A 137,549-nucleotide genomic window follows, 5' to 3' on the forward strand; every position below is an offset into this window, starting at 1 on the left:
AGAAAAAGAAAGAAGGAAATTCATTGGGAAGTTTTAGTCTCACCTTGACTTGCCTCTGTTTCCTTAGTACTCCCAGGCCACCATCTATGAGTACTTTCCTCTATGCAAATTCAAACAAGTGTAAATATTTATCCTCACTCACATCTCACTTCTTAGAAGAGAGATGATATAGCACAGGTAATTTTCTTTCTTTTCTTTTTCTCCTCCTCCTCCTCCTCCTCCTCCTTTTTTTGAGGCTGGGTCCTCCCACAGAAGTCACCAATCAAGAAAGTGCCCCCACAGACTTGCCTACAGGCCAATCTGATGGAGGCATTTTCTTAGCTGAGGTCTCTCTTCTCAAATGACTCTAACTTGTGTCAGATTGACAAAAAACCTCACTCTGTAGACCAGGCTGGCCTGGAACTCACAGAGATCAGCTCTGTCTCTGCCTCCTGAGTGCTGGGATTAAAGGTGTGCGCCACCATGCCTGGCTGTTAATCATTATTGTATATGTGTATGTGAGTGTATGTGTCATGGAGAGTATGATGGTCAGAGAACAACTTTGTGGAATAGGTTCTTTTATGCTTTTATGTAAGTTCCAGATATCAAACTCAGGTCAGATTTATGTAGAAGGTACTTTTACCTGATGAGCCATCTTTCTGGGCCTCCACCTTATTATTTTAAAAAATTATTTTGTGTGTGGGTGTTTTGCCAGCATGAATGTGCACCATGTGCACGCTGTACTGTTGGAAGCCCAAAGAGGGTGTCAGAATTCCTAGGACTGGAGTTATAAATGTCTGTTAGACACCAAGTGAGTGTTGGCACTCAAACCCAGGTCCTTTGGAGGAATAATCAGCACTCTTTTTTGGGGGTTAGTGGTGATGGTAGTTTCGAGACAGTATCTCACCATGTAGCCTTGGCTGGCCTGTAGGTCATTATGTAGACCAGGCTAGCCTTGAACTCATAATGATCTACCTGCCTCTGCCTTCCACGTGTTGAGATTCAAGGCATGCACCATTATGCCCAGCTCCCTTTTTCCTTTGTGAGATAGGAGTTTGCTAGGTAGCTCAGGTGTTTGTTTGTTTTTTTTTTTTTTTTTTTTTTTTTCCAAGACAGGGTTTCTCTGTAGCTTTGGGAGGCTGTCCTGGAACTCGCTTTGTAGACCAGGCTGGCCTTGAACTCACAGAGATCCGCCTGCCTCTGCCTCCTGAGTGCTGGGATTACAGGCATGCTTCATAATGCTTGGTTACCAGGCTCTCCTTTTCCTTCTTCTCTGTCAGTAGTGAGGCTTGAACCCAGGGCTCTGTGCACACTACCACTTTGCACTCTACCACGGGAGGCACATCCATAGCCTATCCTTTTCTTTAAAGAGACATCTACCGACTTCTTGTGGATACATGCTCAGTCACCTGAGTTCTGAGCGTCCCCAGTGGCTGAATATTCCTCCCATTAGAGATGACATAGAGTCAATAGTTAGGAAATGTCATGCTTGTTGTGATCCCCACAGCTTCACTCTGTCTTGGCTGTCATACCATCTATTTACAGAAGGGGGCAACACAGACTTATGGAAACATTGTTCCCAAACTCAACAACCAAGCCTTTCTGGTGGAATTTTCTCCATTGTGGTCCATGATTTGGGAAGATGCTTCCTGCCAAGCCAACTAAATTTAATAAGTAATAATTGACTGATCTCTTTGGTAACTCATGTTTCTGGTCATCAGGAGAGACGATGTAGGCTTGCTGATAGGGTAATTTTCCACACAATAGGTCCTTTTTAGCTTAGCTTTCTTTCCACCAGGTTTTGGGTGGGAGGTGGTTGGCAGTGAGGACACAGGCTGGCAATGACTGCATTAGAGTCCCAGTGTCCCTCAAAGTGGTAGTGATGGGCAAGAGGAAGCATGGGCACTGCTCCCACAGGCACTGCATGGCAGATACTCTCCCAGATGTACTGAATCCGTTCCTTTTTCGGCTATGAGCAGTACAAGGTTAGGGACTCCTCAATGGTCCCAGAAGCCCCAGCACTAAGCAGACAGCTGGGCACACAGCTGGGGCGAAGGAAACATTTGTTGATGAATTGAAAGAGACAGCTATGGAAGAATCAGGAAGCAAAGCCTTTAATAAATAAACAAAAAGATCTCCCAGCCACTTATTACAGGCTAGGCCAAGGGCAAGGCTAAGAAAGAAGGCAGTGGGCACGGGGCAGATCACGTCTCAGCAGGCTCAAGGAGACCCTCTTTTCACCTACCCTGGAAGTCCCTGCTCAGGACACGGAATAGGGATTGCATCTCTTACATACCAGGGATGCTGGTGACCTTGGCAGGAGAGGCTTAAATCAGGTCGCTCTGGGGGAAGGGTTTGGTTCGTGTCTGTTCCTCATGATTGGATAATTAATTTCCCAGTTCCTGCTGAAATCCTTGTCAATGGCTCTGAGTATGAGGATGAGAGCTGGGAATGATCCGGAGTGACCACTTAGAGCCCCTGATTTGGTACAGAGAAAGTCTAGGTCTCACTCAGGGTGGGGCACCCCATCCCATGGCTTGGCAGTACAGGGAGGGAGGGGCCAACTTGAGAGCCCCACAAATTAAGTGGGGAACCAGAGGAAGGAATTCAGGCTGGAGTTCGCTCCCACCCTAGATAAGAGGAATGAGAGACCAAGGCAGTGTAAGCCCCAGCCCCGAAGGTCTACCTCCTCTCCACTGATTTTGGACACGGTGCAGAAGAGGCCTGTTTCTGCACTTGCTAGCTGTGTGGCCTTGGACAAGTCCCTTAACTTCTCTGTTCCTCATTTCCCCATCACTGAAATGAGGACATCCATACCTACCTTTGCTGGTCACTGTCACAGAAATCGTTCTGTAACTATCAGATATCCAAGATTTTTATTCTTCAGGGAGCGAGGCCAGCCTAGGTCCCTAACGGTGACCGAGTCAAGATGTTCCTCCCCTCTGCGGTGCATAGTCCTCTCCCAAGCAGCTGGCTTTAATCCTTCTTAATGTCCTGCTTCTCCTTGGCACCACCACAGTGGTCCTCAGGTTCTCCAACCTTCTTTTCCCATTGGTGCCCCCCCCCCCCTCGTCTAAAGCCACGGGGGATGCTGGCATAGTCACAGCTGATTAGGGCCCGATTGACCTAGGTCCGTGTCCTCCAACCTGTTTGCAGATGGTTCCCTGTGGTCCTTCCTCAGTTCATCTCTGGGCTCAACAGAAGAGAGACACAGAGGTGGGGGACCTGGAAGGGGGCTCCCACCTCCTTAGTCGGGGACCCAGAGGGGGACCCCCGCATCCCTTATGTCCCACCACCGCAGCGCTGCCTTAGGTCTGTCTCCAAAGCGTGCGTTCATTGGTTGGATAATCTTCGGCTGGGGGGGGGGGTCTGCCTTCCCCAGGCCCAGGCCCAGAGACCCCCCACTGGGCGGGCAGAGAGCTGCGGTTCTAGGACCCGGAGGCGCCTGGCGAGCACGCCGCCGCCGTTTTCTCGGCCTCGCCTGGGTCTGCTCGGCTTCGGGCAGGTGCATCGGCGGCCGCCCCCCTCCGCCGCAGGTGCAGGGCTCGGCAGACCCCGGCCGGCGTGCCATGGCTGCGGAGGACCCCCGGCCAGCGCCCGCGCCCGCCCCCTCCCTGCAGCCCGCCCCCCTGGGGCCGGGTGCGCGGCGGAGAACTGCGGTTTGCGCGCACCGGGAGCGGCAGCAGAAGTTCGAAAATCGCCGAGGGGGGAGCCCGCGCCGCAGCTTCCTGCCCCCGGCCCAGCCCTCTGGCCCCGGCCGCCTGCAGCCCGACTTCCTCCCCGAGCTTCGCTCGTCGCCCGCTCCCTCGGACGGGGCCGCCGAGATGGGACGCCGCACCCCGGCCCCTGCGCGCCGCTGAGCCGAGAGACGCCGAGCCCAGCCAGCCCCGCCACCCGCCACTGCCCTTCGCCCCCGGCTGCGGGAGCCTAGTCCGCGACCCCTTGGGAAAACTGGATCTCCGAGGCTGGAGGCGCCTGGCCGGCTGGGTGGGGACCACCATGGGCAACGCGGCCGGCAGCGCCGAGCAGCCCGCGGGCCCCACCGCCTCGCCCCCGAAGCAGCCAGCCGCTCCCAAGCAACCGATGCCGGAGGCTGGAGAGCTGGAGGAGAGGTTCACGCGGGTCTTGGTGAGTGTGACCCGGTGCGCACCAGGAGCCTGGGATGACTGGGGTTCCGTACGGCGTCCCCGCCTCTTGGGACCCAGGTGCCGCTTGGGGATCCCTGGCGCACCTGCTGCCCCCCCCCCCAGGGGGTGGGAGTGACAGTGTCATCTTTCAGAGTGACTTAACACTCTCCCCCCACAAAAAACTTTCTTTAGCCACCTCCAGTAAGCCTTCTTAAGGGAACCCCCACCCCATGCTCCTAGGTCTCAACGTGTCAAAAATGCCCTATGAGGTTGGGTTCCGAACGCGCGCAGGGTGGGAGAAGGCTGGCACCCCCTTTTCCACTGCACGCAGGCCCAGCTGCTGGGTGCGGGTCTGGAGTGCCCGCCCTTCTGCGTTTCAGGGTCAAAGATGGAAGGGGTTATAATTTAACCTCCTGGAAGCCGTAGCCCTAGTGGAGTCTTTGGTTCTGGTTTGTTCTGGTGTGTCTGGTCATAGGAGTTGGACTCTCCAGTCCTCAGCTCGTGTTTCTTATCGCCCCCCCCCCCCCACGCCCCGCGCCCCGCTTTGCCCCGGAATGGGTGCTTGCATCCACCGTGGTCACCCCCTCCTAACCACTGAAAGGAGTAACATTAGGAAGGGCGGGGTCAGGCGGGGGATCACTCTGCCTTGGGGTGGAACCAAAGTCTGGACAGCTCCCCTCCCCCTTGGCTGTTACCTGCTTGGGAAATTGGGGCAGGGGATGGGATGGAGGAGGAGCTGGAGTCTAGGCCCCTAGGGGAGGGAGCCATCAACTCAGGCTGCGCCTGGAGCAGTCAAAGTGTTTCTGGTAGGTGGGCACTCCAGTTCAGTCAAAGGTTCCTAAGGAGGGTGGGAGGCAGAAGGCAGCTTGGGAAGGGGAAAGCCACTCATTTTCACTTCCCCTCCTGACCCCAGCACCCTTCCTTTCCTGCTCTCTTTTGTAGGTGGTTGCCCAGTGGCCTGTCTACTGCTAGCCATCCCTTGCTAGACACTGGGTGACAGGGTGGACTGTTTCCTGCGGGCACTTCTCAGTCTCAGTAGGCTGGTGTTGCAGGTCTCCTGGGTGGGCAGCCCAGGAGAGGTTCACTCTGGAAGCAAAGAAGTGCTGGCCCTCGGTCTCCTATACCTCCTAGACAGCATTTCCCCACTTTGGCTAGCCAGTCATTAGGCTTGACTTGCTAGAACCTTCGTATGATCCCAAAGGGGCACCTCCCACAGTTCCTGAGGATCCTGGCTCCTGTCCCCTACAAAAGAAGGACAAGAGGAGCCTGGGCATCTCTAGGATGGGGAGAGGCCTGTCCTTGGGAAGGCAGGGCCTCTGAGGGACATTTCAGACCAGGCCAGCATCGGACTTCCCTACCTCTCCACCTGCCCCTAACTCCCTCTTCCCCAAATCCAGACCTTGGCCAAGTTCAGCTGAAGTGAGGAAGTGGGGGAGGGGGCATATAAGGAGCCTGAGTTAGTGATGAGGTCAGCCTGATAGGGGGGGGGGTATGGGTCATCTTTCCCTTTATGTGTGTGTCTATGGATAGGGTTAGGTCTGGGCCCCAATCTGTTCAGTCATGGGGAGGAGCCTTCTGAATAATTCAGACCAGTGGAAATTCCAAAAGTCAAGCAGAGATGTTCTAAAGTAAGGGTGGGACTTGACTTCTCTGGCCAGACTTATGGCTGTGGTGATGAAATGCAGCTGGGAGCCTCTGAGTGCCGGGACATGGAGGGAAGACCAGGAGATGGACCTTTCTGAGTGTCTTTGTGGCTTAGTGGAAGTCTAGGGCAGCAGCACCCGAAGGGGTACCCATGCCTTTTGGGTCCCCTGGAACCCAATGTGTCCCTTCTTCCTGGGTGGGTAAACCCATCCTCAGGTCACATGGTTTAGAACTGGCTTTTCTAGTTCCCTGACCATCAGGGTCATGAGCCCCACCTGGATTAACAGCCTTGACCTCTGCCTGAGGCTACCCAGGATCTGGTAAACCCAGGAGTCTAACAGTGGGTGTTGGATCCATCTGACCCCTACTCCTGGGGCCAGTGCTCAGTCTTTAGGTGATGTCTAATTCGAAAAGAACCTGAAGTTGCCATGGTGGTCCCGCCCTATGGATCCCCGAATGTTGATAGGGGAACACAGTTCCCCAGTCACATGGCCCTAGGGAACCTGTCATTTCATATTACTCCCTTCATTCCCGGTAGCGAGTAGGATTCTCAACTCCCCAAAACTCTTCCTCTTCTCTTAGCCATTCCTCTCTTTTTTATGGGTTTGGGGGTGCTTCTACCAGCCAGGCAAGGGGAGCAGAGAGATGATTTCCCAAGGATAATGGGTACTACCTTCTCAAGAAGGCTGTAGAGAGGAAGGGATGCCCTGCTTAAAATGGGGTTGGGGAGAAAGAGCAGGTTGAGCCAGGGTTTTTGGCTGCTGCCTTAGCAACCGTGGAGGAGCAATGGCTGCCCCACTACACAGGCCTGCTCCTACGCTCATGCCCAAGGCTGGGTGTCTTCCAGCACCTCCCTGTCTTCTCTGAGAGTCATGCAGAGTGAGGGGTTGGCATGGCAAGCCACCCTGTCCAGGGCTGCTAGGAGTGCTACGTATGTGGCTGGCCCCGGTGATCTGCCTGTGGACCCGGGTAAAGAATAAGGGAACGTGCCTGGGGATGTCTGTGAAGCTGAGTGATACTGTATGTAGGCGGGGCTGTACTATGAGGAGTGGAGTTTGCTAGGCAAGGCTCTAGCTCCCCTAGGGGCTCTTGCATCCAGGACATGGGCACTTTATCTGGCAGTATGAGACAGTCAGGACAGCTCCAAGTACATATAGGTCCTTGGTGGTCTACCTCCCGCTTCTGGGGCTGGTGGTGAAGAGCAGGTTGGACATCTCAACTTTGCTGGCCAGGGACAGAGGTGTCACTTTGGTGCCTGGGTGTCCCTCGGTCCCTGTGCCTCTGGACTGTCTCCACAGTGGATCTCACTGGGGGGTGGCCTTGTGGCTAGATGCTGCGTTGGGCAAAGAGCACAGCTGACATTTCCAGCAGGCAGGGCTAGCAGATGCTGACCTGAAATGCAGGGGTGTAGCGGGCATGATTCACAGTGGCATCTAGGGTCAGCTGGATGAGATGAGCAGGAACAGGTGGGTTTGCCCTTGGGGGCCACCTCTGCCTTTTTCTTGGGAATAGGAAATTCTGGAAGGTGGCTTGGGTCTCCCTGCTTTTGAAGGGGCTGGGGTTTGGGATCGTGTGGCGGAGTGGATGAGTTTCATCTCTGTCGCTTATTTCATGTGCGACCTTGGACAAGTTCACTGCTCTGAGCTCCAGTTTTTCATACATGTAAAAGAGGATGACAGGTATACGGCGACCTCCTAGGATTGCTGACGTAGAAGATTAAGCAGCGAGCTCAGTACAGATCCTACCAAGGAGCACATGCATACTCCCTACAGTGCACAAGGGGAGCTGTCCTGGCCTTCTCCATCCTGAGGCCCTTTGCCCCTCCTCCACCAGGAACATCCCAGGTTGCCAGGCCGTATTGAGTCACCCCCAGGTCCTCAGCTATCACAGGCCAGGCGGCCTCCTTGCCATTGCACAGGTTAGAAGCAATGAGGCCTAGACCCGAAAACTGCCTGGTGGCCGGAAACCACGAGAGGGCGGGCCCAGCTCTCCTGCTGGGTGGAGTAGCTTGGTGCTAACGGCGGCAGCAGCGGTGTGCACACACACGAGAAGGGGTTGGGAGGCCTCTACTTCCCTACACGGATAGTGTGCTGGGGGGGGGTGTTCCCCGTGAGTAAGAACTCAGTGTGGGCAACAACAGGAAGTGTAGGGTGCTGGGTGGCAGGAAGCCACTGTGGCTGTTCCTGGTTTCTCAGTTGGGGGATTGGGGCTAGAGCTGTCTGTAGCCAGGACCCCAGGACCCCTTACTTTGGGGCAGGGGCAACCATATAAACTTTGAGTGTTTTAAACCACATTGTCAGCTAGGTCTCCTTGGGCAAGTGACTTAATATCTCTGTGCTTCTGTTTCCCATCTGGGAAGTGGGGTTATCACAGTAACTGGTTCGCTCGTTGATGTTTAAATGAGCTGATAATAGGTCTACAATTCTTGGAAGGGAACTGAAGCGCAAGAAGTGTTTAGGGGATATTAATTATTGTTGTTGTTATTCTCTTGTTAGCCTGGATTATATGGGTGGCCAGGTGTGATGTCCTGGCTCTCACTCACCTCTGACCCTGGAGAAACTAGTAACTTTGGGGGTTCTCAGCTTCTGATGCAGGGTGGGTTAAGACATAGTTTCCTCTAAACCTGGGACTGCTTGTAAGAGCTCCTCCAAGTCTGTATCCGGGATTTTAAGTGATGGATGCAACTGATTGTTTCAGCATATGTGCCGACAGCTTGGATGCCAAGGTTGGGACCTGATGGGGAGGGGGGTGGGCGGTGGCACAAACAGGCCTGGAGGTCGCCTTGGCCTTTGGACCTGTCATGCTGAGCTCTGGGTTTACCTGACACTGGAATTGGGGTCCACTTTCAGGAGCTTCCTGGATCCCAAGGCCTGGGCTGTGAGGAAGGGGTGGGGTGGTGGGATGGAGTAGATTCTGTGCAAACTGAAAGTGAAATTGTAGGGTGTGGCAGTGTCCAGATGTGGCCAGAGTCTTCAGTCTCCTGGGACAGTGTCTCAGAAGTCAACAAGGCAGACAGTGCCAGGAGTGCAGGCTTACAGCGTGAGCCTGCAGGACCTGGGCCGGGATGACATGAAGCTGCGATTCATCTCTGGAGTCTGGAGAGGTCAGGGCAGGAGAGAAGGTTGTCCCCTCACAGTTTAATAGGAATATGAATGAAATCAGTACCATTATTATTATTATTATTATTATTATTATTATTATTATTATTATTTCAAGACAGGGTTTCTCTGTATACCCCTGACTGTCCCAGAACTCTCTCTGTAGACCAGGCTGGCCTCAAACCCAGAAATCCGCCTGCCTCTGCCTCCCAAGTGCTGGGATTAAAGGTGTGCGCCACCACCACCCGGTTCTTATTTATTTTTTTATACATTCTCTCACTAAGTAGTCCAGTCTGGCTTCAGTCTTGGAGCTAGCTTCCTGTCTCTGCCTCCAGAGTGTTGGGATGATACTAGGCCTATGCCAAATGGCAAGTATCAGCTCTGTTGCTTGGCCACACCCCATCCAATTAACCCCATCTGCTTCCTCACTTGGCCTGAAGCAATAGGACTGTAGGGAAAGGGCCAGGACAGGTTTGGCCAAACTTTGGAGCCAGCTTTTGGCAAGCCAGATGTTTTCACAATATCTCTGCTCACTTACCATCCCTCCTCCCTGACCCTGACTTCTTCTGGGAACCCCTGTCTCCTATGCCTCACATTTATGAGATGAGGTGGGGGTCCACCTCGGTGGGTCTTTTGAACTTAGCTTCAGTACCTCTGCGTCACAGGCTCTCTCCTCCATCCTCTCAGGAGACAGATGGACCACTCATACATGTGGACTAGCCCTTCCTGTCCTATGTGGACAATGTCAGCCAGCCTTTTGTTAATCCCCCAGTGCTCACTGTGCTGACAGCCCCTCGCTGAAGGCCCAGGTATGGGACTTGGCTCCTAGTTTGAGGGTGGCCCTACCTCACCCTGAGTGAATGGTATTTGCTGGCCTATCTACTGCCCCCTGGATACCCTGTTCCTTGGTGGGCACAGCCACAGCCGGGGAACAGCTGCTAATGAGTGCTCAGCGCTGTCAGAGCTATTTCTGATTTCTGAGCCTAAATTTAGATTGTCTGGCAGGCTGGCACGTGGGCCTGGGGCCTGAAGAGTCCCAGGTAGGGAAGGGGTAAAGGGGCACCCTGCCTCTGTCATTGTTGAGACAGGTACATCTAGCGGCCCCATTCGGAGGTCGTCTGTCCCTAGCACTAACCCTGGAGTGGCCCTGAGGGTCTGAACTAGGGCTGTGGCTCAAGGCCAGTCAGCACCCCCCCCTCATCCCCCCCCACACCTTTACTGGTTTCCTGAGGTAACCTTGAGCAGGTCTGCATTTGTGAGATGGGCATATAAACAGTGCCAATGATGGCGGTCAGGACAAGAGGAGGTCAGTGTCTGGCATGAAATTCATTTAGGTAAGGTTGGTTGTTTAACCTATTGGGCTTGTTACTGAAATTAGAATTACTGCTAGGTGGTCGTGACACAGGCTTTTTTTAATCCCAGCACTCAGGAGGCAGAGGCAGGCAGATCTCTGTGAGTTTGAAGCCAGCCTGGTCTACAGAGCGAGTTCCAGGACTTATTGAAACCCTATCTCGACAAACAAAAACAAAAACAAAACAAAACAAACAAACAAAAAAAACCCAAACAAACAAAAAGGAAGCTCTACTGGGCCATTCCAAGCCAAACAGGTCTCCAAGGTAAGTGAGACCTCAGACATCTCACATCAGAAAGGCTGTCCCTCTAAGGCTCAGAACCATGGGCTCAGCATCCTCCTCCTCTCCCTCCTCTGCACTGGCCCCCAGCTCCAGGGTCCTGGCAGACCTGGCTCCCACTTCCTCTTTCTCCAGCCTTGCTTGTGCCTCAGCCCCCCTAGCTCCGTCTCTGTTGGGTGGGGATAGATCAGACAGACAGATGGAAAAGCGGCTTCCTAGCCCCCTGGAGTAGCGTAGGCCTCACACACAGCCTTCAGACCCCTTTTGGGAAGGCTCTGTGGAGCAGCAGGAGCAGGCCTGGTCTGGTGCAGTTTCCTCCGTCTAGGCTGGCTTTCGCAATGGGGACAGGGATGACGTAGCTCAGTCCCTGGCTGGAGTGTGGTGGGTGGGCAGTTTCACCTCACAAATAGGGCCCCGGCCGGAAAGCTTAGGCAATGGGGGCTGATATTACCCAGCTTCCTGTTCTCTGTGGATGAGTCAAGGCAGTGATTTTGGGGTGAGGTCTGGCCGGAGCCCCAGACCTAACCCTGCCACCCAAGAGAGGAAGCTAGCTAAGGAGTCTCGAGTGGGTGTGGCTCCTTCTCTGCTCCAGCGATGGCCTCTTCTCAGAGCCAAGGGTCAGAGAGTATATAGCCTGAACTACCAGAGTGGGTGTCAGACAACCCCCAGACTTTGGGCTGGGCTCCTTGGGGGTTCCTATATCCCCAGTAGAGATCCAGACTAAACTGAGAGCCCCAGGAGGGCAGGAACTGGCATTGGGGGACTGACATATAGTTAGATTCTCATTAAATGAGGTTTCCTGGACTGGGGTGAACTGGCCTTGTTTAGTAGGCCTGTGGGGCTTGTCCTTAGGGACATGGGGACCCCTGCTTTTGGCAACACCTACTTAAATCCACAGTCCTGGCTATACTGTATGTCTCATCTGACCTGTGGTGTCAAGAACGTGCAGGAAGAGGCCCTGGGGAGAGTCCTGCTGATGTATCTTAGATTCTGGGGTGTGTGTGGGAGAGTCCCAGCCTGGGCCACCAGAACCACAGGCCCGGTGTTCTGCCTAGTCTGCGGTGGAATGTCTTCCATCCCTAAATTCCCCCCACCTCTGTCGCTGTGACTGGTCTTTCTGGAACTCCCTGGTGGCTGACGCACTGCCCTAACGAAGCCCCTTCAACCGTCTGGGCCTAGTCTGTGCACACAAAGTGTCTGGTGACATGTGGGAATGAGACCCTGCCAGCAGGTCCCAGCTGGGCCTGTCTGGAGATGGCTTCCCCGTTGGATGGGGGCAGAGATCATGTCTCCTTAGCTCCCATGAGTAAAATGGAGCCTAGAGTTTGTTGGAGGTCCCTGAGGAATGTATACACTTGCCTCATGCCAGGTGTGCCAGGAAGGTGATGTGGATGGTGGCAGGGCCCAGTCAATCTTAGATAATGAGTCCCCATTCCTCACCCGCATCTCTTTCCAGCCCAGGCCTGGGGCCTTGGGGAAGGTAGCCTACCTCTCCGGGTCTTGGTTTTCTCACTGGACAACACTGCTTATCTGTTAGGATAAGAGGATGTATGTCTTTGAGGGAGCTTTGTGGACTCCCTGAAGATGCTCATTTTCTCCTTCTTGGTTATGGGGAGTCCTGGACTCAGGGGCCTTTGTCTTCCGCCTCCCCAGAACTGTATGAACTTGCCTCCGGACAAGGTGCAGCTGCTGAACCAGTATGACAATGAGAAGAAGTGGGAACTCATCTGTGACCAGGTGGGTGCCGGGAAGGGCGCCTGCCCTTACCTCTGCTTTTGGGGCACCCTGCTCTGAAGACGCAGGAGCTGGCAGGAGAGGGTCCTGCTGTGCTGCCCAGGGGACAAATCTACTGAGGTGTTGGGGGGCCCTCATAGGACTCTATCCTCCCTTGCAGGACCTGATCAGAACCTTTAGGGGTCATTAGCAGGGTGTGTCCTAGAGAACTGGCTGTACCCGCCCTCACTGCTCTGCACGCCTGGAGACTGAACCTAGGGCCTCACTCGTGCTAAGCAAGCAGCCTACCACTGAGCTATGTCCTTAGCACTTGAGTTTTTGTGTCTGGTTTTCAAACCCAGTTTTACTCTACAGCTCAGGCTGGCTTCAAAATCATGTTCCTCTGCCTTAGCTTCCAGAGTACTGGGATTATGTACAGGCGTGGGTCTCCATGCCCAGTGGCTTGACTCTCTTACCCTGGGCTGAGAAAAGGAGGAAATACCCTTGGGTTTAGCCAACTGGAGGGGGAGGAAAGAGCAGGTACAGCTGGTTTTTGATTTCTGAGGTCAGAGGAGACACAGTCAAGCAACCATCTCCAAGAGCAGACAGGTCAGACTGCTGGCCGAGCCCTGAATTCCCTGGGCTGCCTCGTCCCTCTAGCCGCTGGGGGCCCAGAGTACTCTTGCCTCATGCAGAGGTGGAAGTGGGTGGAGGCTGGTTGCTGCAGGGTCATCCAGAAGAAGAGGTAGGAGCTGCTTTTAAGCTGAGGCCTGGAGGCTGGCGGGTAGGGAGTTGGAGAGAGGAGCCTCCCACTCTCCAGGACCCAGTGAAGCCTTCCACTAATGGACTGGGTTGAGATATACCGGCTGGGCATCCATCATGGCAGAGCTGGGGTTCCCTAATGCCTCTGCAGTTGTCGTAGGTGTCTCTGTTAAAGGGCGCTGCCTGGATTCTCAGGGTAGGCCCAAAGGCTGCAGAATAGAAGGTGGGAGAGGGTATCTGGGCACATCGGAGGGTTTTGGGCCGGGAAGGATAGGAGCCTTGGGCGTGGGGGAGTGTTTCTGCTGTGGTCCTTGCCTCTGTGTGAGGGACTAGGGCAGCGGAATATAGGCAAAGAGCGGTCACAGGTTCCTATCTATACAGAGGGACAGGACATCTGTTCTGAAGATGGCCTGTCTACCTGCCAGGGAGCTGGCTCCTGCTTGAACTTTCCACTCTAGTCCAGGAAGGGCAAGACAGGCCTGAATGAATAACCCAAGGCAGGGCCTGTGGCAGGACTGGCCTTAGTCCCCTGGCCCCAGGAGAGGCACAAACCAGGCCCCAGGCTAAGGTTTCCCATATGTCCAAAGTCTGTACTTTTGGTATTCCAGAAGCAGTTTAAGACAGCCTGAAACTTCAAGGCTGAGCTGAGAAGGGGGCATTTGGAGGAAAACTACCCAGTGGTCTTGGGCTGCTGTGACCGACTCTGACTGACTCTCTGTACACTCCATCCATCTCCCCAGGAGCGGTTTCAAGTCAAGAATCCCCCCGCAGCCTATATTCAGAAGCTGAAGAGCTACCTGGACACTGGTGGGGTCAGCCGAAAGGTAGCAGCTGATTGGATGTCCAATCTGGGGGTACATATCTCCCTTTCTATTCTGCCGCCTTCCATCCTGTACTCTAAACAGCTGGGGCAGCCATGTATGTCTTTTTTGTGGCCTTGTGTGAGTCCATGTATAAGTATGTATATATGTAATTTAATTATTGGGGACTGAGCAGCCCAGGCAGGCTCCCTCATAGACTCATGTATGTATCTTAGATGTACTTACACAGTCATTTGTGTATTTGTATTGTGTGTGTACATATGTGCACCCTGTTTATTCATGCATAGATAGATGTGGTGGATATATGTATTTTGAGGATTGTAGATATGTTTGTTCTCATGTGTATCCCTAAGTCCATGTATAGGAGAAAGAGGGGGGGGGGGAGAATGAGTATGTGTATACCCATACATAAACAAATGGGTAGGCACCCTATGTGTACACATCCAGGGTCTCCTGGGTGGATGTGCATGCTTGTGTTTGATGTATCTGTGTCCATATATTTGTGTAGAGATGTGCATGTGTGCATGTATGCTATAATCTCTGTATGGAGGGATGTCTGTGTACTCCGCATCTTCAAACATGTGTGGATATACCCTCCATGTGGGAGAGGGGGCATGTAGTCCATGACTGTTCATTCTGCTGGGCAGGTGTGTGGAGGCGGTGGGGGAGGCTAAACGTGAAAGGCCGTGAACGCATAGTGGGGGTGGATACTTCTGGCTAGAGTCTCAGGCCTGTGGGAGTCTGAGCGCATGGTGTGGGTGCAAACTTCTGGCTGCTGCCTCAGGATTGTGGGAGTCTAGGCTCCACCCACAGACTCCTCGTTTTTTGGCCCCCAGTTTAAGAGGCGAGTTCAGGAGTCCACACAGGTGCTTCGGGAACTGGAAACTTCTCTGAGGACAAACCACATAGGGTGAGTTTAGGAAAACTCTGGCTCCTGGAAGCCTCTGGGGCTTTCCAGCCCCTCCATCATAGGCTAACCTTGTGGACCATTTCCTTCCTGCCCTGCTGCCTGTGCTGGACTTCCATACACAGCTGGCTTGTGGGTCCTGCTCTGGCCCTCAGTATCCCCTGGCATCCCTGTGTCTCTTGAGGATGGGGGATGGTGTTATGTTCTGGGGCAAGGGCACCCAAGGGCTTTTGCTTTGCATGTTTGTTGCTCACTTGGGCAGAATTCTTTCTGGCTGCAACTCAATGGGCCTTGTCCTCTGCAGATGGGTGCAGGAGTTTCTCAATGAAGAGAACCGTGGTCTGGATGTCCTGCTGGAGTACCTGGCCTTCGCTCAATGCTCTGTCACGTAAGCTCCTATCTCCGGCCCTCAGGCTGCCCCTCAGTCCTGATCACACATTCCTAGGCCTCAGCTACCCCTCTGAATAGGAACTGATCTCTTGCCCTGTCACAGGACAGTTGGACTTGGCCCTGGGCAATGGTTCTTGGGAAGGCCAGAAGGGACATTCCTACCCCCTACACCTTGCTCAGCATAGAGCCATGGATGAGCCAGGCTGTGGTGGTTCAGATCTCTGATCCCAGCACTTGGGAGGCAGGGACAGTCAGATCTCTGTGAGTTCTGGCCAGCCTGGTCTACAGAGTGAGCAGCTGTCTCAAAAGCAAAAACAAAAATGAGAGTCATGAATGAACATAGCCTCCTCCTCCTGCTCCAGTCTCTCCTGCAAATCTGCTCTGCCTTGCATGTCCCTCTGCCCCCCTTTTAAGTGTCCCCTGTGGGGCTCCTTCCATCGCATCTCTAGGTATGACATGGAGAGTACAGACAATGTGACCTCAAGTACAGAGAAGAGCAAGCCTCTGGAGCAGTCCGTGGAAGACCTCACCAAGACACCACCCTCATCTGTGCCCAAAAGTCGCCTGACCATCAAGTATGTGGGGCCCCAGATGGGATGATGGGAGAGTGGAGGACAGGGCCGCACACTGCCAAATCTAGCCAGGACCCCAAGGGACGGTGGGAGGTGTAGTTCAGCATGGGGGATCAGAGTCTTGGCTTCTGGACACAAGTATATTAAATTTTTAGGTGCAGGCACCTAGAGACTAGGATCTGAGGGGGACTGGAATAAGGAGAGGGTTTGGGGGTTGGTAGGATCCCTTTTGTACCTATCTAACCCCTTGTTTCTTCCTATGCGGCCTCCAGGTGCCCCCCTTCTCCCCGGTACGTAGTCACCTGGGGGCAGGTGCATGCTGGGCCAACTCTGTGGGGTGGTGGGTTGGAAGACAAAGTTAGCTGACACCCCTGAGTTCAGCTGCTGCGGATTGGTTTCCTCACCCTGATACAGGACATCTTGTTGGGATGCAGGGAGGGGGAGGAGATGACCCTGGAGCACTGGCTTCCTGTGTTGGGTCTGAGGGACCAAGTGATCTTTCCAACTAGCCATCTGTGTGGGTGCACCTGTGTGGGTCCACAGCCCTATAAAATATATGTACATACATATCTATGTACACACACACACACACACACACACACACACACACACACACATTGTTGTTGGGACTTGCATCCAGGGCTTCAGGTATTCGAGGCAAATACTCTGACACTGAGCTACACCACCAGCCTGGACCAACTGTATATTAGGCTCCAAGATCTCACATTATGTTTCTTTCCTTCATTCATTCACTTAACAAACATTTTTCTAGACACTTACCAGATAGACTTCCTAAATAGCACATATTAGTGTTAAGTGCTCACAAGACAATTTATCTTGCTTTCGGGGCCACAGTCTAGTGGAAAGGCAATTTAGTGTGGAACGTAATCACAGAGATGTGACCTGTATCTCTGAGAAGGGAGGTGCCCATTGCTTGTGGGTACTAGGAAGATTTCTAGAAGAGGTGACACGGGAATGATGTCTGACGGATGGACAGATGGACAATAGCCTCAGAGCAAGCAATGGGGATGTGGGGAGCAGCAGGAGCAAAGGCTGAGACACTTTTTGAGCAGTGATAGGAAAGGTTGATGTGGCAGACAGCAGAGAGGACTCAGCTGGAGACGTGGAGCTGGCTGGTGGGCTAGAAAAGTGTCCAGAGGATTAACGCATGGAACACAAAACCTCAAGAGTAACAGAGAGCACACTCAGTATATTCCTTACTCTGTGCCAGGCTGGAGCTTATTACATAATCCCAACAAGCCTGTGAGGAAGGTATTATTGAGGCTGAGGAGATGGCTCAGTCAGTAAAATGCTTGCCCTGTAAGCAAGAAGGCCAGAGTTGAGTCCCTGGCACCCCTGGAAAAAGTTGGGTATGGTGCTATGAGTTTGTAATCCCAGACTGGAGAGGCGGGGACGAGATGATCCCCGAGGCTCAGTGGCCAGACAGCCTAGCCTAACTGGCGAGCACCAGGTCCCAGGTCCCAGTGAGAGATCTTGTCTCAAAAGAACAAAGTAGGGGCTGGAGAGACGGCTTGGGGGGTTAAGGGCTTCTGCACAAGCTTGCAGACCTGAGTTTGGATCTCTAGCAGCCAGGGAAAAGTCAGGCACAGCTGCACGCACCTGTGTGGGTGCACCTGTGTTTGTGCACCTGTGTTGGCGCACTTGTGTGGGTGCACCTGTGTGGGCGCGCCTGTGTTTGTGCACCTGTGTGGGCACACCTGTGTGGGTGCGCCTGTGTTTGTGCACCTGTGTGGGCACACCTGTGTGGGCGCACCTGTGTTGGTGCACCTGTGTGGGCACACCTGTGTTTGTGCACCTGTGTGGGCGCACCTGTGTGGGCGCGCCTGTGTTCTCAGCGCTGGGCGGGTAGACTGGAGGACTGTTGGAACTTGCTGGCCTGCCAGTCAGTAGACAGATCGTTCTGGGTTTAATGAGAGACCCTGTCCCAGAAACAAGTAAAGACTGATCAAGGAAGATACATGAAATCAGCGTCTGGGCTTCACATGCACACTGAAGTGCACACACACATATGACATGTTCATGCACACACCACACACACACACACACACACACACACACACACACACACCACCACCACCACCACCACCACCACCACCACTACCACCACCACCACCACCAAATAAGATGCAAAGCTTCTGAAGAATGATGCTCAAGCTTGACTGGTCTATACACACACACACACACACACACACACACACACACACACACACACGAAATGCACAAACATTCACACACATACACTTGCACATACATGACATGCACACAGGTGTACACACAAAGAAGGTATCTACCATTGCTGGGTATGGCAGTATAAAGCTGTGAAGGAGGCCAGCCTGGTCTTCTTGAGACCTTGCCTCATTCCCTCTACCTCCCCCTGTGTGGAACTAATGCTGCCATTCCGCTTACAAGGGAAGTGAGGTGCAGGGAGATCAAATGCTTCTCTACTAAGTGGTGAGCTGGAATGTTCTTACATCTAGGCCCTTGAGTTTAGCCCGCCTCTCAAGATGGAAGGTGAGGCCAAGTGGTTGTGAGCGCCACCTTGTGGAGACATTTCTGGTGTCTCGCTATTTCCAAGCTTCACCTTTGATGGGCTTTCCATTCCCAACACAGCTCTCCTCCCTCCCTCCCTCCCTCCCTCCCTCCCTCCCTCCCTCCCTCCCTCCCTCATTCCCTCCCTTTTTTCTTTTTTGAGTCAAGCTGTCATGTAACCTAGGCTGGCCTCAAACTCCCTACTATGTAGCCAAGGCTGGTCTTGAACCCCAATCCTCTTGCCCTTACTTCTCAAATACTGGAATTATAGGCACATGCCACCATGCCTAGTTCACAGCAGCCCTTTTAAAAACGAAGTCTTTGTAAGGGCCTTTGCTTCCTTTACCAACCCTTACCACCCCCACCCCCAGCATGCCGGCCCTGAGGAAAGCTGCCTGCCTTCAGCTCCTCTATTGGGTTGCGTAGATAGTAAACCATGGCTTAGAGTTCCAGCTATGTCCCCTCACTCCAAAGGACATTTTACTGGTGTAGGGAACAGGAAGCTGGGGATTGGGGCTCTGACCCTGCTGCCTCTTCCACATCCACCAGGCTGACGCCGGCCCACAGTAGGAAGGCCCTGAGGAATTCCCGAATCGTCAGCCAGAAGGATGACGTCCATGTGTGCATCATGTGTCTGAGAGCCATCATGAACTACCAGGTCAGCTGTGGCATGGGGTTGGGGCCTCAGGGAGCTGGCTTGTCCCCGTGGGGCCTGTACAAGCTGCTGGTGTTCTAAGACCAAGTGTCACATTCCCCTGGATCCGTACCTGGGAAGCCTGGGGGACTGGGCTATGGCGTGGAGCCCTGGGTGTGGGTGGGGGCAAGTGTGGGCCTCGGATGGAGATCAGGGAGGGTTGGGTAGTGGAGTCTGTGAGAGAAGAGGCTCGGCCATGGCGTCGGGAGGCTGGTGAGTTGGTGCAGCTCCACTTCTTCGTCAGCCTCCAGCTGTGTCCAGCTGAGGGGAGCTGTGGCTGTGTCCAACACAAAACTGCAAAGCTGTAAACTTTCCTAAAACATTGTGAGATTTTTATGTGTGTGATTTTTTTTTTTCTTTTTTTCTTTTTTCTTGAGACGGGGTTTCTCTGTGCAGCCTTGGCTGTCCTGGAACTTGCTCTGTGGACCAGGCTGGCCTCAAACTCAGAGATCTGTCTGCCTCTATCTCCCAAGTGCTGGGATTAAAGGCGTGCACCACCCCACTGGGCTGTATGTGTGATTTTTTTAAAAAAGATTTATTTATTTATTATGTATACAGCATGTATGCAGGCCAGAAGAGGACACCAGATCTCATTACAGATGGTTGTGAGCCACCATGTGGTTGCTGGGAATTGAACTCAGGACCTCTGGAAGAGCAGCCAGTGCTCTTAACCTCTGAGCCACCTCTCCAGCCCCGTGATTTTTTTTTTTTTAAAGCAACTCTGTTACATGTTTGTCTAGCATCTTAGGTGACAACTTCATATATATCTGTATTTCAAAATGGCATGCCTGCAAGGCCTCATTATATCCGGGGTCTGACACTGGCTTTTGAAAAGACAAATGATGGTGGCGCCTTTAATCCCAACAGTCAGGAGGCAGAGGCAGGAGGATCTCTGTGAGTCCAAGTCCAGCCTGGTCTATAGCGTGAGTTCCAGGACAACTAGGGCTACACAGAGAAACCCTGTCTCAAAGACAAAAGAAAAAAAAGAAAGAAAGAAAAATAAAGGGGGGGGGGCTTGGCTTCTTAAGAGTTTATGGCTGGATCTGAAGAGCTTTGGGCATTAGAGGCCAGAACAACATGGCCCAGACTATGCTGAGGGTGTTGGCAATCTCAGGGAGCTGTCTGGAGGTGCTGACCTCTCCTCTCTCCCCAGTCCGGCTTCAGCCTTGTTATGAACCACCCAGCCTGCGTCAACGAGATCGCTCTGAGCCTTAACAACAAGAACCCCAGGTGAGGTCTATGCCCTAACTGGTTTCCTGCTTCTGTCCTTGCAAACCCTGTCCCTGTCCCCAGGACTGCTGCCCACCCCACCCCAGCTCCCTGTCCTCAGGTCCCTGCCATCCATGCTGTGGGGACTAGCCTACCCCCTCTCTTTCCAGGACCAAGGCTTTGGTGCTGGAACTGCTGGCAGCTGTGTGCCTGGTGCGGGGCGGGCACGACATCATTCTTGCAGCCTTTAACAACTTCAAGGAGGTACTGGGTCTCCCATCCCAAACCTACTTGCCCTTCTGGTATTGCTTAGAGTCTGGTTGCGGGAAGCTGTGGCCTCCGATAGGGCACCTGAGTGCTGGGATAAAAGGTGTACACCACCATGCCCAGCCAGTCAACCAATCTTTAAGGCAGGATTTGAGTTAAGCATGTTGGTACAGGCTGTAATCCCAGAGCCAGGAGGATTAGGACTTCAAGATTATCGTTGGCTATATAGTGAGTTCAAAACTAACCTCTATGCTCCAAAACCTAAAACCCTAGATCTCTGAGTTTGAGGCCAGCCTGGTCTACAGAGTTCCCGAACAGCCAAGGCTACACAGAAAAAAACCCTGTCTAGAAAAATCAATCAAACAACCAAAAACCAAAAACAACCCCCAAACTTATACCAAAACAAAAACCAATCCAACATAAACCCTGTCTCAAAGAGAGAGAGAGAGAGGGAGAGAGAGGGAGAGGGAGAGAGAGAGAGAGAGAGAGAGAGAGGGAGAGAGAGAGAGAGAGAGAGAGGGAGAGGGAGAGGGAGAGAGGGGGAGAGAGAGGGAGAGGGGGGAGAGGGAGAGGGAGGAGAGGGGAGAGGGAGAGAGGGAGAGGGGAGAGAGAGAGGGGAGAGAGGGAGGGAGAGAGGGGGAGAGAGAGGGGAGAGAGAGAGAGAGGGAGAGGAGAGAGGGAGAGAGAGAGAGGGAGAGGGGGAGAGAGAGAGAGGGAGAGAGAGAGAGAGAGAGAGGGAGAGGGGGAGAGAGGGGGGGGGGAGGGCTGGCTAGATATACTCATTCATTCTTTCATAAATGTTTACCGAGGGCTGACTATGTACCAGGCACAGAAGCAGGCCCTTAGGATACATCAGTGAGCAAAAGAAATGAAAAGTCAAGAGAGGGCTGGGGTAATGGTACTCATTCAATAAAGTACCTTCTATGCATACATGAGGACCTGAATCCCCCCACCCACATAAAAAAGCCAGGTTTAGGGCGGTGGTGGTGCACGCCTTTAATCCCAGCACTTGGGAGGCAGAGGCAGGCGGATCTCTGTGAGTTCGAAGCCAGCCTGGGCTACTAAGTGAGTTCCAGAAAGGCGCAAAGCTACACAGAGAAACCCTGTCTCGAAAATAAACAACAACAACAACAACAAAAAACAAAAAACAAAAAGCTGGGTTTGCCAGGTGTAGCATGACTTTAATTCCCGTGCTCCCAAGGCAGGGGCAAGTGCATCTTTAAGAGTACCAGGCCATCCATGGCTACATATTGAGACTATGTTGCAAAAACAGAAAATCCCAGGGGCTGGAGAGATGGCTCAGTGGGTAGGGCACTTGTTCTTGCAGAGGACCCTGGTTTGATCCCAGATCAAATGGGCAACCCACAACTGTCCACAACTCCAGTTCCAGGGCATGCGATATCCTTTTCTGACCTCTGTAGGCACCAGGCACGCTTGCATATACATGCAAGTATACGCTCACATACCTAAAATAAAATAAATAAATATTTAAAAGAATAGAGCCAAGTTTAGTGGCATGTGGTTGTAATTCCAGTACTGGGGAGACAGTGACAGGCAGTTCTCTGGAGCTTACTGGTAGTCAGTCAAGTCTACTCTGTGAGCACCAGGCCACTGAGACACCCTGTCTCTGAAAGCACAATGTGAAGCTGGAGAGATGGCTCAGTGGACCTGGGTTTGGCTTCCAGCAGCTACATCAGGAGGTTCACAACTACCTGTAACGTCAGTTCCAGGGTATTCAGTGCTTTCTGTGGCCTGCAAATTCCTACCTCACCTTTTACACATACATTCATACAGGAACACATATAATAGATAAATGTTTTTGACAAAGATGGATTTGAGCTGGCGGTGGTGGTACATTCCTTTAATCCCAGCACTGGGGAGGCAGAGGAAGGTGGATCTCTGTGAGTTCGAGGCCAGCCTGATCTATAGAGTGAGTTCCAGGACAGCCAAAGCTAGGCAGAGAAACCCTGTCTCAAAAAAACTGTCACCACCACCACCACCACCACCACCACCAACAACAACAACAAAAAGTAGATTTGCTTCTGAAGACCTTGGTTTGATTCCTGACTTTGGCTTCTACACACACACACACACACACACACACACACACACACACGTGCGTGCGCGTGCGCACGCACGCACACATATGCACATATATATGCATGCACATGCCTATAATGAAAAAGTCAGGAAACCATTTATCAATGAGCGACTTATGTAGTCTTAGAAAATGCTACATGTTAAGGGGGAAAGGGTTGCCACAGGAGAGGGAACTGCTTGTAGGGAAAGCCTCACTGAGAAGTTGAAACTTGACTGGTCACAGCTTTGAAGCTGCTGTGGGATTGGGAGCGGTGGTTCTCTGCCAGCACACCAGGTGGTTAGGACAGTGGGAACGCACCCCATGCTAGTGCAGCCAGAGTAGGGTGTGTGACCCGTTATTTAGTGACCGCCATCCTCCCTCCCCAGGTGTGTGGAGAGCAGCACCGCTTTGAAAAGCTGATGGAGTATTTCCGGAATGAAGACAGTAACATTGACTTCATGGTGAGCTCGGAGATCAGGGAGGCTGAGGATTGGCTGGGCCCTGCTGCATGCTGGGAGCAGCTGAGGCCCTGGGTGGCTGGGCTCAAGGCTTTGCTGAGTTGTCAGTGGGAAAGGGTGGATGTCAGGGGACTAAGGACTGGACCAAGGAGCCCTGAGGGTTACAAGACCAGGCTAGTGGAATGTGAACTGTAGAGAGGGAGGGAGGGTTGGGGACAAATAGGAAGTGGAAGAGAGCAGCTCCGGTGTTCCTGGCCCCCAGGTGGCTTGCATGCAGTTCATCAACATTGTGGTACACTCAGTGGAGAACATGAACTTCCGTGTCTTCTTGCAATATGAATTCACTCATCTGGGCCTGGACCTGTACTTGGAGGTGAGCCTTGCATCACACCCCGGGCCCCGACTGAATTATCCACCCACTGTGGAGTATGTAGTTATGTATGTATGTAGTATGTTAATTAGCAGGTCTTGAGTTCAAATCCTGACTGTGAGAGCTGGGTTTGGTGATACATGCCAGCAATCATATCACTTGGGAGGCCAAAGCAAGAGCATCTCAAGTTCAAGTTCAGTCTGGGCTTCCCTCTTCCCTCTTCCAAAATGGTAAAAAACAAAACCAAACAAAAAACAAAAAACAAACAAACAAAAACACCCAAAACAACAACAACAATAAAACCACCCACAAATAAACAGAATCCTGCTCTGCTGCTGGCTAGCCGAGTGACCTTGCACACATCTGTTCATCCTTCTGAGTCTGTTTTCCTGTCAATCACAGAGGTGATAAAGACTCTAAACAGGAAATCCTGGTACATGATGGATACCTAGTATGACATCTGTCACCAAGGTCCTGGAACAGGCTCAGGTGGCTCTGGATGTGACCTAGGAGCATCAGCTGAGTCAGGTGCCTTGACACTAGCACATGACGAGGAGCCCAGAGATACACACTAGGGGGCTGCCTCAGCCTGAGTCTGGGTGTTGGGAAGAGGGAACAGAAAAATAGGTGAGCAGAGAAGCCAGAGCTTCTGGCCTGGTTCCTTTGGGAGGCTTTCTAGAGGGGCGGGGCCTTTGGGATTGGCTCTCCTAAAGCTAGGATTGGCAAACACCAAGAGGAGGCGAGGCCAGTCTAGCCACACAGTAGCATATGATACATCTGGAACAAGAAAAGTAGTCTGACCTAAGATCCAGCATGGCTGAGCCTTGAAAGAAGAGAGAAGCCAGAGGCGACAGGCTGGATATAGGGCTGGAAAGATGGTCTAATGATTAAGAGCACTCACTACTCCTGCAGAGGACCCGGGACCCTCTGTGGTTCCCAGCACCCCTGGCAGGTGGTTCATAGTCTCCTGTAACTCCAGTCCCAGGGGAGCAGACATGCTCTTCTGGTCTCTGAGAACATCAGAACTCATGTGGTGTCCAGCAATGCTCACAGGGACATACATACATTTAAAAAAAAAACCCCTGGGGTTGGGGATTTAGCTCAGTGGTAGAGCACTTGCCTAGCAAGTGCAAGGCCCTGGGTTCAATTGTCAGCTCAAAAAAACAAAAACAAACAAAAACAACAACAAAAAAAAAAACAAAAAAACCCACAAAAACAAAAACAAAAACAAAAAACCCAAACCCTGAATATTATATGACTTTTAAAAATAAGAAATGTCCAGAATGGCCAAATCTATAGAGGCAGAAAATAGATTCATGGCTGCTGGGGGCTGGAGAGGAGATAATGGAAAAGAAACCCTACCTGGCCTAGAGTTTCCATCTGGGCTATTGAGCTTTTAGAAAAGAGGTAACTCATCTTAAAATAGTGAATTGTGTGGTATGTGAATTATATCAGTAAAAATAAAAAGCAAACTAGAGCTCAAGTGCTCTGGGTTCTAGTGGTGGTGGCTGGATAGACACCCGACCACCACCTCAGACCTCACCACGCTCCTGCTGTCTGGGGACAGAGGCTCCGGCTCACGGAGAGTGACAAGCTGCAGGTGCAGATCCAGGCGTACCTGGACAACGTTTTTGATGTGGGGACCCTGCTGGAGGACACAGAGACTAAGAACGCAGTGCTGGAGCACATGGAGGAGCTGCAGGAGCAGGTGGCACTGGTGAGAGCCGATCCCAAGCTAGTCCATCACACAGGAGGCCCACAGGAAGGCGGTCTCGGGCTGCTCTTGTGCCGCAAGTACTGAATGGAAGATATAGTTCTGGGTGTAGATAGATTGGAGGCGGCAGTCTGCCTGGGCTCTGAGCTTGCCCTCGTTCCAAATCCGGAGTTCTTTTAGTGTCTTTCTCAATGAGTCTTCGGGGAGCGCCCACGCTGTGTGGGACTTGTGCGCAAAGCAGGCACCTCCTCCCGGGGCAGATTCCAAACCCCGACTCCAGTGAACTAGATCTTGGGGTCCCTCCCAGAACAGTCTTCTCCCCTACCACCTTTCTTTGCACTGGTGCCTCGGTTTCCCCCTCTTCCTTTATCTGGGTTCAGGTGCCAGGCTTGGCCCACCCTTGGCACGCTGGGCCAAGCGGATGTGGGAGCCACCCCCAGCCCTCCAGGCCCGCTTGCCTGATGCCGCCCCCTCACCGGCGGCGGTGCCAGTGCCTGGCCGCGGGTGGTAGCTCACCATGTGCTGGTGCCACAGCTGACGGAGCGGCTTCGGGACTCAGAGAACGACTCCATGGCCAAGATCGCTGAACTGGAGAAGCAGCTAAGCCAGGCCCGCAAGGAATTGGAGACCCTGAGGGTGAGCTGTGGGTGTGGGCCGGGCCAGGCTTCCCAAGGAGTCTTCTCCGCTTGTCATCCCAGTATATCCAAGAAGAGGACTGGGGCGGGGTTGCTCTATGCCAGAGAGCTTGCCGGTGGGCACTAATCCTTCTCCTGGGGCTCGTAGGAGCGTTTCAGCGAGTCAAACCCCATGGGTACTGCCAGACGTATCCCTGAGCCTGAGAAAGTGCCTGCCCCTGCCGTGGTGCGACCTTCAGCTCTAGAGCTGAAAGTGGAGGAGCTTGAGGAAAAGGGGTTAATCCGAATCCTGCGGGGGCCCGGGGATGTCGTCTCCATCGAGATCCTCCCAGGAGCAGTGGCGACACCAAGCGGTGACAGCGCACCAACTCCGGGGGTGCCCACTGACTCTCCTAGCCCAGGTGCACAGTTGCTTCATGCTGGGGGAGAGAGACCAGGGCAGGGAAGGGTATCCTGGGGGATATACCTTGCTGTGAAAGATAAGGAGGTTGGGATTGTGGCCGTGGTACAGGTACACGCAGGTGGGTTGAAATGGGTTCTGGATGCATGCATTGGGCAGGGAGGTGGCAGGGACCCCCCTTCCCCACGCCAAGAAGTTGACGAGTTTCTCCCACGCCCTCGCTGGGCTCACATCTCCCACCTGCAGCAGAGTCGGTTCCCGGAGCAGCATCACCACCGCCACCGCCGCCACCGCCGCCACCGCCACCCCCACTACCTAACCTCCAGTCCCAGCAGGAAGCCCTTCCCTCTGCACCCCCGCTGGCCCCGCCCCTCCCAGGCTGTGCTGAGCCTCCACCTGCACCACCGTTACCTGGAGACCTGCCGCCCCCCCCCCCTCCACCCCCACTTGGTACTGATGGGCCAGTACCACCGCCACCCCCACCACCTCCGGGAGGGCCTCCTGATATCCTTGGAGGACAAGACCCAGAGATAGGACCAGGTAAGTGGGGTGGATTATCTTCTAGGGCTGGTGGGGAAGCGGAGCAGTGCCCCCTCCCACCCCCGGGGGTGTCCTCTAGGACCCTCTCTACCTAGGAGTCTTCTCCTGCCTCCTGCCTGTCTTGTTAGGCCTGGCTGGGTTAGTTCCAGTATCTGCACTACTCACCACCTCCTTCCTGCTCCCAGGGGTGAAAGCCAAGAAACCCATCCAGACCAAATTCCGGATGCCACTGCTGAACTGGGTGGCATTGAAACCGAGTCAGATCACAGGCACTGTCTTCACTGAGCTCAATGATGAGAAGGTGTTGAAGGTGAGTGGGCACCAGAGAGCTGCAGGGTTGTGCTTGGCATAGGGGTGGTCATCCCCTTCAGGATGGGGAAGCCCAGGGTGTGGGCTTTAAGACCCTGGGTTGGTGCATCCAGGAGGCAACATCCTGACCTATGCAGGCTTTCCTCTCCCTGAGTGTGGCCTCTCCTTTCTGCCCATTCCCACAGACAGCTAAGGCCTGGGCCATTCTGATCCTAGTTTTACTTTGGAATGGGTTCCCTGTCCTCCGCGCCATCTGTTTTCTCTGCCTGGAATAATCTCCTTCACTGCTGGCTGCTCAGCCCTTCCTTCAGCTTTAATGGCTGGGAATCTGGGTCCTCTGTTGTGGTCTTCTCCGTCACACTTTTCTTGTGTCTCCCCTGTGTCACCTGTCAAGGCTGTGGTCAAGCTAGCTCACTGGCGACTCTGTCCAGTGGTGTTCTGTCAGGCTACCCTAACGACCTTAGCTCTGGACACAGTGTTGAGCCCAGAGTGTGGGCAGATCTTGGCTCCACCCAGCCTAGCATTCTCTCTTCCTTGCATCCTTAGGAGCTAGACATGAATGACTTTGAGGAGCAGTTCAAGACCAAATCTCAAGGCCCCAGCCTGGACCTCAGCACTCTGAAGGGGAAGGCAGCCCATAAAGCTCCCACCAAGGCAACACTCATTGAGGCCAACCGGGCCAAGAATTTGGCCATCACCCTGCGCAAGGGCAACCTAGGGGCAGACAGAATCTGTCAGGCCATTGAGACGTGAGTACCTGCGCGTGGTGGGGGGGGGGGTGGGTACGGCCCAGTCTTCTTGCTAGGCTAGGATCACCAGGCAGAGCTTAGTAAGAACCCCAGCAGTAGCTGGCCGGTGGTGGCGCACATCTGTAATCCCAGCACTCAGGAGCCAGAGGCAGGCGGATCTCTGTGAGTTCGAGGTCAGCCTGGGCTACCAAGTGAGTTCCAGGATAGTCAGGGCTACACCTGTCTTGAAAAACCAAACAAAACCACCACCCCTGCCCCAAAACAAAAAACCCCAAAAAACCAAAAAACCCAGCAGTGAGACAGAATCCATCAAACTTCACGCCAGTCCTGGTCAGGGAACATTGTCCTCATTTTCTTGCCAAGAAAACTAAGACTGTACATGCCCAGATTGAGACCTCCCCACTGGCTTCCTGCTTCTGCCCAGCACGGCACCCAGGCTAAAGGATTTGTATATAGCGCCTGCTGGTGTTGTATGACAGGACCGGAGCTTCGCTTGACTCCTGTCTCTGGTTCTCTGAAGCTGTCTACAAAACTAAATGCCGACGGCTGTTTATTCAGTCAGTCTCTCTGGACTTGTAAGTGTGGGACGACGCCCACCCTCCCCTCTGTTTCCTCTTGCAGGTATGACCTTCAGACTCTCAGCCTGGATTTCTTGGAGCTGTTGACCCGCTTCCTGCCCACAGAGTATGAGCGCAGCCTCATAGCCCGCTTCGAGAAGGAACAGCGGCCGATGGAGGAGCTGTCAGAGGAGGACCGCTTCATGCTGCGCTTTAGTCGCATCCAGAGGCTGCCAGAGCGCATGAACACGCTCACCTTCCTGGGCAACTTTCCAGACACGGCCCAGCTGCTCATGCCGGTATGGGCAGGATGGGCAGGGTGGTGTGCTGGAGCCTGGGCTGGGGGTAGGGAGGGAGCATCTCTGAGCTCAGCTCCCAAGAGGGCAGCTGGGAGTACTTGAGCCTCCTGCTAGGGGAGGCTCCATCTTACCTCATCTTCATCCCACCCTTAGCAACTGAATGCCATCATTGCAGCCTCAATGTCCATCAAGTCCTCTGACAAGCTTCGCCAGATCCTGGAGGTGAGAGCCCGGGGGAAGGGACTGGGAAGCAGGGCCTACCCTTTCCTGGTCTAAGGAGCGTAAAAAGGGAGACTCAGGTCCTATCCACCTGGAGTATAGCAAAAATGGTCCCATTTTTCACATGCATGCTCTAATGGACAGGCTAAGGTAGGAGGTGGGGGTAGGCAACAGTAGTACCAGCCATGCCTGCACAGTGCACCTGAGTTTCTGCTCCAGGGCTCAGTCCCTCTGGGGACTGCTTTGGGAGAGTTAAGGTAACTGCTCCTACTCAGTAGCGTGTCTGCAGACCAGAATACATGGCTGTCCAGGGATTGAGGAGGGAGATGTTGGCAAGCCAGTTTTGGGGTGGACTAATGGGGTGTACCCATGCTGTTAAAAGTGTACACATGAGATGTATACACAGGCTGCATGTGTCGTGGAACTGAAGGGTCCATTCAGGAGGGCCTGAGTGTGAGGGCTGATTTCTTGCTATCTTTTTTCCTTTCTGAGAAATAAATCTTCTTCAAGGGATTTTTCCACCCTGGATCTCATTGAGTCTTTCTCTGCCTTTCCCAGATTGTCCTGGCTTTTGGCAACTACATGAACAGCAGCAAGCGCGGGGCAGCCTATGGTTTCCGACTTCAGAGTCTGGATGCGGTGAGGAGGGGCTCCTGGCCTGGGGTCTGGAGTCTGGTTGGTGGCCCATGGCTTATAACAGATCTTTGTCCAGTTGCTGGAGATGAAGTCGACTGACCGAAAACAGACATTGCTGCACTACTTGGTGAAGGTCATCGCTGAGAAGTACCCACAGCTCACCGGCTTTCACAGCGACTTGCACTTTTTGGACAAGGCAGGCTCAGGTACAGGGGGTTGGCGTCTTGGGCCGCTCATGTGGGTTAGGAAGGGACATGACGGCATTAACTGTGTGCGCGCTGCCTGATCCCGACTCCATGCTGTCCATTCCAGTGTCCCTAGACAGTGTCCTGGGGGACGTGCGCTCCCTGCAGCGAGGCCTGGAGCTGACACAGAGAGAGTTTGTGCGACAGGACGACTGTCTGGTGCTCAAGGAGTTCCTGAGGGCCAACTCTCCCACCATGGACAAGCTGCTGGCAGACAGCAAGACCGCTCAGGTGAGTGGGGGAACACAGGAGCACCAAAGCCTTAGGGTGGAGGTGTGGAGCCAAGGCCTGGAGGGGTGTCACCACAGGCAGAACCCTGGGAAGATGGAGGAAGAGTAAGGGACCATCCTGAGTGGAAGAAGGGATGTGATACCCTGAGGGGCACGGAGCTGATGGGTTGTGCTTGCAGGAGGCCTATGAGTCCGTCGTGGAGTACTTCGGAGAAAATCCCAAGACCACACCCCCCTCCATGTTTTTTCCCCTCTTCAGCCGGTTCACCAAGGCCTATAAGGTACCAGTGTCTGCTGCAGTGGGAGGGGTGGGGACTGCTTCTGGCCCAGGCAGGACAGGGAAGGAGGAGGGGCTGTCCTCACCACGACCTGCCTCGTGCCCTCAGAAAGCAGAACAAGAGGTGGATCAGTGGAAGAAGGAGGCAGCGGCGGATACCTCAGGCAGGGAAGAGCCTCCAGCACCCAAGGTAAGGCAGCTGTCCCCGAGCCTGGTACTGGGGTACAGGGGTTTGTAGCATCCCGTTCACCCTCTTGTCTCACCCCTACACCTTCAGTGTTGAGATAGATCCTGCCCAAGGATGAGCGAGTGGGTTTAGGTGCCTTCTGCTTTCGCTGCCCATCCTTGCTGTGAGGAACTGCACAGACATTCTAGAGTAGGTGGGGTGAGAAGTACCCTAAAGTTAAGAGTTGTCTATCTCCTCAGTCTCCACCCAAGGCCAGGCGGCAACAGATGGACCTCATCTCTGAGCTGAAACGGAAGCAGCAGAAAGAGCCCCTCATCTATGAGGGTGACCGAGATGGGGCCATTGAAGACATCATCACAGGTGAGGGCAGCGCCAGGTCTCTGTCCTGCTTGCCTGTACGATGACATTCTCTTTCTCTCTCTCCCTGTCACACTGACGGGTCCGCTGCCTCCCCGAAATGCCAGTCTCACTGTGTAGCCCTGGCTTGCCTGGACCTTGCTGTGTAGCCCAGGCTGTCCTCAAACTCAGAGATCCTCCTGCCTCTGCCTCTGCAGTGCTGGGATTGAAGGCCTAGGCCGCCATACCTGTCCTCCATGCCTCTTGCTACCTTTTCTGTTTTTCTTTTGTTTTCTCTCTGTCTCTACCTTCCATCCCCAAAATCTCAGTGCTCAAGACAGTGCCCTTCACTGCCCGCACCGGAAAGCGGACATCCCGGCTCCTCTGTGAGGCCAGCCTGGGAGAGGAGATGCCCCTCTAGTTCTCAGGTACCTAGACAGCCCGGCCTGTGATTCCAGTGCTGGCACAACTTTGGGAATTTGGGGGGCCAAACATGCCTCCCCATCCGAGGCCACTGCATGCTGGGATGTTTTAGGGGTGGTGTTTATGGCTGAGGTAAATCAGTGTTCCCTGCACAAAACCAAATCCTTAGAAAGATGAGCCTGTGCCCTGGAGCCTGGGCAAATGTGTCTCTTTTGGCTTCCAGATCTTCGGAACCAGCCCTACATCCGAGCAGACACAGGTCGTCGAAGTGCTCGCCGGCGACCCCCGGGACCCCCACTGCAGGTCACTGCTGACCTCTCGCTGTAGCCACTGTTTCCGCTGGTGGATTCTGTAGGGCTGTAGGCAGGCTGGAGCTCAAGGAAGATGGTCCTTAGCTCGGCTGGGTTGAGCATCAGCTCCTCCTGCCGACTACAAGCCTTGAAGCCCCTCACCCCACCAAAAAGAGAAAGAAAAAAAAAAAAAAAGCTGCTCGCAGCATCCTCTCCCTCCAATAGCCATACTTAGCCTGAGCGCAAGCCTGGTCTATAACTTATAAAGTGCACCTCGCCGCTGCCCTCGCCCAAAGGACTCTCCTTGAACCTTATTTTTATACAAGATTAATAAAGATGTTTGCAAAAGATGCGCGTCGGCTTGGTGCCTGACCCCACCAGGCGCAGCCAGTTTCGCTCAGCAAACGCTTTACTTGTACAAGCTCTTCATAGCACATCTCTGGAAACTGGCTGGCGAAGGGGAGGAGGGGTGCTTCTGCACTAGAGTTGGCGGGGAGGAAGGTAGCTTCGAGGGGCGCATTTGCTCCAGCGGCTGGCTCGCTAGCCCGGCGGGAGGGCGGAGGGGACCTGCGGAAGATCCGGGGGGCAACTCGTTAGAGACGCGGCGCGCGCCGCGATCAGCAACATCTGGGTGCATCGGCTGCTGCCCCTGCAGTCCCCATTCCTTTTGGTTCAGTTCCCACTCTACGCCAGCCTCTGCTGCCTGCCAATCACGCCCCATCTGCTGTCCCGCCTCCGCCCCAGCTGCCCTGTCCTTAGTCTCCTCGGCCGATCTGGTCTCGCTCTTGAGGATTCTCACCTTTGCTGAGTGGCCCCAGGTTGGGAGGGAGCTTGGGGCGGCCTGGCTGATGGGGTTTGGGGAGGCGAACGTCGGGGCACGGGGCTCGGTTTGAGATCCTGCGGTCTGGTCGCGGGCGCCCGGGCAAGCTAGGAATCTGAGCGTAGGGGTTGCGCCCACCTGGGGTGGGATCCAGTAGAGGAAGAGGCGAGGACAGGTGGGGCTAGGCTGCGGATGACCTGGAGCCTCCCTCCCACCTCTCGAGGGGTCCTGCCCGGCCCCTCATACCGGCCCCCACCCCGCCCACCCGCTGCCCGCTGGGGACGCACCCGCTCTGTACAGTGTGTGCAGGGAGCGCGCCAGCTGGGAGCTGGAGAGGCCGCTGAGGCGCGCCGCCTGGCAGAAGAAGGTGAGACCCGTGTGTGCACGCGCAGGCCGCCCCTGGCTGCGCGCCCGGCTCTTAGAGCACATGCTCATCGGCAGAGCCCGCTGCTGCTTGAAATAGTAGCTTGGAGGAGAAAAGCAGGACAGAGGGCTCAGACACCGCCTCTCCATCTCCTCCATCTTACGGAAGCTATTTGTCTTTGGCTAAGGATGACCTGGGGCCTAGGAAATGGACCCAGAATTCAGGACTTTCTTGGGGAGGGGGGGCATCAGAGGACTCCCCGCAAGGCCGGGCTCAGTTTTCAGAATCTTGTGTCTGGGGAGCTGGGGATGGTTGTGCTCACCTAGTCACCTCCTGTCCTGATTTGGAGGGCACAAAGCCCTGCCTCAGTAGTTTGAACAGCATCTCGAGGAACAGGGTCTGCAGGCCCGGGGGCTCACAGACCCGATTGCTCTTCATGTGGCCTGAGTACAGCAAACACAGACAAGAGTGAGGAGGGGATGTCCTCATTCAGTACCCTTCCCCCACTGCCCATCAGTGTACCCTCACCCATGCACTGAGCTAGGCGGTGATTGTCAGTGAGGACACCCAGGAAGTCCTTGAAGCTGACGATTCCATCACCTGGGAAGACAGAGGGATCAGTGGGTACTTGCCCTTTTGGAAAGTTTGTCCTGTAGATATGTTAAGGGTTTAAATACACATTGAGAATTATGTGGGATTTTCTCCAACATCATAACCCTCCCCTACACCATTTATCTCTTTAAAATAAATTTCACTATAAAGTACTAACATGACTTATTAACACACTTCTGTAGAAGCCAGGGGGTTCTAGTGTGAGTGGGAGAGAAACAGCTCTTGCCTGGGGGGTGAGGACTGACTCAGTAGCCATGTACAAAGGCAGGGAGATAGGGTGCTTCCTGGAAGAGGGAACTTTAAAAAAACAGGACAAGGCCAAGGATATTGTAGGTATGGGTAGCATTCATTAGGAGATTGCCTAGAGATGGGAGAACACAAAGGCAGAGGTGGGGCACCCACCATCTAAGTCGGCCAGCCGAAGAGCCTCACACATCTCCTGTGGGCCCAGCTGGATACCCACATTGCGCAGGGCAACCTTCATGCTATGCATGTCCACGGTGCCTGTTGGGCTGCAGCTGAACAGTTTGAAGATATCCTGGAAGGCTGAGAGTGGAGAGAGGGACTGTCAACAAGGTGTGAACTACACGTGGGTGGCCTTGAGGCTTTGCCTCTCCAATCCAGTTGGGTGGGACCCGGGTTTGGACACACCTATTATAACCTTCAATACACTGGACATCAGCAACACAGTGAGTGCTGTGTATTGGCTTGTGAGCTGTTTATCCTTATGCCCAAATTGGACATTTTCTTACAAAAAGCATTTACAATTCATGTCTAGAAGCCTGAGAGATGACTCCACAAGTAAAGGGCGCTTGCTGCCAGACCTGATAACCTGAGTTTGATCTGCAGGCCCCACGTGATGAAGAGAACTGATTCCCATAAGTTGTCCTCTGTCCTCCACGAATGCAAGTGCTCGTGTGTGTGTGTGTGTGTGTGTGTGTGTGTGTGTGTGTGTGTGTGCACGTGCATACACACAAGTATAAAAATACTTTAAAAACTCACATGGGGGACTAGAGATTTGGCCTAGTGGTTAAGAGCACTCACTGCTCTTGCAGAGAACCTGAATTACATGGTGGGTGACTTACAACTGTCTAACTCCAGCCCCAGGGGGGTCTGGAGCCCCTGGCTTCTGTGGGCACTGCACACAAACCCCTACAACTAAAATTAAAAACCAATTTTTAAAATTCACATCCAAGGTCACATGCCGAGTCCAGCTCTGTGGCTGCTTGGGAGCCTCATTGGTGTGTGACATAGAAGCAGGCACTCAGATTACTGATGTAGAAAGTGATTCTTCTTTGATAGGTCCCTGTCAACATCAGGGGTGACATTTGGGGAGTACCTTCTATCCTTACTTCCCATCTCTCAGGCCAGATCCTGAGAAAACTAATTTTTCTGTCCATTCCTCTCTTTTTTTAATCCTGTCCCATCCATTCAGATACGACTATCCAACTATCCACCAATATGTTCAGTTTTATTTTTCCCTATTCCCTTCACAGACACAGACACAAAGATAAACAGAGACACCAAGTCACAGATACACAGACAGGTACACACACACTTCTGGGGGTATATCAGTGAGCCCTTGGGCTGTAGAGAATTAAAAATTAGACTGGTGTGGAGGAAGGGTCACAAGGGTCATAAATATGCTAACCTCAGGGCAGGTAACGCCTTGTAATTCTGTCCTGGGCATCCCCCATATTTTCCTCTCTACTTCTGGACCTGGAGTCCTTACCTGCCAGCTGCCGGGGTGTCAGGGGTACCATGCTATCATCGGTCGAACTGTTCCCGTGAAAGAATTTGGACATGTAGTACCTGTTGCAAAGAGACTCCAAGGCCAGGCAGCCCTTGCCCCCAGACCGGCACCCCAAACCTGGTCTCCATTTCTTATCCTCACCTCTGAGACTTGGTATCTGGGCCTGGCCAATATGGATGGGTAGCTTCAGGGTCCTTAAATTCTCTTGCCCTCAGTATGGTCTGATCCTCCTTTGTGGCCATGGCTGCTGCTAGCTCTGACTGAGGCAACTGGCCCATCTGCAGCTGCAGCCGCCCTTTCTGCACCCTGCCAGCTGGCTCCTCTCGTGTGAGGAGACTCCGAGGCTTCTGTGGAGGCCTTGGAGACAGGGAAAAGGCAGGACAGCCCGGTCAACTGGAGGGCATAGACTCCAGGGGACCTAGGGGACAAGGACTATGGGTGAGCAGGTCCACCTCCTCCTCCCGGGATCCTCAGGCCAGGCTGAACCCACAGCTCTACAGAAGGGGGCTTCTGTAGCAGGCACAGGGTGTGGAACCCCCAACTCAGGTAAAAAACAAAACAAGACAAAACCCTCCTTCGGCCTAGTGGCTCATACCTTCTCAGTGTCGATGAGGGTCTCTTGGTCTTCTGGCCTCTGCTGCCTGAAAGGCAGAGTCACAGACTCTGAGGCTGCCCCCAGGCTACTTTTTTGGTGACTTGCATCTTTTGGCAGGAGAACTGCCAACCGTCCCTGCTCACAGGCTGACTTCCAGTGGGGACTGCTGCTCTAGTCTCCCCAAGTCTCTACCTCCAGGCATCTGAATTTGTGATTACACTCTGGATGCTCAATCAAGATGGCAGAGGCCCTCAGGGAAAAGCAGGCCACAGAATCCCAAAGCCAGGTGCGGGGGACATGGAGTCCTGTCCAATATAAACCCACTAACCACATTTTAAGACATTCCATGAGACCTTAATATTTAAAAATAATACAAATCAAACAATGTCCACTCTCAGATCACTAGTGAATGAAACTGAAAACCAGTAGCAGAGAGCTGGAAGATCTCTAAATACTTGAAGATTAAATAATTTACTTCTAAACAACATGTAGGGCCAGGTATAGTGATGTACACCCATAATTCCAGAACTCTGGAGGCTGGGGCAAGAGGATTGTGAGTTCAAGGTTAGCTTGAGCTATATAATAAGGAGGACTGTCAAAAGGAGGAGGGGAGAGAAAGAACATTATTATGACAAGATAGTGCCAGGCATGGTGGTGCATGTCAATGATTCCAGCCAGCACTTGGGAAGCAAAAACAGCAGGATCGGGAGTTCAAGGTCATCCTCAGCTCTATAGTGAGTTTGAAACCAGCCTGGGCTGTATGAGAACCTGTCTATAAACAAACAAACAAACAAATAAGCAAACAAGCAAACAAAGCATGGATCAAAGAAGAAACTTCAAACTAAACAAAAATAAAAATACAACTTATTTCAAATAGTAGGATGTAACAAAAACTGCTTAGAGACATTGGTAATGTTAGGTGCGTGTTTTAGGAAAGGAAATGCCTAAAACCAATAATTGGAGTTTCTACTCCAAGAAACTAGAGAATGGAGTGCATATGACATCTCAGGTAGGTAGATGATAAAAACATGAGCAAACATTAAGGTTGAAAGCAGAAAAACATCAATAGTGGAAATAATAAATGTCAAAATCGTCTTCTTTGGAAGAGCAATAAAGTAGGCAGGGCTGGTGAGATGGCTCAGTGAGTAAAGGCACCTCTGACAAGTCTGATGACCCAAGTTCAAAGTCCCCAGGTCGCACATGGAAGACGAGAACTGAACCCATCAAATTGTCCTGACGTCCATGCACATTCTCTGTCATGGATGCGTGCGCGCGCACGTGCATGCACACACACACACACACACACACACACAAATACACACATACACACACACACACACACAAATACACACATACACACACACACACTCCCCACTACATAAATACAAATAAGTTGGAGGGGAAGAGTAATAGCATTGTGATAGGGACCTCACTGTAGATCTCACGGATACTCAAAGCATAATAAAGGAATATTATAAATACCTATGCATATAAGTTTGATAACTTTAATGAAGTCGACCAATTTCTTAAAAAACAGAAGCGACTAAAACTTACATGTAGAGAAATAATATGAATAGACCTGTATCTACTAAAGATATCAAAGCAATAATTAAGAGCCTTCCACAGCAGGGAGAGGCCCATGCAAATTCTGATGATTTTTTAAAATTAAACATTTATTGAAGGACCATTACTTTTCTACAGTATCTTAATTCACTCTGTGAGGCCATTACCCTGTACCCTAAACAGGAAAAGACTTTCCCAGAAAACTACAATATTCCTCAAGAATGTACGTAGAAAAATCTTGTTTTTAAACATTATTTTGGCCTTCAGGCATACTGGCGCATGCCTTTAGTCCCAGCACTTGGGAGGCTGGCGGATCTCTGTGACTTCCAGATCAGACTGGTCTACAGAATTTCCAGGAGAGCCAGAGTTACACAGAGAAACCCTGTCTCAAAAACGAAAACAACAACAAAAAAACCCCAAACAACAGCAACAATAAAAATTATTTTGGCCAGGTGTGATGACACATGATTTTTAATCCCAGCATTTGGGAGGCAGAGGCAGTTGGATCACTGAGAGTTCCAGGCCAGCAGGGCTACATAGTGAGACCCCCATCTTTAAAAGATGGTCTTAGGGTTGGGGATTTAGCTCAGTGGTAGAGCGCTTGCCTAGCAAGCACAAGGCCCTGGGTTCGATCCTCAGCTCAAAAAAAAAAAAAAAAAAAAAAAGATGGTCTTAAAGGCTTTGTGTGTGTGTGTGTGTGTGTGTGTGTGTGTGTGTGCACGTGCGCGCACAAATGAGTGCAAGTGTTTTTGGAGACCAGAAGAGGGCATCTGATCCCTTGGAGCTGAAGATACAGGTGACTGTGAACTGTCCAGTGTCAGTGCTGGGACCTGAACTCAGGTCCTCTGGGAAAGCAGGAAGTACTAACTGCTGAGTCATCTCTCCAGCACAGATGCAAAAATCTTTGAGAAAATATTAGCAGGTGAAGTCAACAATATATAAAAAGAATTACACATCACCACACACAAGATAAATGTAATCAAATATTTAAATTAGGTAGGCGTGGTGGTGGATGCCTTTAATCCCAGCGCTCCAGAGGGATCTAGATCTCTGTGAGTTTGAGGCCACCTTGGTTTACACAGCAAGTTCCAGGGCAGTCAGGGCTATGCAGAGAGGCCCTGTCTCAAAAGTAAACAAAACCCCAAACCTTTGACTCTACCACCAGCGTGAAGACAATCAGAAGACAGTCATAGACTTGGAGACGCACATTTGAAAAGGACTGTTCTGCACAAAATATACAAATAACCTTTAAAACTCAACAGTGAGAAAGTGAATCACCCAATTAAAATGGGCAAAAGATGTGAGCAGACACTATAACAAACACACACATGCCAGTATATAAGATCTTCAACATCACAGGTCACGAGCGACCTGAACAGTAAAGTGAGACACCACTATTGGTGGATGAGAACACCCGGATTGGAAATACCGACACCGCCAAACAATGAAGACAAGGAACATCATCGTGCTGGGGCTGCAAAGTGGTGCAAACAGCAAAGCCACTTCGGCTGTTCCTTACAAAGCTGAACACACGTTGATGTTTTGGTTGTGAGCCCAGTCCTTAATAGCCGAGCCACGTGAACACACCTTACAACATACATTAGGCAGCAACCATGGCCCTTGGCATTTATCCAGATGGTTTTAAAATCCACACGCTGCAACTTCCTAACTGCCTAAACATGGAATCCACGAAGATGTTTCGGGAGGTGGGTGGAAAAACAAACTGGTCCATCGAGATAAGGGAATATTATTGAGTGCTGGGAGGAGATGAGCTGTCAGAGCCGTGAAAAGACACGAGGGAAGTTAACTGCTAAACAGGGAAAGAGGCCTGTTTGGAGAGGCTGCGGGAAGTTCCATTCCAGTTCATTCTGGAAAAAGCAAAGGGAACAGAACAAATCAGTGGGTGCCTGGAGTTGAGGGGAGGGAAGGATGAGTGGGTGGAAGGCAGAGGGCATTAGGGCGGGCAAACTATTTCGTATGGTACTGCCGTGAGACACATGCCCTACACTTGTCACAGAAAGGACACCAAGAGGGAATGAACCCTGATGTCTCCATGGGCTTTGGGTGATGGTAGTGAGCCAGTGTGGGTCTGTGTAACCGTGTGTCTGTCTCAGCATGTCCCTGTGTTCCAGGCTGTGGGGGCTGGGACAGAGAAGGAACACACAGAGCTGTCTGCGCTTGTCACTCGCTCAGTGCACCTAAAGCCACTGTCAACAGTTTGTTTTTTTGGAGGGGGACAGGATCTCATGTACCGGTGCTCAGGCTAACCTTGAGCTTTCTATTTAGCTGAGGATGACTTTTTGTTGTTGTTTTGTTTTTGAGGCAGAGTCTCACGATATTACCCCGGATTGGTCTGGAACTTGCTATGTAGACCAGGCTGGCCTTGAACTCATAGACATCCTCCTGTCTCTGCCTTCCCGGTGCTGGGATTAAAAGCATGACCACCACATCTACTGTGTGGATGACTTTTCACTTCTGATTCTTCTGCCTCTACCTCCTAAGTGCTGGGATGATAGGTCTATGCTCCCACCTCTGGTTAAAAAAAGTAGAACTTTTAAAAATCCCACCAAAGGGGCTGGAGAGATGGCTCAGTGGTTAAGAGCACTGGCTGCTCTTCCAGAGGACCCAGGTTCAATTCCCAGTAACCACATGGTGGCTCACAACTGTCGAAAATTCCAGTTCCAGGGAATCTGACACTTTCACACCAATGCACATAAAATAAAGTATATATAAAAAAAAAATCCCACCAAAACAATAAACTCTAAAAAGACAAACCCTAAGAGCCAGATGACACTAGAGCCAGACAGCCACCTCTGCGACTTCTCTGTGTCCCATCTTAGATTCCTGCTCCATTCCCTTCTGGCCTGCTTTCCCACTTCCCTGTTCCTAGGTGCTCCCCATTCAGCCTCCTCCTAGGGTCCTGACGGGCTTCTCCCTTGGCAGGGAGCCTGACCAGGACTAGGCATGGCGGCATGCTCCTCTTAGAACTCTGAAGACTAAGGCAGGCAGTTTTGCGAGTTCAAAGCCAGCCTGAGTTACCTAGCCGTACCCTGTCTCAAAAGAAAAACAGAAGCCGTGTGGTGGCGCCTGCCTTTAATCCTAGCACCCAGGAGACAGAGGCAAGAGGCAGTCAGGACCTCAACAACGCCGCCACCTCCAACAACTAAAGCTGATGTGGTAGTGTAAGCCTATACCTGTAATGGCAGCCCTCAGGAGGCAAAGGCAGGAGGATCATCTGGAACCTGAGGCAGTCCAGCCAGGGTTAACAAAGAAACTCTGACTTACAAAAAAGCAAAACCAAAAACCAGTTGTTAACAGTGATGTTAGTGATTGTAATCCCAGAACTCAGGAAGCTGAGGTAGAGAGATTGCCACAAGTTTGAAGCTAGCTTGGGCTGCAGAGTGAGATGCCACCTGCCCACCCCTCTATATCACACACACACACAACTGCCTGTGGATCAAGCCAGCCCCTTCTTTTTCTCTAGGCACAAATTCCCTTCCCTACTTCACAGCCTCCTGACTTTGGCCAAAAGCAGCTCTCTCTTATTGCCTTTCTTCTGGGCCTTTAAGGCCTGACCCCAGACATAGTGGTTGTGTGCCTCTGTGCACATTTGACCCTTGGGGCTGCTCCTGAGCATGTGTGTCCCTGCACTTGTGGGTGGTTTTTCCTGTCTATGGACATGCTGTTTTATGCCAATTTCAGGCTGGTGATGTGTGGGCATTCCTCTGGGTTGCCATGTTGGGTAGGTCATCACACATGGGGTCTCCCTACATTTGGAGTTATTTCTGGCTTGAGGCTGTGACCTTCTAAAAGATTGGTCTATCAACTTCAGCTCTTCCCTCCTTCATAACCTTCAAACAATGTCCTCTCCAGGCCTCCCCACTGGCTACAGGAAGGATTCCCTTTGGATTTCTCATCTGGTCAGCCCCACCTCCAGGGAGGCCCCATCTCCCACATCCTCATGCCCCGATGTCCCTGGATTTTGGCCTAGGAAACTGAGGCGGGGATGGAGCTTTGGGGTGTTCTAGAGGTCTGGGGGTGGGTGGGAGTAAAATGGAACCACTTCAGGGAATAAACAAACCCTAGACAGCTGGCCAGAGCTCTCAGGGGACCTGTGGACTCAAGAGAAACTAAAAAAATGTCAGTGTCATCCCTAAAAAATTGCTTCCAGAATATAGCAGCCAGGTGTGTTCAGTGGTGAGGAGACATTGGTCCTCTAAAATCTGAGCCAGAGCCCAAGCAGGATGGTGCATATTTGTAATGTCATCACTGGAGAGGTTGAGGTAGGCAGCTCAAGGGTTTGAGGCCAGGCTGGGCTATAATGAGATACTATTTCAAAAATTCAAGGGCTGAGGATACAGCCCAGTAGCAAAACGCTGGCCTAAATATGCTCGGGGCCCTGGGTTCGATCCCAGCACCTTAAAAAAAAAGTCTTCACCGGGGCCAGCACTGGAGGCTTTAATGTTTTTGTCTAGTCATCTCTTTTGGGGTAAGGGGGATGACAACTTAAAATGGATTTTCAGCAATAATGGATTCCCTTTCGTGGTTCCCGGCACCGAGCTGCAACATAAAAGAGGCAGGTGTCATTATGGCATTAGGGTCTTGGGGGCAGGGGAGGGGGGGCTCCCACTGCACCTGTGGGCAGCTGGCATCCTGTTCTGTGTCTATATGTCATCAGAGGCCAAGAGCTCTGAAGCCCAGTTCCCTTATGCTCACTCACAGAAATGTCCTGTGCCCTAGGAATGTAACCATCACGCTCTCAGGAGGCAGACAACATGAAACCCATCTGCTTCCTGAGGCGACATGGCCCTGCCCATTTTAAACCCAGGTTTCTGTCCTAGCCCTGGAGAGCTCACCCTCCATGGTCCCCAGGCCTCCTCTGGCCCTGGCTTTGCTGCTGCACCTCAGGTCACTGGAATCTTGTTCCTAGCAGCCTTTGTGAGGTCATTGAGGTTAGGCCATCAACTAAGCTTGCCCTGTGGCCCCTGCCTCAGCCCCTCCCCCTTCCATTCCACTGTTCCACATCCCTCCGGCTATGTGAGAACTGAGCCCATCCCCACGTGCTAGTGAGGCTCCAGAAGGGCTGCAGAGCAGCATCACTCACTCTTTGGCTTCCTGGAGCTGGGATGACTTGTCTGGTGCCTGGACAAACTTTACTTCCCCTTGGATGGTGGCATTCTTGAGCCCCGTCTTGCTAAAATCTAGGTAAGAGCAAGCTACATTATTGGTTTCAGGAGTCCAAGATTTCTGAGTTGTCATGTCTTCAAATGACTTCTCTTGCTTCTCAGAGGATATCTGGGTGATCTGGGTAGCCTGGGCAAACTTGAGGGACTGGACGGGCTGGCAAAGGTCTATAGATGTCTCCTGCAACTTCTCGGATGTAGCTTTGATCATATTTTCTAAATTAGGCACTTCTTTGTGGCTGGAGGAGGCTACAGCCAGGGAGGATGCAAAGTTGATCAGATCTGCCAGGCCGATGGCTGTGGGCAGGCTGGTGCAAGATAGAGAGGGGCTTGATGGTCTCGGGGCGCAGTCTGTGAGAACCTGGGAGATGGAGACAGACTTCCTTTCCCGGGGGCTCTTGCGATGTTTTTCTAAGGCCTGCTGGAGGCTGTGCTCTGACGCCTGGATGAGCTTGTTGGCCCAGAAGAGGTGTTTGGAGGTCTGTACGCGGATGGAGCGGAACTCAGTGGCGGACACCTGCTCCTCTTCCCTGTTGCTTGAGTTTGTATTGTTCCTCCAGGTTCTGGATTGCAGCTCTTCCTCATAGGGCTTGAGAGATTCGATCCTGTAGGTCTGCTGCTCCAGGCTTTCAGTGAAGTAGTCTCCTTCAGGCTCAGGTGTAGGTTTAGAGTGTACCACTGCTCCCATCTCCTCCAGCTGTGGTACTGGGCCTGGATCTGGGAGCTCTACAGGAAGGGGCTCCTTCTTGGGCAACTGTGCTTCCAGCTGAAAGGTGTCAACTAAAAGCTGAGGCAACAGGAGCTGGACCCCCGCCCCCCAGGACTCCTCTGCCACACCAAGCCCCTGTCCTGCTCCTGTGTGGCTCACTACTCCCCATCCCTTATCTCCACTTGCTTCTTATCTCCACACTGCCGGGGGCAGAGCAGGAAGTGCGGGCAGGTGGTGAAGGTGTGTGTGTGTGTGTGTGTGTGTGTGTGTGTGTGTGTGTGTGTGTGTGTGTGTGTCCGGTACCACAGTCCCAGACTTGCCAAGCAGAATTGCCCTGCCCTCTTGCCTGCTACCTGTGCATAAAGTGATGATTCTCTCACCTCTGTTTCTTCGTCTTCCTTTTCTTTATAGGTGTGAGGCTGCTGGTGGTAGTCATTCCTGAGGCATAAGGATCAAAATGAGTGCCAGATCCATAGGCAGGATCACGGTGGTAGGGATCTCTAGGGCCTTCAAAGCTCTCGCCTTGGACAAGGGTGGGCAAGGAGACCCCAGCTCTACTCCGACTGTCCCTGCTACTCCATTAGAAACTCTGGAGCGGTGTGTGTGTGTGTGTGTGTGTGTGTGTGTGTGTGTGTGTGTGTGTTATGCATGCACACATATGCACACATATACAAATGTGGAGGCTGGGTTGATCTTACGTGTCTACCTTAGTTACTGTCCACATCATTATGCTGAGATGAGGTATATCTCTCTACACAGGGAGCTCACTGATTCACTAGAATGGCTGGCCAGTTGAGGCCCTGGGATCTTCCCGCTTCCACCTCCCAGCTCTGGGATGACGGTGTTAGCATGTCATGCCAGCTTTTTACCTGGCTGAGGGATATCTAAACTCAGGCCTCATATTTGTGCTCTAAACACTTTGTCCCCTAAGATGCTGGTATTAAGACTCTCCGAGTTTCAGAAGCCCTGGCGAGCTTGCCCCTCCACTCTACAACTCCATTTGGTTGGAGGAGGGGCCTGGGGGTCTTCATTCTCTTTTTGGTGGGGGTGATCTCGAGACAGGGTGTCTCTGTGGAGCCCTGGCTGTCCTGGAACTCACTGTATAGACCAGGTCGGCCTCGAACTCACAGAGATTAAATCCTGTGGGATTAAATCCAAGTGCTGGGATTAAAGGTGTGTGCCACCATGCCTGGCAAATTATTTTTTAAATAACAAGCCAATTCCAGAAAATTCAAGACCCAACAGAGACTTTTCTTTTAATATAGAAGAGAAAAATCTAACCATGTAACAGACAAGTTAGGTACCCATCTTGCCTCAGTAAAGGTTTTACTTAAATAATGCCACCCTAACCTCACACTGTCATTTCTGATGAATTGTGAGCATTGGTTCCTTTGAGTCATACAATCCCAATTTTAGTCCAGACAGGAAGCAAGCTTGTCATGCTCCCATTCTCTTCAACATTCTTAAATTAGACTGCAGGCCACGTGAGAAGCTCTGAGCTGAAGCGCTTTGCCATGGTTCTGGGGCCTGACAGTGAGTCACACCGGCCCTGGGGAGGGCCAGTACCTATGAAGTGATAAAGCCCACCTCCAACATTAACAGTGCAACCCAGCTTGCAAGTGGACGTTTATGTGTCTTCTCATCTCCTAACTTCAGATCCCAGGAGATGACGCCAACAAACTCATAGCTGACCTCTTGGGTGTTTTCCTTCCTTCCCCATCAGCAGGCCGTTAGCTCCTCAGCTTCTGGCCCTGGCCCAGGAGTGGCCATGTCCTCCCCATACTGTCGGCCTTCCACACCTCTACTGGTAGCCAGTGGGGGAACGTGGCTCTCCCTCATTATCTGGAAAGTTTTGTGGGTTTTTGGTCTAAATCCGATTTTCTGGGCAAAGATGTGAGGTTCTGGGTGGCAGACACCTTCCTCCCAGTCCCCTCTGTAATGGGGAGAAGCCAATGAACTCTCTCCACCCCTCCTAGGTCTTTGGCAGGAGTGGGCTGGCAAGAGGGGATAAGTGGACCATACCATTGAAGTAGCTCGGGGTGTCCGTGGGCCGCCCCCGGGCCAGCACCATGTTGCAGCTGGAACTTCTTGCCTCTGCCTGGCTGCTCCATGAGTGCACGCCGGAACTCAGGGTGTCACGTGAGCTCTGAGAGGCCTTTGATGGGTTCTGAACACAAGAGCAGGCACAGACTCAGCCCTGTGCTCAGGAAACTGTCTCTGGCCTTGGTTTCCTTTGGGACAAGAGGACCTGGGTCTCTCCTAGGGTCAGGACCTGCTCGTCCTAGGCTACAAGGGGAAGGTGCATTTCTGTGTGGGACCAAAGCTACCCCCACTTTCCCTACTAACTGAAGCTTTTCCTGACTCCCAGGCATGTTGAAGGCATACTGTCTTGGTTTGGGGAGCAAGGACCCCTCCAAGAAAGGAGGGGTACCCTCATTGCCCCTCCTCTACCTACCACTTGCACAGGGCCCATGCCCAAGCTGTTCAGCAGCTCACCTTTTCACTGTCCTCTGACAGCGAGAGGCTGTCGATGCTGAGGCAAGAGAGAATCTGTTCCTGTTCCTCCAGAGAAAAGGGCTGCGACAGGCTGTTGAGAAAGAGTTCTGCAGGGGCAAAGAGGAAGAAGTTGCTAGGTGCCAGCATTCCTCCTGCACAGCTGCAGGAGGTGGCCTGCTGGGAACGGTGGAAAAAAGGCGAGGCTGGGGGTAACAGCAACAACAAAAATCCTGTGCGTGCGTGCGTGCGTGCGTGCGTGCGTGCGTGTGTGTGTGTGTGTGTGTGTGTGTACGCATGGCTACAGCCAAATGCCTTACCTATCTCCAGCTGTTGCAGCTCCAATTCTGGAAAGGTTGCCCTCCGGTCTGGGAAGCTGGGGCCCTTGGCAGGGGCTGGGTCCAGGGAGGACAGAGGCAAGGGTTCCCAGGTGCCAGACTCCTCCTTGCTCAGGTTCAGGGCTGGAGCTCCGCTCTGTTCTGGTGGTTCTGGCGGCAGAGGAGGCCGAGGCTCAGAGTTCCCGTCTGTGCTGGCCTTGGATGGTGTGCTGGCCTTGGATGGTATGCTGGCCTTGGATGGTGGGGTCTCCCTCGGTGGGGTGTGTAGGGTCTGGTGGCAGGTGGCTTGGTCTGGAGGTGGAGGTCTTGGTTCTTTATATTCTCCTTTCCAAGGGCTTTTCAGACCTCCCACTGTAAGGGAGAAGGCACCAGAAGTGAGGCAGAAGGGTGCAGGCATGCAGACACCAGCCCAGGCAAGAATGGCCCATCAATGAAAAAGAATTCAATTATGTGTGTATGTGTGTGTTGATTACATGAGTGCAGTGCCCACAAAGTCCAGAAGAGGGCATTATATGCCCTGAAGTTGCAGCCATCATGTGGTTGCTGGGAATTGAACTCAGAGCCTCTGGAAGAGCAGCCAGTGCTCTTAACCTCTCAGCCATCTCTACAGCCCCCCCCCCCCTTTTAAAAAATTGTTTTAAAGACAATATCTCACTCTATATCTCAGGCCTCAAAGTCCAATAATCCTCTTTGCCTCCGCCCCCTAGGTGCTGGGGTTCCAGGCATGAATCATCACACCCAGCTTAAAATGTGTGCTGCTTTCATTATTGATTTTTAACTTGCAATAGAGCTCTTATGCTCCAAGCCTCCTCTTAGGGTTTCTATTGTTCACTTAGCACTCACTGCCTACCACGTTCAGATCCGTTCCTGATACTCTGAATACTTAGTGCTGGGCGATGGCTCATTCCCCAGCCACCAGCCTTCCCACCCTCCCTGGAGGGACTCCAAATCACGCTCAACTCCCTCTAACAACAGGGCTGTAGTGCACCAGGAGCGGAGGGGTTGGGTCCTGGGTGTGCAAACATCTGCCGGGAGCTAACAGGTACCCTCCAGCATGGCTGCAGCCCCGTCTATGCCCTCCCAGTGCCCAGGAGTCTTGCTACCCCACAGTCCACCAGCATTTGGTGCTACCAACTCTCTGGTTCTTTATGGCTGAGTGGCTATTGGATGTGTGTGGTTCCAATTTGCACTGAGTCATTTTTCCATGTCATTTAGTCCCTCTTCCTCCATCTCCCAAGTCTGACACCAGCCTCAAGCACAGGGACTCACTGCCTCGATCTTCCCAGCACTGGAGGGAAGGTGGGAGACCAAGGCTCTGAGGAGCTGTTTCTCTCATTTTTGACCGTCTCGGTCCTGACCTTCCCTCTGCCCACAGCTTGCCATCTGCCCAGGTGGACAAGGCTCTCTTACCTTGCTGTAATGCCTGGCCCACCTTCCCCCGAAGCTCCATGGCAGAGGCTCGGTGGACAGGCTCTTTCCTCAGCCCCTCTTGGATGGCTTGGGCTGTGAGGGGCGCGCAGGAAGGAGGGATCTCCCTCACAGGGGGAGGCTCGCTGGCAATCTGGAGGCCAAAAACGCAACATGCAAGACCTGTTTCCTTGTTCCCACCAGCAGCCTTACTCTCCACTCCACCAATCCTAAGCTAGCTTGGGGAATCTACCACAAGAAGGGAGGGGGTTGGGCCACAGTCAGTGGGGAGAGTCTCCCTAGAAAAGGGAGACACGGCTCCAAATAGGGCAGGACAGAGCCTGGCAAGAAGACACCATGTCTTCCAGGCCTACTCTAAAAGAGCTGGTGGAAGTAGCCCAGGGAACAGGCGGAAGACACCTTCCATTATTCACATCTGCCATGGAAGAACAACTCTCACAAGCCTGCGGCCTAGATCCATGGCCCTGCTGGCCTCCCCTCACAGCTGTTTTGTGGCAACCACTGACCTTGAGACAGAGTGGGCCTCGGAAGTACTGAGTCCAGGGGTGGCAGCCATTGAGCATGTGGAGCATCATGCAACAGCTGCTCCAGATGTCCACCTTGGCATCGCAGGGCTTGCCCATCACCACTTCTGGGGCCATGTGGGTCTCTGTACCAGGAATGTAGTCCCCTGAGCAAGCAGCACCAGAGATAGAATCATTATGTATGAATTCAGTGGCTACAACACTTAATTCCTGGGTTACCCCTGGTGCAGTACTTTAAATGAAATAATTACATTATTACTGTGTGGATGTGTGCACATGCGTGTGTGCCATGACTTCCTGTGGAGTTCAGAGAATAACTGTGTGGAGTCAGCTCTCTCCATCCACCTTTACATAGGTTCTGGGGATCAAACTCAGGTCACCAGATTTGCAGCAAGTACCTTTACCTGCTAACATCTCAGTGGACCATGGTTTTGCTTTTTTGTTTGTTTTGAGACAGTGTGTCTCTATGTGGAACTTGCTATGTAGACCAGGCTGGCCTTGAACTCATAGAGATCCACCTGCCTCTGCCTCCTGAGTGCTGGGATTAAAGGCGTGCCTAACTATGCCTGGCTATTTTTTTTTTTTTTTTTGAAACAGAGTCTTGCTCTATAGCTGAGGTTAGTCTAGAACTCACAGCAAGCCTTCTACTTCATCCTCTCAAGTGTTAGGATCACAGGCACGAGTCACTATGCTTACCCTGGCTGCATTTTCTTCCACATAATTAATGGTTTAGGAATGTCACAGCAATAATGCATACACAAAATAAATAAAAACCACAAATCAAAACAAGCTAAATAAACAAAACTCCAACATGCTCCATAACAAAACCCAGAAAATTCATATGCATAAAAGCATATAATTATAAAACAGTCAAATAGGGGCTGCAGAGATGGCTCAGAGGTTAAGAGCACTGGCTGCTCTTCCAGAGGTCCTGAGTTCAGTTTCCAGCAACCACATCTTGGCTCACAACCATCTGTAATAATATCTGGTGCCCTCTTCTGGCCTGCAGGCAAACTTGGAGGCAGAACACTGTGTACATAATAAATAAATGAATCTTAAAAACAAAACAAAACAAATAACAGCCAGTATATATAGTTAAGTGGATGTCAACTTTTTTTCCTTCCAATTTTTGAGACTGAATCCAGTGCCTTATACATGTTTGTCAAGGACTTTACCATTGAGCGATAACCTGCCCTCTTTTCACTAAATTGTCAAAGCTGGCCTTGAACTTGCCTCAGCTTCCCAAGTAGCTGGGATTACAGGCTTGGCTAACAGTGTTGTTTATTATTATTATTATTATTATTATTATTATTATTATTATTTTATTATTATTATTATTATTTTAGACATGATTTCACTATGGAGTCATGGCTGTTCTGGAACTTACTTTGTGTAGACCAGGCTGACTTTGAATTTAGAGAGATCTGACTGCCTCTGCTTCCTGAATGCTGGGATTAAAAGTGTGTGCAACCATGCCTGGCCTAACAGTATTTGTATAATGGTGCTTTGGACTTGACGTTTTTGCTCAGTATTCTTGGGGAAAAAACAAAAACAAAAACAAAAACAGTAGAAAGGACATTATTTTTGTAATGAATTATCAAAAGACTCACTAATGTCATTTTAAGATAAATGTTTAATTTAGACCATCAGAATCGCCCACACAGCCCTTTCATATCACACTACCCATGCTGGACACAGGCTAAGTGTCCTTAGCCAAAGCAAGAGGGCAGAAGTAGTCTGGTTTTCATTTTTTAAAAGCTAGGAATATTTCCAATATGCAATGGGCAGGCAGTCTTAGAGAGGGGACTCAAACCTTGTCTGCCAATGATATGGGATATAGCCTTCTCTACACGGTACTGTCAGTGTGCCTGAGTCTGAATGCCACCCAAAAGCTGCAACTTGAAAGTAATTTTGGATAGGGATGCTCAGACTTCCAATAGATTCTTTTCCCTTTGATCAAAACAGAGCCATTGGGGGCTGAAGAGGTGGCTCACTGGTTGCTCTCCAGAGGTCTGTTGTGTGGTATTTTGTGTTCTGACACAGCTTGCCTGGAGATCAGAGGGCAGAGCTGGCCACTAGTTAACCACAGAGGCTGGGTGGTGGTGGATCACATCTTTAATCCCAGCACTCAGGAGGTGGAGACAGGAAGTGATAAGGTGGGGTGGAGACAGAATCTTGGCCCTTTCAGTCAGAGGACCTGGAGAGTTAAGAAGTCACTGGTATCTGCTCCTCTGCTTCTCTGATCTTTCAGTTTTTTACCCCAATATCTGACTCCTAGTTTTTACTGATAAGACTAATTAGGTTCATACTTCAACTGACACCCAATGTGGGACATGAATTCATGAAAATTCGCTTTGCAGCCATAGGCACAGGCTGGAGCTGCATGTGGGGGGCTCCTGCCGGAGTCACTGCTCAGACTCTATGGTTAACTAGTGGCTAGCTCCACCCACTGACTTCCAGCCAAGCTTTATTTGTCAGAACACAAAATATCACACAATAGAGGACCAAGTTCCCAGCACCTACATCAAGTGGCTCCCAACTGCCTAGAACTCCAGTTCCAAGGGATCTAATGCCTTCTTCTGGCCTTCAAGGACACATGCATACACATTTGCATACATATACATTAAAAATAAACAAAAAAATAGAACTTTTTTCTTTTTAAATGAACTTTATACTCAATACTCTTAGGTGGGAAAAGCAGGTTACAGAATTGAATTACAATGCTTTAAGGAGGCATGAAAAAACTTATGGAATTATGTAAATTATTCATGGTTTTCTCTTTGGAGAAGAGGACTAGGTAAGAATGCTTCCTTTTCCTTCTTTTATAACAAGTATTTTACAATGGGCATGAATTAGTTTTACAGCTAGATGGCAGGGTATGAGACACTGGACTATTCACAATAACCAAGACAAGGAACCATCCTACATACTTGTCAACAGATGATGGGCAGAGAACACGTGGTGCATATGTACAGTGGAGTTTTACAGAAATAGAAGAAATGTTATCATTGGCAGGAAAATGGATGGAACTGGACAGCGTCATGTTAAGCAAAATAAGTTAGCTCCAGGAAGACAAGAATCACATGTTTATATCACATGCAGACCTATATACATAATATTACACACACACACACACACACACACACACACACACACACACATACGCTGACAAGGTCTCATAAGCTCAAGACTGCCTAGAACTTGACATGTAGCTGAGGATGACTTTGAACTATTGACCCTCCTGTCTCGGTTTATAAGTGCTCTGGGATTACAGGTACATGCCATGATGCCCAGTTTACAAAGTGCTGGGAAGCCAAGACTTCACAAATGCTAGGTGAGCACTCTACCCACTGTGCTATATCCCAGCCTTGGAATCTAGATTTAAATATAAATAATGCGTGTGACATGAAAACAGAAGGTACAGTTGAGCTGGGTGTGGTAGCGCACAACTTTAGTCTTGGCACATGTGGGAGGCAGAGGCAGGAGGATCTCTCTGATTTTGAGGCCAACCTGGTCTACACAGAGAGCTCCAGAGCTATAGTGTAACCCTCTTTCAAACACACAAGGGTGGCTGGAGGCAGGCACCAACTCAGGAAAGGAGAGGAAAAGCCAGAGGGAAGAAGGCGGGGACAGACAGACATGTTTCCCCTCATATGTGGGATCTACATTTAACTATACATATGTACACATATAAGTGACAGAAGAGAAGGGAGGGGCTGGAGAGATGGCTCAGTGGTTAAGGGCACCGCCTGCTCATCCAGAGGACATAGGACCCACATGGCAGCTAACAAATGTCTGAACTCCAAGATCTGACACCCTCACACAGACATACATGTAGGCAAAAGACCAATGTACATAAAATAAAATAAATTATTAAAAAAAAAAGGAGACTGGAGCAGGTAGGGGACCAGTGAGAGGAGGGGAGAAAGGATAGAGATTGGAGGTGCAAATAAGAGCAAGATAAAGACACACACACACACACACACACACACACACACACACACACACGAAAATGCCATAATGATAGTCGTATGTTCACACACATGATAAAGAAGAAGGTAAAGCCTAGCCTGTAATCTTAACACTTAGTAGGCTGAGGCAGAAGGACTGTGTGTGTGAGGCCAGCCTGGAGCACACAGTGAGACCATGTCTCAAAGCAAAACAAAACACAAAAAACCAAAACAAGACAAAAATCAACAATAAACTACACACACACAAAAAGGAAGTAAAAAATATGAATCTTAGTTGGGTATGGTGGCACACGTCTTTAATCCCAGCACTTAGGAGGCAGAGGCAGGCAGATCTCTGTGAGTTCGAGGCCAGCTTGGTCTACCTATTGAGTTCTAGGCAAGCCAGGACTACAAAGCCTGGCCCTACGGTAAAGTCTAGGGCCCTTTTGGCCTTGCTGTGTAAGGTCACATGGTCAAGGAGTGTCTGACATCTATTACTGTATTTATGCACAACCAGAACCTGTGATAACCCAGGGTGGTTATGGGGCTGAATTCTACTTGGGGACATAAGGTGACCACAGCGTTTATCCCCACATGGAAAGCACAGTGGTACAAAGCTAATGTTGAATGATGGCTACTGGCTACTGTGATTGTGAGGAGAAGAGAACGGGACCTTACCCGTGAGCAAGGCTTTTCCTAGGCCGTCAGGTTGTAGGCACAAGGCATGGCCAAAGTCGCAGAGGGCAGCTCGGCTTCCATCACTGGACAGAAGTACGTTGTCAGCTGCAGGTAGCACCCAGCAAGAGGGAAGAAGGGGAACAGGTGAGTCACTTGAGGCTCCAGGCCCCAGCCCACCCCGGCCTGGCTTGACCTGGCCTCTAGTCAGGCAACTTTCTGGCCAGTCTTACACTGCAGCTGCTGCTTCTCATTAGTCTAGTTAGTCATGGAGAGCAGGGGGTGGGGGTGGGGAGGATGGGTTGTCAGTTGGGGCTAAAGTCGGGCAGCAGGCAGGATCTGGAGGGGGTCTACTGCTACAGAGCACCCCCACTGTCCCAGAGAGTGGTCTCTTTGGCACCTTGCCCTCTCCCAGAGGTCATCAGTGGTCAGGAGTTTAGGCTTCAGTTTTCTGGGAACAAGCCTGCAGACTACAGTGCTGGACTGTGGGCTGGAGAACGTCATTCCCTACCCACTACACAGCCCTGCCAGCTGACTCAGGCACCTACACTGTAGATAAGTAGGCAGGTCCACAACTGGGAGGAAACCAGGCAGAAAGGCATGAAGCAGAGCCTGCTGGGATCAAGACCACGGCGGCTAGGGCCTTACCTTTGACATCCCCATGCAGAATCCTTCGTATATGGAGGTATTCTAGCCCCTCCAGGGCCTGGCCCAAGTAGTACAGGGCTCGGTCCTCTGGCAGACAGCCCTTCTGTTTTATGAGCTGGCCTAGCGAGCCACCTAGGAAATGAACAGCCAGTCTTTATGTGGGGCTTTCCCAGGCTTCCACACAAGCCAAGGGCAAGAGCGAAGGGCAGGTGATGTGGGAGAACCAGATGTCACAGGGCTAGGTCCAACATGGACTGACTAGAGACCAAGGTCGAAGTGGGGGTTAACTCTTGGCCTTGAGTTTTGAGAGGGAAAAAAAATAGGACCCATCTGCTTACCTTCTAGCAGTTCCATGAAGATGTTGACCCAAGACCCTTCTCTCACGGCTCCATAGAGAGGGACAATTCTGGGCGAGGTCAGTCCAGCACAGGCCATCAGCTCCTCTGCCCGAAACACTTCGAGCCGTACCTGAAAGACCCAGAGAACTCTGAGTCAGGGCGAATGAGGCAGGCTGGGGTCTACATCCTGCTGGTACCCTTGGTATTCTACGCACAGAGGCTAATGATGCTCCTGGTAGTAATGTCCCAGGCAAAGTGGGACCAGGTAAGCCTGCCAGGCCCTTGAGGGCTAAGCTGTGTACCCATGAATACACCCCTGGTGTCAGACACCAGTTCCATAGTGCTGCCTATAAAAAACAGTCACACAAAAGCAAATTCTTCCAGGCCCCAGGAGTGCTGTTCACCCTCAATCTGCCAAACACATTCTTTCCCTCCGAGCTCAACTGTCTGGATAATCTCTAGGCCATGAGGCCTTGCTAATCCTCATACACACCCTCTAGCCTCAACAGGGCTTCATTGTGTATCATAGATTGTCTTGAACTCAATCCTGCCTCAGTATACCAAGTGCTAGGATAAGTGTATGGCACCGTGCTTGATTCTGTGAAGAGCTGCTGGGTAAGTGGTTCTCAACCTGTGGGTAGTGACCCCTTGGGCTGAATGATCCTTTCATAGGGGTTGTCTAAGACCATCTGCATATCAGATATTTATGATTCATAACAGTAGTAAGATTATAGTTATGAAGTAGCAACGAAATTAATTTTGTGGTTGGGGGTCACCACGATATGAGGAACTGTATTAAAGGGGTACAGCATTAGGAAGGTTGAGAACCGCTGCACTGGATTCGCAGCATCCCTTGTTTTTAAAAAAATTATTTAATGTGCCTGAATGCATGTATCTGTTCTACATGTATGTAGGAGCCTGAAGAGAGCAGAAGAGGATGCCAGATACCCTGGAACTGGAGTTACAGGGGGTTGTGAGCTGCAAGGTGGGTTCTGGGCACCAAACTCAAGTCTTCTGGAAGAGCAGCCAGTGCTCCTATCAGTCCCCCTTGTAGCAATTTTTTTATAACTACCTGCATTTTTTATATGTGTGTATGGTATATGTATGTTTGTGAAGGCCTGACACTGGGTGTCTATCTCATGGTTTTCTACTTTATTGAGACAAGGCCTCTGCTGAACCTAGAGCTCATTAATTCTGGCTAGGTAGCTACCCAGTTTGCTGGGGGACTTGGGTCTCTATCTCTGAGTTCTGGGATTACAGGTGGCCATGATGCCTGTCTGGCTTTTTATGTGGGTTCTAGGGATCTGAACCCAGTCCTCATGATGCAGTTCATCCACTGAACTATCTCCCTAGTCCCAGTTATTATTTCCCAATGGACTAAACTATCCTTGTAGACAGGTTGCATTTATATTACAGTTTACTATATATTACCGTAGCTACTTCCTAGCATCTGAGTACAAGAAGGCTTCTGGGGAGGGGTTGGCCAGCCTATTGCGATGTGGAAGTTGGGGGTCATCTACTCCTATCTGTGGGGACCAGCAGCATGGCATGGCAGGAAGCATGAGGCCATGGATGCAAGTATCGTATGCTTAGATTCTGGCTGGGCCATTCATAAAAAGATTACTTGCTTCTGTCAACTGAGTCTCAAGGTGAATGGTGGGGACAGGGCTACCTGCTCCTGGGTGGTGTGAGGATTCAGAGATGGGGGTCTCACTCCATGCTTGGTGACGGGAACACTTGGGCAGAGCTGGCTTCGCATTTCCTCTTGCCAACTCAAATAGAACAGCTTACTAAAGTCTTCCTACGTTCACTTGCTGGCTGCTGCGGGGCCTCCGAGTGGTGCCGCCAGGGACGACAGCAGTAACAGATTAGTCTGACCCAGCTTTTGTTTCCAGACTTGACTGGGCAAACAGGAGCTCTGCCCGTGTGGGGTTTCTGGACTCTTGCCTATCAATGGAAAATGTTTCTCTTCTAGTTACTTGAAGTATAATATCAAGTTCGGTTAATCAGCTCACATGAACTTTGACTTTTGATCCGTGTTTCCTCTACATAGCTGATGAACTTGACTGAAACTAATTCACCTATGATTTCCAGTGGCCATGTCCCTCCCTATTCACTCCCAAGATGTGAGGTGAAGCATCCTAGGGCTCTCAGAGGACCCAGAAGGGTACTGCAGGACTCTGCATTAAAAGAAGCAGGACTGCTCGATGCCCGTGGGCTCCTTGTTTGGGATGGCCCAGGTCCCACACTGACCACACTCCTTTTGCTGTTAAATCCTCACAAAGCCAGGCATTGGGTGCTAGTGACATGAAGAGCTTTAGGGAAGGGTGGAACGCAGAGAAGAAATGAAGATGGGATTGTCCACTCTGATTCTGATGTTTGAGAAACTGTAGTGTGTTCAAGAAGGCCCACTCACTAGCCAACAGTAACTTTGGAGGGAGGCTGGGTGTGAGTGTGCTGGTTCACAAGTTTAAGGCCAGTCTCAGCTATGTAGTTAAGGTTTAGGTCAACTTGGGATACTCGGTCTCAACAAACAACCCTCTCCTCGCCCCCCCCCCCCCAAAAAAAAACCCCACATATTTTTCTTTCTTTCAACTCATACGACTTGGTTTCAATGTATGGTAAGTTTTAGGATATACCTAACCATGTAATAATGTAAACACAGCAGATTCAGTGAATGACATATATCACATAGCATGTACCTCCAAGAATAGGACTGAAGAAGAGGCCTGGGTACCATGAAAATCTCACCAAGAGGGGATCTCAACTCACTCTCTAGAGCTGCGGTTCTCAACCCTCCTAATGTTGTGACCCCCCCATATAGTTCATGTGCTGACCCCCAACCATAACATTATTTTCACTGCTACTTTGTAACTGTAATTTTGTTGTTATGAATCACAATGTAAGTATCTGATATGCAGATGGTCTTAAGTGACCCCTATGCAAGGTCATTCAGCCCAACCCAAAGGGTTACAACACACAGGTTAAGAACCACTGCTCTAGAGGGTCCCAGCAATGTTGAACCATTTCCAACACACACCAAAGCTGATGGGATGGGAAATCTCAAAACAAGGTGATTCTGCAGTCTTGGTGAGCTGGAAGAAGCAGGGTACAAGGGCCATCCCATGAAGTCAGAAGGGGAAAGCTCCCCACCCCTATGGCCAGACACTACCCAAACCACCTCTCCACTCAACTTCAGTGCTCTCAAGCTCAAAGAGAGTGCTGGGCCGTGATGGGCTGTGGGTGGGAACTAACATTTAAGATCCACTAACATACACCAGGCACTGTTCAGCACTGTTTTTATACAACAGTCTATGAAGGGGTAGGTCATCATTCCCATTTCACTGATGGGGAAGCTGAGGTCAGCATGAAGAACTCATCCAGAGTCACTGAGAACAGAGTACCACTACCAAGATATTGGTTGGGGAGGCCTGATCCCAGAGCTGCCAGCTGCTGTACTGCTGGAATAATTTTCCAGGCTCAGCCTTGACTCCTGGCCATATTCACATATATTCAGAAGCAGTATCTCCAGGGAGACATGAGGACACCATTGACAGCCAGGTACAGAAGCCACTTCACTTTGGTGCCACAGCCCAAGCCCGGAGACTTTTCCTTCCTCAAAACTCCTTATTTTCTTTAGCATACAAAATCTGCTTTTCTGTCACTAAAAAGGGGGTCCAAGGAACTCCCCAAGTTCTGAAGATCTCAGGGATATAAACTATGGGAAAATGATTAACACAGAATGAGACACAAAGATGCCTAAGGAATCAGGGTCCCCGTTTCCTCATCCTTTTCCACACAGCCCCTCTTTATCCTTGCTCTTAAACAAGGGCTCACTTCAACAGTACACTACGTAAAAGCCTGGGTTTGTTAAAACTCTAGTGAGGCTGGGAAGATGGCTCAGCAGGGGAAAACGCCATCAGAGCCGGCATGACGATCTGGATTTGATCTCTGAAACCCACATCAGAGGCCAATGTGGTGTTGCACATCTGTGACCCAGCACTCCTTCAGTGTGAAGGGAGAACTGGCTGGAAGCTAGAGAGACTGGGAATGTAGTTCACTGGGATGGACTTGGCTAGCAAGTGTGAGGCCCTGGTTCAATCCTGACACCACACACACTCACACATATACACACACACCACACACACATCCCTTCTCACATACTACATATACACACCACATACATACACCACATACACACACATATATACGCACCACATACACACATATATATACACAACACACACACATATATACACATAGATAATCACACACACACACCATACACATATTTGAACACACCACACACATACACACATCCCCTCACATACCACATATACACACACATCCCATACACACACATATACATACCACATACACACATATATACACCACATACACACATATATACACACATACCACACACACAAATATATACACACACATACCACATAGATACACCACACACACACACACACACACCCCTTCTCACATACTACATATACACACACATATATACATACCATATACACATATATACACACACATACCACATAGATACACCACACACACACACACCATACACATACATAAACACACCACACACATACACACATCCCCTCTCACATACCACATATACACACATATCACATACACACACACCATATACACACACCATATATACACATATATATACACACCACATACACACATATATACACAGCACATACACACATACCACACACACACCACATAGATAGATATACCATACACAACACACACACACACACACACACACACACACACCACATAGATATACCATACACAACACACACACACACACACACACACACACACACACACACACACACACACACAGTAATTCTGCCTTAAAGTGAAAGGAGAGAACCAAGTCCCAGAAGCTGTCTTCTGGCCTCCACACACACGTGTGGGACCCTCACATACATACGAATAAGGCTTCAAACACTAGTTTTTCTGGGTTCCTTAGCTCTGTCCCGTCTCTGCACAGTGTCTCGCATGGAGCAGGTGCTCCAGGACAGCTGGTTTGATTTGGCCAATGCCACACTATTCCAGTTCGGTGACGGAGCCAAAGGGAGGCTCCCAGAATTCTATGGTTGGGCCAGATGTCTTAAACAAACAGTTCTTCACCCTTGTTGAGGGCAGATGGCAAGTGTCCTTTGAGAATCTGCCGAGTGATATGGTTCCTTTGCCATCAGACTGTGTCCATGCCCTCACACACACTCTGGATCAAATTCCAAGAATCTGAGGATCCTGTAAGTCCATCCTCTGCCAGGGAGAACTTACATATTGGTTGCTTAAAAAGCCTGACTGTTCTATGTAGACCAAGGAGAAATCCTGCCTAGGATGTATTCCACTGGGGTGGGGTGGGGTGGGAGTGGGGGTCAGTGTGGAATCTCTAGGATTGGATCTAATTTTCATAAAAGAAACAGCCAAATAGTCTAAAAAGATGGATGGCAGATGGCATTTCTGAGGACAGGAGTGGGGAACAGGGACACTTTGCTGTCATTTGGCTTCACTGATGGTGAGGCTGCGTTTATTTCCAACTCAAAGATGAAAGGGGCCGGTGAGACGGCTCTGCAGGTAAAGGTGTTGGCTTCCTGCCAACCCCAAGTTCCATCTACAGGGTGGAGGAGAGAACCGACCACCCCAAGTTGCTCTCCGACCTCCATGTCTGCCCCATGACATGTGTGCCCACATACAAACACAAAAACATGTCATAAAGTGGTTAATTAAAAATCCATAAAAGATTAAAAACAAAACAAAACCTCATATTAAGGGCTAGATCTGTGGCCAATAAGCATATGACCTAAGCCCACAGATGTTCTAGAAAGAAGAGCAAGGGGTTGTTGGTATTATGTAACTTCTCATGTCTAGGATCCTTCCCAGGAGCACTTTAAAAGGGTACAGGCAGCCTGAGCTCTGATTCCCAGACGGTGTCTCCAGTCTCTACTCACCATGCCTTTGCCAGGGAACTCAGGGAACTTTTGTGTATGTAGTATCATGAACCCAGGGCCACATTCTTGCTAGGCAAATGCCCTAAGATGATCTGTATTTCCCAGCTCAGGGGACTTAGCCCTCATGTGGTCTTAGAGCTGAAAATTGTGCAGGACAAACTGCGGGCCTGGGACAAAGGATGGGCTGTTTGCCCCACTGCTAGCTGGAGGAGGGAGGGAGGAGCTCTGAATGTGGACAGCCAGAGCCCCGGGAAGTCCAGGCCTTCTGCCTGGAGCTTTTCCAGCTGCCCTGGACCCAGGACAAGAGAAATGTATCAAGGTTGTTTACCTTGTTGCCCGGGCCTGAGAGGACCTCAGCAGAGGGACAGCTGAGGAGCTGGTGACTAAGCTCCCAGCGCTGGGCGTCCATCTCTAGGACACTTCACACTCTCACCCACCTCCCACTGCCTCTTGGAAGGGACAGCTGAGCCTTCTCTGGTAGACTGGGGAGGGAGCTGCAGCTAAAGAGGTTAGGCACGTGGCCCTGCCATCCAAGTGGAAGATGACCCATGCTGGCAAGACCTCAGTGTGTCCTGAGGGTGAGGATGATGGCACATGGTCACCTCACACAGTCTGTATGGAATCGGAGGTAAAACATACAAATTCTCTTATTCCACTACCCTGAGGTTCAAATTCGACATCTACCACAGCCTGGGCAAAGTATGAACCCAGGAGATCAGGCTTACTCACATCCCAGCTGGAGTCATTCCCAAAGACAAGGGCGGCCATGACGGAAATGGCAAGATGCCCAGAATATGCTGGGTTTGGGCGGCCTTATTTCCTGGTCTCTTTCCTTCTGGGGATCAGGGTGTCTGATATAAGCCAGTTATTTCACCCGGTGGGCAGCTCCCCACAAAACAAAACCCCTCAAAACAAAATCACAACCCACCTCAGCCCAAATCCCCCCAAATGATTCACATAAATTCAGGTCCTTAGTCTTTTTGGTTAGGGACAAGCGAGCTTCCAATAGAGAGGGGACTGCCAAGGCAGGGTTTGAGGACAGATGCTGAGGAGTAGGGCTGATACTACTGAGATCTGTGGATGCGCAGCTGCCCACTCCCACCTGGGCTGGGACAATGCAACAGGCAGGGAAGCCTCGAGTTCTGGGGCTGCCTGGGTGGCTGTGGGCAAGCCACAGGGGAGGTGACTCGAGCTTTCTGCTGCCCATCGAGACCTTAGGACAAGGATTCTCCCATCCTCTCTTCAAAGCTACAGTCTATGACAAATTTGGATTTGGACCTGATTTTGTCACCAGCCCAGCTCCTTAATGTCCGGCTGGGCCTCGTTTCCACAAGCCGTCTGCCAGTCTCACAGGACTTGGCCATGGGAGGCAGGTTTAACTTCCAATGCCTCGCCTCCTCTCAGGAGACACCTGGCAGGTGGTGGTTACCATTCTAGTCACCTGAGCCAGTCCCCCTATGTGGCATACAGTTTTGTTCAGCACATACTTCCTGTGACTGGAGCATCTTCCAGGTCTGGACTTGCCCCTACAGGCCCTGGCGTCTCCAGCGGCTGGGGCTGTATCCAGACCCAACTGCGTGCTCCTGTGCTGCCTCTCACAGATACACATACCAAGGGCAGCAATCGGGCCAGGCCATGTGACAAACTGCTCTCTTCCAACTCCAGCTGACCCGAGGGCAGCTAGGGTGCCAACCATCAAGGCAGAGTGCTGGATACCCCATGACTGTTGTTGACAGACTGCCAAGAGTGAACACAGCCGATCTGCCAGGCTTCCCTTTCAGCTCTCTGGAGTTCTACCTACTATGCACTTCTTCAAAAACTTATTTATTTATTTATTCATTCATTTATTTATTTTGAGACAGGGTTTCTCTGTGTAGTTTTGGTGTCTGTCCTGGAACTCGCTCTGTAGACCAGGCTAGTCTCGAACTCAAAGAGACCCACCTGCCTCTGCCTCTTGAGTGCTGGGATCAAAGGCATGAGCCTCCACTGCCTGGCTTTTTTTTTTTTTTTTAACCTTTTAGACAGGTTCTCACACCACAGTCCAGGCTGGCCTAGACTCCACGACTATCCTCTTGCCTCAGCCTCTCAAGTGCTTTGGGTATGAGCCTGCCAGTGTGTTGTGGCATACCTTTTTGACAGCACACTGGAAGCCTGTCTGTTTGTCCTTCATTCTGTGGACCTCACCGAAGGAGCCTCTGCCCAAACGGGGCTGGTGTGTCACCCAGTGGACCTCTTCTCGGTACTCATAATCCACTGGTTTGAGTTTCTAGGGTTGAAAGGGAGGGGGTCAGTTCCAACAGCCAGGATAGCAGAGGGATGAGGGTTACGGAGGAAGTCTCTCCAGCCAGCGGCTCTTACTGGTGCTCTGGGGACCGAATGGCCACATCCAAAGGTACTATCAGTCCTAAGGTGGGGGTATAAGGAAGACAGGCCAGAGGGCTGAGGGGGACAAGAAGGCAAAGGTGACCTTCAGAGGCTGCCTGGGGTGTGTGCAGAACTGCCAACAACCTTGATAATGGACAATATAACTCAGTAACTAGAAGGCAGAGGAGAAGCAGGGGCCAAGGACAATGTCAAACGGAACTGGACCGGGCCCTCTGAGACTGTTGATTATTAGCTTGAACTGCTTGGGAGGCCCCCAGGCAGTGGAGCCAGGACCTGTCCTTGGTGCATGGGCTGGCTTTTTGGAGCCTGGGGCCTATGCTGGAACACTTTGCTCAGCCTTGGTGTAGGGAGGAGGGGACTGGACCTGCCTCAGCTGAGTCTACCAGGCTGAGCTGACTCCCCAGGGGAGACCTTGCCTTGGAGGAGGTGGGGATGAGGGGTGGATTGGAGGGGGTGCTGGGGGAAGGAGGAGGGAGGACAGGGGAATCTATGGCTGATATGTGAAATTCAGTTAATTATAAAATAAAAATATTAAATAAATAAAGAGTGAATAGAATAAATCTGGCAAGTTGAACAAAACGCTTCAAGTTCCAAAGTTACTCAGGCAGAGAACTAAAGGAGAGTGGGGGAGGGAAGGGGGACGGAAGGGGGAAGGAAGGGGGGCAGCATTCCTCTGCTCATCAGGATGTTTTCATTCAACACACATAATTCAGCAACAGTGAAACTACCTGGAAGACTGAAAAGAGACAGCTAGAAAGGCTGTGGGAAGTGAGGCTGTAGGTGGAGGGTCATAGGACTGCATGTATGCGGTAAAGCCAAGATCGCTCTGTGGCCATTGGATGGGTGGTGCCTTTAAGAGGTGTGGCCTAATGGGAGGAAGTCAGGCCATTGGGGTATGCCCTTCAAATGTCTGGGTCCACACCCTTCATCTCTCTCTGCTTCTGGGATGTGAAGTCATAAGTCTCCTCCACCAGATGCTCAGCCATAACCTACTGGCCCAAAACACTGAACTATCAGCCCAAACAAACCTTTCTAGTTGACTGTTTTAGGCATCTGTCATGGTAACAGAATCCCCTGATTCAGTCCCCAGGGAGCAAACTGATTTATTACCATGGGCATGAGTGACTCTCCCATGAGGGAACCCTCCCTCAGGACCTGCTGGCTTCAAGAGACACTTTGCTTCCCCAGCAAGCCCCACCCAGACCCCCATCTATGGCCCCTCGTCTGGAAGGTGGCTCTTGGAGGTCTGTGTACAGGAGTTTAGTGGGTTAGTTACCTCGGTAAGCAGGACACCCTCGTTGTCCTCAGTTTCAGGGCTGAGTCTCTGAGGCTTGGAGCTCCCTGATGACCACGTCTTAGCCAGGCTGGCCAGGCTGTTGGCCCGGCCTGAGCTCACACTGCCTTGTAGTGCATGCACCAGGTACTCTTCCACAGGAACCTTCTCTTGGACACCTCGAGATGGGTAGCTGGACTCCAGGTGTGGGCCGGGTAGGGGCTTCTGACTGTCTCCATAGGCCAGTTTGCTTAGGCGTGGGCCAGCGAGGGGCTGCTGGCCACTTACACCAGCTAGTTTGTCCAGGAAGAGGGATTCCAGCGGGTAGGGTCTCCAGGGCTCCAGAGTGTGAAATGGGAAAGGATGGGGCAGTCTGCTGTAGGGGAAAGGGTGAGTGGAATGGGGTGGGGGGCCTATGGCCTGGGGGTGGTGGAGTTTCCACACGTGGTTTAGACATTGCAAGGGGCTGATCAGTTTGTGGAGTTCTGGTCGCGGCAGCACTGGCCGCGGGCCGTCACCTTGTTTCTTACAGCACAGGTGGCCGAGGTCTGGCTCCTTCAGAGGCTTGGTGAACTGGGAGACATTTCTGGCATAGAGGGTGCCAAGTGGAGGCTCATCTTCCTGCAGAAAAAATACAGGTGTCACAAGTCCCGGTCCAAACACCCATGAGCAGGGGCCAGGACAATGGCGGAGGGTCTCACCTGCACAGGGATGGTGCAGCTCTCTTGCTCAGGGGTTCGGGGCAGGGGCTTGGCTAAGGCCACTCCTGCCTGGGCCTGTGACTTCGACCTCCTCTTCTTACGTTTTTTCCGGGCTTTGCTGTGACGCTTTCCCTTCTGGCACACACGGGCCATTTTGCCTTCAGTTGCGTGGGCCACATTGTTGGGGACTTGATCAAGACTCTCAGACTGGCTGTCAAAACAGGGGCAGATCCGCATTTTGAGTGCAGGAAAGTGAGGAGTGCAAACCCCAGCTCTGTCATTCCAGTCACGCATGCTTAATGACAGGGGACGCATGTGAGAAACGCGGAGTTAGGTGAGTATGTGTGAGCATCATGGAGTATACTAGCACAAACTTGGACAGCTCTTTATTACTAGGTGCTATGGGCCTATGGGACCACTATCGTGTACGTGGCCCACTGTTGACCAAAATGTCAACATGTGGTAACCTCTGTACTTAGATAGTGTGGGCAGGCTCCTAAGCCCCAAGGAATACCACGTTTTCTCACTTATGAAACGAGCATAGCGTTTCCTGTCGCATGGGTGGAGATGGGGTTTAAATGAGAACAGCTCGTAAGTCTTAGCGCCTGGCTCCTTAGCAGGCTGCCCCATAAGCTTGCTGCTGTGGGCTGGGGCAGACCCTCAGCCTTCTCGAGGCCAGTTCTCTTGCTGCTCCTCAGGTGAAGTGATCCGAGAGGGCCATTCTTGGGCAGGCATCTTAGCTCTGACAGGTCAGAGTGGCTTTGCTTCTGTCATCTCTACCCTTACCCCTTGGAGATACCTAGTTGCCATGGGAACACGAGAAGCTGCCAAATAGACGCCCTTTCTGGCTGATGCAGCCACCAAGGATCTGCCAGGCTCCCACCCTTGTCAGGTATGAAAGGAACTAGTTTCAGGAAAGGGTTTGCAAGGGCCGTAGGGAAACAGCTGGGGGCAGTGGCCGCAGCCTCGGCCATAGTCCTGCATCGCTTTCTACCCGACAAGGGGCTCCTGGTGTGATGGGAGCCCGCAAGCTTCTCAGGCAGCCAAAAGAAGAGTTCATCAGAAACCCCACTCTCTGGGCCAAAAGTGCCTGAGGCAATGTAAGGGGGCGGTAAACCCTAAGAAGGACAGCAGCCTCCACCCAGACCCCTTCCTAGCAACTAGCAGTTTCCAAAGGCCAAAGTCCTGGTGGGAAGAGGGACCTACGTCTGGGATAGACTCTGATCAAATCTCATCTTTGGAGAAGGGGGCCTGCAGACAGACTGAGCCTGGCCTAGCTCCCATCCATGGGCCGGGGTTAGAATAAGACCCCTGGAGTGTCCCCCCATAGGGTGGTCAAAGTGGCCCCTCTGCACTGTGCCCATGCTATTCACCAGTGGGAAGCTGCTGTTCCGGGCACCCTCTGTGCTGATGGGAAAGCAGGGGTGGATCAAGGACTCGGAGGAGAATAAAAATAAAATGTCAAGTTGACGGGAGCCAGGGGCAGCTTCTGCAAAGCTGACTTGGCTGAGAGTAGCTGGGCCAGGAAAGCTGGGCGGCTGCCAGGAGCAGAACCCAGGTGCTGAAGCAGGGAGCCAGAGGCCTGGTGAGTGAGAATGGCCTGGGCAGGCAGCTGGCAGGTGGGCCTGGTGTCACACCCCCCTGGCCAGCTCTAGCAGCTTGCTTTCTTACCTGTACTGTTGGGACCCTGCGATGAAAATGCGCTCTGAAAAGGTGGGGCTGAACTCTTGGCTATTCTCACCTTTAAGTCAAGGAAAAGGGGTCAGATTAGCAGGGGGAGAAAATGAAGACAAGTTGAGCATTTAGGAGTGAGCCTTTCACAGACATGCCCTAATGGCCGCTCTTCCCTTCTCTGTCAAACCGTCTGTCTGGTGGCTCACCTCCCGGCCAGCACCTTATCTCACTGGGGGTCACCGTGTCCCCCGCTTACTAGTTGAGGGGACTGTGTGTAAAATGGGGTCATTGGGAGCCTGTTGCTGCCTCAGAGAAGCTTCCTAGAACATTCCACACACCACAGGGCACCGTCGCCCCCTTGTGTTTATGTGTGCATTCATTTAATTTTCATTTTCTTCTCAAAAGCCAACTGGAAGGCTTGAGGAGGTGAAGCAGAGGGTGGATACGTGGAGAGAAATGCCACCATGCCACAGGCTATCAGGCTCTCCAGGTTCTACCCCAGGATACCTCCTAGGCTGGAAGGTGGTGCTGAGGACCGTGGAGGACTGGTGTTTCTAGCCCTCCTGGGAGTTCTTGTTCCCAGGCAACCATCGATATCATCTGAAGGTAACAGGAATAGAAGTGGAAAGGGCCAGACTTGGCCCCACCTGCAGAGGCTGGCTGCCCAGAGACTGGCCCAGCAGGCCCAAGAGCAGGGTGCTTATTTTGGGGGCAGAGGGTGGGAGTGGGTGGAGCCATCCCTCGCTGAAGGCAGTGAAAGGTACATAGGCCAGAGGGGTTTCCTAGGAGACTTGGCCTTTCCTGTCTGGGCCCCTCCAGATGCTACTGTTCAACGTTACAGCCGAGGTTAAGGGCCAGCCTGATGCTCCTGCGGAGGGAGTCCCTAAGCATTCCTTTCTCTTGGCTGTTCCCTGTGCAGGTCACAATGGCGCAGCCTCCATTCCCTGGGTCCCCATGGTCCACCCTAGCACTCTTATAGCTCCCATGTATTTATTCTGGGCTAGACCTCCAAACAGGTAGGTCTGGTGAGAATCTTATAGAGTGCTCACTCTGACCTTGCTCTTCCATGGGGACTCCATGGCTGGCCTCTCACGCCCAGCCACCCATCTGCAAGCCCACTCACTTGTCACTGTGCTCAGAGCAGCCCCAGATCCTTACATTCAGCCTGGGCGATGATGGAGATGGCGGGCGGCCCACCCTCGGAACCTTCCTTGGCTGTGCCTTTGGTAATCACATCGTTCAGGATCTCCCACTTCCCACAGAACACGGGGCTCTTCTCCACAGCCTCAAGCTTGTAGATGCAGCTCTGCTTCTTCCCTTGCGACTGTGTCTTCTCCTTGGCTTTGGCGAGCTCCTTCTGTTGCCCAACCGCTGAGCCAGGAGAGCCTGGGCAGGCCACCTCCATCACTGCCATCTCCCAGGCTCGTGCTCACCTTGAGGGCCAAACACAGACCAGGTCATTCCAAAGCCCAGACCCCTCGGAGAGGTTAGGCTCAGGTTGGAGGGGAAACACATGTGTGTGTGTATGTGTGTGTGTGTGTGTATGTGTGTGTGTGTGTGTGTGTGTGTGTATGTGTGTGTGTGTGTGTGTGTATGTGTGTGTGTGTGTGTATGTGTGTGTGTGTGTATGTGTGTGTGTGTATGTGTATGTGTGTGTGTGTGTGTATGTGTGTGTGTGTGTGTATGTGTGTGTGTGTATGTGTGTGTGTATTGTGTATGTGTGTGTATGTGTGTGTGTATGTGTGTGTGTGTATGTGTGTGTGTGTATTGTGTATGTGTGTGTGTATGTGTGTGTGTGTATGTGTGTGTGTATGTGTGTGTATGTGTGTATGTGTGTATGTGTGTGTATGCGTGTATGTGTGTGTATGTGTGTGTGTGTATGTGTGTGTGTATGTGTATGTATGTGTGTGTGTGTATTGTGTATGTGTGTATGTGCGTGTGTGTGTGTATGTGTGTATGTGCGTGTGTGCGTGTGTGTATGTGTGTATGTGCGTGTGTGTGTGTATGTGTGTGTGTGTGTGTGTGTGTGTGTGTGTATGTATGTGTGTATGTATGTGTGTATGTGCGTGTGTGTGTGGGGGGGCACACTGGAAGGTTCTTGGCTCTTTATGCCGACTGCACTCGTTCTCCAAACACCCCAGTAGTAATGGAGCCAAGCTCACAACGTTCACAGGCGTTTGACTTGGGGACCCTGGTCTACTGCAGTGTAACGGGCTCCTCTGCTGGGCCTCCAGAGGGACGGGGGTCATTTTCTCAGTGCCGTAGCCTCTGGTAAACTGTCCATGCTCCAGTTAAAAACCCCACCCATGCTCGTGCAAACGATCCTAGTTAATCTCAGTGCAACACACACACACACACACTCATACACAAGCAAGGAGCAGGGGGAGGGGGAGTGAGAGGGAGATAAGACAGTGGGGTGAACAGATGGCTCAGTGGTTAGAGCACTGGCTGCTGTTGCAGAGGGCAGGGGTTTGGTTCCCAGCACCCACGTGGCAGCTCACAAACATTTGTAACTACAGTTCCAGGGACCCAATGCCCTCTTCTGGCATCCATGGGCACTGCACACATATGCTGCACATATATACACAAAGGCTAAACATTCAATACACAAAATAAATAATTTATTATTATTATTATTATTATTATTATTATTATTATTATTATTATTATACTATTTTAGGTTTTTTGAGACAGGGTTTCTCTGTTGCCCTGTCTGTCCTGGATCTTGCTCTGTAGATCAGGCTGGCCTTGAACTCACAGAGATCCACCTGCCTCTGCTTCCTGAGTGCTGGGATTAAATGTGTGTCCACCATTGCCACCACTGGCCTAAAAATAATTTGTAAAAAAGAGGGTAGTGGGGTGAATATTATAAAAAACATTATACATATGTACTAAATCATCAAAGAGCAAATACAAATGTGTATTAAAGAAGAGTCCCACTCTCCCCTTCAGACAACTACAACAGGAACTGGAACTGGATTTTTCTTGCCTCTACAATGACTAAACCTCTTTCTGTTGTTTGGAAAGCTTTGTTTCCTCAGGACAGGGTGAGAAATCTCCTCCTCTACCCATCACCTCACAGACCCCAGGGACACCTTGCCTTCACAGGGCACTAGAGTGGCTTTTTTCCAATGGAGAAAATCAAGGTTTGGTTTTGTTGACAGAAGGGATAGATATATACAGTCACATGCCATTTAATGCTGGGGATACAGTTTGAGAAATATGTCTCCAGGAGATTTTAGCACTGTGTGAATATCACAGAGTGCATTACGACATCATCAGGGTGACAAAGACTTGTGGAGTCAGCGCTACACACAGTCCCATTGTGGTCAAAACACTGTCATGAAATGCATGGCCTTGTATGAATACATGTGTGCATAAATGCTATAAAGCCTACTATTCATATAATTCATATTCAATTTAATAATTGTTGCGGGCTGCCAGGTGGACCTTGACACTGTTACTCTCCGATGTGGTCTTCCCTGTCGTAACACCATTAAATTCGGCTCATACTTGCTCTTGGGGCACACATGCAAACCACATGAAGGTCCCTTTAGGACCCTGGCCTTTTGCACAGTCATGCCTGGAAGTTAGTAAGATAGCAAGGAACTGAGGAATACCAGGCCCAGGCTTCTTCCCAGGATGGCCTCGCTCACCTCCTTCCGTCCCAAGGCTATGGAAGCCTGGTCAGCCCGACCAGGAGGTCTGGGCTTTGTTCATCTATTCTTGCACCTCCACCTCTGCAGGGCAGGCTAGCCCTGAACTCAGAACAGCTCCAGCCTCCAGCAGGGATGCCTGGTTCTCGAGACTAGACTGGACAATCTGTGGCTTGGTCACTTTAAGAAGTCTATGGTGGCTCATGCCTTTGTTTTCAGCACTGGGGAGGCAGAGATAGGTAGATCTCTGTGAGTTCGAGGCCAGCCTGGTCTACAGAGTGAGATTCAGGACAGGCACCACAACTACACAGAGAAACCCTGTCTCAAAAAACCAAAAAAAAAAAAAAAAAAAAAAGAAAAAGAAAAAGAAAAAAAAAGTCTATGGGGAGCTCTGACTCCCAATAAAAGTCTCCAGGCAGGCTATTATTGTAATTTTCTCCATTTTCCTACATACATCCCCAAATCCCTCAACCTTCAAAAGCTGACTTAAAGCCTAAAATAAGCCACCTTTCTTAGCCTTTTTACCAGAGAAAATGCAGTTTGAAAATCAACTAGAAAACTCCCCAAATCTAACAGAAGGAGATGTATGCTTAAACGGACCTTAGGGTTACTTCAATCTCCTTATTTTCTTGTGAAAAACCTGAAGCCTACCCAAGTGGATCCCTGGTCAGTCAGGCCCTGTGTGGCAAAGCTGGGCAGGCTTCGGACCCTAGGCTCTTCAGGCAGACATGAAAGGAAATTCCTGGTCCTCTGTGGTTGGAGGGCTCCTAACCCTGACTGCATCTTAGTATAGAGAACAGCAAGACAAAAATCCAGATGACCCATGTTGGCTGGCCAAGGGCACCAAAGGACCAAAGGCACATTTGCAGACCTTCAGACAGGATGACTCCGAGTATGAGAGATAAAGAGCTGGGCCAATGAATGAGGAAGATGGCGGGCCCCCGAGTTACACTCCACTCAGATAATGTGCCTCTACCTGGTGTTGAAAGTTCACCTTGAGCTGGAGTTCTTTCAGAGACTGTGGGGCACTCAGCCAACCCAGGACCTTTCTTTCCTCTAGGTGGCTAGCTGGGCTGCAGGCCAGGAGCCATGGCCCCCACCCCCATGCACACACGACAAACACCAGGCTGCTCTCCCTGGGGAGAAGTTGAGGTTGTGGCCTCCCGTGTACTCCCCAGTGACTCATCCCCAGCCAAGGAGGCAGAATGACAAGGAGGCCATTGAGAAGCTGACCCAGCAGATGGCAGCTGGACCTGAGACTGGCACAGGGAACACAGGCTGACCCCCACCCTCCCAGAGGCAGACAGTTAGAGCCAGCAGCAGAAGAGAAGCTTCTCCTGCAGTTGGCTTCCCTGGACCACATGACCATGACTCAGCCTCTCACTGACAGCCTCCAGGTTTGCTGGCCTGAGGGCAGCACTCCCTCAAGTACGGACAGGGCTGCTTCCTCTCTCCTCCCCCACTTCTATGTGGGTCTGGTCCACAAAACCGAGTTCAGAATCCATGTCAGGAGTGTAGCGAGCTGTTCTTCCCAGCCCTGGGCTTTGGGTGCTGGCTCACCGTATACCCCCCCACCCCAAGGCCCAAAACCTGTCCTTTCTCTCTCTCCTGCAGTGCGTGGGGAGGGTGGGGGGCTAAATGAGGCCAGGCTCTACTCATCCCTCAACCCAACTCCTTCCTCAGCTCCACCTCAGCCTCCAGTGCATATGGCCGCCTGCTATCTTCATTGTATGGAAGCCAAGGATGACGGCAAAGGCAAGGGCCACACCCAGGGCCCACACAGAGCATAGGCAGGGTTCACTCAACACTCTTTCAGGCCTGGTGCATACACCAATCTGATCCCCTGCAGGGATCCAGGGGCAGAGGTGACTGGGGAGCTACCAGATCAACCTAGGCTCTATCTGTAAGGACAGTTCTTGGTTTGGGCTCAAGGATGTCTGAGAGCCACAGGAGCAAGACGCAGTTTGTATTTTTCCCAGGGAAGGGACCATGGTGCTTGCCCTGTTGCCCAAGTGTATACCACGGCCCAGGAGGCTGTGCCAGTCTCCCAAGTCAGGCAGGGCCAGGGCTCCATGCCTAATTCTGCTTTTGCCCTCTTCCCACAAAGCTCTCCAGTGCCAACCTGCAAGTTTGGAACTGTGAAGGTTACAGTGCCAGAAGAGTTCTTAAAATGCACTCATCCTAGATACACTGAAGAGTCACTGGGCATCAGGCCCAGAATATGCTTTTCTCTTAGTGCTGGAGTCCGAAATCAGGGCCTCACACATGCCAGACAAGTGCTCCACTACTGACAGTACGTTCCCAGACCTTTTTAAGGAAACAATTTTTGGGGGCTGCCAAGCCTGAGAACTTGAGTTTGATCTCTGGGACCCACAGAGTAGAGAAAAGAGAACTGACTTCCACAAGTTGTCCTGTGACCTCAAATGTGCACCATGGCCTATGCACACACACACCAAATACAAATATAAATAAAAGTAAGATGGTCAAGGGTCTTGAAACTGGCGGTCCTCCTGCCTCAGCTTCCTGAGCAGCTACCAGGCACCAACCATGTCTGGCTAGACTCTGAACCTTTAAAAAGAATTGAATTAATTTTATCTTCACGCATGTGGGGGAGCTGCCGAGGGCTGAGGAGGCAGTCAGGCTGCTGGTGCTGGGGTCCGCCACCTGACGTGGAGGCTGAGAACATTCTCAGGGACTCTGCAAGGACAGCATATGCCCTCAACTGCTGAGCCACCTCTCCTGACCTAGTATCTGTACTCTTTATTCTGTATGTATGAATGTTTTGCCTCGGTGTGCATCTGTGCATCACTTGTGTTATCTGGTGCCTGTGGAGGCCTGAGGAGAGCATTGATCCCTGGAACTGGAGTTACGGATGGTTGACCTGACCCGCCATCAAATCTCTATTCTTCAGAAGAGCAGTCTATGCTCTAACCAGTGAGCCATCTTCCTAGCCTCCTAGACGCTCTACTCCTGACAAGCCTTCTGGTACCAGGTCTGCCATTTGCCCTCTTTATACTAATGGTGGCCACTGGGAATATGTGTTTGACTACATTTAATTACAATGAAATAAGATGTGAATACATTCTTCGGGTACACAGGTTACCAACTGGAGAGCTCAGGAGGAAAACACTTCTGTTTCCAGGATTCTGGGACAGAAATAAGAGTGAGGATAAATGAGTCTTTGATTCATGAAAAGGTACAACAGTAATATTTTAAATGTTGGCCTTTAGAGAAAATAGCCTCTCTAAAATGTATCATATTTCACTTCCCTCTTTTAGTGAGTACACTTACCCTGAGAACGCCAGGCTGGGAAACAGAAGCTATGTCCTCTAGATTAAAAAGAAGAAAAAAAGCAGTAGGGCCATTTTTGTCAAATGAAATCACACCTCACCACTGTATGAACGCTAGAAGTCTGCAACCTTGTGTAACTCATATCAGAAACAGCTGCCCTGGCTGAAGGAGGTGGGCAAGAGGCCCACCCACTCAGCCTTCCTCCCCATACTGAGAACCTCTGGAGAACCCCAGGTCGCTAAGAAAATACTTGGAACCAATGGCCTCTGAGGTTCCTCCTAGTTCCCAGAACAGACCTGGTCAGGATTAATTGAGGTCTGGAGACTCCAATTCAGAATAATAGTGGCTAAAATTTACTAAGCACTTAGCATTATTTAGCCTTCCTTTCAGTTGTGGATGTGAGACGTTCCCAGCATGCCTAAAAGGTTACACAGATAGAGGCATGCTGGACTTGGCCCCTGCCTGTGGAGCCTGTGCACTGACCTTGAATAGTTTCTCTGACTTCCCTCAGGATCCTCTGAGTAGAGGCAGAGATCACAAAGTATCACAGAAGTGATCACAAAGTGCCAACAGAAGACGCCAAGTGCATGTCCGTCCCTTTGCCTTTTACTAGGCTGTGACCCCGAGTCACTGACACTTCTGTGTTTCTGCTTCACATAAATAAGGCGTCCTCAGCCTCACCTATGGAATTCCATATTCACTTCGCCCTCCACAAAAGGGAAATCAAAACTTTGGAGGCCATCTCACAAACATCCACTGAAGGGCCTGAGCAAATCTCTCAATTTCATCTGGAAATAGGAGCGTGTCCTGTGAATGCCCAGAGGGATAAACTGCAGAAGTAAATGACTCAACTTCCTTAATAAGATATTGGTTGAAACCACTGTCGTCCAATGCTTCCTCTTTTCTGCCTGTAGCTGGCCTAGCCAACAGGCCACACCAGTTAAGCTTCAACCTAACAAAGAGGAGGGATTGTGAAGCAAGGTGGGTACCTAGGGCATGTGCCAACAAGAGGGAGCTGCCCTTGCAAACAGCTCTTTGGCCAGTTGTGTCCCTAGGTCCCACACCTGCTCCGTCCGGCTTCCTTTTCTGCCCTGCCCTGGCACCCAGCCAGCCAGAATGGTCCCTTTGCTCAAAGGAGTTGGGGAGCCATGGGCAAGTCTGCTCCTCCTTACTCACCTGTTCCTCCCTCTGTGGGCCGCGCCTTCTCTATGGAGCTCTTACCCAGATCCGCCCTATCTTTTTCTCCTCAGGGGAACCATTTACAGTGGTCTCCTGCATTCATTCAGCAAGTATCCACTCAGCTAAGGGGATATAACAGCTGAAACCGCTCACACATGTCTGTGTGGGCACCGACCGGGCTGGGTGGTTTTTCTGCACTGTTGATGCACCTAACAGTTACAAGGTTGCTCTTCTTATTCCCATTTGACAGATGAAGAAACTAAGGCTGAGAGGTAAGTCAGCTGCTGGAGCAGATGAGGCTCAATTTGGATGACCAGAGCTTAGGACTCAAATAGCGACCGATACTCTGGCCCATTCCCCTGGCACTCAAGGATCATCAGCTCTTGATGAATCCAGGAACGGAGGGGACTAACTGGCTACCAGAGTAGTGTTATTTCTGCTCTGTATTTGGTCTATTTTTCTGCCCTTGAGGGCAAGAAGCATGAGAATTAAGAATTGGGGAGGGCATGTCCAGTCACTAAGTGCTGAATCCGCAACAAATAAGTCAGCCTTCCAGGCCAGTGGCCCCACTACATGCTGCCAGGTCTTAGAATTTTTAAGCTGATGAGTTTTAATAGGTCCTTTCATTTTTCTTTTAAAAATGTTTAGAAATCTATACACAACATGGATGTACATAAACAAGAATTCCAGGTAACATATTATCTTTCCTCAAAGAACCACTGAAGGATATGCTTTGGAAAGAAGAAATATAAACCAGAAAAAAGGGACATGGAACTAAGAAATAACGGCAGGTCCAGGAATCAGTGTAATACGTTGGTCAACTTAATTAACAATTGTGTGTAAAAAAATCAGTTCAAGGGGCTGTAGAGATGCTCAGTAGTTAAGAGCACTGCCCACTCTTCCAGGGGACCTGGGCGCAGTTCCTAGCACCCACGAAGTGGTTCACAACCTTCTGTAACGGAGTTCCAGGGAAGCCAGGGATACCCTCCTCTCACCTCTGTGGGCACTGAGCAAGATGTAGTGCAAAGACATACACAGGCAAAACACTCCTACACATAAAGGAAAATAGCTAAATCTAAAGAGGAAGAATAATAAAACTCTGTCTTTGGGGGGAAATTTACTTGTGCAAATGTGTAAATTTCATTAAAAACTAGTTATGTATGTACATTAAAGTTTAAGAATAACTTCATAAAAACAGAGATACCTGCTGGGCGGTGGTGGCGCACACCTTTAATCCCAGCACTCGGGAGGCAGAGGCTGGCCAATATCTGAGTTTGAGGCCAGCTTGGTCTACAGAGCAAGTTCTAGGACAGCCAGGAATACATAGAGAGACTTGGTCTCCACAATGAACAAACAAACAAACAAATAAATACCAACCCCAAAACCAAACACTGAAACCAAACCAGCCAATCAACCAACCAACCCAAAAACTCCAAACCATGTGATTCTCACATCAGATCTAGAGCTCAGAGCACACAGCACAGCAGTCTCTCACAGACCCTATAAAGGCTCTGAGAGCCAGTGCCTGGAGACAGAGGAGGCTTTTGATGAATGAGGACTCTGTGGAAAGTCCTGTCCTCCTCTAGAGCTGAGAAGGCCCTGGGCATACATGGTAGGGTCTGCTGGGTGCCCTGCCCTGGGTGCTGGGACGACACTGGGGAAGATGACACTGTCCTTGGAGGGCTCACAGTGTGCTGGGGTAACTGCTAGGCAGTCAGAAAAGCACATACAGCCTAGGAGTTCAAGGACACCTAGAGGACATGCCGTGGGGCCCCCAGGGAACCCAGAGCAGCAGTAGCAGTCAGGAGAGGCTTCTATGGGTGAACAAGATTTGCTTGAGGGAAAGGCGACGTGAAAGGCCAAGGAGATGCCAGCTGATAAAACACTTGCTGATGTGCCTTGCCGGGGACTGGAGTGTGAGCCTCAAAAAATAAGGAGGGGCTGCAGGGACGGCTCAGTAAGTGAAGGTGCCTGCCACTGGGCCAGACGGTGGAAGGGGAATGGCTCCAAGTTGTCCTCTGCCCCCACACCCGCTCTGGGCCTGAGAAAATAAGAGTATAGTAAAAAGCAGTAAGTGTGGGTGACTCCTGAGGAACAATGTCAGATCCTAGGCCTCCACATAAACACGCACCTATATTGTAAACACACACACACACACACACACACACACACACACACACACACACACGTGCGCGCGCGGCACTCCAGGTGAAGAGGGCCCAGGAAGATGTAATCCAGAGGTGAATCTCTGTAGAAATCACAAACTCCTTAACTCCTTAAGCAGCTGACGTCACAGCTGCAGCAGGTGAGACTGGGGATGAAGCTCCAAACGAGATCATGAAAACCAAGTTGGTCCTCCTTTACCCAAGGGCCCAATTCCCAGGAGAGTGAAGCTATAAACCTCCATTCCCTCACATTCTTGGGGACGGGGTTCTAGCTGGAGGACTCTGGGGGAGGGGCAGACAGTAGCTGCTGGGCAACTATCTGCTCAGCTACAGAGCTCAGGAAGGCTTGCTGAATTCTTTTCCAAGGGACATGGGGCAGGTGACCACTAGCAAGGAGGAGGGCGATGCCTGAGGCCGTACTTGGGTACTCTGAGTGAAAGTGAACTGGAAGGATCTTGAACCCATCTCCTTGGCCAGCTTGACGCCTGCTCCCTGGAGGGAGATTTCTTTTGTGCATTTCCCATTAATGAAGATATGAAATGTGAAGGTTCATTAATCATTAAAAGTTTACAGATCAATAATATAAGAAAGAAATCTCACATGCCCACAACTATTCAGCCTTACTGCCAACTGCACAGACAATGGCTGGTTTAAGAGAATTTGTGGGATTAAGCCTATTATAGCCCTCCAGTCCCCACCACATGTTTGGCAGCCCTGGCTGGCCCAGGGCCTGAGGAAACACCAACGCCCTCAAGGGCCCTCAGGATGCTAAGGGCAACCACCCGTGTCTATTCTATTAGTGTAGGTCCTGACCACTTCCATCCTCTCCCTGACCTCGGCCCATCCCCACTGGGCTGAGCTTATCGTAAAACACCATGTCCTTTAGCAACCTCAGGCCGAAAGACATCTGCTGGTTCTGCAGTGCTTACGGGTCCAGTCCCAAGTCTGTGGTCTATAATCTATCTGACCACTGTTTCCCTAAACACAGGGTGTGGCTCTGGCTGCTCCAATCTCTCCCCAACCTTCTAGCTACTGAGCCTAACAGGTCTCCCAGTGGGCCTTCCTGTGTGGGCCACCTGGCACTTCCTGCTTGTCCTGTACAGACTAAGCTCAGGCCTTCCACTTCCAGGAAGCCGCTGACAAGCCACAGCCCCCCAGTCTCTTTCCTCTCCTTCACTCTGACCTTTAAACACACCCTCATTCACTTTTACTCATCCAATGCCATAACACAGTCGAAAGTACTGGAGACAGTAACGCATTATACAAGATGACAGCCACTTTTTATGCAGATATCACATCGAAATATAATCTTGATATGAAACAAATAGAAATATAAAAAGAGATGCACAATTGAAGATGTTCAGAGTGTTTCTATAGTGGTAAAAAGCCAGAACAAAATTAATTATGGGGAAATTAGTTATTAAAACCCAGCACATCCATTAAAATGTTTATAAAAACTAACAATATGAACAAATATCGCTGGAGACAATGTTAAGGAAAAAGTATAGAGAATTAGATGTAAACTCTGGCCCTGAATAATATTTACATGTGTGTCTTTTTTTTAACTTTATGTGTATGGGTGTGTTGTCTGCATGTATGTGTATGGGTGTGTTGTCTGCATGTATGTGTATGGGTGTGTTGTCTGCATGTATGTCTGCTCACCTTGTGCATGCCTGCAACTTGCAAATGCCTGAAAAGGGTGCTGGATCCCCTGGGACTGGCAGTGCAGACAGTTGCTAGTCACCTTGTGGGTGCTGGGAACCTAGCCCAGGTTCTCTGTACCAGCAGCCAGTGCTCTTAACTGCGGGCCATTTCTCCGGCCCCTTCTATAGTGTATCAACATTTATAAAAACATAGACATGGAGACCCTGTCTTCAAACAAAAACAAACAAAAAATCCAGACACTGGCAGACATAACAAAGGTTCTCTTTGTGTCAGACTTATGAATGTCTTAGTTTTTTTTTTAAGTATTTTAATAATTTTCTCACATTTTCTTCAGTGAGTTAGTCTGTTTTTATGGACAACAGTCTTAAGTGGTTAAACACACACACACAGAGAGACACAGACAAACAGACACACACTCTTGGCGGGTGGTGGGGGTGGTGGTGTCCCTTCCCACCCTCCCCTCCTGCACTCTTCTGAGGGGACGGCCATTACCCGTTCTTCTCCTATCTCTCACTGACGTCCTCTGTAGCATATCACCTTCATAATGAAAACAAGCTATAACCAAAAGGATCTCTTGGCAGGGGACAAGAATTGCAGAGGCATGTCTTTGTGTTTGGGAGTGGGACTTGGTAAATTAGGATGACCCCAAACATGCAGACACAAAGGTACACACCAAACTGATGGCCACTCAAAGGGACAGAAAGCTGGAGATGAGAGTGCCTCTCTCCGGGTTTTGGTTTTCATTTCCTTATCTTGTATATTCTCCCTGGGGACTGTGAGTTTTATTAGTTGTGACTCAGGAAGTAATGAGATAGTCATCTCATCACATCACACACACACACACACACACACACACACACACACACACACACACACACACCCTGTAAGAAGGACATAGCCATCACACACACATACACACCTTGCTCTCACCTGCAATCACCCAAACAGGAACTTCTTCACTGTTACAGACTATCCACCTACTCTGTTTCCAAATTTCCCTTAGAAACAGCACCACAAAGAGCCCACCCTTGTTCACATTTTTTGTACGGCGGGAGATAATTCTGAGTGGCACATTCCTGCGACTGGAATTTCTGAGCGACCCTCTGTTAGTGGGCTCTCTCTTTTTCTCCTGGTTCAGGGTGTCAGGGAAACAGGTGGTTCTCATACATCCTAGTTATTTGCTAAAGGTATTACCCTTGTCCTCAAGGTGTTTCTAATCCAGTCGGGGAGAAAATGGATGGATGGATTACATGTCATTTATTCTGCATTTATTTAAATAATAGATGAGTCCCAAATTGCTCTCAGATTCAGAAAGGCCTTTGGCAGTAATTTATTCCAACACATTACTTACTAATTAATGCTGGAGAAGGGCCATTCACACAAAGGACAGGATGGAGGAGGCTCCAAGTGCAAATCACTGGCCTTCCGCCTTCTGAGAGGTGCGTCTGGGCAAGTCATTTAATCAGAGACTGGAGTCTCACCTGTGAAAGAGGCGGCTCAAACTACAAGCATGTTTCACTGGAGGAGTAACTGCAAGAAACAAGGTTTAATTTATATAGTCCAGTGCCTGGCATACGCTGGTATTCCACTAGTGGGGCCTGCAGCGGGGACAGCTGTGACAAAATGAACAGCCTTTGCCCTGACTAGAAATGCAGACGGTTTCAAGTGCTTCGCCTGTGCAGAGCTAGTGCCCACCTTAGCCTCTGGTCAGCAGCACCAACGTCAGCCTGAACATCTCAAACAGATACTCAAGGGAGGGAGGGGAGAGGAGGGGGAGGGAGGAGGGGGAGGGGAGGGGGAAGATCACTCGGAACACAGGGGCAGAGCCATCAGTAAATAACGGACCACATCTGAGGTGGCTCCAAAGAGCTCTCTGCAACCCCTGTCTGGCCTCTGTCTCCACTGGCAAGGTCTCAGCGGGGAATGGGGACGGAGAAATGACCTGGTGATACATGATGACCTTGGCCGAAGGGCTGGGATTAGCTGTCTTGCCCCATCTTTGTGTATTTTCAACATCTGTTGTCATTTGCATACGTATAATTACGTTCTGGTCCATGTAGACAGAAATTCACACTGGCAGATCTAACTGCTCACTCACGATGCATGCATTATTTCTTAAATCCTTACAACTCTGTGAGCAAGACATCAATATTATATCCTTTGTTTTAATTACTTTTGTATTGATTTGAGACAGGTCTGGCTATGTATCCTAGTTGGCCTGGAACTTGCAATTCTTCTGCCTCTGCTTCTTGAGATCTAGAATCACACGTATGAGCCACCACACCTGGCTATGCAATGCCCTTTACACACAGGAGGAAATGGAGGTCTGTAGGTCACCAATGTCATACTGCAGGGGAGGAAGGAGCGTCAGTGGGGAGAGGACTTTATGCCGACGCCCACTCTTAGCCATGACACCGAATCTCTTAGCCAATGCTCCAAGCTTTAAAAGGTGGGGCTGAAACACAGAAGCTGTTACAGTCCAAAGATCTGTTAGTGAGAACCCCAGGGACAGACCCAGGAGGAAGCACCCCAAGGGCCAAGCAAGAAGAGATAGCCTATGTTTTAGAAAAAGGAGTGGAGAGCAGAGACTCCACAGAGGAACTGTGGCCGGCCTTTGTTCCTCGGCCGAGGGATGAGTCGCATCCTGGAACGAGTCCGTAACCAATTCCAAATTGGTTATTCCTTATATAAAGTCTAGTTCTGGGCTTCTTGAGTCTAGGTCACCGATTTGTTTGTTTGTTTTATAACAAAGACCTGAGCACCAGCTGTCATGTTATACACATGGCCAATACTTTTGTCTCCAGACCCCCGAGACAGGGCATTTGATAAGCCTTAAAAAAAAAAAAGTGTTACAATGAGATTTTACATGGAGCTTGCAAAAACTTTTCATTAAGGAAGCCAACACCAGTCAGACAGTGGTGGCTCATGCCTTAATCCCAGCACTCAGGAGGCAGAGGCAGGTGGATCTCTGAGTTCAAGTCCAGCCTAGTCTACAGAGTGAGTTCCAGGACAGCCAAGGCTACAGAGAAACACTGTCTCAAAAAACCACAAACACATATTCAGACACACCAAAACAAAAACAAACAAAAAAGCCAACACCAAATGGAAAGGATGCCAGAGAGGGCGCCTCTGAGCCACAGAGGCCATTATGGAATTAGAATGCAGGACATGTGAAGGAAGAGTGGTATCGTGGAAAACACCAACTCACGTGTACTTCACTTTATACAGTAAACAGTAAGAATATTTTATGTATGTTATGCAAAAGCATTTTAACTGTCCTTTAAATATGCGTGAGGACATTTCCTATAAGTAGGAACACTCAGGAAATGGGGGTTGAAGTATACACCATTCAAGTTTCCAAAGATTACAGTGTCTCACACTAAGCTACACCACAGCCTCTCCCTCCTTTTCTTGTTCTGTTTTGCTTTGCTTTTTTTGAAATAAGGTCTTGCTATGTAGTCCAGGCTGGCCTTGAACTCATCATCTTCCCATCTCAGCCTCCTGAGTGCTGGGATTACAAGTATGAGTCACCACAATAGTGTCAAACCAGTTTTTTTGATAAATCAAAATGTACTTTAGAAGAATCTTGCCAGTTGAGTGAGGTCATCATTATAAGTAACAATTCTGTTGAGAACTGTGAAACCTCCCTCCCACCCGCATCCCCCTTCTCTCAACCTTTTGGATTGATTTATATCAAGGAGCTGTTCCCTAGGCATGGCCAGTCCTGCTGAAATACAACCACTGCCCTCCTTTCTGGGTTTATGTATGTGAGTTTCACAGGTGGGACTGGTTTCAGGCAGGCCTTAGTGGACAAGAGAAAGCCAGGTTCAGTGTCCCTGTAAGGGAGGAGGCTTCAAGTTCACTGCAGTCACTGGTGGCTGGTTCTGAAATTGAGGAACTAATTTGAGGAACTTCAGAATAAACAAGAAACCCAAACAACTTGGCTTTCTGCAGAAGACTCCAACGTAGGGGGATGGGGTGTTCTGGGGAGACACATGGCTCGTTCTGTGGAGCCCTGACCATGACCTACTTTTATGCTGCCCTACATACTCTCTGACAAACTACCCCGAGTGATCAGCTGAAGCTATGTGTGGCAGGGGTGCACCTGACATGTCCACTTACACTAAGGGGTCATACTTTTGCTTTCTCCTGAGGTGGGGGAGACGAGAGGAATGTTTTCAAGAGAACCTCAGACTGATTCCTCGGTGAAGTGGGCAAACTGGGGAAAGCCTATGGCTCTCTTACTCTTACTCAGACCAACAGGGCCTAACAGGAGTATAGACTGGCACCCTGCACTTCCGTTGGATGACAAACAGCTACTCTACCCGGTGGGTACCATTTTCCAAGTACTGGACTAGCAAGCGGGAATACGATGGCGACCAAGCCAAACAGGAATTCTCCTCGTTCATGACCCTGAAAGACCATCCTGGAATGCTGACCCTAGTTGTCAAAAGGCTTGTCGTGGGCCAGGCCTTGAACCATCTGCACGTGATTTGGGCCTACATGGCACCCAGCGCTGTGTGTTCTGCCCCACGTGTCTTTTGGTATATCCACTTTCCCTCCAGGGTGAGTTCTTTGACGGAAGTGCCCCGTTCCACTTGTTTTTAACAACGGATGCTCAATGGTCTATAATGCAATAAAGCCATCATACGATGAAAACACTGTAAAGTCAAGTGCATGGGCTGTGTCTAACGTCATAGCTTCCTGAACATGACAGATGAACAACACAGCACTCTATAGTATTGGCTGTGCTCCCTAGTGGCAGTGAGGCTGACAAAGAGCTATGACCCATAGCCAGTGCCCAACATCACCATGGACTTGTTATTACTAGCTCAGGAAGAGATGAGATTAAAAATTTGGAGGCTTTTCTAGTGAATGCCTATTGCTTCTGCATCCTAAAGTGAAGAAACTGTTAAGTTGGATTATCGTCTGTGAGATGTCTATGTGTTCTACCTACCAGAGATTGGCAGTTAACACTCTTTACAAGCCTTCCTTGAGTGAAATAATAGCCAGGTGTGGCAGCACATGCCCGTAATCCCAGCATTCAAGAGGCAGAGGCAGGAGGATCACTGCAAGTTCAAGGCCATGATCCTAGAATCCAGGTAACGGGGGAAAGAGAGAACCAACTTCACAAGGTTGTCCTCTGACCTCCACATGTACACTGTGGCACACATACCCCATCCCTCTTACACACATATAGACACACACACAAGTAAAATTAAAAAATAAAAATAAAATGACAAAATAGATGAAGGCCATAGACTCTGAGAGCCTGCCTGGGTTTTAGTACAAGTGTTCCCACCGATCACTGGCAAGCTCCAGGGGACCGCACATGGTGGCTGCGGAAGGGGATCACGTCAGTGACTGTATTCTGACTGCATCCCGGTAAAAAAAAAAAAAAAAAGTCTGCAAGCTAAATGCTGAAACCGTCATCAACCTCTTCCCTAAATACTGACCTGGTGACCCATTTGTTTAGGGCTGATGGGTCTTCTGGCCCTCCAGTCCACACAATATCCACCTGGACTGACCTGTACGTGTGCCCTACATAGGGGATGGATGGTACACGGACCCTTCTCTCTTACATATCTATCTATAAAGCTATCCCTGTCTCTCAAACCACAGCACAAAACAGACTTATGGGCTTGGGGAGCTGTTCTCCACATTAACTCCCCCAGGCAAAGCACTCCAGGTATTATCTTAACTGGCAACCATACCCTCATTTGGGGTGGGTAACTCCTCTTCCCTTCTAAGCCTCCCAGCTATTCCTAATACCAACCAGCAAAGAACTAGTCAGTAAAGGGGAAGGCCAGCCAGGGTCACCAGACGATCAGCTAGAACAGCTCTTTGCACGTACAGTGGGCCACTACCCAGATATGACATCATGCTTTGCCCTTAGAGGCCTCTCATGGAGAGGAGCCAAGGCAGGTCCGGCTGGGGCGACACCGGCTCCTCAGGCTCTCCTGGCCACCAGTAGGCCGTGGGCCACCTCTTTGGAGAAGAAAGACACAAGTGCTTCTTGGTGGCCAGTGGCTTTGGAACGTCACAATCAATCATCAATAGTCATTCAAGGCCCACATGAGGTAAGGCACTGCTTGGGGACATAAGAAAGTGCCTTAAAGGTGGAGACAACCTTTGAGACTTCCGGGTAACCCTGCCTAGATTGTATTTTCTTATCAACCCTGGCCTCCTTTTGACCACATCAACCTAATGGTAGAGGAGAGAGTCAAATAAACAGGCCAGAAAAGCTTGCAGGAGCCTGAGAGTGATGGAGGTCCTATGGGGAAACAGAGGAACTGTCTAACAGAATTCAAGTCCTCCACTAGGGTAACTCCTGGGTCCAGCGGCAACAAGGCAGTGCAAAGAGATAAAGCTCTGCCACCAAGCAGCTGGACAGCCTTAGTCAACCTTTTGCAAATGAGGGACAAATACTAATGAATATCTGGCCCCCTACTCTCCTCATGTGTGTGGATACCAGAGGGTGACTGTCAGGTGTTTTTCTCAATGGCTCTCCCCACCTTATGTTTTTTCCTCTCACTGAAACTGGAGCTCACTGATTGGCTAGACTAGCTGGCCAGCGAACTTCCGGGAACCCCCAGGATCCTCAGGTCTTTACTCCCCAGCCCCAGCACTGAGATCACAGGGACACAATGATGCACCTGGCTTGTTAGGTAGGTGCTGAGTTCTGAACTCAGGAGGACTCTGTGATAGGGACCCGGAGACTTGCAAGGGGTTATCAGTTCTACTGAGGCCCCAAACAGTCAAGAGCCTTGTGGATGGTCTTGGACACACGGACTAACACTCAGGGCCCTAGGCAAGGACACACTGTGAAAGACCCACTGGAAAATGGCAGGGGGGGGGGGCGGCGGCCCAGGCCTTTCCCCAATGCTTTTTTTCTGGGCCCAAATGCTGACCTGCTACACATGGAGAGAACCAAGGTGATGAGTTTGCGGTCCCCCAAGTTCCCTGAAACACAGAGAGCCCTAGGCCTTCCTTCCCACCCCCTGGAGCTCTCGTGAGCCTCCAACTCAGGTGGCCAGAAGGAAGGTAGAGGTGAGAAAGGTCCTCCCCAGATCTCCAAGTACAATTTGTATCTCTCTCTAACTCTCTGCCAAGGGATTTCCCAGCTCCCCAGGGCCAAAGCCCCACTCCTGCTGCTGCTGCTGCTGCTGCTGCTGCTGCTGCTGCTGCTGGGCAGAATTGTCACTGGAAGTGAGCCATTTTCCACCCTCAAGGTGGCTTGACTCAGGAGTGGTGACACTGCTGACCTGGGCTCTGTGCCCTGCCCACGTGACCCACCAGGGCATGGGCTGTCAGTCAGCAAGCCTTAGGAGCCTCCCTGGCTTCCTGCTCCTGAATCCTAGCCCTTGGGCTGGAATGAGGGTGATCTTCAGCAGAGGGCTTTTCAACAAGGTCTGCTCGGGACTTCCTCTGCAACTGGAACGGGAACAAATGGCTTGTTCCCTACACCCCTGCACGAGTGACTCACCTTCCAGAGAAAGTACTCCCCTCACCTAGACAGCTGCTTGAAAAGTGACTAAGGCATCTATCGAAGGCAGGCTGTGGGGCTGGCCAGTGACAGAGCAGGGTCCAGACCTCTGCCTTCACCTCCAGCCTTGAAGGCAAATGCCACCCCGGGCTGCTGCTTTCATTTTCTTCTGAGCGAGCTCCTCACGAGGCTTGACATCCGGTGATTTAGTTTTTCTAAAAACTAGGTTTGCTTTAGAAATGACTCTTCACCTCTCAAGACAGCTTCCCCAAGAGAAAACAAAAGATGTTTAGAAAGAATGTCAGTGTGGTGGGAGCCAGTCTTTTGTTTTGTATTAAGGAGAAAGGAATTTAATCCCCTGGCCCCAACCCATGATATCTGAAGCAGAACCTGCAAACCCTTGACTGTAAATCCAGGGCCCCCAGACCTGGCTATAGAGATAAGACAGTTTTCAGGGAGAAGAGGTAGGGTGCCATGTGCTGACGGAAACCATACCCCCCATACAAATGTAGCCTCCTTGTTCCCCAAACAAAGAACAAATCCTCAGTGGCTTATATCTGAGTACTCCCTTTCCCACCCCCAGGTTAATGCTGGGACCCACTAAATCACATGGAGGATGGGGAAGGGGGGAGCGGGGTGGGGGGTGTGAAGAACTCCCAGACAGACCCCGCTCTGTCTGCATCAGAGTCCTGAGAGACAGGCAGGTAACCCTACTGAGGACTGTGAACTGTGACTGGACAGATGCTAAGTCTTTTTAGGCTTATCTGAAGCACAGTGAGGGAAGGATGCATAGTAAACCTGGGGGAACCCGGGGCCAGCGAGATGGCTCTGTGAGTAAATATGCTTGCAGCCCAGCCTCAAGACCTGACTTTGCTCTCTGGAACCCACATGGTGGGAGGAGAGAAGTGACTCCTGCAAACTGTCCTCTGACCTCCACGGGCGTGCTGTGATACACATGTGTGCACACACAATGAATGAACACAACAGTATGTTTTGTTTTAAGACTGGGAAGATGTGACAGCTAGCCCATCCAGGCTAGGGAAGCAGTCCTCGGAGGGCCTGCTGAAAAAAATGACTGACCTGTCAGACACCCCAGTTTTTCCTTACAGAAGGCAGATCTAGTCACAAGGTAGTAATCTGCTGCTGCCACCACTACCACCACAATGACCAAGAGCAGTGGCAGCCACCGTGTTCAGCCCAGCATACAAATCCTCTCCTGTCTTCTACTTGAAACAGCCCCATGAAACATTTCTGGTCCCATTTGCAGGCGAGGAGCTCCATGCTCACAGAAGTGAAGCCATTTGCTCGAGGGCACACAGACGGACAGACAGCCACAGGCAGACCAGGCCCTGACCCAGGTCTGTTTGACAACACAAATCGCCACAGTGGATGTGGTGGCACTATGGACAGGCTCTATCACTGGACAGATCACTTGCGCCTCTGCCTTCGTTTCTACATCTGTGAAATGAGCATAGGCACCCTTGTTCAGATGGCAGGCTTTTAATAACGATCAGGATCAACAACCACTGAACAGTGATAACAATTAAGAAGCCCTGGTTTCATTATGTTCAGAATCGACTTTTTCGGGAGAGGGGCTTATCATCCTTCAGCAAGTGAGTAGTGTAAAATGATCACGTGTATGTCAAGGAAAGTCAGTTTAGATTCCAACCATGACACCAAATTCCTATTGTCTGTTTTATTTAGTCCTCATTTTAAAGATCTTTACCTCTATACTGTAAGAAAATAGAAAGGCTACCTGCAGAATTATTCCCTATGCACATAATTCCAAAGGATTTCTACCAGGGAGCTCAAGATGAAAGACTGCAAAACAGCAATCGGGGAAGGGGCCTCAACTGAAACAGAGCAAAAGAACACTCAGGCCTGAGGAAAGCTCCCTTAGCCCTGCCATTCAGGTGGTTGAGAGAAGCTCAGGACTCAGGACGCTACCTCAGTGCCCTGCACAGAAGTGCCAAAAGTTCTCCTCTGCTGGCTGCCTTCCACTTGGCTTTCCCGCTCTGCCCCACAGCTGTGCCTGGGCAGTCAGCAGCACCAAGTGAACGCTGGGTGCTCACACTTGAAATGCTCACCCTAGCCATGAAGGCACTCCACCCATTCCTTTCCCTTATTCGGGATCCTGGTGTGCAGTGGGCTGACTTGTCCCTGGAGCTCCCCAGACCCAGTCTCCACACTGCCCCTCTCCATACCACTTCATGCTGGAGCCATCCAAAGTGCCCAGCGTGCTCAGATGCCTCCAGCTGAACTGAAATACTAAAACGGGGCAAACAGGAAGCATCAGACGCAACTGCGGCAGTGACTTATTAATCATGAAAGCAGAATTTTAGTTGCATTTTAACCTTTTGCCAGGAAAAAAAAAAAAGCATCGAGATGATGGAAGCCATTGGTAGAAATGTCTGCTGCGTGCACGTGAAGCAAGCTAACCTTTCACTTGGATGGAACTTGGTTTTCAGATTTCTTCTTTCTCCCCAGAAAGATCATCTGTCAAGTCACCCAGGATGAACCTGTGAGTTCTTCCCAGGGCAGAAACACCTGTTGGGAGAAGTCCATGTCCACTGAGACAGGAAAAAAAAGAAAAAAAAGGAACCTAAAAGTGACTTCACAGGCCAAGGTGATAACATAAAAGTCTTAAGAGGGGCAAAATGGCCTAAACAAACACTCCTGGATTTAAGCTTTTATCTACTGTACACCCCTCCAATCTCCTACCAGCCCGTAGCTAGTGATGAACCCTCTCACTCACCAAAAAACAAAAAACCTCCTAACAGTTGCCTAGGGCTGGACAACCCATCAGGGCGAGTCCTGTCCCCTCTCACACAAACACTCCAGGCAGATCACAAAGGAATCAGTGTTCATCAGAACCAAAATGAGGAACCAAGCTTCTATCTGCCGAGGCTGAGGAGCAAAACCAGACGTTTTTGTTTAATAGAGGAAGGTTCATTTGGCAGGGGCTCTGTGGGGCACTCCCACAAACTAACAGACACCAGAAACCCCTCAGAACGGCTCCTTCTACCCAGGGACAATCACAAAATGACCTAAAGCCGAGTTTAATTTCACAAACTGCTGGGATGTATTTCTGGGTATGTACAGCTAGGTACTGATTTCTAAAATTAAAGTCAGACATATTAACTATTATTATGAGATCTTCTGAGAAATTCACCACACTCTTCCAAATAAATCAGGATGTCTTCTTTCTTTCTTTCTTTCTGGTGTTCTGAGACAGGATCTTGCTATGAAGCCCTCACTGCCTCCAAAGTCACAGTAATCCTCCTGCCTTAGCCTCTGAGTGATGGGACTACAGGTGTGTGCCACCATGCCTAGCTTTCAAGATGTCTTATAGGCCTTTGAAAAAACTCAGAAAGCTGGCATCGATCCAAAGGAATTGCCTTTGACATCACTTCAGACACAAGAGAAAATCTACATACATCATAAGCAAGTCAAGAACCTTCAAAGCCATCCTTTCATGTTAAGAGCAAAAATATTACCCCAGACCTTCCTCCCTCTGTCATCTATCACAGTTATCTTATGCAGACTTAATTCAGAGATCTGAGAACTCACCCTTGGTCACAGACAGGGTATGTGTGCCCTTACCCCCCACACCTAGTTCAGGTACTTCACTTATCAACTGGATAATACTCTATCCATCTTACCACACCGACTACTAAAAGGGGAAAGTTACTAAGCAAAACTCTGCATCACTAATGTTAAAGATCCTCTTGGTTCAGAAAGACTATGTTTCTAGCCACAGTGCCAGTGTTCCAAAGTTCACTGGTCATGGTGCCACTGTCATCGTTCAATTTCATTCACTCTTGGAGTCCTTAATCAAGTCATCAGTGTTCATTGTCTCCAATTAACGAAAAAAATGGCATTAGTACACTGATTTTTGAAACTTTTCTTCACTCATCCTCTCCTTTACAACCCATGCACACCACTATCCATCCTTTAGTGCTAAGAGCCATCTTTTAATCGCAACTTAGAGGGGAGGGAAAGGCTTTTTCTTAAGTGAATGAACACGGAGGGGTGGGGAAGATTTTTTTCTGAAGTTAATAAACACGGAAGAGGCTCCTAAGCAGGTGGGAATCTCTGCCTCCGACAAATGTTTCTTTTTACTTGGTGACAGGTGGCTGCAAGTTGCCAGAGCCACGGTGAGCTTCCAAGATGGGACTAGTACATATAAACAGACACCAAAAGTAGAACACAGAATCACACAGAAGGGTCAGGATCATCGGAGAGGGAGGATACTGTGGGCGACTAGCACTGCCCTGCTGAGTGTCCAGGGCAGTCTCTGCTCTTGCTCCCAGCACAAGTGACCCCCAAACTCTTCATAGGGAAAGGCAGCAGCACATTTCACGGCTAGGGCGGTGGGAGCAAGCTCCTTCTCTTGGAGGGCACCTAGCAGCCGGGTCTGGTAGTGGGGCGGATGTTGGGGAAGGGGAAGAAGGCAGTCCCCGCGCGCGATCCGGTCGAGCGTGTGACCCGTGGGTGCGCGGCCTGGAAGCTCCAGGGCGGGCACGGCGTAGCGAGCGTGGCGCTGGTGGCGCGGCGCGTGCGAGCTGGTTAGACCGCAGACACCCGGCCACCCATCCCAGCCAGCCCTCGCGGAGAGCAAGGCCGCAGCCCGGCCCGGTCTCAGAAGCGCCCCGTCCCCGCCCGCTCAAGCCCTCAGCGACCCGCTTTAGGTCTGTCTCGGGACTCTGCCCAGTCACCTACCGGCTGAGCGCCGTTCTCCTCAACCCAGCGACTGTGGCGCTTCGCCGGCCAGCGACCGCTCGGGGCCCCAGCCGCTCCTCCCCGGCCACGCCCCCACGTCTAGCCCCGCCCAGGGCCACGCCTCTCCCCCGTGGCTGCGATTTTGCGAGCTTCCCGCCTCCTTTCTTTGGCCGCACCGCGACCCTTGATCCCGCCCACTCCCACAAGTAAACCAATAAGGCGTCTCCTCCTGGCCGGCCTGCCATCCACTCTCCAGCAACGATTGGCTATCACGGCCTTTCCCAAAATGGATACTGTTTCCGGCCAGGGTTGCTAGAGGCGATGGCTGGGTGGGCCGGCGGGCAGTAGGCGGAGGAGGCTAGGGTGTTGGTGGAACTACACATGCGCTCTCGGCTTCTGGCAAATCTTTTTACGGGTTGCATTCTTTTTGAGGTTACGGGAAGGAAGGGCGACTGTACGCATGCGTGGGCCTTCCCAGCTTCAGCTTTGGTTACCTTGGAGATGGCGAGGTGCTCGCGCGCGCTCTCTCTCTCTCTCTCTCTCTGTCTCTGTCTCTCTGTCTCTCTCTGTCTCTGTCTCTGTCTCTGTCTCTGTCTCTCTGTCTCTCTCTCACCAAGGTCTTGGATTCCTCTTCCTTTGTACTTGAGGGAGTTGTTGCTTTGTGGGATCCTGGTGGGGCTAGAAACACATTTATGGAGCACTTAGTGTGTGCCTGGTGCTGTAAAGTGAAGATGAGGTTACTGGGCTTGCCTTCTAGAAGCGTGGGGAGCCAAAGACCCATGTAAGACAGGCCTAGTGTTGAAACGCAGGTCTAAGGGAGCGTGCAGACGGCATGGTACAGTCTCATTCCACCCCAGGAGAAGCTGCGTGGTGTGAGTGCTGCGCACAGGATCCATCCTAGACTACAGAGCCAGAAAGACCTGGTTTGAAATGTGCCCTTTGGATGGGGGCAAGAGGCAGTATAGGGAACTTACGGATGTTTTTCCCTTTTCTGACTTTGCTAATGGGCTTTCTACTGTACAGCAAGCTTCTATTTAGTGGTAATAAGAAATCGCATTTTGTCTTTTAGAGTTTCCAGAATGAAAGATGTGTTGCGACTGTAGGGACTCCGCTAGGACTCTTAACTGAGTGGGCAGCCCCATCCGAGACTGGCTTGAGAAATAAGGAGCCTCCTGTCTGGAAAGGTTTGAGCCAGGGCCAGGCCACTGTCTGCTTGTGACCACTTTGCAGACCTACTTCTTTCTGGAGATGTGTCCAAGCAGACATCTGTTGTTGGACACCAGGAAAGGCCATTCATTTGACAGTGTGGAAATGCCACAATCTGGCCTTCATTCAGGAGGCTGAGGCAGGAGGATGACAGGTTTGAGACCAGTTTGGGCTCGGTAGCCAGACTTCTGTATGAAAACAAAGCAAACAGCCTACAACCCAAGAGGCTCACTCCACCCCCCACCCCCCACTCTACCCCCCCCCCTCTTGGGGGACCAGAAAATGTTAGAGCAAGTCTGTAGTTGTCTTATTCTTAACCATGGCAAGTGTTGCCCCTAGAAGCATTTCCATGTGACTTCCATGAAGCCTATACTTCAGAGTCAGGACAGTCTCTGGGACCTATCTTGGCTCTGCCAGTGACCAGCTGAGAGATGGTAAGGCAAGAAAAAAGCTGGACTGGGGGCTTCTGAAAAGCTCCTGCCGTCTCCAGGGTTAGGCATTTCAGTGACTCAGAGAGAGGCAGAGCTGGGCCAGATGTATAGGTTGGTATCAGGTCTTGGGTGTCTGTCTTTTCCCGCCCACCACCTGTTTGCCTCTGGGCAAAGCACTTCTCAGGAAAGCTGTGGGCAACAGGCCTAGATTGTGGAGTGGCTCCCTGCAGGGCTGGCTCACTTTTCCATCTTCCCTCACCTTTCCTTCTTTAGGGACAGCCAGTGTTTCTGTGGTCCTGGTTCCCTCCCAGGCGTGGCTTCCCCCATCAAGATGATCGCTCTTTAAACCTACACTCCAGTTCTAGGGTGTACTAGTGACTCAAAGCTCCGCAGAGCGGTCACCTTGCCAGGGGAGAACAAACCACTAGGCTCATTAGCAAGGAAAGCGCTAGAGGAAAGCAGGGCTTCTCAGTTTCAGCTGCTTATCTCCTGTCTCTTCCCACAGTGTGTGAGGAGAGCTGCAAATAAATGCCCCTCACTCCTCTCCCAGTGGCCGCTGGGGTGCCTCTGAATCTTGAAATACCTACCCCCTAGGAGAGATTCGGGCAAAAGCGACTTCCTCCTGGTCTAATAAGTCGTGATGGTCTGGTCAGGCTTCTAGTCCTGAGTCACTTGTTCAGCTCCAGCTGGGCTTGAAATAAAATAATTGACATTTACAGGGTGACTCACACCTGGGGCAGTGCTGGGCTCAGTACTCGGGCTTTCACATCCCATCTATTTCAGGTTTGGAGACACAAGGGTAAGACTGTGCCAGGCTGAGAGCAAAGTGGGGTCTGTTTGGTTTTTAGATCGGAGGGTCCAAACCCAGGGCCTTGCATACCCTGGGTGAGCACTCTACCACGGAGATCCATTCCTGGTCCCTCTTCTTTCCTTCTTTCTCTACCCCCCAGATAAGGTCTCTGTGAGCTGTGACTCATTACTGAGCCCCTGCTGGCCTCAAACTTCTTCATGCTTTCACCTCCCCAGTGCTGGGGTTACAGGCATGGGCTACTATTCCTAGCTCAGCTTCTATGTTGTTTGTTTAAAAACCATTCTTAAAGTTAGCATGCAAGGAATGGATTCTGTCATAGCATTTTCACATGTATCATTGTGCTCGGCTCTCACTTGTGCAGCTTCTGGCTTTGATTAAGATCATAAACCAGCTAGGTATAGTGGCATATGGCTGTAATCCCAGCACTTGGGGCTGGAAGCAGGAGGATTAGGAGTTCAGTGCCATCTTCACCTCCAGAGTATGTTTGAGGCCGGCCTGGGCAACATAAGACCTTGTCTTCTGTCAACCAACAAACAAAAGAATGTGAACTAGGCCCTAAGTGTGCTGTGTGCAGAACTTCACTGGATAATCTCAGTCTTTGACGTTTTGTATTGGAGAATTCATTGTCACCGATCTGGCAGCCCTATCACCTTGTTACTGCAGGGTATTTAAGAGCATGCCTAACAGAGTCTGCTAGGTTAGGAAAACATGCTCCCATGCCTTGTGTGACAACAAAAAGGTCTTTTGATGTTACTAACCATCCTCAGGAGAAGCGGTTGTCCCTACTTGAGAACCCCTGTCCTGTTATTACTGTCCTCATCCTATGGCTGAAAAAATTGAATCCTGGGGAGACGACCCAGGATCCAAACAACACAGTATGTAACACCCCCTGCAGGCAGGACTCCATAGAGACTTTGGTATTCAAGGAGCAACTGCTCCCATCAGTTCTGTGGAATTGGGTGCAATGGTGAACCAATGCCATCTTTGGGTCATTTGTCCTTTCCTGTTTGCCCTGGAGAAGGGAAACTGCTGGCCTTTACCATGTTTACAGAACGAGGCCATGCCTAGTGAGCAGGTGTTGGGCAAATCATCTGATGCCTGTGGGTCCTGGGCCCACATTCCTGTGAAATCTGGAGTTCAGGTGAAGGCTGCTGTGAGGATGGCTTAAGAGAGGCCCCAGGCCTGGGGGCAGACATTCCTGGAGGAGAAGGTATGCCTCCTCCCACTAGGGACCTGCCTGCACTGCAGCCATGATGTTTTTGCTGGTCCCCAGTTTGGACCTGCCCCATCCCTGCCTTCAGCCCAGACATCTAGGTGGGGGATGGGGAAGCAGTAGAGGAAACAGATAAATAGATACAGTCCCTGTTCTTTCCCACGGTGACCTCACGTGGGTAGCTTAAAGTCCGACTATTTACACCATAGCAATTGGCAAGTAGCATAAACCTGAGCGCGCGCGCGCACGCGCACACACACATCCATCCAAACTAGTTAAACTTTCCCCAGCACACTGCTGCCTGCTGCTGCTGGTCTCTGCCAGCCGGACCATCTCATCATATACTGGATGATGGACAGGGTACCATACACTACAGAACTGTCAGAGGAGAGGAGAAGAGAAGTGTTAAGATGAGAGGGAGAAAAGGTTCGAGTCTTGGCAAAGGTTGGAGATCTGTGAATGGGGGTCTCTGACAGGCACTGAATGTTCCCTTCCTGAGTCCCCTCCCTGACTTTGGTGCCATCATAGGGATCCCTGGCTTGACTGGCATTCTTCTCAGTTCTTGATTGATTTTCCCCTTCTAACTCACCTCTCTACCTCCAGCTTCCATAGCATCTGAAGATGTGACCCGGTAGGTAGAGTGCTTGCCTACTAGACATGAAGCCCTGGGCTCAATCCCCAGCACCAGTACCAGGAATGATGGCATGGCCTGCAATCCTGGCACTCAGAAAGTAGAGGCAAGAAGTTCAGAAGTTCAAGGTCATTCTTGGCTATATAGGGAGTTCAAGGCTAGCCTGGGCTATGTGAGACGCTGTCTCAAAAAAAAAAAAAAAAAAAATCCATACCATCCCTGACCCTTCTGGTGGCTTTAATTCTCATGTGAAGCCACTTCAGTCATACCATCCCACAGCCAGTGCCCCAGCATCTCCTGCCATAAAACATCTTGCTCCTTTCAACCCATGAATGTGACCAAGCTCCTAGCCTAAAAATAACCAACCAACGAAACAACACCTTCCCCATCCTGGCTTTCCGGTACACTGTTTCCCGGTACCCTCCATTTGCATGTATTCCTCACGGTTTGGTTTCTGCCTGCCTCCCCTTCTCTCGGTGACCACACACTGACTTGGCTCCTGCTAAATGCCTCTTCTCAGTTCCTGTCTCCTTGTGCTGCATGGTGTGATGTGCTGAGCACCGACATGGGTCAGGCTGGGAGATGAGCGCTGAGCCTCTAGACATGGGTCAGGCTGGGAGATGAGCGCTGAGCCTCTAGGCATGGGTCAGGCTGGGGAGATGAGCGCTGAGCCTCTAGACATGGGTCAGGCTGGGAGATGAGCGCTGAGCCTCTAGACTGGTCCCTGCCCTCGAGCTTTTTTTTTGCTCTAGTGCCTGGCAGGATCTAAATCACTTCAGATGAGAACTTGAGTCATCCTGGGTGTTGGGTGGATGATGATGGAGGGTACTGAATCAGGCAGGACCCAGCCAGGTGAGCAGACCCATTCTGAGTTCTGACAGTATTTCAGGGAGGAATAAGTTACACAGGAGGTGGAAAGTTGGTAAAGGCCAACAGAAGATGACTGTGACCAGGAATCCACTCCTGCCCCCTGGTGGGAAGGCCAGACAGGGCAGAGCAGTCAGAGGCTGGGTCACTGGGAGAAGACTAGAACCACGTGGCAGACATACCCACTTCCACAGCTCCCACTCAAGATGAAGAGGGATGGAGGGAAAGCCTGGATTCTCCTTGTCTTCTGCTTTCTAGTTTCTTGCCAGAGCCTCTGGCTGGCCCGTGAGCTTGCAGGGCTCAGTTAGTCACAGAGAAAGTGAGAGCTGGGCAGCAGGACACACGGCCTAGGTGTGGGGGTGATAGGGACTACCTCTCAGAGGGGCTCATGGAGGACCAAGTGTGACCTGAAAGGGAGTTCCAGGGGACACACTCCTGACAATCGGTGACACTTGGGGCCGGTCCTTTTGTGCTGTCTGTCTCCTCCTTGCCCTCCTCCTTCTTTGAGATAAGGTCTCACTGTGTAGACCAGGTTGGCCCCGAACTCACAGAGATCCACCTGCCTCCTCCCAGGTCACCATGTGTCACCATGACCAGCTCATTCCTATTCTTTTTAAAAGACAGGGTCTCTGTAGCCAAGGTTGAAGATGCTCCTGAACTTCCGACCGTCCGCTGTGTTTGGGTCAGGGCTTCATGTATGCTAAGCAAGCATTCTACCAACTGAACACACCCCAAGTTTTAGCTCGGGACCCCTAGCTTTTCTACATTCTTTCCCTTGTTCTCATCAATTCCTGGCTTCACTAAATCATTCAGCAAACATTAACTGAGCACATAGTTTATAGCTGGCCCTTGACTAAGTCCTTGGTGAGAGCAATGAATGAGGCAAGAGTCTGCCATTCATAGGGGGTCAGCGATACAACGTAAAGGGCAGAGAAGCTACTGGGTGAAGGAAGGTCATAGAGGAGAGATCAAAGAAGGCTTCCTGGAAGGGGTGCCTCTTAAACCGACTACTGCCAGGCCAGGTGCATTGAGAACAAGCAAATAAGTAACATGGGAGAGGAAGGGCCTGTGAAGGCCTGGAGATAGAGGGAAGGAGTCAGCCCATCTGGGGTTGGATGTCAGCTGTAAGGGCCAAGGAAAGAAATGTAGCTGATGCTGAAGTCTGTGACCTGGACTAGCGAACACGATGCAGAGCAGAAGGAGCAGCATTGGGGAAAAGACAGGTTAAATCGCTAGCATGGAATCTTAGTTCAATTTCTCTTTCCAAAACAGGTAGTGGGGTTGCAGTTACAGAGCAGGAGGCCAGCTGCAGAGCTTGGCTGCAAGTCAGGTTGGATGTGATGGAGCTGGACTAGGGCAGTGGCAGAAGATGGAGATCTGGGACAGATTAGCCACCCGGAGAGATTCAGTACGAGAAGCTATGGAGAGCAGAATGTGAGCAGGGATGGGGGGCACGTCTAGGACTCTGGGGTCATGTAGACAGGTCTGGGGGGCACGTCTAGGACTCTAGGGCCATATGCACAGGGATGGGGGGCACATCTAGGACTTTGGGGTCATGTGAACAGGGATGGGGGGCACATCTAGGACACTGGGGCCATGTGAACAGGTCTGGGGGCACGTCTAGGACTCTGGGGTCATATGAACAGGGATGGGGGCACATCTAAGACACTGGGGTCATGTGAACAGGGATGGAGGGCATGTCTAGGACTCTGGGGCCATGAGCCATAGGGAACAGATTCTGCAGAGGATTCTGTTGACTTTGGATGAGGCATTTCAGTCTCTGCCTCTTCCATTGCCTTCTCCTAGCTGTTGACTTCTAAACTGACACCTTCAGATGTGACCTGCACCCTGAACTTCAAACTAGAATTGCCACCGACCCAGAGAATGTTTCTTCCCTCTAGCCCCCCCTCACCCCCTGGTAGCTCCATCTCTACCTTGCTCTCTCTGTGTCAGTGACATTACTGCCAGCGCCCCACCCCAAATCTTCGTGACCTCTTTTGGTGCCAAGTCACACTGACTTGTTCTTCAAGCAGTTCCCTTTGCGTGTGGAGTCTCCCTGTCTCTCCTCTCCTCACCCTTCGCTGTTTCAATCCTTTCTTTTCATGTTTGTTTGATCCTGTCTCACTATGTGGCTCTGGCTGTCTTGGAACCCACTATGTAGAACGAGGCTGGCCTTGAACTCACAGAGATTTGCCTGCCTCAGTCTCCCCAGTGCTGAGATTAAAGGGGTGTGCCGTTATGCTGGGCTGATCCTTTCTACATTGTTACTCTCTCACTCAAAGAATGTTAATGGATTCCCACTGCCTGCTGATCATGTTCCAGCTTAGTATAGTGTTAGCTTAAAGTGTCATTTGCTTGTGAGGTCTTCACTCTCTCCTTTGGGTATGATCAGAATCCCTATTTAATTATAGTGATGACCCATTTGGTTTGAAGGCTTCCTTGTCTCCCTTACGGTCAGAATGAGATAGATAGGGAGATAGCTAGATAGACCCAGAAGTCTTTGGTTATAGCAACCAACTCAGCTAGCACATACCCTTTTGTCTTTTGTCTTTGCCCCACTCTCTTTCTTCTTTCTAGGGCGTAGAGTCAGAGTCTGGCAGCATGGAGCATAGGGGGAAAAGTCAGCTTAAGGGTGAACTCCTCGTCTGAGGGTCGGAGGAGGCCTAGGTTCTATCCCCAGCACAGTGTGGATTAGATGTGGGACGGTGTGGCCATTATCTTCAAACTCAGGAGGAAAAGGCAGGATGAGCAGAAGTCTAAGGTCATCCTTGACTACATAGCAAGTTCAAGGCCAGCATCAGCTACATAAGACCTTGTTTAAAAATCAGCAACACTGAGGTTTGAGAAGTGGTGTGGAAAGAACATTTCCCACTCTTCTGGAGGTTTCGGTTCCCAGCACCCATGTCAGGTGGCTCACAACTGTCTGCAACTCCAGATCCAGGGGATCAGATGCCCTTTTCTGGCCTCTACGGGTGCCTACATGTGTGTGTATATGCCCTCACATAGACACACATATAGATGTAATTAAAATATAAGTGTAAAACCAAACAACAGGGACTGGGCAAATGACTCAGTAAAATTCTTGCCACACAAACATGAGAACCTGAGTTCAGGTTTCCAGCACCCACACAAAAAGTTGGGCACAGTGGGGCATGTCTGAAATCCTAGTGCTGGGAAGGCAGAGACAGGTGGATCCCAAGGGCTTGCTGGCCAGGTAGTCTAGCTAAATCAGCAAGCTCCAGGTTCAAGGTGAGATTGTGTCTTAAAAAGTAAGGTGGGGTGTAATAGAGAAAGACACCTGTCATTGAACTCTGGCATACATACACACACACACACACACACACACACACACACACACACCACACACTCATACACACCACATACACACACTCACACATACACATGAAGAGAGAGAGAGAGAGAGAGAGAGAGAGAGAGAGAGAGAGAGAGAGAGAGAGAGAGAGGCACATATGAACACACACATCATGCACACACCACATACAACAATAATAGACGAAACTCTACATCTGTGATTGCAGAGCAAAAAAACCACACTGTAGGGAGGGCTCCTGCAGAGCTACAGCTAGTTTGATTCTGGAGTGTTAGACCTAGCTTTGTTGTTGTTTTTGGTGGTGGTGGTGGGTTTTTTTAAGTGTTTTTTTTTTTGTTTGTTTGTTTTTGTTTTTTTGTTTTTTAGAAAAGAGGTTTCTTTGTGTAGTTTTGGAGCCTATCCTGGAACTTGATCTATAGACCAGGCTGGCCTCGAACTCACAGAGATCTGCCTGCCTCAGCCTCCCATGTGCTGGGATTAAAGGTGTGGGCTGTCACTGCCTGGCAGCACCTAGCTTTAATCTGCCTTTTGTGACTGCTACCTTTTGTCTCCGGTACCTTCAGTTTGAAACATGTAAATCTTGAGAGTTTCCTAAGGGTGCAAAACCTATGCAGAACTTGGTTGGGGGAGGACTTGGCAAACTGAGAGGTCTCCGAACTGAGAATCTGCATTGGCATTGTCTCTTTGGGGGGGCTTAGATAAGAGGTGTTGGTATATGGAAACTGACTTGTTAAAGGTGTGAACTGTGTAACAATAAAAAGGCCCTCTGCTAAGCTACAGTCAGTCCACCAGAGGCTGATTGGCCTGCAGCTGGAAAAGGCTAAAATTCACCCTCAGAGTGCCTCTGTCTTCTTTCCATGGGCCCCTGTGAACCCACACCCGATACAACATTTGGCGCCCAACTGACAGAGCCACTCCTGTTTTCTGGGAAAGGAACCTCCCCTGGGAACGCCGTGGAAAGGGATGGATGACTTATAAGCTGAAGCACATTCCAGGGATGCCAGTCAAAAATTGCGTGACTTTGCTAAGGGCCGATCAGGAAGGAGATATGTTTTACTCAGGTAAGATAAAGGATGCTCAAATTAGATGGAGGGGAAATCCAGGTGTTTGGATCAATGCAGACTCTAGTCTGTGGGGACAAGAGTGTTCCCAATAACTAGTGACATGGTGACAGGTCTTCCCCATAAGAGGGGTACAGGGTTCCCCTTGTGGTACACTAGATGGTGTGTGGCAGGCACAGAGCTAAGTCACAGTGGTCTCATATAAAGCTAATTCTCTTTCCAACTCTTAGTTCTCTCTCTCTCTCTCTCTCTCTCTCTCTCTCTCACTCACACACACACACACACACACACACACACACACACACACAGAGTATCATCCTGGCTTTTCTTGTCTATTGAACAGTTGGTGTAAGTGATTGTGCACATTGCTGAGAATGAGCTTGTGTCCTCCCTCCCACTGCCCCTGGTCCCTTGTGTTTTCTGTTGAAGAAACCATTCTTACCTGCTTCTTTGCATTTTTCCCAATATATTTTATGCATCTACAAACATGCAACATGCATTCATAAGACACCCCCCTTATATTTATTTATTGTGTGTGCATGTAACCTGCCACAGCATAGTGCGAAGGCCAGAAGACAACTCTTGAGCGTTTGCTCCCTCTGGGCATCAAACTCAGGATGTCAGGCAAGCACTTTTCCCCACTCAGCTATCTTGTCAGACCTTTGTAAAGCACTTTTAAAACTCCAATGAAAGTGGGGTTGGCCAGATGGACTGGTGGCTAAAAGCACCTCCCACCAAGCCTGACCACCCGAGTTCAATCCCTGAGACCCACATGGTGGAAGGAGAGAACCGACTCCCAAAGTTGTCCTCTGACCTCCACACATGTGCCCAAGCAATACACAAACACAAAATAAATAAAATGCAAAACTATAAATTAATGGAAGTGTGCTTTACACAGCTGCTCTATACCTTGCTTACTTCACTAACATGTCGGTGAGTTCTGCATGCACACAGAACTGTCACAGGCTGCATGCTTTTCCACTGCAAAACTGAAACAGGATTTATTGGTTCCCTCTTAATAGACTTACCTATGTCCAAGCATTTCCTAGTGTAATAACTGTTCCAATGAACCTACACCTCTTTCATTTTGTGTATTAATTAATCCATGCAATCAACAAATATTTACTGAGTGACTGCTATGCATCAGGTGGGCTCTGGGCACAGGAGGGTAGAGCCGGGAATGCGGTGCTTGGCCATGGAGCTATACTCAGGGGAGAAGACTCAATAAGTTCCTAGCAGGGCTCCACAGTATCCATCCTAAGTCAAGATGGTACCACTCCATCTTTCATGCCTCTCCTTGACTCCTGCTAACCTCCTTTCTTTTGGTGGTGGCACTGAAGGTTGAACCTGGGCTTTTGCACACACTAGGCAAGCACTCTACTACTGTAGTGTCCCCCAGCCTTTGCTGTTGTCCTGTTTGTTATTTGGAATAAAGCCTCATGTTGCTCAGACTGGCTGTGAAGTCTGGTCCTGTCTCCACTGAGTGTTGGGATTAGAGGCATGTGCCACTATGCTCTACTACTACCCAGCCTTCTTTTCGCTTTTTGTGTTTGTTTTTGAGAGAGGATTTCTCTGTGTAACCTGGCTGTCCTGGAACTTGCTCTGTGGACCAGGCTGGCCTTGAACTCACAGAGATCCACCTGCCTCTGCCTCCAAGGTGCTGGGATTAAAGGCGTGTACCCTCACACCCAGTTTCTTTTTGCTTTTTAAAGTATTGTTTTTAACATTTTATGCATATGAGTGTTTATGTTTTATGTATGTGAGTGTTTTATGTTTTATGTATGTGTTTATGTGTTATGTATATGAGTGCTTGTCTCCTGCCTCCATCTTCCAAGAGCAGGCATTGTTGGCATGCATCACCATGCCCAGCAAAATTAAGTCTTTGAGCATACAAGTCTGGTGACTAAACCAAGGACCTACTGGTACTGATAGGAACATTTTATAGAGGCTGGTTCAGTGACTCTCAAACTTGCTAGTTTACAACGGAATTGTTGAAGACCCCAAAGAACTTTTGTTGATGTAGATTTTTATCTGGTGTTAGAAAAGTAAATATTTAATAATTAGTTCTCTGGGAAAAGTCTCTGTTTTGTGACAGGAGCCAGCCTGGCCTTGAATTTGCTGTGTAGCTGAGTCTGCCTTGATTTTCCCACCCTCCTGCCTCTACCTCTACTGGACTATAGGCAACTACTACTGTATACCTTTTTTTCCCCTTCTTTCTGAAAAAAAGATTTATTTATTTTTAGTTTATGTGAATGAGTTTTGTCTTCATGGATGTCTCTGCACCATGTGTATACAGTCCCCAAGGAGGCCAGAGAAGGATATTGGATCCCTTGGAACTGGAGGTACAGATGGTTGAGCTGTCATGTGGGTACTGTGAATTATAGCTGGGTCCTCTGGAAGAGCAGCCAGTGCTCTTAACTGCTGAGCCATCTCTCTGGTCCATTAATTTTATTTTATAAAATGAAAAATAGTGTAAAGAATGGCACATTTTACATTTTCCTAGATCTCTTTCATGAACATACTCAAAGGCAGCCAGATTGATACCTACATTTGCTTCCCCCTCCCCCCCAGACATGGTTTCTCTGTGTAGCTTTGCACCTTTCCTGGAACTCACTTTGTAGCCCAGGATGGCCTTGAACTCACAGAGATCCACCTGCCTCTGCCTCCTGAGTGCTGGAATTAAAGGCGTGCGCCACCACTGCCTGGTTTACATTTGATTTTTATGATGCCATAAAATGCCGTTTCAGTATCTTGCACAATTTTGACTTCATGGAGCTCTTGCAAGAGTTCTGGGACTTTCAGAGGGTCTCAAGGTCACGCAGAAAGAACTGCTAATCTAATACATTTGGTTTTTCTGTACAGTCCAAGCAGGTTTCTTATATTCCGTTCTACAGATGAGGGAACAGGGACAGAGAACAATTTGGTAAAGTACCCGGGGGCATTTAATCCAGAAAGTGGTAAAAGTAGGATTCAAACCCAGTGCATTTAAACAGATGGCGAGTGATCTTGCCAGATGCGTGATCCCTGGAGAATTAACCTCTCTGAGGCTGAGGTGTTATCCTTCAATTCACCTAGCTTAGATTGGCTTTGACCTCCTCCCTGACCCGAGGTCTCCCATCTGCTTCTTCTGTTAGTACTGTCTCCTGCTCACATGATACTCTATTCCCACTCTGTTGTGACATTCTTTAATTATACCCATTGGATCACACACTCCATGGGGACAGTCGCCACATCTCCCTTGATGATGGTTGCTCCATTGTGGGCTGACACAGGTGCTGAAAATCTTTGCTGAAGAAAGAAATGAATAAAATAATAGATAGACATTTTGCAAGAGGGCAGACATAGTCCATCTGCCTAGGTAGGGTTCTTTGCTAATGGTTCAGGGAGGGAGAGAAGAATGAGGATCCCATCTCCAGGATGCACTTAACGTGTATGTTTGCACCGTTATGCCTACAGGACAAATCACAGGCTGAGAAAATGCTCCCGAATCTCTTCATGAGATCTCCCTCTGCTCCATCTGAATCACTTTGCTCTCAGACACTGAGTCTGACAGTCTTTCCAGACAGTTCTTCATCTTCCTAGGCAATTCTGCAGCCCCTAGATTGATGCAGGTGGCATGAGAGACACTCTGCTTTTCACTCTCCTATCCTGGGGTTTGTGACTTTCTAGCAACACCCCAAACCCTCTTCTATAGGACAGCCAGACCTTTTTATTTCATCACTGATCAGGTCAAGGGAGGGAGGAGTGTCCTACAGCACTTGGCTCCTAAATTATGGAGGCCCTTCTGGAAGCTGGGTACTGGCAGGCGGGAGCAGTTAGATGGGCCACGGTTTCTCAGTTTCCTCTTTTGCTATCAACGCGGTCCTTTCCACTAGTGACCTTCTAGGATTCTCAGAAGGTCCAAGAAGGGAGAAGGGCACTTGTGGGGGGAGGGTGGGAACCATGCAGAAAGCGCAGCCAGGATCCTCTCTGGAAGGTCACGAGGCTGAGCTGTGGTTCAAGGACCTTTAAGAGGCAAAAAGGAATTGAGAATGAATACTGTCAGGAGCCTGTTCAGCCCGGACTTCCTGGAATCAGGCTCTGCAGTGAACAGCAGGCTTTCCTGAGTGTGTCTTACTAAGAGGAGACAGAAAGAAGTAGGAAGCAAAGAGGGCAGACAGAGAGAAGACTAGGCCTGCCAGCTCACCAGATTGGCTCCAGTTTCCAGCTTCACTGGAGTGGCGTGTGTGTGTGTGTGTGTGTGTGTGTGTGTGTGTGTGTGTGTGTGAGAGAGAGAGAGAGAGAGAGACAGAGAGAGAGAGACAGAGAGAGAGAGACAGAGAGAGACAGAGACAGAGAGACAGAGAGAGAGACTGTCAGCCTGCTGTACCTGGCTGAGTTAAGTCTACAAGGTAGGTGCTTTCCCACTGGCACCCAGCCTTCTACTCATTTGGTCTGGAGTAGACAAGCAAACCAAGACCGTTGCCTCTCAAAGGTCATCTTTAAAATGTGGTCACAGGGCTGGAGAGATGGCTCAGCAGTTAAGAGCACTGACTGCTCTTCCAGAGGACCTGGGTTAAATTCCTAGCACCCACACGGTGACTCACAACTGTCTGTAACTCCAGTTCCAGGGAGTGCAGATGAAATATCAATGTACATAAAATAAAATAAATTATAAAAGAAAGTGGTCATGACTAGAGATGTATATGTAGCATCATAAGGCCCTGGGTTCCATCACCATCTTTACAAGACAAACAAAACGAAAAAGAATGGTCTTTACCAAGGAAAGACCACGTAACCACACAGTAATTTATGTGATTAGGCAGTTCTCAGCTTGGCGGGCACCGTGAATACCGCCTGGGTCACAGACTTTCAGTGGAGGGCAGGAGGAATGTGTTAGGAAAAGCAGCGGGATCAGAAAACCCCGGGGAAGGAAGAATCAAGAGTCCTTCCCGGGACTGCAAACAGCTCCACCCAAACGTTATTACAGGTGAGGTCTTGCTAAAGTAAGCAAAGGTCGCTAGGGTGTCCTACTGACACCTCATGTTATATCACAGTACTCGGTGGGGCTCTAAGCCAGGACCTCCCAGAGGACGGTAGCCTGGGCTGGACCCACTAGTATGATTGGGAGAGGGGTGAATGAATGAGTGTGTGTGAAGAACTACAGGTTGGGGTGGGATGGCATTGGGAGGAGGCAAAATATTTCGGGGGTACTAAAGCAGAGGCAGGTGCCTGTGGGGGTATAGATACACTTGTGCTGCCGTTGGTTCTGCCTTGTATTTTAGCTGCTCGGAGCAGTTCCCTGCCGCCCTCCCTCTGGAGGTGTCCCCATCTCCAAATCCTCGGAGAAGGTGGTTTATTCACTCACTCAACACATACTTATTGAGTTCCTGCAGGGACAGGCCCAGGTTCAGCAGAATCAGTGATGAGACTTCATACCTTCTCTGCCTCTCGAAGCTTTTGATCTAGTATTATTAAGTAAGTACTTCTGGTGAGCAGTGATAAGTGTTGTGACCTGGGGGGACTCCAAGAGCTCCTGGGACTGTGTAATGTCTCATCCTACCTGGGGCACTCCTGAGAATAAAGGTGACGACAGAGGCTGAACTCCCCAGCCAACAGAACCTGAGCTGGAGATAGCTGTAGGAAGTCAGTTAGGAGGCCTTGGGGACTGGTGCCAGTCACCAGGAAAAGGCAGAAGCAAGGCAGAGCAGAGAAGTTAGACGGAATGTAGCTTCAATGCAAGCTAACCCCACAGGGAGCTCAGGGCTAAGGTGGCTTTTCAGTTACACCAGTCCCTGGCAACTGGCTGAACCTTGGGTGAGGCTGTTTTCTGCAGTTCAGGCAATCTCTCAAGAAAGCTGACAGCTGAGGTGTCTCCATAGCATTTTCTAGAGCCTAGGACTTGGGAGATGCCTCCAAAGACCAGCTGCAGGGGAGCTGTGAGTTCTCATACCTAGACCACCGTGGTAGATGTATGCCCAGGCTGGCTCAGATGCCTCCTCTGGGACACATGACTGGGTGTCCTAGTTGCTTCCTGTGCAGATGTTGGTTGTCATGAAGCTCCCAGACAGGAATGAGCTACTGTTTTCCTTCATGTTTCCTTCGCTTTTTCAGGAATCCATGGCTGTCCATTCACCATTTCACGTCTCAGGCTTAGCATCTGCTTTACCTGCATCACATTAGCCTCTTGTCCTGCGTCCCAGCACAACATTTGGGACACGGTGGGTGTCATCATTCTCATGCACTCAGCCCAGCTATCAGCAGGTCCCTTCATTGTCACCAAACCACTCCCTTCCTCCTCCCGGTCCACACTATCACCATCTCCCTCCTAACTGCGGACAGCAGTTTGGTTTTGAAGTCAGGAGGCTGATGACATGGAGCTTCAAAGAAGACAGGTGACTATGTAAACAAACACACACCAGCAAGGAAGAAGACTCACCGGGAGAAGACCCACCGGGGACATTTCAGAGAAGCCCCGAACACAAATTTGGATGAGGAAAATGATTTGGAAATTTAAGAAAAACAAAACACTGAAGTCCGGGGTGGTGGCACATGCCTTTAATCCCAGCTTTCGAAAGGCAGAGGCAAGTGGATCTCTGTGAGTTCGAGGCCAGCCTGTTCTATACAATGAGTTCCAAGTCACCCATGGCTGTGTAATGAGGCTTTGTCTCAAAGAAAGAAAAAAGGAAGGAAAAAATCGAGCAGGGCATGGAGTACACACAGACAATCTCAGAGCTCAGGAGGCTGAAGCAGGAGGATTGCAGTGAATTTGAGGCCAGCCTGAGCTACATAGCAAATTCTGATCTCTCAAAACCAAAATAATAAATAAAACCAAAGAGGCAGAGTTTTCCTGCACATGGCTGCTCAAGGCCAGAGGTCTGGACTGGGGTGACACTGGGCCTGATTCAGTCAATGCTTAAGTTCCTTGTCTCCTACATCTCACAGGCCCCTGAATTTCTGGTCAGGCTGCCCTATGCTTGCTTTGCAGGATGTGGAAGGGTCCACCCTCAGTCATTTCTTGCTATTCCCCCACCTTTTATTTTGAGCAGAGCCTCCCTTATGTAGTCCAGGCTGTCATCAAACTCATAATCTTCCTGCCTCAGCCTTCTGAGTTCTGGGCTTATGGAGCTTCTAGCTACCTCTTGTGTTTGGGTTTGGGTCTCTGGCTAGTAGCAGCATCAACATCTCTCAGATCAAGAGGTCTTGTCAGGAAAGGGGGGCAAGTGTTTCTGTGGGCTCTGTGCAGCATGGAGCACTGTTTTCTTGTGGGCCCATTCGCCACATAGATCCTAACATGGCTGTGGCGTGGACTCATGGGCTGTACCTACTCTTCCTGGAAGCCAACTGCGCATCTCAGGGAAGACTGGGGAAGGAGAGGAGGAAGACGGAAACAGAAGGGGGCTGGGGCAGAGCCAGTGGCGAAGAGTGAAGGAACAGGGCCAATGAGGCAAGAAGAGTTGAGATGGAAAAGGGGAGAGGCATTGCTGCTGGCTCTGTTTGACAGATTAATCCACTAACCCACACTCAGGAGCTCAGCACTATTAGTATTTGGGATAGGGGTAGAGAACAGTATTTCATTGTATAACCTACAGCCTGGATAAAATTTACGGTCCTCCTGTCTCAGCTTCCTGAGTGTTGGGATTAGGGATGCATGCCACCTCACCTACCTTTATTATGCCCATCCTCCAAAGCTGGCAGAGACAAAGTGAGTGATGAAACTCTCCCAAAGTCTTACACTTTGTAAGTGGCAGAGCTGGGACTTGAACCCTGGAAGAGCAAGGGCATCCTGAGGAGGTATGAACCCAGCACATAGCAGGCACTCAGTGGTATTGAATAGACAGTGGTAGTGGGGTATGGCCTGATGCTTAAGGGCTGGCTCTTTGTATAAGCACCTGGTTTCTGTTGGTACCAGCTGGCAAAGTGTCTTATCCTTCTCACACGGTGACTCCTCAGCCACTTCCATCAAGGCCCCACAGTTCAGCACCAAAGGCACTCCTGGATTTCCCAGACATTGCCCACACTAGCGCAAGAGGAGGAAGGGGGCTGGGCCGTGGGCACAGACTCACATTTGCTGATCTCCGACTCCTGTGCATATAGCTACATTCTCCCCTTTGCAAAATCAGGCTACTAAAGCTCTCCTATGACGGAGCGGGGAGGTCTCAGAGGTCTCTGTGAAGATGAGCCGGCACGGAAGTCCCCGGCAGGGCCAGGATGCAGTCAGCAAGTGCCGCTGTCACTCAGGCAGCTCCTTGTCACAGGCCCTTCTGCACAGTGGCCATTTCCATCTTTGCGGTGGACACAGCCCTCCATCTCCTCCATTTGTCTGACTTGGATCCTCTTACAAGCGGGAAGATCTATAGACCCGCTCGCTCCATTTCATAGCTGAGCAAACTGAAACCCAGGTGAGAGGGGACCAGAGGCTTTGCAAGGTTCCGCAAGACTGTCAGAGTGGTGGGGCTCTCCACAGAGAAAGAGGGACCTCAGTGTGGCTCACAGCCCCTCCTTCCTCTACATGGCTGGGACTTGCTGCTCTCTGGGGTCCCTGTATCCCTTCCCAGCAGCATCCTGACCTTGCTGACTTGGAGAAAAACAGGAAACTGGGCTCTGCCAGGAATTGGAACCCAACTTTCCTCAGCTGGGGGCTGCAAGGAGGCAGGCATGGTGAGGGGATCTGGGGAAGAGCATAGGGCAGAGTGTGGGGTGGGGCTCTGCAGGCTCACTGGATTGGGCTGGGCCTGGCCCAGAGCTTCCACTCCTTCAGGGGCACTTCTGCTCTGGCTTTGCTAATCCAAACAAGGCAAGGTTGTAAGTAAGAAGCTGTCTGTGCCTTTCCCTTCCCAGGTGAGGACAGAGTCATGGGAACCAGGGTCACAGCTGACTTTCTCCTTTATGAATCCTTTCACACATTAAAGACACAATTAAAGGGGTCTGAGAGGACGACCCAGTCTATGCTTGCCATGCAAGTGCAAGGGCCCAGGTTTGCCCTCAGGACCAAGATAAAACACAGTGTGGTGCCAAGTACAGGGCCACATGTCTGTAGTCCCAGCACTGGGGAGGCAGAGGTAGGTGGATCTTTCCAAGTCCAAGGCCAATCTGGTCTACATAGCAAGTTCCAGGTCAGCCAGGACTACCCAGGACCCTCTCTCAACAAAACAAAACAGACAAGCCCAGTGCAGTGACAGCACATACTTGTGATTCTATCATGGGAGACGTTTATCCAGAGTACTGGGATCCCTGGGGCTCACTGGACTGCCAGCCTAGCCTAATGGGCAAGCCCTGAGTCCCAGTGAGAGACCCTGTCTCACAAAACAACACAGAGGGCTACTGATGAACACCACCAGCCTAGGGCTCCATCCATGTGCACACAAATGTGCACATGCAGTTGTGTACAGACATGCACAGGAATATGCCCACACAAATTAAAAATGTATTATACTGGAGTCAGTGAGATAGTTGGGTGTGTAGGGGATCTTCCTGCCAAGTCTGATGACCTGAGTTCGATCTACAGAACTCATATGATGGAAAGAGAGAACCAACTCCTGAAAGTTATTGCCTGACCTCTACATGCAAGCCATGGCATAGAGAGAGAGAGAGAGAGAGAGAGAGAGAGAGAGGTAAATAATTATAATTTTAAAAGTTAAATATTATATAAACATGTTGGTATAAAGGTGATCCCCCCACCCCGATTTTTGTGGGTCCTGGACACTATGCTTCCTGGGCCTAGAGAAGTCAACCCCAGTGCTCTCTGCCCCCCTAGAAGCTGTGTTACCCATAAGGCCATGCAGCACAGAAGCCCATCCCCAGATGTCACTGAGCCTCAGTTTCCCCCTGTAGGATGGAGGAATTAGAGCACCTACCTTCCTCTGCTCCTGTGGAACTGTGTTTGGCCAGGGCTTGACTTGAGGAAGTCCTGGCTCTTTTTACAGTGTATGAGTCTCTGAGCCCACGCAGAGGAGAATCCCTAGCTATAGGGTGTCTTTTGGGAGTGTATGGAGATACCCCCACATCCCCCATGACTTCTTCTTCTTTCCTGCCTGTCCCTCTTGGACAGGAGCCAGGCATCAATCATCAATCTAATAAATTGCTCTGGTCCAGTTCAGAAACCAGCTTCTCCCCAAGGCTCTGTCAGTCATCACAGCCTTTGAGACCGTCTCCTGAGATTATTTACCTTATTTCCCCAGGGCTGGGTGCCCTGTTCAAGTCTAGAAAGTCCAAACGTCTAGAAGAGACAGAGCTGGGAAAAGACTTGGGATCTGTCAATTCTGGCTTCTTGTGGTAGCTATCCCTAAGGTGTGTGTGTGTGTGTGTGTGTGTGTGTGTGTGTGTGTGTGTGTGTGTCTCGAAGGGGCATTTAGCTCTTCTGACAAGGGGAGAGAGAGGGCTGGAGTAACCCTAGGAAGGCTTGGGACCTTGCTAGGCTGTGCTGGCGGGTGGCTTGCAGGTGTCCCAGGTCTCCTTGCTTGTCTGCCTATAGGCCTTTGATCATCCGAACTGTGTCTCTGTCCTGTTTTGGGGCTGGGACTCAACCTGCTCAAGGCAGGGACAGAACCCTGGGCACCCATACCTGACCCTGAGCTAGGTTATCTGGATGCAGCCTCTCCCTCCTACGGTCCTGCTCTGCTCACCTTTACAGTTGTGCTCATAATTGTCATCACAGGTACAGAAATCCAGGTGTGTGTGTGTGTGTGTGTGTGTGTGTGTGTGTGTGTGTGTGTGTGTGTGTGTGTGTGTGTGTATGTGTGTGTAGTGGTGGTGGTATTGTGTTCCCCAAAATATTGTGCACCCTAATAAACTTATCTGGAGTAAGAGACAGAACAGCCACAATATTAAACATAGAGGTTAATCCATGGTAGCACACACCTTTGATCCTAGCATTCCAGAGACAGAAATCCGTCAGGATCTCTGTGAGTTCAAGGCCACATTGGAAACAGCCAGGCACGGTGACACACGCTTTTAGTCCCAAGAAGTGAGCCTTTAATCCCAGGGAGTGATGGCAAAAACAGAAAGATATATAAGGCGTGAAGACCAGAACTTAGAAGCATTTGGCTGGTTAAGCATTCAGGCTTTTGAGCAGCAGTTCAGCTGAGAGCCATTGGGATGAGGACACAGAAGCATCCAGTCTGAGGAAACAGGATCAGCTGAGGAACTGGTGAGGTGAGGAAGCTGTGGCTTGTTCTGCTTCTCTGATCTTTCAGCATTCACCCCAATACCTGGCTTCAGGTTTGATTTTATTAATAAGTACCTTTAAGATTCGTGCTGTGTGTATGTATATGTGTGTGTGTGTGTGTGTGTGTGTGTGTGTGTGTGTGTGAGAGAGAGAGAGAGAGAGAGAGAGAGAGAGAGATCCATCAATCAATCGATTGATCTTATGTGTAGATGTACATGCACATGTGTGAATGTACGTGTGAAGGTCAGAGGTCAATCCTGAGTTTTGTTCATCAGGAACTGTGTACCTTGTTTCCTTGAGACAGGCTCTCTTCCTGGGACCTGGGACTCTCTGACTGGGCTAGGATAACTGGCCAGGAGGCACCCAGGAACTGCCTGCTTCTGATCTAGTGTTTGATTATGAGTGTGTGCCACCACCACACGCAGCTTTTTACATGGGTGCTGGAGATCACGCTTACATGGGGAGCACTTTACCAACTGAGGTATCTCTCCAGCCCCACAATTTTTATTTGTTAGTTTTGAGATAGGACCTTTATGTAGCCCAGGCTGATGTCAAAGTTGCTATGTAGCAGAGCCTGGCCTTCGGCTCTTGATCCTCCTGCCTCTATGTACCAAGTGATGACAGTACAGGTGTGCATCATCATGCCCAGCAAAGTTTTGTTTGTTAGTTTGTTTTTGTTTTTTTTTTGGGGGGGACAGGGTCTCACTATGTTATCTTGGCTGGCCCAGAACTATGGCTGATCTGGCTGCCTCTGCTTCCTGAGTGCTGGAATTAAAGGTGCGTGCCACCATTTCCTTTTAGAAAACAGTTTACTACCTTTAAAAATATTTAATATCACAAGTAGAAATATGGTCAAGCCAGACAGTGGTAGCACACGCCTTTAATCTCAGCACTCAGGAGGCAGAGGCAGATGGATCTCTGTGAGTTCGAGGCCAACCTGGTCTACAGAGTGAGTTCCAGGATAGGCTCCAAAGCTACACAGAGAAATCTTGCTCAAAAAAACAAAAAAGCAAAATAACAACAACAAAAACAAAACAAAACAAAACAAAAAAGAAATAGAAAAAAGAAAAAAAGAAAAGAAAGAAAAAAGAAATATGGTTAAAAGTCATCTCCTGTATAATACTGCAGCAGATTTTGGCTCAGCTGAGAGAATCCTGGGTGTTAATGGCTTGAGTACCAAGGCTGGACTCCGAGAGAAGTTTATGATGAGATCAACTCCATGTGGTAGTGCTGGTCTGTGCTAGGTTTTAATTTCATGGAGGTTTCAGATGGAAGGCTTCCAGCTCCTCTGGCTGAGGTCTCCTTATTTCCTCATTTCCTGAGACCCAGCCGAGGCTGGGTGGCACACGTGGTGCTTGGCCGGGCAGCCCTTGACTCTGCGGCTCAGCTCTTCCTTTGCTGGGAAGGCTGGGTGAGGTGGCAGGGCCTGTCACCGTGTTGATAGGTACTGTGACAGAATTTGCTGCTGGTGGAGGGCCCTCAAGGACTCAGATCTCATCTTGTCATTGCTCTGCTGGTCCCCTGAGGGTGATGTAGTAGCTCTCCCAAGGGCACAGTGTCCGAGCAGCCTTGATTCCCTTGGAACCAAACTGGCCTTTTTTCCTGGTTTCTTTCCCTCAGTTCCCCTGCCACTCTGGCTAGGCAAGCCCTGCGGTGTCTCCCAGTTCCAGCCTCCTGTTGGCTTCCCTTACAGCCTGCAGCATGGGAGGTGCCCCATTGCAGTGTACAAGAGTGAGTGTACAGAGTGTTCAGGAGGTCCCTGAGGCCGAGTCTTAACCTGCCCAGCTCACCACTTCATTCCCAGCGCCACGCCCTCTAGAGGCACCGGGCAGAATGGATTCACTGAACAACATTTCCTTCTTGGAAGAAGGGCTTAGCAGAAATACTAGTCTGAGGAGTCTGGGTTCATATTTCATCTCAGCAAGCAGTGGCTCAGCCACCTGAATTCCAGGTTCACAGTGGGGATAATGAGCCCGTGTGATGGCTCACATCTGTAATGCCAGCTCTTGGGAGGCTGAGGCAGGACAGTTGCTACAAGCTTAAGGGCTACAGTCAATCCCAGGCCAGTCTAGGCTACAAAATGAGCCCCTGTTTAAATAAACTGGTGTAATGGGGATGAGTTCCACTTAGCTCCACGGACAGCTGCAGAGAGAGGAAGGCAGTTCATACAAAGCCCTCGGCAGAATGCCTGGTGTGGCAGAAGATGGCTCTGGCGACAGGATGAGTGAGACCTTGGGACAGGCTGACCCAGGACAGACAGAGTGGAAACAAGATTGGAAGCCCGAGATGACTGAACTGCTAGGGGAGAAGTGATCCGTGGTGTTGACTCAGGCTCCAGGCAAGCTGAATGAGCTGGAAAAGGTGTTCCAGCGCTCTCCTGTGGTGGTCAGGAGGGAGGGTCTGTGAGTCGGCACAGTAAGGGGAGAGAAGAATGGGGAACCAGCCAGGAAGCCTGAGCCAGACGGACAGGCCTCACTCTTGCAAACCCATACAAAGCCTCTTAGGATTTCTTGCACTGTAGCTCAGAGCCGCTCTAGGTGGAAACAGGGCAGGATGTGAACACAGTGGCTCTGGTGCCATGGTCTGGGCCACTTTGCCCTGTTCAGGGGTCGTTAGTTTCCCTGAGCTATACAGGGCAGAGAAGTTAGCTTAGTCACTTGCCCAAAGTTCCCATTCCAATCTTCAAGTGACTCCAAGAACTTGAATTCTGGGCCTCAGTTTACCAATCTGTGACACGAAGAAAGATAAAATAATACTCCTTTTGCTATGTGTAGTGATGCACACCTGTTATCTCAGCATTTGGGAGGCTGAGCCAGGAGGATCAGAGTGGCCAACTTAGGCTACATAGCAAGACTGTGTCTCGACAAACAAAACAAAACAAAACAAAACCCACAAACAACTCTTCTGATGAATTATGGGAAAATCAATCAAGGGTAGCAGAAATAGCCTGTGATGCCTGGCACTGGTGAGTGTCATGTTTCTATGTGTCCCCAAATACCAGTGACCATCAGTGATAAGACGCATCTCATTTTTAAAAAATTTAGTGTGTGTGTGTGCGCGCGCGCACACGGCAGGTGTGTGTGTGTGTGTGTGCGATTCATGTGGATTCCTGGGCTCCAACTCCGGTGACAGGAAGTAGTTTTGCTGGCTGAGCTCTCTACTGACTCACAGCTCACCTTAAAGGATATAAATCAGTGTGGGCAGCACATATCGCTGGAACTGAGGCGCTGTGGTTTCGTTATGAACTCTTCACAGAGGCTGTCAGTGCAAACACTGGTAATCATGACAAGTTCCTGGACACGTTCTATGTGCCGGGCGTAGAGCCAAGCCCTTACAAATATTTATGCTTTAACCCATAAGTAGCCCCGTCAGGACATTCGCTTCTCAGATGAGGCCTCGAAAGATCAGGGGACTTGCCCTTGCGGGCGATCACACACCTTTGTCTGCACAAATAGTAGACATTCATTCATTCACCTACAATCAAAGCAGCTCCACCCTCGGTTGGCTCCATCTGATTCAGAATTGTTTGACTCCATGGTTCTGAGCCTGGCTTCTATCACTGGAGAACTTTAAGAAACCCTGGAGCCTGGCCTCCATCCTGAGAGATTATGATGCAGTCAGACTGGGGTATAGCCTGGACATGGGGACTTTCTGGAGGACCCCAGGTGGCTCTAATGCATCGCCAAGGGAGAGGGCTGCTGCCTCCTTTAGGGGAGACTTTAGGGACCTCCTGCCCTTTCTCAGGTGTCTTCTTGACTGCCTGAAACTCAGTCCATGGAAGAAGAAATCTCTTGTTGGTGTGCAAACTATAAATGACAGAATGTGGAGAGAAAGCTCACTGGATGCACGTGCAGTGGTTGAAATCTCTTTTGCCTTCTGAGAGAGTTGGGGAGCAGAGTCCTGGGAGGGAAAGATGCAGAAGCTGCTCTGGAGACTCCTGACCTGATCTTGGCTTTGCTCCCTGTGTGTGTGTGTGTGTGTGTGTGTGTGTGTGTGTGTGTGTGTGCTGGAGATGAACCCAGGGCCTTGAGCATCTTAGACAAGCACTCCACCGCTCAGCCACACCCCATCTTTGACCCACATAAATAAGGACAAAGTACATGTCCGCCCTCACCTTCTAGTCCCTGCTACCCTCTGTGACAGTACAGTCCTGTGAGAGCTCAGAACTTGATCCCTAAGAACCAGGTTCTAGCAGCTTCTAGCCTGCACCTCTGTGTGGCTTCCCCGGGGTCCACCTTGCCTTTCTTTCTTTCTTTCTTTCTTTCTTTCTTTCTTTCTTTCTTTCTTTTTTTTTTGTTTTTTTTTTTGTTTGTTTTTTCTCTGTGTAGCTTTGCACCTTTCCTGGAACTCATTTGGTAGTCCAGGCTGGCCTTGAACTCACAGAGATCCGCCTGGCTCTGCCTCCTGAGTGCTGGGATTAAAGGCGTGTGCCACCACTGCCCGGCTTTGCCCTGCTTTCTAATGTTTATTTGTTTAACACAACTGAGTGTCTGCAGAGCTTCCTTCCCAGAAGACACCACTGTGCTCGGAGGGTTATGAAGCAACTCAAAGCCAATTTATGAGATTTATGAGGTATTGACAAGCCGAGGCCATGGAGACCAGCATTTTACCGCAAAGTCGTCTCCTGTGATCAGCTGAAGGCTTATCTTCAGTACAGGGAGAGAGCCCAATCATTTCCTTTCCTTTACAGTTCACCATGGAAGGCACCGTATTTCAAGGGCGCTCTGTTCTTGTTCCTGTGGTTACCAACTGATTGACATGGTTTTATAGTTCTGGGAAGAGAGAAGAAGTGGAAATTCCAAGGAAGAGACTGGAGACTTACAAAGGGCTTTTAATGAGATACAGGAGTGAGTGAGCAGCAGTGGAGCATCCTGCAGTCAGACAGAAGGGCGTGGCCAGGAAGTTGGTCCTGGGTAACTAACTACTCTTGACTTTCAGATGTTTTTCCAAAGTCAGAGCTGAGGGCCTCACAGCTCTGGAACCTCATCAGGCCATGATGATTGCACAAATCACCAACATTTAGCCTGAGCCCAGTCAGGCCCCAACCCAACTGTTCTGAGTGTTACAACTTGCACATTTGAGGTCAAGCTCAATTGGATACAAAGAGGAAGGATATTCCCGAAAGGGCAAACTTTTTCCAGGAACACTTTGGCACACAGCCCTCCTTATGCTTTCACTTCAGTTTGTGTTTGGGAACACATCCAAAGTGAGGAACCAGAAACAAAACAAAACAAAACAAAACAAAACAAAACAAAAAAAAAAACAAAACAAAACCAAAAAACCAATCTACTCAGGGGGCTGCGAAGATGGCTCACTTGGTATCTGCCGCACAAGCATGAGGACCTGGATTTGGATCTTCAGCATCCACATAAAAGCCTGACCCAGTAGATTATGTCTATAACCCCAGCACTGGGGATGGGGGTGGGCTGGAAACAGAAGGATTCCTAGATCTCACTGGCCAGCAAGCCTAGCCAAATGGGTGAGCTCCAGGTTCTAGAGAAGACCCTGCCTTTCTCTGGGGCTGGAGAGATGGCTCCGTGGTTAGAGAGCTGGCTGCTCTTCCAGAGGACCTGGGGTTCAATTCCCAGCACCCAGGAGGCAGTTCACAACCATCTGTAACTTCAATTCCAGAGGATCCAATGCAATGCTCTTTCTAGCCTCCTCGGGCACCAGACACTGAGGTGGTGCACAGACATGCATGTAGGCAAAATACTCATACACATAATAAAATAATTAAAAAAGAAAGAAAGAAAGAAAGAAAGAAAGAAAGAAAAAAAGAAAGAAAGAAAGAGATCCCTGTTTCAAAAAATAAGGCAGAAGAGCAGCTGATGAAGACACCTGGTATCATGAACTTCTGACCTCTACTTGCACATACACACACTTGTGCACACCCTGATCTTCCCCTCCTATGCTGCTGAGTCCCTGGAGAAGCTTTCTTGATGAAATCCACCCAATTGGCAGGAACTTGCAGTGACCAAGTAGCAGGTTAGATGCTCTATAGACACTTGGAGGTGAAGAAACAGAGTTGAGTCTGTTCTTCGTGGGGCTCTGAAGTTTTTGCTCCTCCAGGGATGAGGTCAGAGGTGAGGGGAAAGGATCTGCTCCTCCTCTGGCCAGAGTCACAAGCCATGGGGACATAAGCCTGGCCTGACTACCCAGCTTTGACCCACACAAATAAGGACAAAGTATATGTCTGCTCTCACCTTCCAGTCCCTGCCACCCTCTGTGACAGCACAGTCCTGTGAGAGCTCAGAACGCAATGACTACCCAGAGAGACTGGTGCTCAGGCCCAGCCATGGGACTCACTAAGCACCTCCTGTACTGTTGAGTTCCACCTCCACGCCACTGGCTGCCTGGCAAGTTATCTTATCAAGCTGACTTCCTTAATTCATCCTGATTATTGAGTTTGAGATACCTTCTGAAAGTTGGCTTTTGAAGGGGAATGCATAAGTCACTCAACCCGAAGAGAGGCCCAGGCCAACTTCTCATGGATAGAAACATGTACAGAAACAGCTGCAGGCCAGAGGTGAGTTCTGAGAAAAAAAAAAAAATCCCATGCAGCTGCAGGGACGGGTAAGTACTTCCGGGACTGAGTGTCCCAGAGTGAGTGCCATGGAACACCAGTGCTGTGGAGTGCTTCTCCAAAACCAAAGGCATGTGGAGACTGCCGGGTTTGGGAAGCAATGCATGCCTCAGCTCCCCAGCTGGATGCTCACTGTGGATTCGAACAGGCTAGAGGCTCTGAGGCTCCTGGGTTATGAAATGTTACTTTTCTAGTTCAGTCAACTCAGGCAAGTCTGCTCTGTATATTTATTTATTGTGTTGGCTAGGTTTTTGTCACCTTGATACAAGCTAGTGTCATTTGGGAAGAGGGGCTCTCACTCGAGAACATTTCTTCATAAGATTTGCTTGTAGGAAATTCTGTAGGGCCATTTTCTTTTCTTTCTTCCTTCCTCCCCCCACCCTTCCTCCCTCTCTTTCTTTCTTTTGAACAGGGTTTCTTTGTGTACCCCTGGCTGTCTTGGAACTTGTTCTGTAAACCAGGGTGGCCTTGAACTCACAGAGATCCACTTGTGTCTGCCTCTGAGTTCTGGGTGTTAAAGGTATGCACCACTACCACCAGGCCCTGTATGCATTTTCTCAATTAGTGATTGATATGGGAGGGCCCAGCCCATTGTGAGTAGTGCCATCCCTGGGAAGGTGTCCCTGGGGTGTATAAGAAACCATGCTGATAGCCTAAGAAATTTACATACACTTATTTTTAAGGCGAGGTCTTACTAGGTAGCTCTGGCTGGCCTCGAACTCACAGAGATATGTTTGCCTCCTGAGTGTTGTGATTAATAGTCAGTGTTTTAAAGGGAAGTGTGAGTACTCACCACAGAGTCTCTTACAGACAGATGTTTGTTAGCTGGAGCCCTCTGCATGGACACAGAGTTGTTGAGCTAGTCTCTGGAGCCTAGGAACCAGGAATCTCACGGTAGGAAGTGACTGACATCTGATGGCCACTTCTGGATGTGGCAAACAACTCAAAAGACCTGAAGGAAGTCCCTGAAACTGACCAGAATCTCAATGCCCCTCCTTGCCAGAGTAAACAATAAAAGCTGAGAGTCTGTCTCACAGAGAGTAAGGTCAAGTGATAAAGAAGACTCAGAGAAGCCAAGCTGAAGACAAGATTCTGAGACTAGACCAGCAGCGTGAAAGAAACAGAAACCAGCTGAGATGCCTGGAATTGGTTTAGACTAACTGAGTCACCTGGGAGGGAACTCTCCAAGTGCTGAGCTGCCGGCAGGCTGTGCCGTGTGCTCCAGGTTCCCAGCTTTGTGAGCTGTCACCATGCTGGAGTGGTCCTTGGTGATGCAGCTGTCTTCCTTTCTGCTCCTGTAAGTGACCCCTCACCCATATTCCTGTAAGTAACCCCAATAAAACTCATTGGTTCACCAAGTTGGACTTTGGTGGTGTCTGTACTTTGGTCTGTCTGGGGTTCCCTATCTGGGGTGAGTAGATGTGTGTGTTGCTTCTCCCCAGGAAAAGCTTGTCATACAACAAGTGCACCTCAATCACATACACAAATAAAACAAAGAAGAAATCTATTTATGCTCCCAGCTTATTCTATGAGGCAAGTACTACCCTGATATTAAAACCAGGCAAAACCATTATAAGAAAACTAGACCAAGATATATTATTATTATCAATGTGAATCTTTAGCAAAACACTAGCAGTCCAATCCAGCAACACACAAAAAGGATTCTACACCATGACCAAGTGAAATTTATCCCAGAACTCAATGTTGGCTTAACATCCAGAAATCAATTGACGTTATCCATCATGTCAACAGAATAAAAGACAAATACCATGTAATCATTTCAATATTTATTGGGGAAAAATGGACAAAATCCAATACCCTGTTGTAATAAAAGCATCCAACAGACAAAGAACTGAGGTGTAAAGACCTTGCTCACTTTGTAAAGGGAATTGAAAGTGAGAGAGAGGGTGGAGAGAGAGGAAGAGAGAAAAACTTCTAAACAAACTAATATTAGCATCAGACTTAATGGTAAAAGACAATGCTTTTCCCTTCATTTCAGGAATAAAATAAGGATTTACCTTTAGGAAGTGAAACCATCTATATTTTCAGATCGCTTGATCTTTGGTATAGAAAATAAATACTAAGGAACCCGTTTAAAACAAAACAAAACAAAACAACAACCTCTTAGGATACCTGGGAGGTGGGTTCATCAGTAAAGTGTTTACTGCAGAAGCCTGGAGACACTGAGTTCAGATCCCCAGCATCTATGTGAAAGTCAGGCATGGTAGCCCAAGTCTGTAACACGGTAGCCCCAGTGCTGGAGGTAGGTGAATGGAGTCAGGAATATTCCTGGGGCACATGCACATGTGAACTTGTACAGACACCACATACACGTGAACTTGTACACACAACACATGCACATGCACAACATTTACACAAAGACACACCCAAACAAACTATTAGGTCAAGGTGTGGTGACACATGCTGGTCATTCCAGCACCTGGGAGCTGCGCTAAGAGGGTTGTAGTTCAGTACAACCTGGGCTATGTGACCCCTTTCAGATAGGGGGATCAACTCCCTCCACCCCCAAACTGATAGAACCAATAGGCAAGTTCAATAAGATCACAAGTTTCAGAAATCAGTTGTGGGCTGGCGAGATGGTTCAGTAGGTAAAGGTGCTTGCTGCTAAGCCTGATGATGTCAGTTTGATCTCTGGGCCCGACATGGTGGGAGGAAAAAATGGACTCCCATAATTTTTCCTCTGATCTCCCCATGTGGGCCAAAACACAAGTATGCACACACACACACACACACACACACACACACACACACACACACACACGTTGGCATGCGGGGGCTCACGCACACACACAATTAATGTAAAACAGAATTTTGAATAATACTAAAAACATTTTAACTCCAAAGCACGCCAGTGAGAGAGTAAAAGGTGGTAGTTGCTTGCAGAGGTTTTCGCCTGTGGCACTGTTTAAGAAAAGTGTAACTTTTCCTTCCTTTCAGTTCTTTGGGACACTGGCCAACGCCTGGGCATGTTTTCCCTAACATTCTGGGCTTTCTTACTCATCAGCCCTCCCCCCACCCCCCCGCATTTCTGCCATGTCCCTGCTTGCTGGCTTCCCTTACAACTGAATGGCTTTCTCCCACCTTGTCTCCATCCGCCCTCTGCCCAGTAGCTGCTGACGTGACAGCTCGCCTGCCCCGTGTTTTTCTTAAACTGTAATGAAATTTCCTGAGCTTCAAAAGAAAAAAGTGGAAGACAATTTATAGAAATGGAGAAACTACTTGCAAATCATGTATGTGATAAGAGTCCAGCAAATGTAACAAAGTCTTACAAGTCAATTAAAAAAAAAGGGGGGGGGGGGACTGGCCAGGGAAATGGCTCGGTTGTCTGTAAAGTATTTGCCACGTAAGACAAGGACCTGAGTTTGGTCCTCAGAACCCACATTTAAAAAAAAGGCCCGTGGCTCATGCTTGTAGTTCTGACACCGGCAAGGAAGAGACAGGCAGATCCCTGGAGCTCTTGGGCAAACAGCCTCACCTTCTTGATGAGCTTGGGGCTAATGGCATCTGAAGAATGACAGCTGAGGTCTCTGGCCTTCACCTGCACACACACACACACACACACACACACACACACACACACACAGAGAGAGAGAGTAAATAAAAATAAAAGTAAAAAGTCAGGACAACTCAATTTAATAATGTGTAGAGGACCTGAATAGACGTTTTCTCAAATAAGATTACAAATATCTTACTTGATAAACACATGACAATAAGCACATGAGAAGACAGCATCACCCAGCTCTCACCGAAATCCAAATCAAAACTGTAATGGGATCTTACTTCTCACCCACTGGGATCCCAGAGGACTGTAACAGCTGTTGACATGGAGACAGGAACAGACGATGGGAATAAAAAAAGATGCAGCTGCCTTGGAACGTAATCTCTCTATATTTCCATGATAAAAATGGTTACTCTACTTCCCAATTTCAGTCCATCTCCTGTGATTGTACACTTACCTCTTCAAAGAGAGGAAAGTTACAGTAGCCTTGATCAGGGCTCAGTGGAGGCCCACTAGGGAAAGCTATTTCTCTAGCCTGGGTGTATACTTAACATCCCAAGCTACACTGATCAGAGTTACCATGTGATCCAGGAACTCCACTTCGAGGAGTGTATTCAGGAAAATTAAAAACATACATACATGCAAACACTTGTATATGAATGCTTACAGAAGTATTATTCAAAATATCATAAACAGCCCAAATATTTATCAATTGATGGAAATCGATGTATGTGTACAATGGAATCTTTTTTAAAAAGATTTATTTATTTATTATGTATACAGCATGTATGCTTGCAGGCCAGAAGAGGGCACTAGATCTCATTATAGATGGTTGTGAGCCACCATGTGGTTGCTGGGAATTGAACTCAGGACCTCTGGAAGAGCAGTCAGTGCTCTTAACCTCTGAGCCATCTCTCCAGCCCCATACAATGGATTCTTATTCAGCTATAAAAATGAGTGAGGTGAAGTACTGGCCCAAGTTCCTGACTGGATGAATCTTGAAAACATGCTAAGTGAGAAGGCCATTTATTCTATTAGCAGAGAACCTTGTTTGTTTGTTTATTTATTTATTTTTGAAACAGGGTATCTCTGTGTAGCTTTGCGCCTTTCCTGGAACTCACTCTGTAGCCCAGGCTGGCCTAGAACTCACAGAGATCCACCTGGTTCTGCCTCCCGAGTGCTGGGATTAAAGGCGTGTACCACCACCGCCCTGCAAATCTCGTTTATTTATGTTGTTTGCTGGAGACTGAACTCAGGGCCTTGCACATGCTGGGTGTGGTGGTGTGAATGAGAACGGCCCCCATAGGCTCCTATGTTTGAAGACTTCATCCCTGTTGGTGGAACTGTTTGGGAAGGATTAGGCGGTGTGGCCTTGTTGGAGGAGGTGTGGCATAGTCTTGGAGGTTTCAAACAATGCTAGCCATTCCTAGTGTTCTTTCTTACTGCCTGCTTGTGGGTAGATGTGAGCACTCAGCTGTTTTTGCCCCCATACCTCTGCTCTGTCATCCTGGACTCTGACCCTCTGAAACCGTAAACTCAAATGCTTTCTTTTATAAGTTTCCTTGGTCATGGTGGGGTTTTTTTTGTTTTTGTTTTTGTTTTTTATTAGTGGCTGGAGAGACAGCCATGGGTGCTGGGAACCAAACTCTTATATTTTTGATTGTGAGCCTAGCCTTTAATGGCTGAGCCATCTCTCTGCCAAGCCATGGTGTTTTATCGCAGGATTAGAAACGTAACTGAGACACTGACCAAGTACTCCACCACTAAGCTGTACCCCTCCCCCCAATGCTATTAAGAATACCTAGTACCAAATCAAACCATACACATTCTAGAACCTCATACATTCTAGGCAAGGGCTCTACCACTGAACTATAACTCATTCTACTTTTTATTTTGAGACAGAGTCTTATAAGTCGGCCTGGGTAGCCTAGAACTCATATGCTAGCCAGCCAGGCCTTGAACTTACATTCTCCTGCCTAAGCCTTTTGAGTAGCTATATTTAACAACCTGAGCCAAAAGATTCAGTTTCTAATCCTATTTATATAAAGTATACACAATAGATTGTTTCTTCTTCCTCCTCCTCTTCTGGGACAGAAATCTTGATATATATATGGCACAGGCTGGCCTTGAACTCATTATATAGCCCAAGACTACATAGCCTCAGACTTGTGGCCATCCTCCTGCCTCAGCTTCCTAAGTGCTAGGATTAATAATGTGAGCTATCACACCCTGGTAGGGATTTCTTTTTGACGTAATGAAAGTATTCTAAAAATGGATTATAGGGTTAAATGTGATTGTGTATACCTGTAATCCTGGCATGTAGGGGGGTGGAGGCAGGGTGATCAGGAATTTGACCTCATCATACCACTTCTAGTGAGTTCAGAGACACCTAGGCTGTTTGAGTCCCTACCTAAAATTAATACATAAATTGATTGCAGGAGTGGTTGTACAACTCTGTTAATATACTAAAAACCATTTTATTGTATACTCTGTTGTATGTGTATGCACCTGTGTGTGTATGTGTGAGCACGTGCACACGTGGAGGTCAGAAGTCAATGTCGGCGTCTTCTATTGCTTTCTACCTTCTTTTTAAAGGCAGAGTCTCTCATTGAACCTGGAATCACTGAGAGGCTAGAACGACTGACTGGCCAGGAAGACCTAGGGATGCTCCCATCTCCACCTCCCAGAGCTGGGATTACAGGAGCATGTTGGTTCTGGGGCCCAAAGTCAGGTACTCATGTTTACACAGCAGCCACTTTACCCCTGAGCCATCTCACCAGCCCCTATTGAATACTTTAAATGTGTGAGCTGTATAGAATATGGATTGTATCTTTTTTTTTTTTTTCTTTCCAAGACAGGGTTTTTCTTTGTAGCCCTGGCTGTCCTGGAACTTGCTCTGTAGACCAGGCTGGCCTCAGATTTTGAGATCCGTCTGTCTCTGCCTCCGAGTGCTGGGATTAAAGGCGTGCGCCACCATGGCCGGGAAATGGATTGTCTCTTAATGAACTATTATGAAGAGGGAAGCTCAGAGATGAGCTCCAATTGCATCTCTGACCAGAAAGCTAGTCAGCTCACGAACAGCAGTAAAGCAAACACGAATCCACATTCTTACCTCCTCGTGCTTGCTCACGTCTTGCCTTTCCTGCCTGTGACTTCACAGGCAGAGCCCTGGAACTCCATCTTATCCAGGCCGGTGCTCAGGCTGGGCCCTCTGTTTGCTTTGTCTGTGGCTCTGGCTGTCATCCAGTGTCCCCTCACTCAAGCAAATATTCATGCAAAATCTGTGCTCTGCCAAGCACTTCGACACAGAGCAGAGCCAGGCATTGCCACCTTCAAGTCACCTGCAGCCTCGTGGGCAAGATCAAACATCGTTTACGACTCATTCAGTGGATTTAAGAGAAAAATCCAAATGCAATGGTTTATTAGAAATAAGCTTGAACTTACTTCCCTCACACGAAACAGAAGACTGAAGGCAGGCAGCCTGAAGGCTGCTTTTGCGGTTCTTTGGGACCATGGCTGAAGTGGGCTGAAGAGCGAGTGGGAAGTGAAGCAGAGAGAGCAGAGCGGCCATTGGTTGGGTGTCTACATGGGGTTGGGGGGAGTTTGAAAGGTGGTCCAGGTGGATGAAATGATCCCGTTTGGACAGAAGCTGGGGTTGGAAGAGGAGGAACAGGAACATCTTAGGGGTTCCCCTGTGCCTTTCTTCTCCTTTTAAAAGCTGTATTCATTCATTCATTCATTCATTCATTGTGTGAGAATGCACTTGCATGTGCCACAAGCTTGCATGTGAGGTCAGAGGACAACTTGCTGGAGATGGTTCTCTCTTTCTACACAGTGGGTCCTAAGAATGGAACTCAGGTCTTCAGGCTTGGGGCAATTGTCTTTACCTGCTGGGCAGGCTCACTGGCCCTCTATCTGTTTATAAAGAGCCAGAGGACAGAGCATTTGAAATATACATGGCACTCAAGTATCAGAGGAGAGGGGCACTTCTGGGTGCTCTGAAAGAGAAGAGTGTCGGATGGGGGCAAGCATTTCTAAGGGAATGCTTTTCTCTCTGTGTACTTTTTGAGAGAGTGCCTCCCCAGCCCAGCCTGTCCTGGAACTTTCTATGTGCACTTTGAAGTGAGGCTCCTGAATGCTGGGATTATAGGTGCAACCACCACATCCACCTAGCGCTTTTTGTTTCTAATTGAAGATTCCTCTCCTTCCCTTCCTCTCTCTTTCCTCTCCTCCATCCCTCTCTCTCCCTCTTCCCCCACCCTTCCTCCCTCCCTGCCTCCCTCCTGTTCTCTTTCTTCCTTCTTTTCTTGCTTCCAGCGCATCTATTGAGTACCTGCTTCAGCTCTATGGGTTGAGATTACAGCAGTGACTAGGCCGGCTTTCATGGAGCACACATCCTACTGGGTGGAGAGAGCTGACAAAGAGAATGGATGGTTGGTTTCATTGCCGTTAGAAGGCAGTAAATGCTATTAAAGAAAAGAAAAGTAAAGCAGGCCAGAAGGCTGAGTGTTTTGGTGGGAAGGGAAGAGGGAATGTGGAGGGCTTGGGAGGAGGAGTGGAATGATGGCATTAGCTTCTCCATAGAACAGTGGTGTGGGAGGAGGATGAGGGCCAGAGAGGGGTGGAAAACGGTGTCTGAGCATGGGGTGCTACAGTTGAGAGGTCAGAGGTGGAAAAGGCCTGGAGTACGCTATGTGAATGGGCTAGAGAGTTCACCCTGACTTGGAGTGGAGTAACAGATCTTTGGAAGTGAGGACTTCATGTGACTGAGAAGCCAGAATTCTCACCACCCATTTGAGGTGAGATCCCACATGTTGACAGGGGTGGAGGGTGCAGACTTCTAGGAGTCCATGATAGTGAGCTGGGAGGTGGGTCAAGAAGAGACAGCAGAGTGGAACAATGCTTCCAGGGATGGTAAAACTTCAAAAAGTTGAGCAAGGGGAAGAGAAAATGGGGATAAAGGGAGTACCTCCCTGCTGCCCTCGCTGGCTCCAAAGCTGCAGAGTAAGAGAGGAAATGGCATCCCTTGGAGAAAGTGTTCTCTCAGGGGAAGCTCGAGCTCTATTAGAGCCAGGGGGTAGGAGAGGAAGTTTCTAGAAAAGATCGAGAATGTGTTAGAGCTACAGGGAGCCTAGGGGGAGGAATTGAAGGGGGAGAAAGGCTGGCTATCTCAGCCCCAGCAGCCGGGTAATGATGAAGAGCTCAGGGTGTGGTGATATATTGTGTACCCCAATAAAGCTTGCCGCAGGATCAGAGGACAGAGCCAGTCACTAGATTAGACATAGAGGCCAGACAGTGGTGACACACACCCTTAACCCTATCACTCAGGAGGCAGAGATCTGTCTGGATCTCTGTGAGTTCAAGGCCACACTGGAAACAGAGCCAGGCAGTGGTGGCACACACCTTTAATCCTAGCACTTGAGATCTCATGCCTTTGCTTGGGAAGCACACATGCCTTTAATCTCAGGAAGTGATGTCTGGGCAGAGAAAGGTATATAAGGCGTAAGGAAACAGGAACTCATTCTCTTGAGGCTGAGGATTTTGTAGAGGTAAGCTAGTGGCTGGCTACTCTGCTTCTCTGATCTTTCAGGCTTCACCCCAATATCTGGCTCTGTTTTTTTTTTTGTTTTTTTGTTTTGTTTTTTGTTTTTTTTTTTTTGTTTGTTTGTTTGTTTTGAGACAGGGTTTCTCTGTGTAGTTGTGGTGCCTGTCCTGGATCTTACTCTGTAGACCAGGCTGGCCTCGAACTCACAGAGATCTGCCTGCCTCTGCCTCCCAAGTGCTAGGATTAAAGGCATGTGACACCACCACTGCCCGGCTCAATAAGACCTTTCAAGATTCTTGTTACACAAGGTCTGAATGGCTGGGCCTGGAGACACAGCTCAGGGGTTAAGAGCACTTGTTCTCTCAGAGGATCCAGGTTCAGGTCCCACATTCACATGTTGCCTCACAACTGTCTGTGACTCCAGTTCCAGGGGTTCTGACGCCCTCTTTTGGCCTCCTTGGGCACTGAATGCATGTGGCAAAAACACTCAAACACAAAATAAAGAAGAACAAATCTTGCAGAAAAGAAAGAAAAAGATCTAGGTTGTGTTCTGCCTTTTATGAAACAAGTTCTGTGATATTCAAGCAAAAAAATAATTGGAAAGAGGCTGGAGAGATGGCTCAGTTGACTGAGAGCTTGCCTTGATAGCATGAAGACTTGAGCCATCTCCACACCAAAAAACCCACACTGGAAAACAGAAAAACACTCAAGCATGCACATACTCATATACACACACATAAAAGAAGCAGTGAACATCCATGTTACATACCTATCACCTAAATTCTATCAATAGTTTGCTCTAATTGCTTAATCATATTTCTATACATCTTCCTTTCTAGCCATTCATCTATCCATACATCCTCCATCTGTTTTTGTTTTTGTCTGAACTGTTTCAAAGGAAGTCACAGACATCAGTGCACCTGTTTCTATTCCACTTCATGATACACATCATTGGAGTTCAATGGGGGGTGTGTATGCGTGTATGAGTGGAGTCCAGGGCCTCACATTTCCTAACAACCTTGTCACTGAATCACACCCCAGTCCTTCCTGTAGATAGTTTCTAAAGTAAAATCACACACAGGAAGTGCACAGATCGTATTTCCACATTAGGGAACAGACACCTGTACCCATGTCCCTGAAATTCGTATCAAGAGACCCCAGAACATTCCTCCACCTGAGTTCCAGGCTACTCTAATCTTTCACCCTCCATTACTTTCATTTGTATTTGGGTCTTCCACAGAAATGGAATCAGGTTAGAAAGCCTCTCCGTGTCTCTTTAAGTCACCACCACAGGACGTTCACTCATGTTGCTGCTCATATTTGGTCGTTGACCTCTTTTATTGCTGATTCATATTCCATCACACGATTCTATCAGGAGAATTTTCCGTTCTCTAGGTAGCCACCAGGGCTTTTCCAAGTAGAGTTTGAACACAGAAAGCTCTGACCATTCTTGGGTGTGTCTTTCACTTATATAAAGACCTAAGAGTGGGATTGCTATCTATCTATAGGTTCACTATGAAAGAAACGGCCACATCTTGTGTGTGTGTGTGCGTTTCCACAGACTTAGCAACAATGCATGAGAAGGCCATTGCTGCATTTCCTTGCCAACACTTGGTATCAGTCTTTAATTTTAGCTACCCTGGTGGGTGGGTGTTGGTGTTTTGTTTTCGAGATTGGGCTTCTCTGTGTAGCTTTGGAGCCTGTCCTGGAACTCGCTCTGTAGACCAGGCTGGCCTTGAACTCACAGAGATCCACCTGTCTCTGCCTCCCGGGTGCTGGGATTAAAGGCTTGTGCCACCACTGCCCAGTGAACTGTTTAATTTTGATGGAAGTCTAATTTGTCGATCTTGAAGAAAGTGCTTCTTGCTTCTTGTGATACATTTTAAGGTCTCTTTGCCTATTTGAAGTCCCAAAGAGATGTTCCTGCATTTTCTTCTGGAAAAGTCACGGTTTTAGTTTTTGGTTGATTTCTAAGATCTTTGTAAATGGTGTGAGGAAGAAGGAGTTGATGTTTGGTTTTGTCTGTACAAGCACGCAGCTGTTTTGACATAGTCTGCTGAAGGATTTTCCTGTGTGTGTGTGTGTGTGTGTGTGTGCCCACACACGCACACACATGCAGATACAAAGAATAAAGCCCAAGGCCTTGCATATTCTAAGCCAATGCTCTGCCACTGAGCTACACCCTACACTGAGTTAGGACTTCCTGAATATCTCTTAGCAGCCTTTCTTAGTCTTTACTGTAGAGGTCTTAGACATCTTTTATGAAACATATTCCTAAGGATTTTGTGCTTTGTTAAAACACTATTGGAAGGCAGAGGTGACCCAGTGTGTAAGGTTACTTCCTACCCAAGCTTGATGACCTGAGTTTCATCCCCAGTGACCATGCTGTAGAAGAAGAAAAATCAACCTTTGCAAGTTTTCCTCTGGCCTTTACATGTGTGCTGTGAACTGTACATGTGTGTGTGTGTGTGTGTGTGTGTGTGTGTGTGTGTGTGTGTGTGTGTGTTGGTGAGGGGGGGCACAAAAATAAATACATACAAAAATATTTTAAAATGTTATTATAGCTGGGTATGGTGGTGCACACCTGTATTCCCAGCCCCTGAGAAGTGGAAGCAGAAGGATCAGGAGTTCAAGGCCAGCAGCAGCTATATAGTAAGTTTGAGGCCAGCTTGGGCTACATGAGATGCTGTCTCAAACAATAAAATAAAACAACATAAAAGTCCCACAGTGAATGGAAAGTTTATAAATCATGTTTTTCTATCACTAGCCACAGAGCTAAACATCAAAACGGTAGCAGAAAAGACAGTTCATCAAGATATTGTAGGTTTGGGGAAGTGGGAACCAGAGAGGTGACAGTTACTGGTAGTTGCAGATCTGAGAAGGTGTGAGGAAGGTGGTCATGTGGTGGGAGGGAGGCTGGATGAACAGCAGGGTGGGACGCTGACTTCTCTCTCCCTGACAGGTGCCTTTCCGGAACATTCTTCTGAAAAGAGAAGTCAAGGCAATGCTGAGGGCCTGGGAGAGTCCTCCTGTCCCTAGACCCTCCTGGATGTGCCATGTCCCCAGCCCTCAGGCAGAGCTGCCACCGTGGGATGGGCGTGGCCCTCGGGGACCAAGTGGTAACTAGCTTAGTGGTCCAGGTGGTGTAGTTTACTCTTTTCGAAGCTGCGTCGCTTCTGCCCCTGACTGTCTCCACTTGCAGGGGGGTGGAAGCTGAAACCTGGGCTTTCCCGACTCCAAGCATACAGCCCAGCTCCTGCTGCCTCGAGCCTCTTTCTCTTTGACTGCCACCAGCTCCATTTCTTCATGGTGCTCCACCCAGTTACAGAGTCAGCTGCCCACGTCTCTCAAAGCAGCCAAAACTTCCAGCTCATGCAGTGAGGAAAGATTCTTAAGAAGTAGAAAACCCGGACAAGCCCCAACCCCACCCGGCCTAGGTCCCATCACTGTCTCGATGGGAAGGGTGTGGCTGAGAAAGGAGAGGACGAGAGAGCTTTCCAGCTGGAAGCCAAAAGGGATGAGAAGGGGTTGTGCCAAAGGGAGCGTCTGTCCCTCAGTGCGCTCAAAGCCCTTTAAAGAAAGGCATGCTCACTGTCTGTGAAGACCATACTAGTCACTGTAACCAATAGATCCTCAAGCACACTCTGTCTGTCCCTTGGTCACTACCAGCTCACCAGTTTGGCAGGATGTCCTCCATGCAATGACTTAGAGGCTAGACTTTTCACATACGAGGCACTTAAGTCATTCCCTTCTCCACCAGACCTGTGGGGATGAAAAGAGACTTCTGTGAGAGGCCACTCCTCAGAAGTCAGGTCCAGGGGACTGGAGAGGCAGTTCATCAGGTAAAGTGCTTCTGTGCACACTGGTTGACCTGAATTCAAATCCTCACACCCATATAAAAGCTGGGCATGCCTAGATGTGTCTGTAACCTCAGTCCTTGGATGGAAGTAGCTGGGAGACAGACAGACCCGCAGAACTCACTGATTAGTCTAGCTGAACGGGTGGGTGAGCTCAGTGAAAAGACTATCTTAAAAGGAAGGTGAAGAGGAGTTGAGGAAGGTGTAAGGCATCCACTTCTAAATGGTATACACACACACACACACTGAGCCCAGAAGTGACACATGCTATTTCAGCTCCATTGGTAAGAACCTGTCACAGGGCCAAAGAGGCCTGGAAATGTCCCGGCTTCCTAACGGTTTCCCAGGGATAACCAATGTCGGGAAGGGAGCTTAGACTTTGGTACCCCTGCCATCAAGGATGGCGGAGTACTCACCAGTCCTGTGGCCTCACTTTGTAAACTGGAGGGGTCTGTTGCAAAGTGAGGGGCCATCTTCTACTCTGTCACCATCATGGGTTCTCCACGCTTTCTCAACCTTTAAAGTGGCTTGGGGTGCCCTCAGCCCCACTTCACTCAGCCGTTCAGGGGCCCGCTTCTTCAGATATCTGATGTCTTCCAAGAAGGTTTCCAGGGAACTTAATATTCACATGGAAGGCACCTAAGGAATGTTTGTCATCTCACTGGCTCACCATTTGTGGTTTCTCCAGCTGAGGATCAAGGTCCTTTCTCCAGTTACACCAAGACATCACGTGTGCTCTGGGAATAGGAAGTAGACACGTTCATCGGTTAGGAGTTAGAAGGGATCCTCTTAGAAGGGAGGGGAAGAGAGCCCAGGACTCCAGGCAGAAGCTGAAAAGGGGGCTGATTATTTAAAGGGTGTCTATATGCTTACTGCATTGTTGAGATCACATGTAACCCTCTCCCTCTTGGTTCCTTCTTCTCTTTTCCCCTCTTCTCCTGCTTCCCTTCTTCCTGGCAGGGACTGAAGCCAGGCCTCCTGTGAGGTAGGCTACTTCTCTTCCACTGAGTGGCAGCCCAGGCCTCTGCTGTGGTTTTCAGTCACTCGCTGAGCATAGTCAACTTTCCCCACACAGAGAGCTAATTAGAACTGTTTACTTGTCAATGGTTCCTCATGTGCCAGGCATTAGAGTGAGCTGGTCTGGCTTTGCAGCAGCCTCCTCAAGCAGGGGCTTTTGCTTCATCTCCACTTTGCACAGAAGGGAAGAAACGTTCAGAGAGGCACAGTTAATCTCCCAAGGTTCACGGCCCATGACATTTGGAACATTAACTTTGGTGTCCAGCACCGTCTGTGTTCCTCATGTGACTCTGTTTCCTTTTTGGGGGGACATCCTTTGTGCAGGCACTGGATCCTCCTTGGTGACCCATGTTCTCTAACTTTCCTGCTTTCTCTGTTTCTTCACAGCCACCTAGATCCCGGCTTTAAATGGCAGAACTGTCAGAAAGTAGCTTCCCGGATCCCTGGGTCACTGAGCAAGGGGCAGCCGACCTGGAGACTTGCCAGCTTTATACTGCCTTGCATGGTAGAAAACTACACCTGTGTAAAGAAGTTTGTGTTGATTTCCATGGAGATTTGGAGGTGAGTCATCACAGCTCAACAACGCTCCACAGCTCAGGTCTTGTAACCCCTGAGGTGCTCTAGAGTGGAGATGGGACTCAAGACAAATCCAAACACAGGCTGCTGGGAACAGAACCGAGCAGATCAAGGGTCTTCCTAGTCTACTGGAGGCTGGAGCTGTCAGGCCCGGCCTCCCGATCATCAAACTGGACCTCCTGGTCCAGTCTCCCTCTGGCCTGTGTCTAGCCAGACCACACTGCTGGCTTCCCAAGCTGTTCCCCTCTAGCACACCCCCCTTATCTCTGCCCCCCAGTGGACAGCTTCTAGAAGAGAAACCTGAGATCTCAGGGCCCATCCCCAGTACTGCTTACAGCCTCTACAAGCCTCTTACAAACCACATTGTCTTTCCTATATACCCTTGGGGACACAGGGCACTTAGAAGCCAGGCAGCCACTCTCTGAGTGTTTGAAATTTCCAGAATGTATCTGGGACTGAGGATGGAAACTAAATGGTAGAGGGCTCCCCTAGCATGTGCAATGCCCTTGGGTTTAAACCTCAGCAGAAGATGAAGGAGAGAGGGAAGTCAGGAGGGAGGGAGAAGAGAGGGAGAGGGAGAGAGCGAGAGAGCCATCAACAGGGAGCAAGTTAAGCAAACTAAGGCTTATCTACATGATAGACTACTACTGAGCTACAAAAGGATGCACTCTTATAACTCAATAATAATGAAACAAATGGCCAAGCATGGTGTCGCATACCTATCATCCAGTACCTGGGAGGCTAATGCAAGAGGATGGTACTTTGGGGCAACATAGTAAGTTCTGGACTAGCCTAAGCTACTCAGCTAGATCTGTCTCAGACAAGATGGAAGAAAAAAAAAAAACAGAAAACGAGGCAAAGACAAGGTTTTAAAGTAGATAAAAGACTACAAGAGATGAAGTTTGTTTTTTTCCTGGTTTTTCGAGACAGGGTTTCTCTGTGTAGTTTTGGTGCCTGTCCTGGATCTTGCTTTGTAGACCAGGCTGGCCTCAAACTCACAGAGATCCACCTGGCTCTTCCTCCCGAGTGCTAGGATTAAAGATGTGTGCCACCATTGCCCAGCTGACTTAGTGGTTTGAAAGAAAATGGCCCCAATATGCTCACAGGGAGTGGCACTATTGGGAGGTGTGGCCTTGTTGGAGGAAGTGTGTTTCATTCACTTCCTGCTGCCTGCCATTTAGAATTCTCAGCTCCTTCTCCATGTCTACCTGCATGCCACCATGTTTCCCACTATGATGATAATGGACTAAATCTCTGAACTGTAAGCCATCCCAATTAAATATTTTCCTTTATAAGAGTTGCCATGATCGTGGTGTCTCTTCATAGCAACAAAACCCTAACTAAGACAGACATTTTATCATAGCTATTATATGAATGGCTAGTTGGCGCATGCCCAATGCCATCCCTCGTTAGGGAGACACAAAATCACAAGGATATATCACTGCACATATACTGGCTTGGTTATACATCTTAAAAAGTTCAATGAGAGTTTGGAAACATTAGCGCTCTCATCTGCTCCTAAGATGGCTTAGCTACTTTGGAAAACAATTTGGCATTTTCTTAAAATTCATGAACTTGGACTTGGGGAAGTAGTTCAGTGGCAGAGTGCTTGCCTAGCATGCTTGAGACCCTGGGTTCTATCTCCAGCAAAAAACACATGTATGTGCACACACACACACACACACGACAGCCTAGTAATTTTACTTCTTGGTGTCTACCTGTGTTGGTCTGAATGACAACAGCCCCACAGACTAGTAGGGAGTGACACATTAGGAGGTGTGGCCTTGTTGGAGGAAGTATGTCACTGGGGGCGGGCTTTGAGGTTTCAAATGTTCAAGCCAGGCCCAGTGTCACGCTCTCTTCCTGCCACCTGCTGATCTGGTTGTAGAACTCTCAGCTACCTCTCCAGCACCATGCCTGCCTGTGTCCCACCATGCTGATAATGAACTAAACCTCTGAACTGTAAACCAGCCCCAATTCAATGTTTTCTGTTATAAGAGTTGACATGGTCATGGTGTCTCTTCACAGCATAGAAACCCTAACTAAGATAATATCCAAGGAAAATACAAGTATATGCCCACAAAAGGACTTAAACATGAATGTTCATAATAATAATGACAAATCTGGAAACATCAAAATGTCCATCTACTGATGAATATTAAGCAAAATACGAAATGTGTGTCATGAAACACTACTTGACAGCAAACAGGAACAATATGGAATAATTAATAATTAAACATACACAACAATATGGAATAATTCCAAAAGCATGCCATTCCACACGCATGATTCCACTTATATGAAAATTTGGGAAAAGGCAAGTTGACAGAGGCATTGAATCAGTAGTCAGCGGCATCTGGGGTGGGAGTGGAATGAACCTCGATGAACCCAAAAGGACTTGATGGGACAATGGGAATACGCTTAAACTGGACTGTGATAATAATTGCATGGCTTTATGAATTTGTTAAGATTGTTGACTAGTAAGCATCCTTACTGTGGATGACTTCACTCTTAATAGAGCTGTTTTGCTGCGGGGAGGGGATAAGGAAACTAGTTAAGTAAAGGTCTAGAAAGGTCTCCAAGTTGCATTTTAATTGACAAGGCAGAGCACGGCTCATGCGGCTGCTTGTATTTTTCAAAAGGGGGGAGGTGTCGGAGGATGCCCTCGGCGTGGATTTATACTTACACCTCTGCGCCAATACATGTCTATATCGTTCGCTTGTCTGTGCCTAGATCTCTCTGGAAGGATACACAAAACTAATGACAGCAAGTGTTTGGGGGGCTGGGATTAGATGACTTGGAGGTGGATTGGGAAGCTGGCTTTTCCTTTCCATGTTTTCTTTTAAGTTCTAAAATATGCATAAAACTTAACCCTCGAGTCATTTTTATCAGTGTTGTTGAGAGAGGATCTCAGTATGAAGCTGAGGCTGGTCTCAGACTCTTAGGCTCAAGTAAGGCTCCTAGCCTCGGCCTCCCAAGTGGCTGAGATTACAGGCTGAGCCATGCCCATCGAGGCTTGGCCATTTTTAGGTGCACAGTTCAGTGGTGTTACATCAATGCCTATGTGCTCTCCCTCCCTCCCTTCATGAGCACTCACTGGAAACTATTCCCACCATCCATTTTCCAAGATCTTTTTGTCTTGCTGTACTGAATCCTTACACTTTAGATCAGAACACTGGCAAACACCATTCTGCCTTCTGCCTCTGTGAACAAGGCTACCTTGTGTGCCTCATGTAAGCGAAACCACACTATTTTATTTTTATTTTATTGTGTGTGTTTATTTGACTTATTAAGTAGACCTTCAAGTTTCATTCATGTTATAACATTTCAAAAAGGCCTTTTTTAATTGTTGAGTTCATTCTTAAAATTTACTTGTGTGTGTGTGTGTGTGTGTGTGTGTGTGTGCCTCTGTGAGTTTATTTATGTGCACCATGTACTTGCAGGTGTATGCCACCCAGAAGATGACTTCGGATCCCTTAGCATTCATTACAGGCTGTTAGGGAGTCCCATGTGGTTGCTAGGAGCTGAATCCGGGTCCTCTGCAAGAGCAGTGAGTGATCTTAACTGCTGAGCCATCTCTCCTGCCCCACTGAGCTGGCATTTAAGAGCATATGAAGTAATGTGTTCCCTATGGCATTCCCACCCATACCTACGGTTGGACTGTATTCTTACTCAGCTCCACCTTGCCTTATCTAGCTGTCTATTTATTCATTTTGAGACAAGATCTCACTCTGGATGCCAAGTCTGGAACTCACTATGTAGCCCAGGCTGACTTGGAATTTGCAGCGATCCCCTTGCCTCAAATCTCCTGAGTGCTGGGAATGAAGACATGTTTTTGTTTTCGTTTTCCAGTCTTAATGCTAACTGGTAATTCTGTACAGGCGTCTGTACAGACGACGTTCTGTTCACTCATTTATCCTGCCCCAGCGCTCGAAGCTTCCACCCTTTGGCTCATATGAGCAGTACTGATATGAAAACCGGTGTGCAACTACCTCTGAGACCGCTGTTATCTTACATTTCCAAGTATGAATGAATTATGTAAAAGACAAATTAAAATTAAACTGGGTGTGACAGTGCGTGCCTGTCATTCCAGCACTTGGGAGGTTGAGGCAGGAGGAACACCGGGCATTCGAGGTCAGCCTGGTCTACAAAGTGAACCCATCTTAAACAAGACTAAAACATCCAAAGGGATAGCACAGAATACACGGAAACGAAGTGTGCTATTCTTTTCCTTGGTCCCTTTTGGAGGCTGCTGAAGAGGTCTCAGAGGGGCGTTCCCCTAGGAGCTGGGGACTAGACGGTGCGTCCCCTGCCAGGCTCAGTAGCAGCCTGGCTCCGCTGCACCCGCGGGGGTCTCTCTGAGTCACAGGCGCTGGCTGGTCGTGCCCTCGCTCGCCCGCCTCCCCCCGCCCACCCGCTGCCCTTGGTCCGCCGCCTTCCTGAGCTCCTCTCCGCCACAGGCCGGTGACTCAGGGCGCAGGCAGCCCAGGAACGCCGGTTCACAGGATAGGGTGCAGCTCGCCCCGCCACGTCCCGCCGGCTTGCAGCCGCTGCTTTTCCTTTCTGGAAACTCCTTAGCCGCCACCTCCGCTGGCAGCCAGCCTCCTCCCGGGTACCGCTGCACCCACGCTGGAATCCCCATCCAGAATGCATGAAGGGATTTAGAATGCTGAATCTTGAACTAAGTGGGGGGAGAAGAGGGGCCAAGTTATGTTCCTCATTTCCCCACTTAATGGGAATGTTGGGGAGGTTTACAGAGACCGACCTGTTCTAGAATACAGACTGGAGCAGCCAGCACCCCCAAGGTGCTATGTAATACACATCAGAACTGTGGCCACTTCAGCCCCTGGGAAGTTCAGAGCCACAGACGACTTCTACTCCTTCCTTTTCTCCTCCTCTTTTTCTCCCCAACCCCCTCATGCAGGGTCTTACTTTGTTGCCCAGGCTATCCTCCCGCCTCAAGTAGCTTAGAATTTTGCCTTGCTTTCCTTCCTTCATGGTGTGTCTACCCGTGTATGCAGGCTGGAGGTCGTTCTCCAGGCTGTTGTTTATTTCCTTTTTTGAGACAGGGTCAACCTATCTTTGAGACCCCAGGGTTCTTATCTCAGGGACCCTTTTGTCTCCTCCTCTCCAGTGCTGAGTGGGTCACTGAGCTTTCTATATGGGTTCTTGGGACTGGACTCAGGTTCTGTACTTTCATGCCAAGCACTTTCCTGACTAAGCTATGATCCCAACCCTAAAGTTTCTTTCTAAAATCTGGGGCCTTCTGAGTTTCAAAACACATCTGGTCCTTGGATTTGGAATTAGAGACACTGGATCTGTTCAAACCTGTTTCACAGAGCAGAGATAAGCTCACAAGACTGCAGCAGGATTCCTTCTTCTGGTCCCCCTCAAAGATATTATTCTTCTTGTCTGGTGACATTTCCCTGTCGGATTCCAGAGCCCAGCCCTGTTCTCCTGCTTATGGGCACTACCCGGGAGGGAAGGGCTCCCACTTCGAATTAAAGTCCATCTTCAGGTAGAAAGGGCCTATCATCCCAGCTACTCAGGAGGCAGAGACTTGATGATCATGTGAACTGAAGTTGCTAGAAAGAGAGAGAGAGAGAGAGAGAGAGAGAGAGAGAGAGAGAGAAGAAGAAGGAGGAGGAGGAGGAGGAGGAGGAGGAGGAGGAGGAGGAGGCTAGACCCATGTTAAAGACCAAATGACTGAACTTTGTGATTTGAAAGTTAGACCAGAGACAACTTGTCCTGGGCGTTCTTTGCCATTGGAAACTCACTCACTGCCTACCCCTCTATCTGACCTAACAGTTTATGACTCCAAATCTTCAAAATGTATTCTTAGCCAGACACTAGCTCCCCGCCATCCTAAAAGCTTAACAATGTCCTGTTGGGCGGTGGTGGCACACGCCTTTAATCCCAGCACTCGGGAGGCAGAGGCAGGTGGATCTCTGTGAGTTTGAGGCCAGCCTGGTCTACAGAGCGAGATCCAGGAAAGGCGCAAAGCTACACAGAGAAACCCTGTCTCGAAAAACCAAACAAACAAACAAAACAAAAAACCCAAAAACAAACAAACAAACAAAAAAACAATGTCCTCAGACACTGTCTGAAACCTATAGGGGTGTTTCCTCACTTGTAGGACACACCTACCTGTGGTCTCACTGAAGTTTTTCGTAACTGCTTTGACTTACAACTTTCTTTGTCTTGTAACTAATAAACCCCCCATATGACCACTTCCACAGTGGACCATGCC

At 49.8% G+C, this 137,549-nt stretch overlaps 4 protein-coding genes across 8 annotated transcripts; 1 reads left to right on the top strand and 3 right to left on the bottom strand.

The window, feature by feature from the left end:
• Positions 1-3,479: 3,479 nt before the first annotated feature.
• Fmnl1 (formin like 1) lies at positions 3,480-31,666 on the top strand. 5 transcript variants are annotated; one of them, XM_036198291.1, is made up of 28 exons: positions 3,481-4,107; positions 12,133-12,216; positions 13,695-13,808; positions 14,612-14,685; positions 14,987-15,070; positions 15,522-15,647; positions 15,917-15,934; positions 18,744-18,852; positions 20,042-20,118; positions 20,268-20,361; positions 22,831-22,905; positions 23,165-23,275; positions 24,840-24,989; positions 25,521-25,622; positions 25,770-26,022; positions 26,268-26,561; positions 26,747-26,871; positions 27,417-27,619; positions 28,241-28,475; positions 28,629-28,697; positions 29,253-29,333; positions 29,407-29,536; positions 29,643-29,806; positions 29,985-30,086; positions 30,192-30,272; positions 30,509-30,629; positions 30,935-31,033; positions 31,252-31,314. In XM_036198291.1, exons 1-27 carry the CDS (start codon positions 3,979-3,981, stop codon positions 31,024-31,026), a joined length of 3,297 nt encoding a protein of 1,098 aa, XP_036054184.1. In that variant the 5' UTR covers positions 3,481-3,978; the 3' UTR covers positions 31,027-31,033; positions 31,252-31,314. The 5 variants fall into 5 exon arrangements, with proteins under 5 accessions (XP_036054182.1, XP_036054183.1, XP_036054185.1 ...); XM_036198289.1 differs by lacking the exon at positions 30,935-31,033 and having other exon boundaries at positions 3,480-4,107; positions 31,252-31,666; XM_036198290.1 differs by lacking the exon at positions 30,935-31,033 and having other exon boundaries at positions 3,480-4,107; positions 26,271-26,561; positions 31,252-31,666.
• Positions 31,667-31,710: 44 nt separating this feature from the next.
• LOC118590356 (EF-hand calcium-binding domain-containing protein 3-like) lies at positions 31,711-41,915 on the bottom strand. The gene is made up of 10 exons (XM_036198302.1): positions 41,882-41,915; positions 35,463-35,508; positions 35,009-35,224; positions 34,847-34,893; positions 33,517-33,660; positions 33,031-33,102; positions 32,825-32,945; positions 32,426-32,604; positions 32,118-32,276; positions 31,711-31,885 (listed from the first exon to the last, which is right to left on the bottom strand). Exons 1-10 carry the CDS (start codon positions 41,886-41,888, stop codon positions 31,728-31,730), a joined length of 1,149 nt encoding a protein of 382 aa, XP_036054195.1. The 5' UTR covers positions 41,889-41,915; the 3' UTR covers positions 31,711-31,727.
• Positions 41,916-42,125: 210 nt separating this feature from the next.
• Spata32 (spermatogenesis associated 32) lies at positions 42,126-44,756 on the bottom strand. Its single transcript, XM_036195313.1, has 3 exons — positions 44,701-44,756; positions 43,298-43,355; positions 42,126-42,974 (listed from the first exon to the last, which is right to left on the bottom strand). Exons 1-3 carry the CDS (start codon positions 44,754-44,756, stop codon positions 42,126-42,128), a joined length of 963 nt encoding a protein of 320 aa, XP_036051206.1.
• Map3k14 (mitogen-activated protein kinase kinase kinase 14) lies at positions 44,109-89,576 on the bottom strand. The gene is made up of 14 exons (XM_036196433.1): positions 89,505-89,576; positions 66,499-66,773; positions 65,338-65,407; positions 63,667-63,877; positions 62,969-63,586; positions 61,436-61,573; positions 53,312-53,441; positions 52,974-53,105; positions 52,329-52,433; positions 47,683-47,846; positions 47,159-47,309; positions 45,731-46,099; positions 45,414-45,520; positions 44,109-45,084 (listed from the first exon to the last, which is right to left on the bottom strand). Exons 2-14 carry the CDS (start codon positions 66,752-66,754, stop codon positions 44,890-44,892), a joined length of 2,646 nt encoding a protein of 881 aa, XP_036052326.1. The 5' UTR covers positions 66,755-66,773; positions 89,505-89,576; the 3' UTR covers positions 44,109-44,889.
• Positions 89,577-137,549: the final 47,973 nt, after the last annotated feature.

This window comes from Onychomys torridus, chromosome 8 (assembly GCF_903995425.1).
Source record: "Onychomys torridus chromosome 8, mOncTor1.1, whole genome shotgun sequence".
In the NCBI taxonomy this organism is placed as follows: Eukaryota; Metazoa; Chordata; class Mammalia; order Rodentia; family Cricetidae; genus Onychomys; species Onychomys torridus.

Bases quoted from the DNA above. Each gene is read 5' to 3' on its own strand.
- LOC118590356 (XM_036198302.1), bottom strand. The intron at 34,894-35,008 runs GTGAGGATAAGA...TCACGGGAACAG, and splicing joins CCAGATACCAAGTCTCAGAG to TTCGACCGATGATAGCATGG. The intron at 32,277-32,425 runs GTGCGTCCCCAG...ATCCCACCCCAG, and splicing joins GCACACACTGTACAGAGCGG to GTGGGCGCAACCCCTACGCT.
- Spata32 (XM_036195313.1), bottom strand. From the start codon at position 44,756: ATGAGGGAGAGCCACGTTCCCCCACTGGCTACCAGTAGAGGTGTGGAA. The intron at 43,356-44,700 runs GTATGGGGAGGA...CTTATGCCTCAG, and splicing joins AGAGGTGTGGAAGGCCGACA to GAATGACTACCACCAGCAGC. The intron at 42,975-43,297 runs GTGAGAGAATCA...GACACCTTTCAG, and splicing joins AGGAAGACGAAGAAACAGAG to CTGGAAGCACAGTTGCCCAA.
- Map3k14 (XM_036196433.1), bottom strand. From the start codon at position 66,754: ATGGCAGTGATGGAGGTGGCCTGCCCAGGCTCTCCTGGCTCAGCGGTT. The intron at 53,106-53,311 runs GTAAGCAGATGG...TTCATTTCCTAG, and splicing joins CTTCATGGAACTGCTAGAAG to GTGGCTCGCTAGGCCAGCTC. The intron at 45,521-45,730 runs GTAAGGCATTTG...TTGCCCCTGCAG, and splicing joins GCTGCAACAGCTGGAGATAG to AACTCTTTCTCAACAGCCTG.
- Fmnl1 (XM_036198289.1), top strand. From the start codon at position 3,979: ATGGGCAACGCGGCCGGCAGCGCCGAGCAGCCCGCGGGCCCCACCGCC. The intron at 25,623-25,769 runs GTGAGCTGTGGG...TGGGGCTCGTAG, and splicing joins AGGAATTGGAGACCCTGAGG to GAGCGTTTCAGCGAGTCAAA. The intron at 28,698-29,252 runs GTGAGAGCCCGG...TGCCTTTCCCAG, and splicing joins AGCTTCGCCAGATCCTGGAG to ATTGTCCTGGCTTTTGGCAA.